The sequence below is a fragment of the Neovison vison genome, chromosome 2 (assembly GCF_020171115.1).
Source record: "Neovison vison isolate M4711 chromosome 2, ASM_NN_V1, whole genome shotgun sequence".
Lineage (NCBI taxonomy): Eukaryota > Metazoa > Chordata > Mammalia > Carnivora > Mustelidae > Neogale > Neogale vison.
In genome coordinates, this window is record NC_058092.1 from 20,119,204 (window position 1) to 20,236,925 (window position 117,722).

The 117,722-nt window shown below is 48.7% G+C and overlaps 1 protein-coding gene across 1 annotated transcript; it reads right to left on the bottom strand.

Annotated features, from left to right (window-relative positions):
• Positions 1–20,624: 20,624 nt before the first annotated feature.
• On the bottom strand, positions 20,625–70,451 carry SLC9A1 (solute carrier family 9 member A1). Its single transcript, XM_044237532.1, has 12 exons — positions 69,300–70,451; positions 33,838–34,298; positions 30,342–30,592; positions 28,949–29,166; positions 27,588–27,790; positions 25,845–25,934; positions 25,301–25,371; positions 25,008–25,181; positions 24,625–24,739; positions 24,413–24,514; positions 23,117–23,189; positions 20,625–22,478 (listed from the first exon to the last, which is right to left on the bottom strand). The coding sequence occupies exons 1-12, from the start codon at positions 69,652–69,654 to the stop codon at positions 22,141–22,143; spliced, it is 2,451 nt and encodes an 816-aa protein (XP_044093467.1). The 5' UTR covers positions 69,655–70,451; the 3' UTR covers positions 20,625–22,140.
• Between the last annotated feature and the right edge of the window lie 47,271 nt (positions 70,452–117,722).

Genomic DNA, 117,722 nt, shown 5'->3' on the forward strand with positions numbered 1-117,722 from the left:
GCCCGAGTGCTCTGAAGCCCGAGCATCTATGGCATATTGAGATGCTCTCATGGAGTCCAGGACCAGCCCCAGGAGCCCAATCTCAGCTCAGGAGCCAGGATTTTAGTGCAAGCCGCTATTCTCCTTTTGAGACACAGCTCAGGCCTTTCATAAGCTGTTGGGCCCCGGGGAGACTGAAAGCCTGACACGAGACACCTGGGGACCAGGTGATGACAGCTGAATGCTGTCTGACCTTGCCACAAAGTCAGGTGTGCCCAGTGGCATCTGTCATCAAGGGGAGAAGGCACACATGGGAGAAGGGCTGGGCCCAGGCACGTCCTAAAGTCTGGGCAAGCCGCCGAGCAGCCATCTCACTCCCCAGAGTCCCTTCCCGGGCTCCCAGCCACCCCTCCCTTCCCTCACACCTCAGCTGCAGGTCCCATGACCAGTTGCCCAAAGACTGAAGGCTCGCTCGAGCCCTGGCCAAGCAGAGAGCTCGGGGGACACGGGCAGCAACAGTCAGTGAAGGCCGGGCTCACAGGCAGAGTGCCAGCAGGCACGGGTCCCTGTCTGAGGCTGAAGGCACCGTGGGACAGAGGGACCCTTCTCCCCTGCCATGTTCTCCATTTCCAAAGGCAAGTGTGAGAATGACCTTGGGGGCGTTGGAGTGAGGGGAATAAATGCTAAGCAGTGGATACTTAAGGGTCAGCTATTTGGGAAAACGATGTCCTGAAAGCCGGGGGACGGGGTTGGGGGGGTTCAGGGGGGTCCCTGGGCCCTACCTCACCCTCATCTCCCATGAGAATGAGCTCGGGCCCAGCCCCTCCTTCAGGGACAGGGAGCCAGCGGTCCTGGCTTGCTAGTTGCCAGGCAACCCAGGATGAGCCTTCGAGGTCATTTCTCAGACAATTCTGAGCTCTCTCCACAGCCTGTTAACAGATGGTTCCGCAAGCAACCAGCCCCAGCCAGAAATCGATTGCTGTGGCCCATTTCCGGCAGCGCCAGTGACAGGAAGCCCTTCCAGAACTCCCAGTACTAGTTTATTGTCCATTTGGCATGGATGGAGAAGTGGCCTGAGGTCAGGCTCTATATCAGCTCTGGGTAGTGGCCTGTGGTCGTGCCCAGGGGACAGGGCCTTGGAAGGAGAGACATCGGAGGATGGGTGAGGAGGAGGTCCCCTGGGATTAGGTCGGAAGGGGCCCAGGTGGCAAGAAAGCGCTTGTCCCGAGTGACTGTCCTCCAAAGAACCCCCCTTGAAAGGAAGCTCTTAATCCTACCTTCCCTTCTCTGTTTTTGGGACTTGGACAAAATTCAAGATCTTTCAACCTCAGCTAGGCCTTTCCTCTGATACCGCTAATTGCGATGAGACTTACATTTTCCGACAAGAGATACAGACCATTCATGGGCTTTTTCCTGTCCCGTTACGCTGATCTAAGATAACGCCGAGCCACGTTTGCCCATTACCCCCGGGGACAGAGCTGGGCAGAGCTGGGTCGTGACTCTTCATTTGAGGCAGCTTCAGAGGTGACATCCCAGCATGACTTTCTTGCCTTATTTGAGGCACAAAGAGCTTCAGCTTTCTAATAGAAATGTTAAACAGCAAGCCAGCATTTTTTTTTTTTTTTCCCCAGGACAAGGACAAATTCCCGCAAGAATTTTGCAAACATCACATGTTCTCTTTCCCCTTGATGCAATATGTATAATTTATCTTCTGCTATAACTTGCTTAAAGTCACAGTTTGTTAATTCCATCTGCTTCCCAAGAGGAGGACAAACTGTTCCATGGCGATGGTGTGAGTTCTGTGTCTGCCATAAACCACAGCTGGTCAAGACCCTAGTCGATGGAGGCCCCGCAGTTTGCCCACTGGCAGCAGGTCTCACTGTAGGGCTGGCTTTGTCACACCCTCCTCTGCTCTCTCGGCACCTCCATTCATAAACGTCCTGAATGGCCCTCGTGGTACTATCTAACACAACTTTTGTCTCACCAAGAAGTTCACGTTTCCGTGAAGACCAAAGACGTGCACCAATGGGCCAGTGCTCAGGGGAGGCCGTGGGGTCTGTCCTTGTGCCCCTCACCCGGGATGAGATGGACTTAAAGCATGGCGGAAGGGCCTACCGCGGGCTCAGCTGTGGCGTGCGCTGAGAGCCAGCACCTCCTGGGGCCCGCTCGTCTGCAGGTTGTGGACTGTGTGCTGAGCTGGTCACAACTCGGGGTGATGCTGGCTCTCCTGTGGCAGTGCTCCGTGCCTAGCACCCAGGGGATGAACCTGGTCTATCAAGAGATGCTCAAGTGGGTGCTCCTTGGGGCTCAGTCTGTTAAGTGGCAGGCTCTCGGTTTCAGCTCCGGTCATGATCTCAGGGTCCTGGGATCAGCCCTCTGTAGGGACTGGGGCTCTGCGCTCAGCGGCGAATCTGCTTGGGGATTTCTCTCTCTTTCACCCTCTGCCCCTCCCTCTGCTCGGGAGCGTACACGTGCACGCTCTCTCAAATAAATAAATGAATCTTATAAAGATAAAATCTTAAGATTTTATTTATTTATTTGAGAGAGAGAGAGCATAAGCCGGGGGACGAGGCAGAGGGAGAGGGAGAACAGGCTCCCCACTGAGCAGGGAGCCCCATACAGAGCTCGATCCCAAGACTCTGGGATCATGACCTGAGCTGAAGGCAGGTGCCTAACCAACTGAGCTATCCAGGTGTTCCTAAATAAATAAATCTTAAAAACAAGCAAACAAACAAACAAACAAAAACGGGTGCCTGGGTGGCTCAGTGGGTTAAACCTCTGCCTTTGACTCAGGTCATGATCTCAGGGTCCTGGGATTGAGCCCCACATTGGGCTCTCTGCTCAGCAGGGAGCCTGCTTCCCCTGCTCTCTCTGCCTGCCTCTCTGCCAATTTGTAATCTCTGTCATATAAATAAATAAAATATTTTTTAAAAAGAGAGAGAAAGAGATGTAAAACTGATGACTTTGAAGTGGAAGCTGAGACTGTCACTGGCCACAGAAAAGATCATAAAGTGGGTTTTGGTGTTGGCTAGGGGGTTGACCTTGGCTATGAAAAAGAGACAGAGGTGGCTATTCAACAGATAGGGAAGAATCTGGAGAGAGCGGGGAGGTGGGGTGGAGCCATCTGGAGCACCGCCTTCCTCCAGACCCAGTGGTCAAGTGAGTGAAGGATTCTCACCCTACTTGGGTGAGTTATGAATGGATCCTCCCCCGCTGTGCTGGCTGTGGGCGAAAGGAACGTGAAGGAGGTAGAGCCAGAGAGAAACACGGCCCTTAGAGGACCAATAGGATCAGAAGCCTGCTGGTGGCTCCTCTGGAGGGTGGTGGCGGCTAGACTGGGACAGTTAGAGCAATCCCTGACCCCGAGTCCTGCCAGCCTCTCCTCAGCCCCTGGTGCCAGCTCTCTTCTGTGGGGAAGGACAGAGGACACTGGCCCTTGAGAACAGTTTGGTCTGGGTTTCTCCCTCCCCTACAACACCTTTCAGAAGGGGTCCGTAGAGCCCATAGCGGTATGTCGGAGTTTGGGTCTGGCATGACTTTTATAAACTTAAGTTGCTAAGTTGGTCATAATTGTCACATAGCAATAGAGTACTAGTTATGGAACTATTCAGATAAATCTTCTTTGGGGGGGGATTCAGTTTTGGAAAGTTTTCTAGAAATTTCTAGAAATTTGTCCATATTGACTAAATTTTCAAACAAGGTGTCTTAAAGTTTGTCATAATATCTGCTTTCTGTTTAAAAAAAACTTGATTGTGAAATATAACTCACATACAGAAAGGTGCATAAAATATAAATGCATGATATAACATATAGTTATAAAGCAAACACCCATGTAATCACCACCAAAGCCAAGAAATCAAGTATTGCCAGCCCCACTAGAATCCACTTGCACCCATTTTCAAGCACATCCTCTCCCTTCCTCTTCGGGGTAATTGTTTTTGCATCTTTATGGTAATCTCTGGCCAGTGTTATAGTTTTATCGTTCTTTATTTTGTCCATCCATATGGGATACAGTTTGGACTTTTTCTTTCTTTTTTTAAAAAAAGATTTTATTTATTTATTTGACAGAGATAGAGAGAGATCACAAGCAGGCAGAGAGGCAGGCAGAGAGAGAGGGGGAAGCAGGCTCCCTGCTGAGCAGCAAACCTGATGCGGGGCTCGATCCCAGGACCCTGAGATCATGATCTGAGCCAAAGGCAGAGGCTTAACCCACTGAGCCATCCAGATGCCCCTGGACTTTTTTTTTTTTTTTTTTTTTTTGATTTTCCAAAAGATCAAAAGATGGCATAATTCCCCATGTATCTTTTCTGTTTTGCTCCTTTGCTCAGCATTAGTTGATAACACTAGTGTGTGCTGTTGTGAGATTCTGGTTTATTTTCATTGTTGTTTAGTATTCCATGCTGGGATTGTAACATTTGTTTATCCACTTTACTAGTGACAGGCGTTTTTTTTTTTTTTTTTAAAGATTTTATTTATTTATTTATTTATTTGACGGAGAGAGAGAGATCACAAGCAGGCAGAGAGGCAGGCAGAGAGAGAGGAGGAAGCAGGCTCCCTGCTGAGCAGAGAGCCCGATGCGGGCCTCGATCCCAGGACCCTGAGATCATGACCTGAGCCGAAGGCAGTGGCCTAACCCACTGAGCCACCCAGGCGCCCGTGACAGGCGTTTTGATTGTTTTCAGTTGGGGTTATATACATCATTCTTCCCCGAACGTTTTTGTGCATGTGTCCTGGAGTATAGCACGTGCACTCTTTAGGGCATTTTTCTGGAAGTCACAGGGTACGTTTATACCACTCTCACTGGAAAATGCCACACTTTCCCCAAAACCGTGAGGCTGATATTCACTGAGTTGTCTGTGAGAGGTCCTGTTGCGCCATATCCTCGTCACTCTCGGTCTTGTCAGATTTTTGAATTTTACCCCACAGACTTGCTTGGAATGACATCTCATTACAGTTTTTGAACTTTCCTGGTTTTTTGTACAGTTAAGAACTTTTCTGTATGTTTATTGGACATTTGGATTTCCTTTTTTGATGAAGTGTGTATCGAATTTCTCTGCTCGTGTTTCTAAAGGGTGGGTTCGTCTTCTTGTTGATTTCTGGAGTTCTTTACATATTCCAGATAGGACTCCATTAGCTGTTCTATAGTTTCCAGTATTACTCCATTGCATGGCTTGTCTTTTTATTCTCCTTATGGAATTTCTGAATTTTTACATAATTAAATGTATCTATCTTTCCCTTTACGGTCACTCACAGTAGCTTTTTCCCTTGCTTTCATGGTTAACAGTGTACAATTTTTTAAAAGTTTATTTATTTATTTATTTATTTATGGAGGTGGAGAATGAGTAGGGGGAGGGGCAGAGAGAGAGGGACAAGCAGACTCCTCACTGAATACAGAAACTGACCATGACTCTGGGCAACACGCAGGGCTCAATCCCAGGACCCTGAGATCATCACTGAATGAGCAGAAGTCAGATGCTTAACTAAGCCATCCAAGCACCCCAACAGTTCATGTTTTTAAAACATAGTTTGTTGAAATTCTTGAGGCTTAGGGTGATGGCACATTCTTTCAGGTGGCATTTGCATTTGCTTCTAGCAGGTGCTAGGGGCTTTAGAAGCCCAGGATCATTTTTTTTTTTTTTAAGATTTTATTTATTTATTTGAGAGAGAGACAGTGAGAGAGAGCATGAGTGAGGAGAAGGTCAGAGGGAGAAGCAGACTCCCATGGAGCTGGGAGCCCGATGCGGGACCTGATCCCGGGACTCCAGGATCATGACCTGAGCCGAAGGCGGTCGTCCAACCAACTGAGCCACCCAGGCATCCCAAGCCCAGGATCATTTTAAAGTAAATTTACAGTCTAAAAATTTGCAGACTGCGGTAGATGTGAATTTGGCTCGCAGTTCTGCATAAGGCAGCTCCAGGATGCAGCTCTTCCGGGATAGTATTTTCCTCACCTGCTCTTTGTGACACAGTGGTGGTTCCCCTGCTGTCCCCTGGGGGTACAGAAGCGTTTTCTTCTGGTTCACCCTTGCACTGAGAGCACAGTCCTTTGGGGTCTCTTATAAGATTCTCGTTCTTGGTTAGGTCCTGGTTTTTGTGAGACCAGACAAATTCAAAGTCCCTGTGTATCTAGTGGGCACGTGACCTCCAAAGCTTGGCTTCCATCTCTCACTCCACTTGGATTTTTCCTGGTTATTCATGATCAGCTTGTCAGCTCTTCTCGGGAAAGTGTTTTGAAGAAGGTGCGTACCGGAAACTTCACTCCCAAAGACTTTCGTACTGAGATGTTAAATTGGTAAACTAATTATAGTACGTAAAAATTGGGTAGAACAGGTAATGTTCAAGTGAGGGGAATTATTAAATTATGATCTCCCCTATGGCAATTACCATGCTTGTTTTCTCAAATACCTGCTTGTCATAATATCTGGCAAAGACTGCTGGATGGCTACCAAAATCTCTTCTCTCCTTTGGCATAGAGAACAGCTATGTAGCTGCCCAGGTAGCAGCTATATTTCCCAGATTCCCTTGTGGCTGGGTAAGGATTTATCATGGGCTACTGTCAATATATGTGAACAGAAGTGATGTGGGTACCTCCTAACACACACCTTGAAATTTCATCTGCATTCTCTTTCATGTCCATTTCTCTCTCGGGAGGCTGAGCATGGACCCTGTTTTGACAATGAACATGAAGACAACACCTTGGGGGATGTCAGAGCAATAGGACGGAAGGGACAGGGGCGCCTGGGTGGCTCAGTGGGTTGAGACTCTGCCTTTGGCTCAGGTCATGATCCCAGTGTCCTGAGATAGAGCCCCACATAGGGCTCTCTGCTCAGCGGGGAGCGTGCTTCCCTTCCTCTCTCTCTGCCCGCCTCTCTGCCTACTTGAGATCGCTGTCAAATTAAAAAAAAAAAAACAAAAAAAAACTTAAAAAAAAAAAAAAGATAGAAGGGACCTGGTCGCTGAATGTCTGCAGGGAGAACAGTGGCCCCACAATCTGGATCACTTATGTCAGGACTGTTACGTGGAAAAAAAAAACTCTGTTAAGTCCATGTACCTGGGGAAATCTTTGTTACAGCACGTTAGCCTTTTCCCTAACCATACACGTCCGCTTAATAATGTTTGCATCACACAGAGATGTCCAGGCCCCGCACCCCAGTTCCCATCCGCTTCCTTCAAAATTTGGTTCTCTTTGGATCTCTTCTAGATTCTATGGTTTATTATTATAATTGTGTCCCTGTAAATATGAACTCCTTAGCCTTGCCTTCGTTTCGTCTTGCTTACTTGGTAAAAGCCATTTTGGTACCTGCGCTCAAGTCTCTGAAGATCACTGAGAACATCATACAATGAGGCTGACCGGTTTCCTTTTTTTCTTTTCTTTCTTTCTTTCTTTCTTTCTTTCTTTCTTTCTTTCAGATTTTATTTATTTATTTGACAGACAGAGATCACAAGTAGGCAGAGAAGCCAGCAGAGAGAGAGGAGGAAGCAGGCTACCCATAGAGCAGAGAGCCTGATGCGGGGCTCAATCCCAGGACCCTGGGACCATGACCCGAGCCGAAGGCAGAGGCTTTAACCCACTGAGCCACCCAGGTGCACCGAAGCTGACCCGTTTCTTATTCTCAAACATCCAATGGACCCCAAATGGGAAATTTTACTGTCTTTTTTTTTTTTTTTAAGATTTTCTTTATTTATTTGACAGAGAGAGAGAGATCACAAGTAGGCAGAGAGGCAGGCAGGCAGAGAGGAGGAAGTAGGCTCTTCACGGAGCAGAGAGCCAGAGGTGGAGCTCGATCCCAGGACCCTGAGATCATGACTTGAGCCGTAGGCAAAGGCTTAACCCACTGAGCCACCCAGGAAGTCTTTTCTTTTTAATAAGAACGAATTTCTTCTTCTCCACTCTCTTGAGATGATTATTGTATTCCTTTTCCTTGTTCCTCAGATTCTCTACCTCCTTTCCTAGATAGATTCTCATTGGGTGACTTTGCCTCTCTCTTTACTCAGACAACTTTAGCCCTCTCACACTGACACAGTTTCAGCTTCTGCCAACCAAGTCTGCAAACCCATCTGCTTGCACCCGCTCTGGACAAGCTGTCCCTGCTTTTCCCCAGGGCATGTGACTCTGAATCTTTACCCCTTTGACTTTCTCAAAGTGTTTCCTTCTCTACTGGGTCATTTCCCAACAGTGTATGACCACCTCTAACATCTCCCATCTTCCCCAATAAAACAGACAAACATCTGTACTGGTTTCCTGTTCTATCTCAACCACATCCCCAGACTCAGTGGCTCAGAACAACCCAGATCGCACCACAGATTCTGTGGGTCATAAGTCCAGCACAGTTTCGCTGGGCTCTCTGCCCAGGGTCTCACCAGGCTGAAAACAAGCTATTGGGCAAGGCTGTGGGTCTCTTCTGACGGTCATGCTCCTCTTCCAGGCTCACTAGCTGGTGGCAGAATTTAGCTCCTTGCAGTTGTGGGGTGCCCACTTTCTTCTGTCACTTGGGAGCCATTCTCAGCTCCTAGAGGCCACCAGTTGTTCTCTGCCATGTGGCCATGTGGCCCTCTTCACAGCATGGCAGTTTGCTTTTTCAAGGCCAGGAGTAGAATCTCTTTCTTTTGCTGACTCACCTGATTAGGTCAGGCCCACCAGGATACTCTACCTTATGATTAACTTCAAGTCAACCAATTAGGGACTTTAATTATATTTAGAAGATCCTTCACCTTTGCCATATAATGAAACCTAATTACAGGTGTGATGTCCCATGATAATTTCTGCCCACACTCGCGGGGGGGGGGTATTATACAAGGCATGAACACCAGGAAGCAGGAATCTCAGGGGCCATCTTAGAATTCCGCCTATCACAGCAGCCCTTGGCTCTTACCTCCTGCAATTACTGCCTCGATCCCCTCTCCCTAACACAGCAAACTTATAAGTGCAGTCTAGACTCAACAAGTCCCACCCACTCCTCAACCCTCTCCAATCTGGTTTCCATTTGTTGAAATTTCCCTCATCAAGTTCCTAGTATCCATCTTGCCAAATCCAACAGGCATTTTCCTTTTTGAATTTCTTCTTTTACTTTTTTTATTATGGAAAATTTCAAACGTAAGTAAAATAGAATAATACAATGAATGTCCATGAACTCAAACACTCGGCTCCAACATCAATGTGTGGTTAATATCCTATCTCTGCCCAAGCACTTCTCTCTCCTCTAGTCTTCTAGCCATTTTAAGGCAAATCCAAGTTATTTATACCATTAGTAAATAAATCAGGACTTCAGTATGGATTTCTAAGACAATGACTTTTTTTTTTTATTTTAAAGATTTGATTTTTAAGTAATTTCTAAACCCAGTGTGGGGCTTGAACTCACAATTCCGAGATCAAGGCTTGCATGCTCCACCAACTGAGCCAGCCAAGTGCTCCTAAGAGAATGACTTTTATTTTATTCATTCATTTATTTATTTATTTAGAGAAAGAGAGAGAGACCCAGTGGAGGGGCAGAGGGAGAGAGAGAATTCCAAACAGGCTCCAAGCCCAGCATAGAGCCCAATGCAGGGCTCAATCGCATGACCCTGAGATCATGACCTGAGCCAAAATCAAGAGTCAGAGGCTTAACCCACTGAGCCACCCAGGTGGCCTAACAATGACTTTTAAAATATGAGCACATTGGTGTGCCTGGGTGGCTCAGTGGATTAAGCCTCTGCCTTCGGCTCAGGCCATGGTCTCAGGGTCCTGGGATCAAGCCCCGCATCGGGCTCTCTGCTCGGCAGGGAGCCTGCTTCCTCCTCTCTCTCTCTGCCTGCCTCTTTGCCTACTTGTGATCTCTGTTTGTTAAGTGAATAAATAAAATCTTAAAAAAAATATTTAAAATATGAGCACAGTAGCATTGTCAATACGAAAATAACAGTAGTTTTTCAGTGTTACCTAATACATCATCACATTTCCCTGACTGCTCCATAAATGTTTTTTGCAGCATGGTGGTTTGAATCAAGATCAAAACAAGAGCCATTCATTGTATTTGATTGATAGAGTCTTTATAGTTCATTTAATCTACAATAATCCTCTTTTTTACTTTTGAGTTTTTGGTCTTGCCAGTTATTTTTTGAAGACATGTGGTCATTGTTTCAGAATTCCCCACCCTCTGGCTTTGGCTGCTTGAACCCCTATGTTGTTATCACGGGTTCCTCTGCCCAACGGGCCCATTTCTGTTATCATCAGACTCCCTGTCCCAGCCACCTTCAGTGCTGCTGCCCATTTTCACCTCCTTGAGATAGTCTCCTTTTGAGAATACCACATGCTCTTGACCTTCCTTCCGGGTCTCTGGCCAGTCTTCTTCAGTCTTGCAGTTTGCTCCTTTTCCACCCAAACTGGAAACACTAGTGGTTCCTTGGGCCCCTGGCTGGGCCCTCCGTCCCTCTCTACCCACCCGCTGTCCCTGGGTTAGTTCATCTGGTTCTGCGGCTTTTAACGCCATGTACATACAGTAAGACTCACACCCTTTCTCCTCTAGCCCAGCCCTCTTCTGCGTTCCAGATCATTTCTATGAAGACTTACTTGATTGGTCCGCTCAGCTCTCCCACCAGCATCTCAAACTCAAACCGTGCTAAAGGCAACTCTGAATTTCTGGCTTTCCAGACTGGCTCTCCCTCTGAGTGAACAGCAGCAGCCCCCACCCAGCCACTGGAGCCTGGATGCTAGAGTTTTCCTTGATTCCTGCCTTTCTCTCACGTCTTCTCTGCAGCCCATCCGGGTCTGTCATTAGTTTCTAAATGATACACATTCACATCAACACTGTCTGCACCTTAGTCCTGGCTACTGTCACCTTGATCTGGGACACTGGCCCAGTCTCCTTACTTTCTGCTTCCATTCCAGATCGGCTTCAATCAATTTCCCACATGGCTCAAAGTCATCCTTTCAAAGCACACACCAGATAATGTAACTGCCCTTCCTAAATCATGGGACTGAAATAGAATCACTCCCCACTCTCCTATGCTTCTGTGCTTTTCCCCCTGCTCTCCTGCTGCAAAAGGCCTTCTCTTGGGTCCTGAGAAATGTCAGAGTCCTGCCCATCTCTCAGACGAACATTCTCTGTACGACTCGGCATAGCTGGTGCCTTCTTTCCCTTCAGCTGCAGCTTACGCAGATCCCCCTGGATCCAAAGGGCTCCCTCTTATTATTCTCTCTGTCTCCTTCAGCGCACTGAGCACACAGACACTGATGTGTGCCCGTGTCCAGTGTCCATCTGCTCTACCAGACCACGGTCTGTCTCACCTCTGCAAGAGTGGTGAGCCTGTAGAGAATGGATCCCCGCTCCAGCTGCACATTTATGACTGGGCTGACAGCTACCCAGCCAGGCTCCTAGAACCTTCCCCAGCAGCAACAGAACACTGGGTGCTGCGGAGATTGTACGGAATGTCAACTCCAGGGCCAGTGGGTAGATATTTTAATATCACTTTTATTTTTTAATCTTTTTTTAAAGATTTTATTTATTTATTTGACAGACAGAGATCACAAGTAGGCAGAGAGGCAGGTAGAGAGAGAGAGGAGGTAGCAGGCCCCCTGCTGAGCAAAGAGTCCAATGTGGGGCTCGATCCCAGTACCCTGAGATCATGACCTGAGCCGTAGGCAGAGGCTCAACCCACTGAGCCACCCAGGCACCCCTAGTATCACTTTTAAAACATGGACATAGTATGTATATGTAGTAATACGCACAGATCCTAAGTGACAACACTCTGGTGAAGATAAAGAATATTTCTCTCACCCCAGAAATTTCCTCTGGTCCCCTTTCAGTCAATCCCTGAACTCAGAGAAACTACTGTTGGTATCTGGATTTTCTTTTGTAATTAAAAAATATATATTTTTTAGTAATCTCTACATCCATTGTGGGACTTGAACTCACAACCTTGAGGTAAGAATCTCACTCCACCTACTGAGCCAACCAGGCGCCCCCTGTTGGCTGGATTTTCATACGCTGTCTGGGCAAAGTCTGTGGAGTGTTTTCATAACATCCCAGCCAGTCCCCATGTCTTGACACCATTATTTTCAGCAGTGAGGCCCACTTCTAATACCAGTGTGCTAACTGGCACAGCCGCTGGGGCTGATGGGAGATGAAAGAAGCTCGGTTCTCATGGCCGGGGCGAGAGAACTGCCCTGCTGAGCAATGGGGCCGAAAACCTCCACCCTCACCCTTCCGTGTGGATTCCGTCAGAGCAACTGTCTCTCCTGCAGTTGAGCTTAAACTAACACACATCTAACATCATATGGTTTGTGCTCAAATTCAGATGCTCCGGCAGAGTAGGACGAGTGGAACAGGCGAGGCACCAGGGAGGGATCTTGGCGCAGTGGCTTGTGGGCCTGGAAGGCCAGCCAGTGGGCCCCCGGAGGTGGTCTGCAGAAGCAGAGAGTCTGGCTGCCGTCCTGTGGGCCACACGGCCAGTCCAGCAGACACAGACCACATTTGAGCAAAATCTTCTCTGACCACCTGCCACGTACCTCGCTTTAGAGCCACCTCTGACCTGACCTTTCCCATTTCCCGACGCAGGGTCAGAGCAGGGGCTTCTCTGGGACATGGAAGGAGAAACAGCCCCACTGATGCATGACCAAGGCTGCCTGTTTCTCTCTCTCTGCGGCCTCCAGACTTTCCACCTTCCAGGTATCCAGTAATTCCTGCTCCTGGATTCAATTCTTGTGGTTCCCCTTCCTGAATTCCCCCCTCTGGGACATCCTGGGAACTAAGAACAGGGGGTATCTCAACTCTCCACAAGTGCCCCCCTCTACCCTCCATCCTTCCCCTGAGCACATAGTACAGACTGTAGTGGGTCCTCAAAAAATATACCTTAATGGAAAATTACTTTCCTGGTTCTCACCTGATCCTTTTATTGAGCTTACGATGTGGGTAGAAATTAAGAAGACTGTCACAGATGAGGAAATGAAGCTGAGGGTGGGTGTCTGCCCCAAGACAGGGGTGCTTCCCTCCCTTTACACACACGCGCATGTGCACACACACACATGCCTGCACATTTTGGGCCTACCTGCTGAATTGCATGGGGATAGCCAAGTCTTGGTATCTTTGTTTGTAAAACGGGGCATCATGTTAGCTGCTTACTCTACAGGCTCACTCTTCATCTTTCTCCATTCTGCACTGGTCAGTGGAGGCCGATCTTTCCCAAGGCCGCAGCTCTCATCAGGTTCTGGAACCTTCCCTTGTTCCCCAGGTGGTAAAGGCTTCTTGCTGCTGCTAGCCCTTAGTGAACCAGCCTTTCTTGGCTTCTTCAACTCTGCCCATCGCTTTGTAAAAGTCCCTTCCTCAAACCCTTTTCCATGACCCTCTTTAAATGTGCCATCTGTTTCCATCCGGGGCCGATGGCTCCAAGAACTGACACCAGAATAGCCCCGGGAAACAGATCCTTGGATGCGAAGCTGACATCCGCAATTGGGCTGCTCACACATCTTGATTAGCCTTGAGCAGCCTCCTCCACAGGGGGTGACGGACGTTGGCCATCTGTGGCACTCGGCAGCATCACAGCCACTGACGTCAGGGCCGGTGGTGGCAAGAGGTGGACGGGTTAGACTTTGAGAGATCAAGTATCTCTGGTACTTAGTCACCATGGTGACAGTCATGCTTATAGACTGGAGTGGCCTTCTGACTTTCCATCTGATTGCCCTAGGAGACGTCCACAAAGGAAAAAAACCAGACTGAAAGCCTTATACTGGGCTACATTGGGGAGGGAAAGTTCTCAGTATTTGCCTTGAGGCCGATGAGAGGTGATAGGTGCCTTCTGAGGAAAATCAGCATCGCTTGTGAGGTAAGAACTTCCCCTCATGAAGTCACTGAACGGCTTTTATGCTAGGAAAGGCTGGTTTCCTCAGACTGAGGGTGGGGCCTTCTGCCCTCACCAACAGGGAAGATTGAGGGCGTGTTGAGGGCTCAAAGTTCTACCCAGATATCCCCATCCCACGCCCAAGGGTCCCAGGCCTTCTGAACCAGTACTCTTCCCTTAGCATAAGGTACCTGGGGGTGGCACATTTCATGGACTCTGCAACCCTGGGATTTTGACAGAGAGAGCTTGGGCTTGGTTCTCCGCCATATCTGTGCTGTCACCACTGGAGAGTGAAGATTCCTTCAGTCACTCTGGGGCCTTTCTGAATTTCCTCTCTTGCATGGAGACATGAGTTCAAGGCTTTCAATCTGTTCTTAGCCCTGGTGGATCCAAGGGACTACAGATCCTGTGTCTGTAAATTGACTGGAAGAATCCCCCCACCCCACTAACTTCCTGACTCAAGGAGGCTCTCAGGGGTAGAAGGGCCAAATGGAAGCCCTTGGCAACGTCACCACCATCAAAGGAACCCACCAAAGGCAATACTGTATCCCTCAGAAAATTTCAGAAATTAGTGCCGCCATCAAAGATCTGAACTACGCAGATTGTCATTCCTCTCAAGACTCAGTTTATGGCATTTGTTCAGCTGGTGCAAATCCCATCAGGCCTTGGGGAAGAACTCTAGATGAGCTATCATACCAATTATCGCTGTGGTTCTACACATGAAAATTTTACCGGAACAAATCAACGCATCACCTGGTTTGATGTACATCTTTGAACCAAGATGTTTTTTCTTTTCCCTTTTTTGAGAAATTTTTAAAAATTTATTTGACAGAGAGAGACAGTGAGAACAGAATATAAGCAGAGGGAGTGGGAGAGGAAAAGAGGGTTCCCTCTAAGCAGGGAGCCCGATGTGGGGCTTGATCCCAGGACCCCGGGATCAGGTCCTGAAACGCTTAACCAACTGAGCCACCCAGGCACCCCAATGCTTTCTTTTCTATTCCACCCACTAAAGATAATCTGAAATCACCTGCCTTTGTCTAGTAAAGACAGCACACACCTTCCCTCTACTTCCTCAGGGTTTTGTCTGTTCTGCGGATTTCTATCATAATACAGTCCAAAGTGGCAATCATCACCTTGATATAGCTCAGAACACTATGCTGGTTCATCATATTGATGAGATTGTGGTATCTGCACCTACTGAGCAGGAAATCAGGAGCACCTGAGATTCTTGGTAGAACATGTGTACGCCAAAAGGTGATAAATTGCACAAAAATTTCAGAGACACGTCATGTCTGTGAATTTTCTAGGGTATCTGGTGGTCTGGGGCATGTCAAGATATCTGCTATAAAACGAAAGACAAGTTGCTAAACATTTTAAAGCCCCCTGCAAAGAAAGAGGCAAAGTGTTTGATGGGGTTCTGGATTTTCAGAGCAACGTATATTCCACTGGGCTGTGCTGTTCTATGTGTTTATCGAGACACCTGGAGGACTGCACATTTCAAGGGAGGCCTATAGCAACATAAGACCGTGGCCGGTCCAGACTGCAGAGCAAGCTTCCCTGTCCTGTGAGCTTATGATTTGCAAGTGACGATGGCGAAAAAGCTGCTGTGCAGACAAGCTCCAACAGAAAAGGTCTAGGACAGTTACAGACCCTTAGGGTTTTAGGTTAATTCACGCTCTCTTCTGCCAGTAACTATTCTCCATTTGAAAACAGCTCCTGGCTCACGACTGGACCGTGGACACCGAATGACCCTTGCCTCCAGAACTGGATATTATCTGATTGCACATATTTCATGATCCCACATATTTCATGATCCCAATCATGAAAATGGACGTGCATGGTAGCATTCTATTATTAAATGGTATATATGAGATCGGGTCTGAGCAAGCCCAGAAGGCACAGGGAAATTGCACGAGCAGGTGGTTCAAACTCCCATGGTACCTTCTCTCTTACTGCTTCACTGCTTTTCCCTCAAGTTGGGGAAGCTGCTATGAGCAGTTAGCATGGGGGAGAAAACACAGACATGACTTCCAAGTGAGTCTGCACGGTAGGGAAGCACCAGCCACAAATGGACAAGCACTGCATTAAAGCCACACTCGGGGTGTCTCTAAAAGCAATGAAGATGTAACCTCTCAGAGCATCAGGGTAGATCTTCTGGTTATGTTGGCTGTCCATTCTGCATGGAAGGAGAGGTACAGATCAACACTGATACACGAGCAGTGGCGAACAAGTTCACTGGCTGGTCAGAAACCCGAAAATGGGGGCGCCTGGGTGGCTCAGTGGTTTAAGCCTCTGCCTTCAGCTCAGGTCATGATCTCAGGGTCCTGGGATCGAGCCCCACATCGGGCTCTCTGCTTAGAAAAAAAAAAAAAGAAACCCGAAAATGACAAGATCGGGAGATTGGTGGTGAGGTCTAGGGCGGAAATATATGGAAGAACTTCTGGAAATGGGCACGGGTGGTAAAGCTATTTTTGACCTACACAAATGCCTCGAGAGAGCACCTGTTATGAAGAAGGCTGTCAGTAAGCAGGTGGATGAGGCCCATTCTGTGGATGTGAGCTTCTTTTCCCAGCTATCTCCCTGGCTACCTTGGTTCTTGCTCAACGGGCCCACATACGAAGCAGCCATGGTGGCAGGAATGGGGGCTGTTCATAGTTAAGGGAAGCAGAATAATGACGTCCCAGAGATGTTCCAATTCTATGGATCTGTGAATACATTTTATATGGCAAAGGTGAGTTAAGGTAGCAGATAGAAATAAGGTTCTAAACAGCAGACTGTAAAACTTGGCAGAGTCTCCTGCATTATCTGGATGGGCCCAATGTGATCACAAGGGTCTTTAAATGTGGAAGCAGGAGGTAGTCCGTGTCAGAGCGGTGTGATGTGGGAGGGGATAGGCCATACCAGTCCTGAAGATGGAAGGAGGGCACATGCTAAGGAATGCAGATAACCTTTAGAAGCAAGAAAAAGATTCTCCTCTTGAGACTTAGGAAGGGGTGTAGCCTTGCTGACACCTTAGTTTCAGCCCAGTAAGGCTTATTATGTCAAGCTTCTGACCTCCAGAACTGCAAGGTAATAAATTTGTATTGTTTGAAGCCACTAAATGTGTGGGAATTTATTACAGCAGCCATAAGAAACTAATACATAGAGGCTCCACGTATTTCCCTCACTAATTCTGACGGGCAACCGGCCCTGCTGAGTGACCCGACTGCCAGCAGCAAAGACCAAGCTGAACTTCCTACGTGGCCCCAGTCCCTGGTGCAATGGTTTCAAAGTGTGAATGAGGAACCCCTGGGGGCTCCCCAAGATTCTTTCAGGAGTTCTGTGAGGTCACATTTACTTTCATATTCATACTAAGGCATTCTTTGCCTATTCCATTGTCATTCTTTCATGAGTGTATAGTGGAATTTTTCAGAGAACTGACATGTATAACAGCCTAAATGCTGAAGCAGATCTGAGAATCTAGCTGTCTCGCATTAAGCCAAATCTCTTTAGAGATTTGCGAAAATGTTGAATAATGCCCCTCTCCTTACAGTTTTTGTTTTGAAACTTGTTTTTCATTCAAAACTTTGTATTTATATTAATAAATAATAGATTTATTCATCTATTGAATAAATAGATGGCTTTAAATGCAGTGCTTGTCCATTTAGGGGCACCTGGGTGGCTCAGTCATTAAGCATCTGCCTTCAGCTCAGGTCCTGGGTTTGAGCCTCACGCTGGGCTCCCTGCTCAGCAGAAAGCCTGCTTCTCCCTCTCCTTGTCCACCTGCTTGTGTTCCCTCTCCCGCTGTCTCTGTCAAATAAATAAATAAAATCTTTAAAATAAATAAATAAATAAATAACTATTTTCAAGCTTAATTTCCTGAGGACACCTGGGTGGCTCAGTCAGTTATATATCTGCCTTCAGCTCAGGTCATGATGCCAGGGTCCTGGGACCAACTCCTGGCATCAGGCTCCTTGCTCAGCGGGGAGCCTGCTTCTCCCTCAGCTTGCATTCTCTCTCTGACAAATAAATAAAATCTTTAAAGCTTAACTCATTCAGTAAAATAAATATAGCCCCTAAAAAGCCCTTTATAATTTTTAAGAGTATACTATTTCTTTTTTTTTCTTTTTTTTTTTTTTTTAAAGATTTTATTTATTTGACAGAGAGAGATCACAAGTAGGCAGAGAGGCAGGCAGAGAGAGAGAGAGGAGGAAGCAGGCTCCCTGCTGAGCAGAGAGCCCGATGCGGGACTCGATCCCATGACCCTGAGATCATGACCTGAGCTGAAGGCAGCGGCTTAACCCACTGAGCCACCCAGGCGCCCAAGAGTATACTCTTTCAATAATTTTTAAGAATGTAAAGTATTTCTGACACCAAAACCTTAAGAACCACTGTTCTAGGGGCACCATCCAGCTACCCATTGGCACTAACCCCTTCTTTTACAGAGGGAACAGTTGCTTATCAGCTCATGGCAGTAAATATGTATTTCTGATATGAACTTCCCTTCCCTGCCTGCAAGACTTCAGCTAGCACGGTCGTCTCTGGACTTTCCAGAACACCTTATTCATCGCTACGCTATCCCACACATTGCCCAGCTTCATTCTGTGGTGAGGGGCATACAGCAATGGTCTTAATGCATCAGACTTACAATGTGGCCTGACACTCAGAAGCCGGCGAATGGATAGAACAGCGTTACAGCCCCAGCTGGGAGATACCACTGTGCAAGGTCAGGCGGGCGGGCAGTAGGACGTCCATGCTTTCAGCTGGTGCCCAATATCTGGCCGCAGTGCTCGTAGCCAGAACGCAGAGGCCCAGGGACCAAGGGGTAGGGAATAGGCGTGGCTCCTCTCAATATTATTCCAAATAAACTCCTGGGGAGTTTTTGCTTTCCATCCCCTCAACTTTGTGCTCAGTGGGCCTGGAGACCTTAGTGCCCAAAGGAGGAATGCTTCCTCCAGGGAACACACATGTCCTTCCTTTAAACTGGAAGTAGTCTTCCCTTGGGTCATTTTGAGCTCTGTATGTTACTTAACCTAAAGGCATGGGGGGCAACTGTACCAGACAGTGTGATTAATCTAGATTACCGGAAGGAAAATGGGGGATGGGCAGGAAAGCTACATCTGGAATCCAGAGGATCTGCTGGGTCCCTCTTGGATCTCCCATGTCCCATAACAGCTGTCAATGGGAAACTGGGCAACCCAACGAACCTAAGACCAAGAAGAACCTGGAATAAAGGAACATAGGAATAAAGGCTTATTTAGGCCACCCCACCAGGTAAAGAGCCCAAGCGGCCAGAGAGCTGGCAGCTGGTAAAAGGGGCATAGAAGGGAGTAGGCGGATGCCATCGAGAGCTAAACTAAGCCTTGGGAGCAGCTGCAGAATGGGGTGCCGTGGTGGGTTTCTGTTGTTTTCTGCAAAACCACCCCCACCTTACTGAAAGAGCCCAGTGATGACTAACATTTTAAGTTAAAGGGTATGACTGAAGGAGGACAAGAATATGGTGTTTGACAGGGAGGTAGGGGCTGACGAGACTGGTTCTCCTGTTGGGGATGATGAGCTTTCCTTCCAGTTTTACAAAAATGGAACTGAAATGCACATAACTCAAAATGAGCCATTTTAAAGTGAACGATCCTGAGCATTTCATATCTTCACAATGCTGTGCAGCCATCACCACAAGCTACTTCCCAAACTTTTCATAACCCCCAACAGAGTAATCACTAAGCAACAGGGACATGAGTTTTTCATCTGAAGGGTGGGTGAGTGGTGGAGGGGCAAAGGGAATGGCTCTGCTCGGATATCCTGTCCCCCAAACCCACTCTCCCCTTGCTCCATTTACTGCAAGGCTGACCTCTGTGGGCTGAACCCAGTGAAGTCAGGGAAGTCTCCTCCCATAGTAACAGTTATGTTACTCCTTCCTCTGGCTCTTTGGGTCAAGGAGTTATATCAGCTTCGCTGTAGTGTGAGCCCCCGGGGCCCCATGCCTGCGAGGTTCCCTTCACCCTACCCACACCTCTGTCAGGAAACTTTTAGTTGAAGGCTCTTTGCTAACCCTTGGAATGTACCATCTGTTTTTCTTTTGGGGGGCAGCGGCTGATACTGGAATGGGTGCTTTGGTCCTTCCCTACAGTCCTTTTGCTACTGACCACTCTGGACTCCCGGTCTGAGCAAATGAGCTGCTTTCCCTGGGCAGCCCTGTTGCCAGGGGTGCCCGGGGTATGTGCCAAGGCCCCACTGCCCTCTGGCGGTCAGATCCTGGAAATGCACCTCGGGGATCCACCTCCACCAAACTGAGCCCCCAGGACCCCACACTGTGCTGACCCTTACCCACCGGAGCACTTTCATCCACGCATATTGTCCCCACTTCACAGGTGACAGAACCTTCCCGTTGCCCGTCATAATAAATCAAAATCTGTAACAAAGGATCACTGGGTCTTATCTTTGCCTCCCTTCCTGTCACCCTCTGACTCAGTCACACCAGCCTCTTCTCAGATCCTAGGTCTTTGTGCAGCTCCCAATTAGAATATTCAGAAACTTTCTGAAACCTTCTTCACCTGATTAACCTCAGCTCATTTTCCAGTCCTTCCTTAAGTTGACTCAGGACAGTCCCCCTTGCCCCCCACCCCCCATTCACTGTCATTCACAAACACACTGGGTTTTCCATGCTGCGGAGGCTAAAGGTGCCTGAGGGCAGGGAGTGCCCTGCTGTGCTCTATTCATATTTTCTCTCTCTCTGGGCACACAGTAATAACCACACCACCAGCTGCCATGCCAGACACTGAGCTAAGACCTTCAGGCCCCCAGGAGCTAAGTCCTTCAAGCCCCCAGGCCACCCTCCTAGGAAGCAGCCCTCAACTCTGTAAAAAACTCACACCAATTTATTAGAATATGAAAAAGATCCTGTTTCTTCCCTACGGGAGGCAGAGCAGCAGCAGCTGTGGTGGCTTGGAACACGGTTGTCAACGTCACCCTTGCGTGGTGACTCCTGCCCCAAACAGCACTTGCATGGAGAGAAGGGGGGGGGCAGAGGAGCACCCACTGCCCAGTCCGGGAGAGGGACACTCTGACTATTGCACAATCCTGGGGAAGGACAGACACCACCAGGCCCAGGCCTGGCCATGGTGGCTGTGGGGGTGGGAGTGTGTGCCTGTGAGCAAGGGCCTCTGGGGGCCCAGGACTCTGCCCACCCACCAGTTCCTGGTGGGGTGGGAGGGGCTTGGGGAGGCCTTCTCCCCTAAGGACTGGGCTCCACAGCAGGCTGGGTGCAGTGCACAGAAGAGGTCTGGGGGCCCAGGGTATGGAGAGGGATGAGAGAAAAGAACAGGCCAGCAGGAACTGAGGGTCAGGCCCAAGAGCACAGAAGGTGCTAGAAGGCCCAGCATCAGTGAGTTCGAATCGGGAACTGGAGTGAAGGAGGTCACTTCTAAAATCATAGCCTTGGGGCCATAGTTAAGAGCCCAGGAGGCAGAGGACTGACTTGGGGGAGTGTTGGGCAGGATAGGCACAGACGAGGAGGGGTAATTCTCTGGAGTAGGAGGGCTAGAGCTCTGGTAAGCCAGGGGTTTTCAAAATGTTTTAAAAACAGGAATGCCCTCTGTGCAAATTGAATCATACATGGAGTGTGAACAAACAGAACAGATAAAAAGGCAGCACTTTCTGGAGCCAACAGTCCTTCTCCTGACAGTCACTCCTGGAGGGTCCGGTGGTCCCCACTGGGGTAGTCCAGACTGTCCAAAGCACCCCAGCTCTAGTCAGAGAAGCTCAGAGATGCCGTTAGCCTGCAGCTCTGAGCTGGACAGGTTGGGGGCTGGCCAGGGTGACAGAACTGGCAGGAGGAGGGCAGGCCTGCCGGGTGTCACTGACCCCTATGCCAGTCGGATTCCTGGTCCCCCAGTCTTTCCACTGTTAAAGCAGGGCCTGGCCTAGGCCAGGAGAGGTCTTGGCTCCTTCCCTTTCCAGGTGGGACCAAGGCTGAGCCAGAGGCTCTTTGGTTAGGAACTAAGATTGGTCTGAATGAGGAGGTGGATGGAGTGGGTGGCAGGCCTCGGAGGGGCAGGCCTCGGAGGGGTGGGACTCTCGAGGCCCTAGGCCAGGTCTGGGAGAGAGCCTGAATCGAAGGGGCAGGATCTGCCTCACAGCCCGACAGTTCTGCCAAATGGATTGGGAAGGCAGTTCTGGTGGGAGGGAGGGTGCTTCCCAGGAGGCAGGGGGAAGCCGTGCTGCGGTGGGGGCTGTGGGCCCAGCTGCCATGCGGTTGGGGGAGGGGCAGGGCCAATCCAAGTCAGGAAGGATGAAGGGAGCCCCCAGCTCCCCCAGCAGCCCCTGCTCTGGTGGGAGAGTCTGTGTTGGGATGGGCACTGCCCACGGACCCCAGCGCTACTGCCCCTTGGGGATGAAAGGCTCTCCCTCCCCAGGCTCAGGGTGGGGACCTGGGTCACTGAGGCAGCGCTGTATCCTCTGGGAGCTGGGGCTGTCACTTGGCGCAGGGGTGAAGACATCATCCGTGCCAGGGGAAGAGGGCTCCTTGGTCCGCATCACAATGCCCCCATCATCATCCTCATCCTCCTCCGCCACCCTGGCTGGATCCCGGTTCAGCCCCAAGACCTTCCCCTTCAGCTCCTCATTCACCAGGTCCACGGACTCGGGCGACTGCGGGGAGGCTGGGTCGATGGTGATAACTGGCAAGTCGGCCTTCGGCTCGTAAGCCAGTGGATCTGGGGACCAAGAGCAAAACCCAAGCTGGCTTCTGCCCCGAGCCCTCCCTGCCCAGCATGTGCCCCCTCCTTGGCACGTGCCAGCAATTCCCACAGAACCTTCCTGTGAGGGCGGCCATGCTGCCATGTTTCAGGATCACTCCACGTGGACCTGGATGAGGCCTGATGAGCAGCTTCTCTTCCCCTCACACTAGGCCCCTGAAGGTAGGACTATGTCCCTCTCTGCACACCAGGGGCTCCCTAGGTAACCCCACCCAGACCATTAGAGCCCTCTCCTGAGTCACCATGTGCCCCCAGGGCCCAGGCCTGAAGAAGGCCTGTCACTGTCTCACCCACGTGCTGAACACCCCAGTGGTGCAGACTCTTCCTGCCTCCTTGCCAGGCATCAAACCCCTTCACAGTTCTCCCCATAAGCCCCATATGGAGCACCTCTGTCCCTGGGAAGGACAGTTGGGGGAACCCCCAGGTCCACCTGAAGTAGAAGGAGCTCATGGCGTAGGAGGAGGTCAGCAGGAGAAGCCTGTCCTCTCCAGTGGCTCTCTGAGGCCCATTCCTGCTGGAGTCTCACCCTCAAGGGACAGTGGCACTGAGTGTGCGCCCTCCAGACCCCTCTCCAGGCTCCCTGTGTCCCGGCTCACCTGAGCCAATGCGGGCCCTCGACATGGTGGGGGAGTCCAGCTTGTGGGCCGGCACCGTCAGGTAGTTGTTGATCTGACAGAGAAAGGGCAAGACAGGGGTAAGCAAAGGCAGCCCCTTGGGATGGCGCCCGAGGCTGAGTCACCCCCTCCTGTGGCATGTTTGGGGCCTGCGGCCTCTCTGGTGGTTCCTCTTCAGGCTCATCATCTGTCTCTGCCAGCACAGAAGCCATGCTGGCCCTTCAGGGGTTCCTGAAGACTTGGCCCAGCCTCTGTCAAGCTGTATGATCTCCGGAGGAGCCTTAAACAGCCCTGCCTTTCCCACAGCACCCCCGCCCATCTCTATTCCTGTCCACACTTGCCCCAGAGGTCCAGACCCATAAAGTCAGCTCAGGAGTTGGCACCTGGACCCCAAGTGGCCGCCAGGTATCTCAGTGCAATAGGCTGGAACTAAACTCGGATTCTTCTCTTCCCTCAAGACCTTGTTGATGCCATTCTCCGCACCCCCTACTGAAACCACCGCTCCCAACATCCCAGACCAGAAGGCTGGAGAAGACTCCTCTTCCACTAATCCAGGCCACCCCCAACCCCTTCCCAAGTTAGCCCCTTGCTCAGACCCCTTCACGGCTCTCTATGCCCTTGGCATAAAGCCCAAAGCCTGACACCGTTAACAAGCTTTCTAGAAAGCGGAACCCTCTCAGTTGCTACAGTGGGCCATGTTCTGTGACTGGGAACTGAGGCACACAGCCTGGGTCTTCCTCTGCCCACACTGCCTTCCTCTTGGCCCTGTTCCTGAGCTTCCCCTGCCTGCCCCCCTGCTCGGAGTGCTCATGGCCCCTTGCACTTCCTGTCCTGCCTGGGTCACTGCATGAGAAGCTCAGCAAAGCATGGACTGGGCTGATGCACCACTGTGCCCACAGAGGCCACTCTGCTGCACAGCACTTGGCAACCACTCAAAAACTGTTCCTGAGCAAACGATCGAGCACACGTATGCCTTGCTTTGTGATCTTTACCCGGGCCTTAGTTTTTTTTTGGGAAGAAATGCGTGGTTCGAGCACACAGATAGACTCAGAGGCCCGTGGGTGCAGTGAGTGGGTGTCTTTGCTGCCCTGAGTGGGGAGGTAGAGGAGGAGGCAGCTTTCTGGAACCTGTCCTGGGGCTCTGTCTTCGAGACAAGCAGAGGAGGCCAAAAAACACAGGCAGTGGCTCTCTCTTCAAAGGGGCTTGGGGGCAGGGATGTGGGAGGAAGAACCCAAACTCCCCGTGAAAGGCAGGAGCCGGCTCCAGGCCCTCACCCACCTTCTGCTCTAGCTGCCGGGCCTTCTGTCTGCGGAGCAGCATCTGGTTCCAGGCCTCCTCGTAGGGATCTGCCACCAGTGTGTGTCTGTTGTAAGACCGCAGCTGTGGGGGGAACAGCTTTCAGGCCCCAGAAGCCGGGCCCGGTGGGGGCCAGGGCTGGAGCAGAGGGCCTGCCCTGCTGTAGGGGTGCCGGGCAGGGAGCAACCCCTCACCCGCTGCCTGGTCTTCTGCAAGTTGTTCCTCAGGATTTTGCGGATCTCTTCCTCCTTGTCCTTGGACAGTGCCGGCAGGATGCGCTCTGCAGGCAGGGACTTGGGGTGGATGTTCCTGGACGACAAGGCACAGGTTAGGTCCCCAAGAAACTCCTGTGACTCCTGGAGCCTGCTGGGCTGGGCCAGGAAGTCAGGATGGCCTGGGTGTGGGTGGGGGAGGTGTCCTTTGTGGCCCTGTGGCTCTCTCACCCACTCTGCCTGGACAACACCTGGCCTGCCACCACCCCTCCCAGAACCCCCTCTCCTGATGGGTGGCCTTCCAGGTTTCTGAGCAGGGGTTGGGTGTGGGTACAAAAGCTGCCAGCGTCATCATTGGCACTCACTGCATGGAGACAGTGGAGACAGCAGAAGGGATCTTGCCCATGCCCCCGCTCTCCACCAGCTCGATGGCCTGCTTCATCTCCATCTTGTGGTAGAAGGCAATGAGCTGTGGCTCCTTGGAGCGCTCCCCGGCTATCAGACACTTCTTCACGTACTTCTTGTTAAACCGGTTGAGCCTGGTGGAGGCAGGGAGGAGAGGTGTGGAGCCAGCTCCTCAGGGTGGGGAGACACCCAGGCCCGGGGACACCCTCCCCTGCCCCTCCCCACCCACCTGCCCTCCAGGCCTGCCACCTACTTGTCCTTCCAGTGGTGGTGGCCGTAATGGCCACAGATGTCCTCGATGCCTGTCAGAAGGTGGTCCAGGAACTGAAATGGGCCCAAGGCCAAGTCAAGCCTCACTACTGGGCTGCTTCCCTACCAAGACTTCTGAATGGGCCCCCATTTTCCACCCTAGTGCAGCTCTGCTCAGCCCAGCCTTGCAGTTCCAGGAGCAGCCAGGAGGTGGCACCAACATCTCACTCATCCTGAACTCACAGCACCTCAAACCCCTCCCTGTCACACCCCAGCCGAGCCCCCTTCCCTGAATCCACATGAGCCCGATGCTTGGGATAGGTTCCTACTAGAGGTAGAGATGGCATGACACCCCCTCCTAGGGCTCCTGGTTGCCCACACCACACCTGCCTATGGTTCGATCGGGCGACCTCAAGCAGCTAAAGGACCACCCGGAACTGGGATGAGGGAGGAGGGGGCCAAGTGAGGAAACTGACGTGAGGCCTAGTTGCCCCCCAGCTCCCTGAGCCTTCGCCTACAACCAAGGGCCAAGGCCCAGTTTCCAGTACCTGTGTGTGGATCTCCTCGTTGATAGAGCGCTTTGTCTCTTGCTTTTTCTTCACAGCCAACAGGTCTACCAGGGGCCGAATGGTCATGCCCTGGGGGGCAGGTGGGCGTTAGGCACTGCGGTCTGCTACCCTGGCAGGGAGACCACAGGGCGTCCCCCCTCCCTCACCCCTAGAGCCCCTGAAGCCGGGATGCCCTCTGTTCTGAGGTCCCCACTTTCCCAACCTGCATGTCAGCCATGGCACAAAGGCAGGTCCTTAAGATCTGCTTCCTCCCGAGGACACAGCCCCTTCCAGCTAAATGACTCACACACCGGTCACCTAGCCCGGGTGAGGGGTCAGAGGGCCTGGGTTCAAATGTGGGCTCTACGACAAACATGCGTCTCAACCCCAGAGAAGTCGGGGCCAGCTGATAGGGAAAACCACTTCACAGGACTGTAGCTGCCCAGTCCAAAACAGCAGCGGGAGCAGCTAATCTCCTCGTGTGTGTGCCCTCTGCCAGAGCCAGGGGTGACTTACTAAGTATTCGCTCCGGCATGCCCACATGGACCCGGAGAGGTAGGTTCTTCCATGTTTCTATCTTACAGGTGAGAGATTAAGTAACTTTCTCAGAGCTTACAGAACTAGTAGTAAAGCTGGATTCACACCCAGGCAGGGAGGCCCCTCTCTCAGTGCGGACTTCATTGAAAATGGACTTGGTAAGCCATCAGCGTATACAACTGCCAAGTCAAGGTGATAAAATATTTTTGACAATGGAAACAGTGCAAGAGGGCAAAAGAGGCAGTCCCCTATCCTTAGAAGGGACAGAAGGGGAGTCTGGCCCCAGGAGGATGCCTGGGCAATGCTGTTTCCCATCTAAAGCTTTGCCAAGGGGCACCAGGGTGGCTCAGTGGGTTAAGCCTCTGCTTTTGGCTCAGGTCATGGTCTTGGGGTCCTGGGATTGAGCCCCGCATCGGGCTCTCTGCTCAGCGGGGAGCCTGCTTCCCCCCATCTCTCTCTGCTTGCCTCTCTGCCTATTTGTGATCTCTCTCTGTCAAATAAATAAATAAAATATAAATAAATAAATAAAGCTTTGCCAAGATTTGCGTCTAGGAAAGACAGAAGGGATAGACAAACGGAGGCCTGGACAGACTTGTTTCTCATTTGCCCAAAGTCACAGGTCAGGTAAGATGGAGCACTGACGTCATCCAGGCTGGGTTTCCTTGGGGATTCTGAAAAGGGTAGGGGACTCTCCGCTAAGCCAGGGTCATTTAAATGCATGGAGATCACCGGCCAGAGGCTGGAAGGACTCCAGGATCATCTAGGCCAACCCTCTCACTTCACAGGTGGGGAACCAAGACCCAGAAATAGGAGGAAGGTCTGACTCCAGACCTACTGCCCAGCTCAGCAATTTATCTCCCTCCACCCCCACATTTTGTGCTATTATTTCCATTTTACAGGCACAGAAACTGAGATCCTAAAATAGTAAATCACTTCCCTAAAGCCCTGTACCGGGCACCATGGGCCTGCTGACTCTGCTTACTTTTCTCAGCACTGTCTGGATTTCTAAGTTAGACAGTGTTCTGACCTGTCGCTCATTATCCTAACTCCCCTTTCACAATTAAATTAAGTGAGGACCTGAAGGGGGAGCGCCTTGCCCAAGACCATGTAGCAAGTTCTTGGCGGACTAGAACCCGTGGCCCCCTGTCAGGTTGGGCGCCTCTGAGTCAGGGTCCCCAGGCGGGGCTGCTCTGCCTTGTCCAGCACCTGCACAAAGACGGTGAAGAAGATGACTGTGATGATGGCAGTGAGGAACAGGTCACACATGGGGAAGTGCTTCTTGTCCAGGAGGTAGCCCAGGGAGAAGGCGATGGCCCCGCGCAGGCCCCCGTACGCGATGATGAACTGGTCCTTGGGGGTCAACTTCACGATTCGGAACTTGTTGATGAACCAGGTCAGGCCCAGCACCCCTAGCAGGAAGGGCACGGAGAGCGTCAGCCTGTCCCCAGGCCCTCCTGGCTGCTGCACCCACAGCTGCTCTGCCTGGAGGCAGCCCCCGCGAGCACGCCCACCCAGTGCACTCCCTTCCTGGGTCCCTCAGCCAAGAGCCGGATTCTCAAGGGGCTCTCCCAACCTGGGTGCGCTCTAGAGAGCGTCATAGCCGCCTCCAGAGACTGAAAGTCAGCAGGGGGCTGGGGGAAGAGCTGAAACAAGACTGGCCCCAAGTTGGTATCTAGTCATTTTGATGGGTTCGTGGGATTTACTTTTCTACAGGCTTCAAATTTTCCATAATAGAAAGCTTTTTTTTTTTTTAATGCAGAGATCTTGGGGTGCCTGGGTGGCTCAGTGGGTTAAAACCTCTGCCTTCAGCTCAGGTCACGATCCCAGGGTCCTGGGATCGAGCCCCGCATCGGGCTCTCTGCTCAGCAGGAAGCCTGCTTCCCCACCTCTCTCTGCCTGCCTCTCTGCCTACTTGTGATCTCTGTCTGTCAAATAAATATAAAATCTTTAAAAATAAATAAATGCAGAGATTCAACCTCAACCCACGGAGCTAGACTCTCTGGAGGATGAGGCCCGGGACTGAACAGATTTCTAGTCTATCAAGCAGATGCGATAGCCTGTCAGGGGCAGGGACTGAGAGAGGAGGAGAGAGAGATCCAGAAGGGGAAGTGACACAGTCCCTGAGGTGAGGTGTGTCTGGAAAGCACAAGCAGAACCCAAGGACCAGAGGCCTGGTCCCTATATGTGGCCGGGGGCCGGCGGCATAGACGGGTCTGCAAGCGCTCAACTCACCTGCGCCCTGAGACAATGCAGAGAACATTCACAGACCCGGGGTCCCTGAGGTCCCTCCGTTCTCACACACAACCATCTTCCCAGAGATCACAGACTCCCCGTGAGCCATCATGAGGCCCACCAAAGCCTCAGCATGGCAGAGAGGGGCAGGGAAGCCCCAGCTGTGCTGCTGTGAGGGGAGCCGCCAGCAGCTGACCCAGGTGGGCCCTTCATACGGGGTCTCCCGCCCCAGCCCAGTTCCTGCCTCCACGGCACGCGCACACAGGGTACACGCACGCGCACACAGACGCGCACGCACGCACACACCTCTCCCCTGCTCCAGCCCGGGACCTCACCCAGCACTCGGGCGATGAGGCAGAAGAGCAGGGTGCTGATGACAAAGGTCCAGTTCCAGTGGTGGGACCCAGCCACGGTGGAGACGCCAAGGAAGATGAAAATGAGGGTCTCACTGACGCTGCTCCACATCTTCAGGAAATATTTGATGGTCGTGTGGGACTTGTGGGAGATGTTGGCCTCCACGTAGGGGCGCATCACCACTCCCGAGGCGATGAGCCTGGGGTCAGGGAAGAGCAGAGTTCAGGGCTCAGTGGATCTGCACCTTCCCAGAGCCCCTCCACGGCTGGGGAGGTGGACAGTTGCCCCCGACAGGTCTGAACCCACTGTGGGCTCTACATAACTTTTTTATCTCCATCCTCTCGCTCAACCCTCCAGACGTGGGCAGATGAAGAATCTGGGAGGCAGAGAGATTGTTGCCTGTCCACTGTCACCCTGCCAGTGAGCTAAAATGCAAACTAAGGTCTGCCCAACTCTAAAGCCTGTGCCTCCCCCACCGCTGCCCTGCCCTGGCCATGCTGCCGTCTAACAGGAGTCAGTTACAAATGTCCATGGCCTCGCTTTATTCCCCCCAAGCACAGTGCTCTCCCGCATGGAGGTCTCCCTAGGCAGCTCTGTCCCAGGCACCTGTTCTCTGCCTGGCTTCCATACCTGGCTCTGCTCCTGCTGACCCGGCCTCCTCAAGGTTACCCCGAATCCGATGGGATCGGGAGGGAGACAGACCATAAGAAACCCTTAATCTCACAAAACAAACTGAGGGTTGCTGAGGGGTGGGGCTGGGTGATGGACATTGGGGAGGGTATGTGCTATGGTTGAGTGCTGTGAAATGTGTAAGTAAGTCTGATGGTTCACAGACCTGTACCCCTAGGGCAATAATACACTACATGTTAATAAAAAGTAAATAAAAAGAAAAGGAAAAGTTGGAATGAAAAAAATTAAAATTAAAATTTTTTTAAATTTTTAAAAAGGTTACCCTTCCCCATATCCCCCAATCTGGCCTGCCCTTTGTATTTCCAATGTGTTCCCCTACTGGGCAAACCTTTGCATCTCACTGCCTCTCCACAGTCCCTAGATTTCAAGACCTGGCTGAGGCCCCAGGACCTTCAAGAATCCTCATGGCAATGGAGGTGCCAGGCCTCCTTGCTGGGGCTGTGGAAGGGCACAGTGAATGTGAGAGCCTGTGGCTAGCTACAACCAAGGGAACTCCCTTCGAAGCAGAAAGGAGCAGCGCTGAAGCTTTCCAGAACTTTAAACTCAATGGTTCCAGGGGCAGTTGCCTGGTGCGTGAGTCTCATCCCAGGGCTGGAAGCCGGGCCTGGGGAACTCCCTTGTGACCCCTGCAAGCACGGGGAATCGAGGTTGGCACCCCTCCCCCCAGGCTGCACCCAGACTCACGCCATGATGCCTGACAGGTGGAAGAGCTCAGCTGACAGGTAGGCCATGTAGCTGTAGAGGAAGACGAACAGCGGCTCGATGACGCGGATGTGGGCCGTGAATCGGGAGGTGAAGGCTGCGATGACCCCGTAGACCACACCCACAAACACCCCGCCCAGGGACACCACGAAGAAGCTCAGGAAGCCGAGGACGATGTCCACAATGCCCACTCGGTCATAGTTGGCAAACTCCTCAAAGAGGTGATACAGGACCTGGGGAGGGGGTGCAGGCAGGTCGGCAGGAGGGCAGGGCCCTGGCTCCGCCCCCCACCCCAGCTCCCTGGGGTCCGCTAGGGCTATCGCATGCCCTCCACATGCCCTCCACTGAACCACGGCCACAGGAGGAGGCCACATGATAGCAGAGAACCACAGTGCCAAGGAGGTGGTCAAAACCAGTGGCCAAGGGCCTGGAGGGCCTTGTGTCAGGGCTGCAGCGTGCTGTGCTGGGTAAGAGCACGTACTCTGAAGCCAAAGGAGCTGGGCCAGAACTGTGGCCTTCTTGCTCCCGGCTGTCTACGTGGGACAAATTACTCCGTCTCCCTGCGCTTCACTTTTCCTCGCCATAAAATGGGGTAATGGTACCAACCTTATAGGGCCACTGTGAGGATGAAACTAGTTCATCAAGGCCAAGTGCTCAGCACCAGGCCCATCACGGTGTCAGCCACCACTGGCGCTACCCAGTGGCCCCTCTCACCATTTGACTTAGGCACATCATGTCCCTGTCTGGCTTTCAGTCTCTCCTTCAGCACAAAGCAGAGGAAGTTCAGACAACAAACCAGAACAGGACTTCTTAGCTTCTGGAAATTTCTGAAAATACACACAGCCGGGCCATACCCCCACTTGGGTTCTTTCTCGGGAGGTGGGGCCCAGAAATCTCTGCTCAACAAGGTCTCCAGGTGGTTACCACCAACAGCCTAGTTCAGAGGCAGTGGAACCAGCAGAGGCGTTGAGGCTTCCCCACTTCCTGGGCCGGGAACTGTCAGTGTAGTGCTGTCACCAGATGGTCAGATGTTTCAGGGGCATGTCACACATGATAAAGCCCATGGACAGTGGCTGTCCTGCTCAGCACACATCACGTGTGTTGCCTCATGAGGCAGACAGGGAGTCAAAGTTGCCCGCTGCTTTCCCAAACAGAAGCTCAGGATGGTGGAGTAACTTGACAAAGGGTCCCAGGGCCTGGCAGGAGCGTCAGGCCCAGAACTTGCTTCCTGGAGCTGTAGGTGGGCCCTTCTGGACAGGGGCAGCTTCTGTGTCAGCTCTCTGGCTACTGGGTCTACTCACACACAGCTTGCCAGGAAGCCAGCTGAGGGCTTTCTAGGCCGGGGAGCTGGGAGAGAGGGGAGGGGACCTTAGACCAGGCGGCTCAGGGGCTGCCTTCAGCTTTAATGTCGGGAAACAGGGCACTCGCCTTCATGCCCAGAGTTCTAGAAAGGGCCTGACGTGGGCCAAGCAAGAAGGGGAGATGCCAAGCACTGGCCTGTCCCTAATGCTGCCTGGGCCATAGCTGTCTGGCAGACAGGGCAGGGCTCCAGTGGCGGGTAACAGGTGCATTCTCAGCTCTGGGCTACCTACACTTACTCCTGGTCTGAGGAGATTCATGGGTCCCAGGGTCTACCACGTGGACTAATGGGGCAGGTGGACAGGGCAAGGTCCTCCTTTCCCACCTGGGTGTACTGTCAAAGGGACCAGGGAGGCAGTGCAGCAGAGTGGTAAGTGTGCAGGCTGTGGACTCCCACTGTGTAGGTCACTTGCAATCACTTACCAGCTAATGTGACGGACCCTGGATGAGTTCCCTAACCTAGACCAGTAGCTTAGTTTCCTTGCTTGGAAAAATGGGATAATCACAGTGCCAACCTCGTGGAGTTTCTCTGTGGATTAGATGAGGCAATATGTGCTCATTGACAGGAAGTGCTCAGACAGGAAGTGAGCACGAGCAAGGACTACCAGCACAGCCACCACCAGGGGAGGCCTGGTTGGCCAAGCCTGCAATACCCCCTTGACATAACCACATCCCACTACTCCCCAGGAAGGCCAACCTGAACCCCAACACCCAGATCCAACTGGGGAGGGCTTTGTCTGTGGTACCCACTGGCGTGACTCCGGTAGGAACCTTGGGAGGATGTCAGGCTGGGTACTGCAATCCTTGTTACAGATGGGGAAACTGAGGCAAGAGCTGGTTCCAGAAGAACCAGCACTGGGGCCTGCTTGCTTAGATCAGGCTGCTGCTCTCTCAACCCCATAAGGACCCAACGAAGGCAGCAGGGGAGGAAGAGGAAGAGGAGAGGGGAGGAAGCTGAGGCTGCCTGCAGCAAGCCAACCACTACTGTGTCTCTTAGAAGTGTGGCTTCCTGAGGGACGCAGGGTGGGTGAAGAGGGAGTGTGTGAATGAGCGTGCCCTGGCATGCACACGTGTCCTTGTGTTTCCTTACGTAAACAGCTGCTCTCTGAGGGGTCTGACTAGGAGCATGGGGGTGTTTTCACAACACGACATGAGTGTGCACATACACGTACGCGTTTTCTGAGGAAATCAGCCAGGAGGAAGAGCTTGTGTTAGCACATATAGCGTGGCCGTGTGCGGACTGCGCTGGGGGCATCTGTCCTTCCTAGCCCCTGAGAGGAAAGCATGGCCCACTCAGCCACTTTGCAGCTAGCAAAGCTGAGGCCCAGAGCGGTATAGTCACTTGCCTAAGACCACATAATAACAATAACAATAACAATAATAAATATATTAATATTAATTAATATATTAATATAATAATAATAGTGGCCAACCTCAGGCCAATCCATTTTATTAACCACTTTCTAGAGGGTTTTGTTTGTTTGTTTTTTGTTTTTACAATAAATTTTATTTATTTATTTTTTTAAAGTAGGCTCCATGCTGAACATGGGGCTGGAACTTGGGATTCGTGAGCTCGTCACATGCTCTACTGACTGAGCCAGCCAGGCGCCCTTCCTAGAGGTTTGGAGGGCAGGGTCCTTTCCACCACGGCTGCCCCTGAGCTCTACACAAACTGAACTATAACTCAGGACTCAGCCAACAGGAAGGCTGAACTGGCCCCCCAAGACTCAACGGCCTACGAAGGGTAAACTGAAGTCTAAAGGTGATACAGAATTTCACCAAGTTCACAGCACAGCCCGAGTCAGGGACAGAGAGGGTCTGGCCTGTAAAGGCCAGGAGCTCAGGCCCTGACATCTGACAGACCTGGCTTCTAACCTTGGTTCTGCCACCTGTGAGCAAGTCGTCTGACTTCGGGGGCCCTGCTGCCTCCTCTGTAGTGCGAAAGTGGGAAACACCTCCCAAGGGCACCCCGGGGACTGAAAGAGGTAGCGCACGCCGCGTGCTGAGCACGATGCCTGGCACACAGCCAGCGGGAAGGGAGATTTACTGTTTCGCTACTGCAATGAGCGGGTGGAAGTGGGATCCAGTCTGGACCTGGATTTAGGTCTGGGCCCCTCACCACAGTGACGGCGTCGTTGAGCAGGGACTCCCCGAAGACAAGGATGTGCAGCAGCTCATTGATGTGGATCTCCTCGAAGACGGCCAGCACAGCCACAGGGTCCACAGCGGAGATGATGCTGCCAAAGAGCAGGTTGTCCAGGAGCCCGATGTTGTTGATCTGCTCGCCGCCCACCAGGCACACGGCGTACATGAGGCCACCCAGAAAGAAGGCGTTCCACAGCGTGCCCACCACGGCGAAGATCAGAATGGTGCCCAGGTTCTCCGTGAACTGCCGCAGCGGCAGGAAGTAGCCGGCGTCCAGGATGATGGGTGGCAGCAGGAAGAGGAAGAAGACGTCGGACTGCAGGAAGGGGGGCGTCTCGCCCACACCCTTGATCAGGCCCCCCACCAGCAGCCCCACTACGATCAGCAGGCAGCTCTCCGGGACGATGCTCGAGATAGTGGGGATCACGTGGAAACCTGCGGAGGGCAAGAGAATGGGAGGCTGTGGGCTTGCGGCAAACCAGGAGGCGAGGCTGGGGACGGAGCTGGAGAGAAGAGCAGCTGGTGACAGGGGCTTGGCCTCAGAGGGCCACTTTGGTAGCTCTCGGAGCCTCGGCTTCCTCGCCCGTGACATGCCAATGGTAATACCAGCTTCCCAGGGTTTGCTGTATACACGAAGTGACAATGTTTTTGAAGGGTTTTTTCAAAGGCTGTATGTACAGATGATCTCTGCCTCGGTCGTAGAGCGGTAGAAAGCAGCAGCTCTCTATGCCTCCAGAAGGCAGAGAGGAGCCACTGGTTACCGAGGCTCCAGGTGTCCAAAGGCATCACCTCCCCTCCACTCAGACTCGTGCACTCTCCTGCCGAGCCCACAGAGCTGTTCCAGAAGCCAAACACCGAGCAATCAGTTTTGCGTGTGAGATAAAACCTAGCTGCCATCTGTTTCTAGCTTAACCCCTGCCTCCACTTTAGAGATGGAGCAACTAAGGCTCAGAAAGGGGAAAGGACTTGCCCAAGGACACACAGCAAATTAGTAGCAGAACCAGAAGACCCAGGTCTGACCCCCCAGCGCCCATCAAACCGAAGTTCTCTAAGTCGACCCCTGCTCTCCCTCCTCATCAAGGCATGAACATGCCCCCCTCACCCCCACCTGAGACCTGTCAATCCCCTCCCCGAGCCTGCAGTACTGGTACACCCTGGGGCCCCCAAATCCAGAGCTGGGGAGTAGCAAAAACTCCCTTCTGGGAGGTATTCTCTCAATGCCAGGTTTGGGCCCAAGCTCCCTAATGGGTTTTGGTTTTGTTTGGGGTAGGAAGACCCCAGCACCTATCTGCATTTTGGGCACCAAAAACCCCAGGGTCAGCTTGGTTAAGAAAGTATGATACTTGGGTGCCTGGGTGGCTCAGTTGGTGAAGCGATGTCTTCAGCTCAGGTCATGATCCTGGAGTCCCCGGATCAAGTCCCACATCAGGCTCCCAGCTCCACGGGGAGTCTGCTTCTCCCTCTGACCTTCTCTCCCCTCATGCTTTCTCTCACTCTCTCTCTCTCCCTCAAATAAATAAGTAAAATCTTAAAAAAAAAAAAAAAGTATGATACTTTATTCAAGTGAAAAAGCTCTCGCTTTCTTCCTCCCCTCCCTAGCCCATGCGCTCTGTGTAGGCAGATTCCCTGTTTATAATCAGATGCCCAGGGCTAGGGACATAGTTGGTACTCAGTCAGTATCTACTGATTTGGAAATGCAAAGGGCTAGGCCATTACTCACATAATTCCGGATAACCCATCTGGCCAGGCTTTGGCTCTCGTTACCCCTGAGATCCTTGGGAAGGAGAAGAAACTTCGTTCCCCATGCCCAAAGCCCCTCCCACTCTCGAGTACTGATCTGGGTAGTGCCAGCAGAGCTACAAGTCAAGACTCACACTCGAAACACTAGCTAGGCCCAGAACACTGGCACAGTGCCAGGCTCCCAGGAGACACTCAAAACGTGGTGGAAAAAAACACATCTCCATCCCAGGCCAAGAGAGAACCCCAGAGCCACCACGTGCATTCTCCTGGCTTCAAAATGGTCCTGACCAACCTCAACCCTTGCTGAAAATTCCCCAGTCTTTCGATTGTCTACCAGTAAGCCCCAGTGTTCAAGAGGCTGGTGCACTGGAAGGGGCATTTACCCCAAACGAGCCACATCCTCTTTTGCCTGCAGATATCTGCCTGGTCTAGTCTGTCTCTCCAGAACACTATTCCTGTACCTCCATCCCTACTGCATGTGGCTGATGTCACATGCTTCTACCTGCCTCCTGTTCCCGGAAGCATTCCCTGACCACCTCTGTCTGCTCATGGTAAGGCAGGACTCCTCCGGTGCCTCTCCTTCTTGAACCTTCAATCCACAGTCACTGCCCCAATTCCTCTCTCTCCTTGGCACCCAGTGAGGTCAGACAACCCAGGCAGGAGCAGGGGAGACAGGACAATGGTAGCACACCCAGAGACCTGCACTGTCCTGGAAGGAAGATAGGATGGCAAAGGGTGGCAGAGAGCAGAGCTCCTGCAGCCATCAGGAACCAGCTTCTTGAGGCCAGGAGTCCAGCTCCAGGCCCAGCCAGCTGACCTCGACACCCTCCTCTGGAATTGAGCACTAAGAGGAGAAGGCACAGGCTGAAGACACAGCCGAGGGCAAGCAGATAGATGATAGCCCCACCTCCACCAGCACGCTAAACTTTACAAATGCCTCCCCACCCCTCTCTGCCATCAGTCCAATCCACAAAGCTTGCCTGGCCCCCAAAAGAGCCACACTGTGTGCTTGCAGACCCAGAGTCGGGGACCACACGGAGAAACGGGGTAAGAGGACAAGTGACGAAAGCCAAGAGTGGTAACATGAAGAACGCTCATTACTCCTGAAGGTGCACGCGAACCAGGCACTGTGCTGGGAGCCTAACACCTAGCATCTGTTTGGCCCTCGCGACTGCCCTGTGGGGTTTGTATTGTCCCCATTTTGTAGCAGAGAAAGCTGGGGCTTGGCAAGATTCACTGGCTTCCCCAGAGTCTAAGGGAAGCAGTCTACCCTAGCTTAGCATATCTGTAGCAGAGGGAGCGACTCAATCCTACATTCCAACATGGACATTTTCTATAAGCCAGGCTGTGCTGTGCACTGGGGACACGGAGGTGACGCGGAATCAGAACATCCATGACCAACTCACAGGAATGGCTTTTCCCAGTCTCAGGACCTTTGGACCATCAGGCCTCCCTCACTAGGTTAAGAGCAGCTGGCATTCCTGTGTGACAGAAGAAAACTTGGAGCTCAGAGGAGGCAGGACAGGCCAAGGCCACCCAGGACAGCAAGGTCCCAGGCCTCCTGACCTGGGTGCAGAGCACCTCCTTCCACAGAAGCTGGCTCCCACAGAACCTGGGGCTAGAGCCATGTTCCCAGAGCTGGTTCCCCAGGGTCTTCCTGTGTTGGCCCTGCCTCTTGGTGGGCAGGCCCTGACGGGTAAAGGCAAGGGAGGGAGGGACCCAGGCTGAAGAGGCAGGTCTGGGATCCACTCTTGGCTCCTTACCTCCAGTAGGCAGCCCATTACTGAAAAGCAAGCTTCCAGGAGGGAGGGCGCAGTGGTGCAGGGAAGGGGGGCCCTGTGGGCCTGTTCTGGCTTGTCCCTCTTCCAAGGCCCTGACTCCACCAGCTGTTTCCACCCCCCAGCCCTGAAGAGTCTCCTTAAAATCCAGGAAGGTTGCTGACACCAGGTGTGGTGAAAGGGGCACAGTTAGGGTCCCAAGTCCCCTGACAAAAGCCCAGCCTTAGGGTGAGATCCCAAGATGCCAAGAACTAAGGCAAAACTTCCAAGGTCCAAGCTTTGTGGCCACAGTGATGTCATCAGGATGGAATCTGGGGTGACGCAGAGGCAGGGAGAGTCAAAGCCAGAGCTGGAACAGAGCCTGGAGATCACCCAAGTCCTCTGCTCCTCGGACAGGGAAACTGAGACTCAAAGACAACCAGTGACCTGCCAGCGTCACTTGACCCTTCCACCATGAGAAGGCGGGAAGCTCAAGGCTCAGCCATCACTCAAACCACATGGCCTCCTGGGAGGGCATCCAGTCCTCCCGGTGTAGGGACGCGAGAAGGTGTGGAATTCCTCATCTTGGGGCCACCCAGCGACCCACCTCCCACAGTCCCCGCCACCGCAAGGCAGAGGCAGCTCCGCATGTCCAGGATGGGGACTGGTGGACAACTGCAGGGACAGAGGGACACACACGCTCACCCAGGGACAGAGGGACACACACGCTCACCCAGAGTCTCGCTGTCTTACACGCTCACCAACTCCCTCTTACACACTCACCACACACGACTCTCACGTGTGCTCCCACTTACACACTCCCTTGTACACATACTCACCCTCATTATCTCTTACACACACTCCTCATACTCTTACACACACACTCCCTCTTACACTTATCCACACTCTAGCTTATAACACTCTTACACACACTCATTCTCACCCTTTCTTACACATACACTCTCTCTCTCACACACACACGCACAGGCACACTGAACAGACCCTTGAGCTAACGTCAAACTGGCACGGGGCTCCCAGCGCCTCTGGAGCTTCTCAGCGCTCCACCAGGAGAATGTTTTACTTCCGTCTCCTGGGAGGGTCCCCATTGGCTGAGGCTCAGGCCGCAGAGCGGCAGACAAAGCTTTTCCACACCACCCTCGGTTGCCGGGGTGACCGGACACCCCTGATCCCGCTTCCAGCTGTCTCTCCCCTGGCCTGGGCAGTCAGAGGGGAGTGCCGGGAAGAGGGGGCCTCCTTGGCCCACCCGTGCCGGTCACCAGAGACCCCAGGGTGTGTGAGGGGCTCTGCCGCCCTAGTTCCAGGTCTGAGGACTGCTCTGGGGCTGCAACTCGGCCGGGTCCCAAGGGATTCCTGGTTGCACATGATTCCATTTCTCGAACTCCCTCTTCAACTGCCCCAGCAACCAGTCTCAACTACAGGCCTGAAAGGTAATACCTCGCAACGAGAACCTGGCACTCCACAGTTCACAGCAGTGTGCTCAGATGCTTTTTATCTCATTTGCACCTCACCACACCTCAGGAAGGTCATGACAGCCGTCCCCCCATTTCACAGATGAGGAAACTGAGGGACAGAAAGGTTAAGCAACTTGCTCAAAGTCAGGTAGCTGATACTGCCTCAAACCCAGGCAGTCTGACTCCAGAGTTTGTGTTCTTAGCCATTCAACGCATCATCTCTTGCTTTTAATTTTGCATCTATGGGGAGCGTCAGTGCTCAGGCCCAAAGAGGCTCTGAGAGGGCCAGAGATAGCATTCTTTTTCTTTTTTTTTTTTAAGATTGTATTTATTTATTTGATAGAGATCACAAGTAAGTAGAGAGGCAGGCAGAGAGAGAGAGGAGGAAGCAGTCTTCCTGCTGAGCAAGAGAGCCTGATGTGGGACTCAATCCCAGGACCCCAAGATCATGACCTGAGCCGAAGGCAGAGCTTAACCCACTGAGCCACCCAGGCGCCCCAGAGATGGCATTCTTTTCCATGAGCTTTCCTCCAGGGAAGTCTCACCACTGTTCCCCTTCCATTCCAGTGGCTAGTAAAAACCTTGGAAAATCCTTCCTATCTTTCAGGTCTGCCCCCTCCAGGAAGCCCTCCCAAGTTAACTCAGCCAGAAGTACTCAGTCTTATTGGCTAGATTTCTAAGGCAGCAGGTGGAAACAATCAGACTGCTCAGCCCCTGTCTGCTGGATCTATATTCAGCTCTGGTCTCAGCTGGGGCTGGAGGCTCCTCTGGGGTAGGAGGAGCTCTTATTCTTCTTTAGTCTGAGTCTTTCCACCATCAACATGAGCCATGAGAACCAAGGATAAAGGACACACTCGCAACACACTTAGCTAGCATCCCAGCAGGTTGGCGAACAGACCAGCAGAGACAAAGACATGAGAGCCAGGCCTCCCAGGGTTCCAGTCAGGGTTCTGGGCTGGGCAGCCTTGGGCATTTAAGTTTTGTCTTCTACTCTCAGTTTCCCCATCTGTGTAGAAGCCCATTTCAGAGAGTGTCTGGAGCACAAGAGGAAGTAATCGGGGCAAAGCATGCCAAACAACGCTGGTGCTCAATGTCACCAAAAAGTGGTGACCACTATTAGTGTATAATTTTCTCCAAAACTGAAGTTTTTTTTTTTTTTAAGATTTTATTTATTTATCAGAGAGAGAGGAGCGAGAGTGAGCACAGGCAGACAGAGAGGCAGGCAGAGGCAGAGGGAGAAGCAGGCTCCCTGCCAAGCAAGGAGCCCGATGTGGGACTCGATCCCAGGATGCTAGGATCATGACCTGGGCTGAAGGCAGCTGCTTAACCAACTGAGCCACCCAGGCATCCCCAAAACTGAAGTTTAACATGAATCACTCTACATTATTAAGACCTGTTGGTGTAAACTTGTCCATCACTGGACATTAAGCTCCCTATGGGTGGAAATTTTCCAGAGTCTTCTGGGTCTCCAGCTTCCAGCACAGAGTAGGCATTATTAACTCTCTGTGAACTGAGGTAAAGCTGCCTTTTAGATGTCAAATGTAGGAAAGAGGAAGGAGGCGGGGATGACTAAATTTCAAGAGCAGGTGATGCTCCCAGGGCTGGGACCATTTGGACTGGGCTTTGAGGGATCAGTAGAAGTTTGCCAGAGAGAAAGAAAGAGAGAAGCAGAAGAAGAGCCATTCTAGGGTCTGTATTCTCTGAACTGCCCAGGACAAGAATCCTGCACATAGGGAAAGATGTTAAGGGTAATGAATAAGTGAAAAACAAGGAAAAAGAAAGAGAAAGAGGAAGGGAGACTGTCTTCACCAATCCTTTGCCAATATCCAAATATGAGTGCTGTTGTGAAGAGCACGGGAGATGTTACATGACAGATGTCACATGTGTCTTTGAATCTCAGTCCTTACTCTGTACCTGGGGTGACGCTGCCACCCCCAGGGGAGCTGTGTAAATGTCATGGAGATAACTTAGAGCTCCTGGCCTCTGGGAGTCACCCAGTGAACGACAATCTTTAAACATGTAAACTGATAGTGGCCACTCAGTGATACTGTATTTGATCATGACGCACTTGAACATAGACTGTCTAGCACGGAGAAGAAAGCACATACTAGACACTCCCGAGGCTCTGATACGAGGTCCTGCGCTGGGGCGTCTATGAGCTCCTCTCATTTCCTCTCTTGTATCCAGACCCTCATTTGATAGAGGAAGGGACTGAGGCACAGAGAGGTGAAGTGACTTGCCCAAGGCTACCTAGTCGGCAAGTGGTAAAGGCAAAATTAGAACCCAGGTCTCCAGATTGCCGGCCTTTTGCGCCATGCTGTGTCTGTCGATGGAAGCAAAGCCTGTCGGGATCAAGGGGGAGAGCATTCCAGTTTGCAATATGCCTCCGCCGTGGATGCAGCCATAAATAAGTCTGTTCCAAGTACCTGGGCGGGAATCGTCCCCCAGGCCGGGGGAGTCGGGCTCTCTGTGCCTCCCCCTCTCGTCTTCCACATGGCACCTCTATTTCTTGCTTGTTTCGCTCCATATCACAGGGAGACAGGGCTCCACCCCCCGGGAACATCAAGTGTGGGTAGAAAATGAGCTAAAAAAGCTCTCTGAGAACACAAACAGCATGTATTAGGCTGCCTGAGGCGTGGAGAAAAGAAGACGGGGCCAGGAGGCCGACACCTGGATTCGAGGCCCAGCTCTGCCCTCTAGTAACCACCATGCTCTGGGCAATTCATCGCCCCACAGACCAGCCTCGGGTGCCTCGTGTGTAGACAAGTGAGAATCAAGGGCTTGGACACAAAAGCAACACATACTTCGTGAAGCAACAGCCTAACATCAGAGATGAAGAAGAGGGAAGAACAGAGATGCCACCTGGGCTGGAGGGGACCTGGTAGCCGAGGAGACTTGAAAGCAATCAGCAGAGTGACACAGCGACAGCTGCGCCCTCAGAGACCTCACGAGAGAGGTGCACCAGAGCGGGTGCTGCGATCAGGTTTCCAGGGTTGGGGAACTGACTGAGTTCAGGGTTAACCCTCAGCACTTAACCTACCATCCCCAATCCCTGAACTCCACTTGCCTGAAGTCCTCAAACCCCAACTCTGTGCACACAGAGGAAAACTATTTTTCACCTTGAACTTCCACCCACCTTTCAAAACCTAATTGCCCCAACGGTGGCGGTGTCACCTCCTCTGAGAAGTCTTTCCCGAGCTCCTCAAGCTGAGTCAAGTGCTACTCCTAACCATGGACCCAGGAGCTCTGTAGTTGGGTCTTCTAGTCCGCTTGGCATCCCAGTACATGGCCTTGGGGCCCACAGGTGATGCTCAGGAAAAGCAGGTTCAGGGAATGATGGAAGCATTCTTTAAGAATGATGGGGTTGAAGCTGGGCCCTATAAGCAGGAGACTGGAGGGGGAACAGTGTGAACAAATGAGCGGAGAGGGGATCTCCGTAGTCTTCTGAGGACCCTGAAACCTCCAGCCAGTGTGGGAGTGAGACCCTATGGGGAGGGAGGCCCCGGCTCACAGCTGGAGCTGGCAGGCCACGCATGGAAATGAGTTGGGGCCCCAGCTAGTGCTGCAGGCCTCCGAGGGTCCCCTGACCTTGAGATCTGACCCCCAAAGCTCCTGACCCGGCCTTGAGCCAGGCTCTACTCCCACCCTGCCTTCCACTCTCACTAGTCTTTTCCCTGGGTCTCAAGGACGCATCTCAGCAGCCCCGACCCCATCTCACCCCACTGGGACAGCTCTTCTTGGTACCCAGCCCAGCCCCCTGATCACCTAAGTGCCCCACAAACATTGGCTGAAAGAACTTCAGTCCACAGATTCTCCCCACCCCCCACAGGAAAGGCTCCAGGTTGTGAGTCCCTGTGTTGGGAGGTGGAGGATGAGTCACCCGAGGAGGGGGGTAGGGACAGGCACCAGGGACTGGCAGTAAACAGCCCGTGTGTGTTGACAAGATACAGAGCTCCAGGAGGCCACAATAGGGCTTGGCAAGCCAGAGGTTTCCAGGCAGCCAGTAAGGATGGCCAGGGGCGTGGGGAGGACCTCAGGTTCCGATTGGCTGGTTTGGGTCTCTGGCAGGTTCTTGCTATACATACTGGTTTCTTTTGATTGTTTTCAAAATGGAAACACAGTGCTTTGATGACTGTAAACAGAATGCATGGTCCTTTAAAACTTTTCCCAACAGATCTAAGTACGGAAGGAGGAGGAGGGGGCTCTCCTCATGATTCTCCTCCTTTCCCGTTACCCACTACATAAGACACCCTTCAGCCCTCAAATCCACACTGTGACCAGTCTGGTATAGAAAATTCCAAACTTTTCTGTATCTATAGTTTTAAAATTTGGGATAAGGGGCGTACTCTACATCCTGGGCTATGCTTCCTGAGGCAGAGGCTGCCCCAAACCCTTTACTGAAGTGTCTCATTTAATTTTCTCAACAACGCAAATGTAGCAGGTATCATTATTAACCCCCATTTTAAGATAAGGAAAGAGAGCATCGGAGGGATGACCACCTACATGCCCCAAGGTCCAGGGCAGCATTTTAGAACCAAGATTAGCTCCCCTCCCACGGCCTCCCCAGTGCCCCGTGGAGCGCCCTCACCCTATCCCTGCCTTGCCCAGGGCCGCAGTATACTGAACAGTCCCTCCAGGACGGCATCAGGATGAAGGCTGGTTTCTCGTACTGAGATCCTCCACGAAGAGACCCAGGCAGGCCCTGCCCCTGCAGCTGGCTTGAGGTAGAAAAGAACCTGGACTTAGTCTGGATTCAAGCCACCCCCCTTCCTCTCCAGGTGCCCCGTGGGTCGCTCCCCAGGTGCAAGGCTTTCCCCTCTCCCTTCTATCCCTGTCTGGAGCCCTCCTCCTGCCAGAGTGTTATCGGGACCTGCAGGCCACAGCAGGAGCTCCTAGCACAGCTGCCCACACCAGGGGTAAGGGAAGAAACAAGATGCTCTGTAAAAGATGTTCCATTTCCAGAAACTTTAGACCTTGGGAAAGCTAGATTTCTCTTTTCTTTTTCTTTAGTGGGGGTGGGGTAGAGTTTGCAAAATGCAAATTTGGGAGAAAACTGAAATCAGGTATACCAAATACCTGTAGTCCTTAGTGTCCCTTCCAGGGGAAAGTCACTTAGCTTTGAAGCTTAACAATGAATTAGATCCATTATATATAACTTGAACTTGCTCACAATACCATCAAAGCAACACAAAGAGAAATTCTACCATTTCCAGGACAACAGCCCTGTGGAAAGCGAGGCCCAGCGTCCCATTTTCAGCTGCTCCGGGGGAGGAAGGGGGCACACTTCGAAGGGAGAACAAGGTAAGACTTCAGAGGCGCTGGCTGGGTGGGAGATAGAGGATAGGGCCTAGGGAAGCATCGGGGGAGCCCCTTCTGCCCCTCCCAGCTCCGTCAGCGCTTCGCATCATCTGGGGGCAGCAACAGAGAAGAGGTGTCAGCTACACCTCAACTTGGGCTTTTTGGTGACCTCTCAGAAGGGCCGGAAAGACTTGGAGTAAGGCCTGAGAAGATGAGGAGACTGCCCAGAGGGGTTGGGCATGGGTGACCCGGAGGCTGGTGTGTCTGAGTACGCATGGGGTGAACTCGAAGTGGCAAGGACACAGGAGCTGAAAACGCTCATTTTCCCACCACCAGACCGCTCCTCCTACAGTGGTCCCTGCTGCCCCAGTATCATTCAGTTGCTCAGATGCCAAGCCCTGTAATCATCCACTCTCTTATACCTCCCCCATCCCCAAACTGAATGGCAAACTTCCCTCTGACTCTACGGCCTCCTTGCTTTTCCTTGAACAGAACAATTCCACCCCAGGGCCTTTGCATTTACTCTTCCTTCTACCTGATACACTCTGTACCACAGAGTTGAGCGACAGATTTCCTCCATCTTTAAGGTCCCTGCTCAAATGCCACCTCCTCAGGGAGGTCTTCCCCTGGCTTCTATCCACTCACCCTGCTTTATCTTTCTCTGCAGTGCTCACCACTAACAGAGGTATGTGCTTGTGGACGGGTCCTCCACCTGAGGGCGGACTGTCGCAACTGCCACTGTACCCCCAGCACCCAGAGCTGTGCCCACACAGCAGGCTCACTACCACTACTTGCTCATCTGATCGTCTTTTGCCTTGATAACCTAGCAAGGCTGCTGTGAGGACCACGTGGGACCACAGACAGGATAACACTGAGCAAACCAGAGGCTTTGTTTGGTGGGTTACTGGAGAAGCAAAGCACTCCAGTCACGCCAGCAGCTTTCCCTCAATGGCCCCCAGAGCAGAAACTTGTCACACTTGCGTGTGGAATCCTGCAGCCCTGCACGGAGAGTCTGCTCACACTGTGTGGCTGGCGGGCTGTCTCCCCCTCCAGACGGCTCTCAAGGGCAGGGACCCTGTCCTAGTCCTCTTTGACGCTCTGGCACTTGGTACAGAGCCTGGGATGTGGCAAAGATCAAGACTTCTTTGTTGAGCCTGCATGACTATCCAAGGGCAGAATTCCACTCTGACTGAACCTTGTCTCCAGCATGTGGCAGTAGGCTCGGTGCACTAGATGATCTGCCATGAGCCTGCAGGCAGACCTGGGTTAGGAGGGAGGGCTTCTGGGCAAAGCAGCAGCATGTGAAAAGGCAGGACGTGTGGGGAATAAGCATGGCGTAGGTAGTGGGTTTCTCCTGGGCATAGCTGACGGTGAAGGTTGGAAAGGAAGTGATGACCTAGGTGGGCACAAAGCAGCCATTTCTCTGGGCAGTACATAGCAGATGAAGAAACAGAAGTTCAGAAAGGTCCAGACACTCTCCCAAGTTCACATGGGTAGCAGCAGAGCCAGGTCACAAACTTGGGACTGCAGACTCCCAATCCAGTGCTCAGGCAGTCACCAAAAGGCTGTGGTCTGGGATAATGTGGAAATCCTATCTGCAAGCACCCTGAGAAAAAAATAATGGGAGATGGGGCTGGCCATCTTAGCACCCTGGAGTGGGCAGAGTGGGCAGAGTGGTCCAGCCACAGAGTTGTTAAGTCCAGGCTCCGGGGACAGCCCGTGCTGCCTCCTGCAGCTTCCAGCAGGATGGGCAAGCCCGCCCCTGGTCCACTGCCACATGCCTCGGGAGACCAGGAAGCTATATCTGGGGAGAGGAAGAGGCCGAGCCAAGCCCAGATTGGGGATCTGTAGACCTGGGTTCTAACTGAGATCCTGCCACCTTACTAGGTGCTTTGAACCAGCCCATGCCTTTCCGTGGCCTTCCCCATTCTCAGCGGCATGTTGAGAGCCTTTCCAGCTCTGACATCCAACCAATGAGCTCTGTTGTTGTACAAAGTACTCCACACTCACCAACCCCATCTACGCGAACAAGCACAGTATCGGGGCCCAGGACAGTCTTCATGAGGAGTAAGAGAGCCCGAAGCACGGGCTGGTGTCAAGAGCTCTGGTCTGCCAACCCAGGAGCTGGCTGCTGTCCCAGCTCTGAACCTGAACTTCGCTGGGATCTCTGGCAAATCACAGGACTGCCCTGAGCCCCACTTCCTTCCCCTCCAGCATGGCGATAAGCAAAGTTCATGGTGCTAGGTGGCCGTAGCAAAGAGTAAGGCTGGTCTTAGATGGAGGGATAGGACGGTGAGAGGCCCCCCTGTTCCCGGGAAGCAGAACATGTCTGCTCTCCAGGGTTGGCCTACTCTGCAGCTCAGCATGCCTGCCCCTGACCGGGGTTCCGCAGGAGCGCAGTGGGAAGATCACACCATCAGAGGGGCTGGGCCCTCCACTGGAGCCAGGTTGTATCGAGAGGAGGACCCAGCTGGAGCTCTGGAGGTCTGAAGCAGAGCAATGGGGCCTGAGCCAAGGGAGGCCATCCCACGTGCAGGCTGGAAGATCCACAGTGACATAGCTGGGGAAAGGTGACCTCTGGAAAAGCAAGCAGGGCTCCAGTTGCCTTGGGGATCTGTCCAAAGTTTCAACCCAAACTCAGCCATTAGGGAGCCCTGTGGTTAAGAGAAAGCACAGTCCTGAGAACCGGTGGTGGTCTCCTGGCTCTGCAATCTAGGAGCTGAGTTCCTCCTTGGCAAGAGCTCCGAGTCTCAGGTGACTCTCAGTTTCTTCATCTGAAAAGCGGGCTCATAATCATTTCTATCTCAAGGGCTGTTCCGAGGATCCAATGAGATTATGTGTCTGGAGCAAAGAACCACTAGAGCAAATGCTCAGCAAAGGGCATGGTCCCACCTCTGTACCCTGCATCCCCAGGCCCACAGAGGGCCTGCTGGCACCAGGGCACAGATGCCCGGGAAGCAGCCACAGTCAGGAGATGGGGCCACCCTCCAAGGCAGCCTCTCCGAAACAGGGCTTGCTATCCTGTCCCTGTTATCCTTCGTTCCAGGCCGAGCCTGGCTGGCAGAAGCCGACAAAGGTGCTCAAGGAGGCTGAGGGGAAGGGTCAAGGAGGAGAGGGGAGGCAGGAGGAGAGGTGGAGGGGGAAGCTGGGGTGAGGCTGAGCAGAGGCCAGGGGGAGGCTGGGTCCAGGCAGAGGGGAGAGAGAAAGGGAGGGTGGAGGGAAGCTGAGAGGAGGCAGAAGTCTTCTGGATCCCCATGGAATGTGTTTCTTGTCCCCTTTGAAATCTGTGAAAACTGCCTTCTAGGGTACCTGAGGACAGGTCACAGGAGCTGTGGATGGAGCCAGGCTGGGCAGAGGCAGGGTCCCTGAAACTTCGGTGCCAGATTCCAGGGCAGGATGGCGGGGTGGGAGGCCAGAGCTTCCCCCAAGCAGGTGCCCAAGGCAGCCATCTCCTGGGGATGCCCTGAAAGTCTCCTATACACTTTGACAACAGCCCAGCTGGCTGAGCATCATGAGGAGGGAGTCAGAAAGGGCACGCTTGGAGGGGCTACCCCTGCCCACTGGGACAGTCTGTCACCTCAGGCCTCTATGAGCCAGGAGACGTACTGAGTGGATGGGGGAGCTGAGCATGCTCAGAGGAGGGTGCCCTTCAGAGGACACTGCAGAGAAAAGAGGAGGACACGGCTGGCTGCAGGCCTTGGTCCCAGTGCCAGGAGGGCCCAGGGCTATGGGCACAGCAAAGGGAGGTCAGGCCTCTCCTAGGGTTCAGAAAGCACCTCAGTAAGAAGCCATAGGAGGTCCAGGAGACAGGGCCTCCTGAGGCCATTCCAGTCAAACCCCTCCATTCCACAGATGCAAGAATAAAGCCCAGAGAGGGCAGGGCCTCAGCCAAGGTCACACAGCAAGGTGAGGCCTCGTACTCCAAAGCCAGTCTTCACGAGGACACTGCACCCTTCATTACTCCCACCTTTTCTTCTTACAACTATCTTTTACTGAGCATGTTGCTGGATGAGCCGTACACCTTCAGTGCATGAGAGCCCTAAAGGTTCTCTGACCTCGGTATCTTTCTCCAGCTCGGGAAACTGAGGCAGGAAGCAGTGAAGAGACTTAACCAAGGCCGTGCAGTTGGGTCTTTCTGACTCCAGAGCCACAGCCCAGCATGCTTCCTCTCACCCTGAGCACGCTTCCCCCAGCCCTGAGCCCTGGCTTTCTATCCTGCTGGGCTGGGAACAGGAGGCCCGGCTCACTTCAGGCTGTCACTTGCTTGCCGTGTGACCTTGCAAGTGAGACACCCACCCACTCTAAACTCTTGTGTCCCTCTAAGATCCCCAGCAGGACCAACAGGGCCTGGCTCTGTATGTGATCTGCCGGGGAGACCTGTCTGGTACCCCTGGGGGAGGGAGGCCCGCCCACAAAGCCCCTGCATACCACCTGCAGGCACTGCCTTGGGGGACACAGCGTGGCCACGAGCTGTGTGCCAATAGGAGAAGGGAGAACTGTCACCAAGCCCTCTGTTTACTCGTTTGGCCTCAGCAACACCATAAGGTAGGCACTATTTCCGTTTTCCAGAGGAGAAACTGAGGCTTACAGCTTAAAGAACTTGCCCACGTGGCACCCAGACAGGAAGCAACAAAGCGGATACTTGATCCCAGGATGGCCTGACCCCAGAGGCTGAGCTCTGCCCTCATGCCAGGCCGCTCAATAGGAAATGACCTGTCACTGCTTCCTGCCGTTGCTCTCTTCCGTAGGCCACAGGTTCTAGAGTCCAGCCCACACGGGGCTGTGCAGTGAGGGCCCGGCTGGAGGCTGGGAGCCCATCTGTGATGAGCCGAGCACATGGGGCGAGACCCCAGGCAAGAAGAGAGGCTGCCGGCCTGCCTACCTGCCTGCTGCTAGTGTGCCCCATAGAAGTCACAGTCCCGCGCCTGGGAAGAAGCGAAGAAAGCCACCAGCAGCACCTGCTTCCAGCTGAGCAGGCCCCATTGGACGATTGTGCACACGGTGCAGAGGTGGGGACACCTGTGGCGGAAGGAACCAGGAAGCAACCAGAAGGCCCTGAACTCGGGCTGGAGGCCTGGTTCCAATCAGCTCAGCCATGAGATGAGCTCAGTGTCTCCCTGAGATGGGGACATGGGTGATCACGGCCTTCACTGAGGACTCCTTAACCCTGAAGCCATCCGGTGAGGGGGGCACTAGCACACTCACGTCACCAGCGAGGAACCAGCAACTCAGAGGGGCTAGGCCACCTGCCCAAGGCCGTGTCGCCGGCAGGGGGCAGGGCGAAGCAGGGTTCAAGCCCAGGAAGCAGACTCCAGAGCTGCCGGGGGCTTGTGCTCGGGGCACTTCTCAACCAAGCTCCTCATCCGAGCCACAGAAAACAGAAGCTGGATGACTATGTTGTCAACTCTCCAAGCGAAGGCCCTGACTGGACTGTTTCAGAATGTTCAAAGGAACAGACTGGCAGGTGGGGGGGGAGGTCACTCCGATCCTAACTGTGGCTGTTACCCACGGAATGGAAAGAACATTGGCCCTGGGTACCAATCCCCACAGGTCCGCACTCAGGGTCTGGGGTGTGCTCAGTCATGTGGTGACAGGGCCAGGGAACCTCATGATTCCTTCACTCTGGGTTCCTAGGATTCAAGGTCACTCAGTTCCACCACTTTCTTGTGTGTGTGACCCTGGATGAGTTAGTTAACCTCTCCAGTCCTTGGGGTCCTCATTTATAAAATGAGGACAACTCCACTCGCCGCACAGGGTCACCCCGCCAAGATGCTGAAGGCAGAGAGCCCAAAGCAGGGCCACTCAAGGTGAGAGCTCCAGCATGAGGGGGCAGGACCTCCTAGTCTCCGTGTGGGACTCCTGTGACGTCACCATTCTCTGCCACTAGAACACGTGTCACTGCACAGCCTCGCCCTGAAAGGGGACCCGAGGTCTCCCACCCCACCCTGGACCAACAGGGCACTCCCGGTGGCCCTGCCCAGCAACCTGATATCGCCACCACGGGTGCTTTTAGTAATGAGCGACAGCTCCCAAGAAGGGGGGAGCCCAGGCACAAGGAGCTGCTTCTGCCTCCGTGCGCCTGGTACTGAGTGCGCTGGCCAAATACAGGGGAGATTGGAGCCCGCCTGGGCCGGTTCTGTGCAAATCTTATCGTGCCTATTCTTCCTGGGGAGGCACAGGGTGAATGAGGCACAGGCCCCAGCCCAGGCTGGTCAGGGTTTTGCTTTCGGATTCCTGACCTCAGTCTAGGCCATCAGCTCACAGGCCTGGGGGAAGCCCTCTATCCTTATAAAAGCTGGGGGGTGGGGGGTGAAGGCTCAGGAGATCTGAACACCAAGCTGTAAAAAGCCTCAGAGACTATGGCACTCCGGGCTGTTACCTGCAGGACGGGGGCAGGGAGCAGGGGTGCTGGTTTGGCTCCTTAGGGGGAGGAAGTGAACTCTGTGGGGCCGAGGAATGGACAGTAGTCTGGGTTTAGGGGCACAGTTAGGATGGAGAAGGTGCTGTAGCCCAGACGGGGACAGCATCTCCTTCCCCACCCAAGCCCCCCTGCCTCTGCCCTACCTTCCTGCTTCCCCACCCTCTAGGACCAGAGGATGGTGGGCACATCTTCCACTGGGAGGCTGGTGCTGCTTGGAAGCTGTGAGGCCGATGTCTGCTGGCTCTGCAGCCTTCCCTGGGCTGTGGTTCCCTCCCAGGTAAGAGGGCAGGCTGGGCTCGCCTCTTAGAGACCTCTAGCTCTGACAGCCCGTGATTTTACATACTAAGCAGCATACATGCGTCACTTTCCACTTTGTACCTTCCACTTTGTACTTTGCTATATGTTATCTCCTACCCTAACATTGATCTTTCCTGTACGTTATCACATTTAGATTTGGACTTCACAGCATCCGTACCAGGCAGGTGTGGGTTCTCCTGCATTAAAGATGAGAAAACCAAAGCTCAGCACACTGAAGCCCAAGAACACACCCAAACAGGCACAAGAGAGCCAGGAACTTGCACCCAGGGTTCCACACGCAGGAAAGCCTGAAAGCAGCCCTGCCAGGCCAGAGTGGAAGGCCCCCGATGGACTGGTTCGGGAGCTCATCCCAGACTGCTCCTCTTGAAGCTGCTCCTTCAGTGCAGAAAAGGGGACTCTTAAAAAGTCAGACTTAATAAAAGAAAGTAAGTTGCAAAAGAGTAGGAATAGCATCATTACTACTATGAAACTATTCTTATTAAAAAGAACTTCAGGGGTGCCTGGGTGGCTCAGCTGGTCAAGCGTCCAATTCTTGGTTTTGGCTCAGGTCGTGATTTACAGTGGTGAGCTCAAGCCCCACATCAGGCTCCACACTCAGCTCTGAGTCTACTTAAGTTTCTCTTTCCCTCCGCACCCTGCCCCCTGCCATGAACACACACTCTCTCTAAAAATAAATGAATAAATCTTTTTTTTTTTTTTTAAGATTTTATTTATTTATTTGACAGAGAGAAATCACAAGTAGATGGAGAGGCAGGCAGAGAGAGAGAGGGAAGCAGGCTCCCTGCTGAGCAAGAGCCCGATGCGGGATCCCAGGACCCTGAGATCATGACCTGAGCCGAAGGCAGCGGCTTAACCCACTGAGCCACCCAGGCGCCCCTAAATGAATAAATCTTAAAAAAAAAAAAGAAGAAGAAGAAGAAGAAGGGGCACCTGGGTAGCTCAGTGGGTTAAGCCTCTGCCTTCAGCTCAGGTCATGATCTCAGGGTCCTGGGATCAAGCCCCACATTGGGCTCTCTGCTCATCTGGGAGCCTGCTTACCCCTCTCTCTCTGCCTGTTGCTCTGCCTATTTGTGATCTCTTTCTCTCTCTCTCTGTGTGTCAAATAAATAAATAAATAAAATCTTAAAAAAAGAAGAAGAAGAAGAACTTCACACAACAGCAAAGTCCAGGCAAACACATTGAACTGTGAGGTGATCGGCTCTAACAAGCTGGTGAGTATGACGGATAGGGCTTGTATGTTTTCTGTACACACTTAGGTAGTGTTTGAATTTTTATTTCCTTTTTATGAACAACAACAAAAAAATCTGGTTGAAAAATTTTTTGAGCACCTGCTCTAAGTCTAAACTCAGTATTAAACACTTTACTGTAACAGATTATTTCATTCAATTTTCACAAAACCCTGTGGAGTCGAAGAATGACCAGAGCAGCTTCATTCATTAACTGTCAACAATGGGAACGAACCGGATGCCGACCAGCAGGGGAGGGAGCCGTTGTGGCTTCTTCATACCAGGCAATGCTGCACAGCAACAAAAGGGACAGGTTCTCGGGCATCTGACGACAGAGAGGAGCCTCCTGGATAAGCCAAGCCAAAGACGCCAGACACAACAGAGTACCTGTGGTCTGACTCCAGTTGTGCCAAAGTTAAAAACAGATTCAACCAACTGATGCCAACAGATCTCAGAATCCTGGTTACCTCAGAGGCATGCGGGGGTACAGACCGGGAAGGGCAAGAGGGGATCCCGAGGTGGGGGTACACAGATATCCTCTATCTTGACCGATTTGTTATCATGATCGCAAATATTTGTACATAATCACTGAGTTGTTCACTTTAAGATGAGCATGGTCTATTGTATGTACTTATGCATGTTATCCCTCAGTTAGAGGGGGAAAGGGTTCAAGAAAACATGCAAGGGAGGATCACGTCCAGACGAATGATGTTCATGTCTCAGCCTACGTCCGAGAGCTCGCAAGGTGGTGAGCTGGGGTTCAAAGCCAGGTCTGCTGGACCATGACGACCTTAAGCCCCCAGGCTCTCCTGACCCTATGCAGACTGTACCAAAGTATGCTCTCTATCCCATCCAGGCCCTGCCTCTGCTTTTCCTCCTGCCGATCACGGTGGCTGTGGTTCTGTCACCTGCTCACGTGGACAGCAGCCTTGCTCCGTGGAAGCCTCAGCACACCGAGAGCTGCTGTTTCACAAGCAAGGCCCATGGGGAGCAGAGGCCGGGCCCACCACTAAAGCTTTGGGCCTGCCTGGAACGGGGACAGGAGGTGTGCTCTATGCCAAGAGGGGGTACCCCGGCATTTGCCCACGTGCCATCATCAGCCCCAGCCTGCAGTGATGGAATTTCTGATGTGGAAGGACCGCTGAGCAGCAGAGCTGGGCCTGCCAGTCAGTCTCCCCCACCCTTCCTCACCAGAGGAGCAGAGGAACTTTGAGGAACTTGGCTTCTCCGGAGCCACCCACTCTGCTTTAAATTCCTCGTCTGCCCAGGCTCCCTCCCTCCTCCTCCCAAGGCAGCCACCTCCTGCTGCTAGGCTCGGTTCCCCCTCCTGCTACATCCTTTTCATTCCCCCACCCCCAACTCCTACACAATCCCTGTCCCAAACCATTTCCTGCAGTTTCCCATCTGATCAGTTTCTTAGGAAGGATAATTATCTATGGAGGGAGGAGGCGGAGAATTCCCAGAGCCAAGAACACTGGGAGAAACTTCATCTAGTCCATTTTCCACCTGCTAGGAGAGCCTGCACCCTCAACACAGGCCAGCAGTGATCAGGCTCCACCACAAAACCTCTCCGGCTCCTGTCATTACAAGACAGAGTCCACACTCCTCTACGTTGAGTCACAGGCCTTCCTGATCTTTCCCAATTTAGGTTCAGGGCTCGTCACCACTACAGTTTAAGTGGCAGTGCCAGAACCAAGACCCGTCTGCCACCAGGGCCCACGCCACGCTGTGCCGCCTCCCTGAGCCACTTCAGCCTGCACCGTGGCTGTTCGCACGTCTATCTCTGGCACATGACTGTCTGCACCATGGGGCTGGGGGGGTGGGGGAGCTCCTGCCGGCACAGCTGTGCTGGCACACAGCAGGTGCTCAGAGACCAGCTGAAGGGAAGCCAGGGTGCCCATGGGCAGCCCTCACCTGCAGAGGGAATGATGAGGGCTGGTCCTGAGGGAATGGTGGGGAAAAGGAGACCCACTGATACCATTACACAAGGGACTAGGGGCTCAGGAGACCTGAACCAACCCCAGCTCTGTCACCATGTGGCCTGTGGGCAAGTCATTTCCTCTCTGGCCTTTTGCTTCCTCCTCTGTGCAATGAGGGGGTTGGGCCGGCTCTATCACTGCTCAGCAAGCCCTGGCCAGCCTTACTGCCGGGTGCTCTCCATGGCACTGTCGGTGACCCTCCCCAGGTCAGCACGCCAGGCCCCATTGCTGTAAGAGCCAAGCCTCTTGATCCCCAAAACCCTTCTCTTTCTCCATCTTAAACACCTGGATCCCTTCCTTGGTCCCTAGCATCCTTCCCAATAATAGTCTGATTCTCTGATTCGCGGCCTGGCAGCCCCCCAGGTCACGTGGGAGCCCAAGATTCAGCAGTGAACAGGCATGTCAGAGCCCTGGTACTTGGCCACAGCAAGGCGTGCTCAAGACAGGTCTGGTGACCGCCTGCCGCAGGCACTAGGGTGGGGCGGGGGAGGGGGAGGCAGGAGTCCCAGCAGAGCCTGGCGTCCACTCAGCCCCTCCCTTCCACCTGTGCCCTCATCCCCTCCTGCCCTGCTCCCGCTCCCTGGTACCCCTCCGTGGGAACGGCTCTCCCAGTCTGGAGCTTCCGTCCCACTGCCAGCCCAGCCACAGGTGCCTGCTTGGAAGCTTTGCACCTGTTGCTCTCACAGACCTGGGTCGAGTGGCTGTGGGCCAGGGACCAGCTCTGCTCAGCTCACTGAAGCCAGTGCCAAGCCAGAGCCAACTCCCCATCTCTGACTCCCAGGCTCCTCTGCTCATCCCTCCCCGCGTCAGGCCATGTCACCCTAATCAAAAGCCTTCAATGGCACCACATAGCACGTAGAATCCAACCCAAGGCCAACCCAAGCAGATCTGACTCCTGCCCTCCTTTCCACTCTCACACCATACCTCCCTTCCCCACCCCCCTACTCCAGGTTCCTCAGACATGCCCTCCCCAGGGGCCCCAGTCTTTGAAAGACAAGCTCCTTCTTGTCATTTGCTCAGCTCAGAAGACTCCTCCCTACAGATGCCTAAGCTGACCATCCAAAGGAGCACATCTCTCTCATATTTATTTTCTCCAGGATACTTATCACTGCCTGACACTGTTGTGTCCACTGCCCAACATCCCACACTGGCCTGCGAGCCCCCTGACTCCAGGAGCCTCCTTGTCTTGCTCCCGGCTGTGTCCTCAGCACGCAGAAGAGTGACTGATGTGGGAGGAGGGGGGCGCTACACATCAGACTCGGTGGCTGGGGAGGCCTCTCTGAAGAGATAACCTCTGATCCAGGGCTTGGACAGGGAGCAGGGCTGCGGCAGTGTTCCAGGAGGGAGAGAGCAAGTACAGGGGTCCTGAGTGGGGGACAGGCCTGGCAAGCCCCGTGCACCTGAGAAACCCAGGCTGGCTGGTGTGAGCGAGGCAGGGGAGAGACAGCAGGCAGTAAAGTCCACACCTCTCTGGAATTTTATTTCATCCCAAATTTATCAGGAAGCGCTTGAAAGGTTTGAAGCAGGGAAAGGCTCAGCTCTGGTTTACACTTCTGAACAATCCTGCTGGCTATTTCGTGGAGAGCTGAATACAGGTAGAGGGGAGTTGTAGCCAGAAGCCCACCCAGGAGGCCACTGGAGTCACCCGGTTAGAGACCTCAGGGCTTGGGCAGGGGGAGCAGACAGGGAAATGGAGTGAAGGGCAAGGCTAGGATCTGAGCAGCCACGCTTTCCAGCAGCTTGAGGAGCTCTCTACTGGAGTCCTAGCCCACCTACCCAGACTTATTTCTCACTGACACCCAGCTCAGACACTGGCTAGACCCTCATCTCCCCCTCCTCTGGCCGCCCACCCACTTGTGCCCACTGCTCAGAGCTTCAGCTGGTGTTGTGACTGTCACCTGATTCACCCTCCCCTTGTCTAGGTCTTGTGAAGACACCTGCACAAAGGCCTCTGCTCTGTCCTCATTCCCGCCACATCCCTCCTCTCCCTGAAGTCTTTCCAGGCTTTGAGGCAGTGGCACAGCAATCGCTGGGCACTTTTATTCCCTAAGGTGGCTCTAAAGCCGGCTAAAGGCACACCCCAGGACTCGTACTCTTGAGGGCAGCCATGACACTCGGACAGCAATGTACCCCGCAGAGCCCTGAGCACAAGGCCAGGCACTGGGGAGTTCCCAGACAACACAGCTCCCTCGTGGCCACCACACCCAGCCACACCAGCCACACCCAGCACCTGGTGCCCAGAGCCCTGCAGGGAGGCTTGGCTTCTCTGCCCCGCCACACAGGTGGGTGACTATGGGGCTGTGGTGAAAAATGCCCCAGTGGGTTTCACAAGCAAAGGTCAACGGCTCTGCATTACCTATGGTTCTGCGTTAATCCCATCTCTGTGCCCTGCTCCAGCTCCACCCACCCTGCCAGCCAACTCCTGCTTAACCTTCAAGGCTCGGCAGCAAGCACTGGGAAGCCCTCTCTGAGCCACCCCCACCCGTCCCCTCCCGTGCACCCATAGCCTGCAGGGCCCTGCGGCGGTTTCTCACAGCGTGTCACACGTGCCTCCTTACGTGTCAGTCTCTCCTGGGAGGCTGGGATTATCTTCATCCGTCTTCCCGTCTCCGGCATGGCACTCACGAGGCACAGATTGGTATTTGTTGGATGTGTCTCCCCCTCCCAGCTGAGGACAACACTCAGACACTCAGTGCAGGGCCCATCTGTGTGCCCATGTCGGTCTTGGTGACAGTCACCAATGGTGTCTGGCTCTCATGCCTAAAACCATCTTCCAGTCATTTGTGTTTCCTCTTCCCTTGAGGCTACAGGCACAGAGGCAACTCCCATTTCCGAGTGCTTATGATGCACCTGGAGCTTAATACATGTTCCCCGCTGCAGTGGAGAAACTGAGGCTCAGCCAGGGTGGTGGAGTTACAAAGCGGCAGAACCTTCTGTCCTTCATACTGGCACAGTTCACCTGGTATCACAGCGGGGCCTATTTTAAACACCATCATCTGCTCTGCAAAATTTCGTGCTTTTAGAGCTACACATCAAGTTGTCATACAGAATCGTGCTTTGCTCATTAAATGTTTCAAGTGATAAGTCTTGCTACTACAGCTAGATGGTGAAATGACTGTCATGTAGGAGAAACGGCACAGGACTCAGAATGAGAAGCCCTGGGTCTGGCTCCAGCTGTGTCACAGTCAGGCTTTAGGCCCCTAGGCGGAGTCGCCTGACCTCTGGGGACCTCAGTTTCCATAAAAAGGAGAACAGCAACTCCCCAGAAGGTTTCCTGACGCATGCTGGAAAGTGCTCTAGCACCTTAGGAGTGTACTCATTAAAAAAGGATAAATATTATTTACCCAGAGCCGTCTCACCACTGTGCTGAGCGCAGGGCTGGACACACAGCAGGGCATCAGTAAGTCTCGCTAAGTGATTATTCAGTTGCTGGGAGATTCAGGAGTCGGAGATAACAAGCCAGTATTTCTCCTCCCCCTGATCCTAGAGGGATTCCTGAGTGCCTCCATTTATCATGTGTCTGGAACATGTCAAATTCTGTGACAACCCTCTTATGAGGGTACTCACCCCAAATCCTTCCGACATTGCTGCCAGGTGTTACACCATGTTGCAGGGGATCAAACTGAGACAAGAAAAGAGGGAAAGTGACTTGCCCAAAGTCACGGTGCCACAGGGTGGTAGAGCAGAGATTTGAACCCAAGTCTGTAGCCCGGCCTGTGTTCCTAACCATCACATTTCCAAAGGGAGCTGCTCTGGGACACTCTGTAATTCAAAGGTCCTGTCCCAAGTAGAACCTTCTGGCTGCGCCCAGTGAGACCCGTTTCACTCAAGTGTCTCATCTAATTCCTACTTATTCTTCAAGGGTTAGTCCAACAGTCACTCTGTCACTCCCACAAAACCCCCTCCCCCGACCGTCACAGGTGGTAGGTCTTTCTGCCTCTTCTAAACCCCTAGAAATCCACCTGCACCTCAAATCACTCCCACCTGCTACTGCCTAACTGGGCTGCATCCATCTGGCATTCCTCAGACCCGCCCCTGAGCTCCTCAAAAGAAGTGGTTCTCGTGCACCTTTGCTTGGTCCACCTGCTGGACCGCCGGCCGACCCTCCTCCTAGGAGTTTTAACAGGAGTCTTGGGCTGTGCTCGGTGAGGTGAACTGGCTCCGCCTCAAGCAGGCATCCCCCCTGCTTAGTACAGCATCCAGATTCCCGCAGGCCCTGGGCCAGGACCCAACAGATAACATCTTGATGCCCTGCCTAGTTTGATGGCAAAGATGCTATAAAAAGCACAGCGCCCAGGCTTGACACTGGCTTGTGACAGAGTCCAAAGCCTTGCACTTGGTTCCCCTGCAAGGGGCTGTACGGCCAAAGGCCACATGGCTTCCCTGCCAAGAACAGCTCTCAGACAGATACTCCAGCAGGAGGCTGCCCTTCTTAGGCTTCAAGGGCCCATCAGAGTTACCAACGCTTAGAAACCAACATCCAGGGACGCCTGGGTGGCTCAGTTGGTTGGGCAGCTGCCTTCGGCTCAGGTCATGATCCAAGTGTCCTGGGATCGAGTCCCACATCGTGCTCCTTGCTCGGCAGGGAGCCTGCTTCTCCCTCTGCCTCTGCCTGCCATTCTGTATGCCTGTGCTTGCTCTCTCTCCCTCTCTCTCTCTCTGACAAATAAATAAAATCTTAAGAAAAAAAAAAAAAAAAGAAACCAACATCCAGGACAAAGGCCACAACCCCTCCTATTGATCCAGCTCCTACTGCCCAGAGACCCCTGGGTTATTAGTTACGAGAGCAAGGGAACCCCTTCCTCTGCCACTAAACTCCCGTGTGGCTCTGGGGACATCCATTCTGGGCCTCAGCTGGGATGGCATCAAAACATCTCCATCTCCCCTCTGGGCCCTGGGGCCCCAAGTTACCATAAGTTTCTTTCTACCACTAGTATTCTGCAGGTAGAAAAATATTCTCTACTCTCACACCCAGAAACAGGGGGAGAGCAAAGCATCCTCAGTCCAGAGAACAGCAGAGGCCAATCAGGGCTGCCCAGCACTGTGCCCTCAAAGCCTGTCCCCTCCAGAGGCAATCCCTTGTTTCTGCTACCTCAACGATAGCTGCTTCCCGTAGCAGAGATTCTGAGGTGTGGCCGGGCCCTATCCACTTTAGGAAAAATGGGGAGAGGCCTGAATTACCTTCTGGGGTGTGGACTCACCACAGAAACCCAGCAGACCCTGCTGGGGCAGAAGGAGCCCAGCACCTTCCCTGCCTGAAAGGAGGGCACAGCAGGAGGAGTCGGCTGCGTCTACTTTGATTCCCAATCCAGAAAAGCTTTTCTCTACTCGACAGGGTCAATCTCCTTTTCCTTTTCCCAGGACACAGCTTACTCATTCTGACGGGCTTCGTTTTTCTCACCCAGAATGAGTTCCGCCACTCATCCCAGGCTTTGGTATTACACTTCACCCAAGGGGAGTCTTTTCCCTTCCTTCAGATTTTCATAGCACAAAGTGCCAAAGCTCTTCAACTCTTTGGGGCCACAGACCCCTCAGAAAATCCGTGGCTAGCACCGCTCTCTCTGATAAAAACACACACAGACAATGTGTGCAGACTATTTTGGGGGGTCCGCAAGACCCCTGAACTCCATCATGGACTCAGAAAGCCCCTGCGGGACACCTAGCTGGCTCAGCTGGTGAAGCCTGCGACTCTTGTTGTGAGCTTGAGCCCCACACTGGGTGTAGAGCTCACTTAAAAAAAAAAAAAAAAAAAAAAGAGAGATTCTTAGAAACCTAGATCCTAAAAGAAAAGCAGGTCATCCAGTCCCGTCTCCCACCCAAGCCAGATTCCCTTCCAAAAGCAAGCCTTACTGGTGGGCGGCTCAGTCTCATTAAGCATCTGCCTCTGGCCCAGGTCATGGATCCCAAGGTTCTGGGATTGAATCCCACATCGATATCCTTCCTCAGCAAGGAGCCTGCTTCTCCCTCTGTCTGCCTCTCCCTGCTTGTGTGTTCTCTCCCTCTCTCCCTTTCTCTCTCTGACAAATAAATAAATAAACTCTTAAAAAAAAAAGTCTTATCAGACAATCTTCCTCTTCTCCACCTGGCCCACTCCTCAGGACTACTCCTTTAGGAAACCTTCCCTCGTCTTTCCTGCTCCGATCCAACGCCCATCATCCCAGCCCCAGCCGCACACTTTCCCACCTGGGCGTCCTCCTTTCTGTCCGTTGTCTTACTTCCCTTCCGCTGCGACAGAGCTGGCTCTCTGCCAACCTGTTCGTTTGATCCCATAACCCTGAGCTGGGGCGGACCATGATCCTGTGTTTGAGAATTCTGTGCTCTGACGCCAGGGCTAACAACAGGAGTGGCCCATCTTCCAAAGGGCCTCAGTCGGCCCTGGGCCTCAGCAGAGTAGGGTCTCCTCTGGGATGACTGCCTTTCCTGCTGGAAAGTCCCAGAGAGGCCCTTCAACAACTGAAATCGACAGATAGGAAAATTAAGGCCCAGAGAGGCAAAATGACTTACTCTAGGTCGATATGCAAGAAAGAGGCAGAGCTTGGACTAGGACCCAGGTCCCAGCCTAGATCTCTTTTCCTTTACACAAATGGTTTTATGAAAACCAAATCTTTCCTCCTACTCCCACGCTCATATACACAGAGAGAATTTATTTGTTTTTCCAATTTATTTATTTTCAGAAAAACAGTATTCATTATTTTTTCACCACACCCAGTGCTCCATGCAAGCCGTGCCCTCTAGAATACCCACCACCTGGTACCCCAACCTCCCACCCCCCCGCCACTGCAAACCCCTCAGATTGTTTTTCAGAGTCCATAGTCTCTCATGGTTCATCTCCCCTTCCAATTTACCCAAAAGCACATACCCTCCCCAATGTCCATAACCTTACCCCCCTTCCACAGAGAGAATTTATGAAAAGCAGCACTGAGAGCATTAACTCTGGGGAGTTATGACCAGCTGGGTTATCAGAGAAGTAAGGAGGGGAACTTTTACTTTTTACCTTAATACCCTTCTGTACTGTTTTATTTCTTTTTGTTTCATTTGGACCAGAAACACGTTTTATTTATTCATATTTTCAAAATAAATCTGCCACAGAAAGGAGATTCTGGCCCCGGCCCACTCCCAACACACATAAAAACAAAGAGAAGCCACACGTCAGCCTGTCCGGGCACAACCATAAATTAGTGAGATTGCCTTCTCGGTGTGGTTTATGGCCACTGGTCTCATTCATTCACAGTCACGGTGCAGTGATGGCTTGAAGAATCTTCCCGGGGAAAGTTTAATTCAATTAGGGCTCTTGGCAGCTCCCAGAGGAAGCTCTGGTATCTTGCTTTTACTTACACAAATTGAGGGCAGACCAAACAGACCCAGACTTTCCCAGGGAGACCCCACCCAGCCCAGAGAAGATGCCCTTAGAGACCCTCCATTAGAGCCAAGCCCAGGGAGGTGGCCAGAGAGGGAGGTGGCCTTGGCAGCACGGCTCATACACGGGCTGATCCAAGCACTCTGAGTGTGACTTTTGGAGCTCAGCTAAACTCCTGGCCTGGCCTCCGGTCTGGTGACTAGCCTCTCCAACCCTTGCTCTCCTTCCTCTCAGAGCCGTCAAACTCATTTCCTGTCTGCCCCATGCTTCACATGGACCCCATCTCCACATGGAAGGCAGTCCCGCACTCCTTCAATCCCCGGATACTCAGATCTTACTCTGCGCCAGGCACACAGAAGGAAGCAAACAAAGGCCCTGTCCTCAAGGGCTGACATGCTTGTGGGAATTGTGTGCTAAGAATAACTCTCTTGGTCCTGCATGGTTATCTCATTCCTCTCCATCCTTCAAGACTGGCTCAAGTTCCACTTCCCCTGAGAAGCCTCTGCTACTCACCCCTGCCCTCAGGGACTGCCGTTCCCTGAACTCTGCCTGCTGGGAGTCTGCCCATACCCTCTGTGTGAAACACACCATCTTTTCCTAAGCACACTCAAAGCTCCTAACCAGCAGGGCTGGGGGTTTCACTCTTCTTGGTTCCCTGATGGGCCACAAGCTAAATGCCTGGTGGCTGATTTCGAATGACTTGCCTCTTGGATCCCAGCTTGATGAGACAAATTAATTAGCTGCTCTCGGTCCTGGCTGACCAATACAAAGACAGCGCTTATAAGCTTTGCCTGCCACACAGTGAGTGTGTTAAGTGTTGTTAGCTATTTATTTTGGTGAGATTGTGGACACACAGCTGTGATGTCACCTCTCTGCCTGCGGTGGCCTGGTCACCAACAGTCTGAGTACTGAGGAAGGGCCGGACTGAATTAAGTGTCCCCCCAAGGGACTGGAAAGGGGCCTGGGGAGGAACAGGATTTCTCATCCTGAACCTTGCTCCAAGCTGCTTAAGGACGTATCTTTTCAGAAAAGAACTTGCTGGGGGTGATGTGGGGAACTCCAAATTCTCAGCAAGTCAGTATCAGAAGTCAGGGGTCAGGTCTGCCCTAACAGACCCCCAAACTGGCCCCATAAGTTAGACGAGCTTTGGGGGAAGAAAATGAAGTCAGCAGGATCCCAAAGAAGGGAGAGAGCCCACTGCTCCGGGCCCGACTCAAAACTTAGTTCAGTTAAAATTAGATTAGCCTATAAGATTAAAAATACCCACACATAATCACGGGCTGCCTAAAAGTATGAGTTGATGTTTATCGGCATCTAAAGACATGGTCTGGCTCAGGGCGGTGTGTGCAGACAACCTTGGGGAGACATGTCTGACTCAGATGTTTGCAGGGGGTGTGAATGCTGCAAAATGAGGCCCACACAGGCGATGGATGACTCAGGAATAATCCAGGTCCTGGGTTTGCTGAGTGAGCCTTCTCTCCCCACCACGGAAAGAAAGAAAGGGGGCAGGGGAGGAGAGGACGGAGGTAGGCAGGCCAGCCAGCTCTGTCCAGGCTGGCATTCCCAAAGGGAGTCTGGGGCCCCTCCACTCCAGTTCCTGGCCTCTCCTGTGTTTCTCAATGCCAACACCTCAGAGAAGGACGATTTAATTCACAGTGGAACTTGGGGGGAGGGGAGGTCACAGTTTTTTCCTAAACCCAAGAAATGATCCACACCGAGCCGTTAAGACTTGAAATACTAAAACCATAAAACTTCCTTGTTCAAAATGATTATGGGAAAAATAAAACTTCTGAATTGAAAGGGAGCTGGGGCGTAATGAGGAACATAGGCTCTGGAGTCGGAAAGATCTGGGCTTAAATCCCAATCTAGCTGTGCAAGTACCCGACAAAGCTTCTGAAATAGGAGCTCAATAAGTAGCAGCTAAGGTAATTCGCAAAATTTGACAAAACTACTACAGGTAATCCCTAACAGGAGCTCAGAGAGGCTGTGCCTTTCCTAAGGGCACACAGCTCAGCAAAGAACTAAGACCAGATCTCAAGTTTCTTGACTTCCTCATTCCTGCCCATTCAGCATGTTTTTGGTTGTAGTTCACTTCTCTGCCTCTCCTTTCTCCTCCGGGAGGGCCTACAACACTTTAAGGAAAAGGAAAAGCCCTCTATTGCAAAGGTTTGCTGTTCCACTGAGCGAATGACAGGCCCCTCACACTCTTCATTAGCTCTAGTTGCTGATCTGGCCTGGGCTCCAGACCACCCCAGACTGCCCTGCTCCTTCAGCTCTCCCTCCTACTGGGGAAGCTGGTGTCCCTTCTGACAACCACTCGAGTTACCAATGTGGATGTGCCTAGTCACTTACTCTCATCAAAACCCCTTTGGATCTCTGGTCTCCCTTGATCTTTATAAGGACATAGCATGTCAGCCAGGAAGGAAAGAGGATGGATGGGGTCCTGGGTTAGAAGTCCAGAATTGCGGGACACCTGGATGGCTCCGTTGGTTAAGCAGCTGCCTTCAGCTCAGGTCATGATCCCAGCGTCCTGTGATCGAGCCCCACATCGGGCTCCTTGCTCGGCAGGGAACCTGCTTCTCCCTCTGCCTCTGTCTGCCATTCTGTCCACCTGTGCTCGCTCTCTCTCCCTCTCTCTCTCTGACAAATAAATAAAATCTTTAAAAAAAAAAAAAAAAGAAGTCCAGAATTGCGTCCTTTGGCACTTACTTGCTATGTGACCTTGGGTTCCTTAGATGTACAATGGGCACATCAACCACCTGCTAACCCACTGAGACGATCAGAATTAACTACTACATAAGTGCGTGCTTTGGAAACCAGTTACAGGAGTAATGATAGTTACTACTAGATTCTAGGGCTAAAGAAATTTGTGCCATCTGCTCCCAACACAGAGGTTGCCTCTCAGGGGATCCTGCTGAGCCTGAGCACCCTCTCTGCCAAGAGGCAGAAGAGCCCCTCTTGGCTCTTTCACTGGCACTCCCCTGCCCAAGGTGGGAAGAAATGAGCTCTAGTCAGACCACAGAGAGGGCACCTCCAAAGAGAGGACAGGGAGGTCACTACCAGAGGACCAGGCACAGGCCCAGCCTTGTATCTATGCAACTCATGGAGACAGGGGATAGGCCCAAAGCTAGGCACTGAACCCCTTTCTCAGGACAGAGAGAGGGCTCCCACCATTGACATCCGCCACATCCCAAGAGGCAGGAGGCTGGGCTCCAACATGTGTGCCTCTGCCCCTGGGTCTGTGAGGGGCAGGAGAGTCAGGCGCACTCCTCTAGGAGGTTATGCCAAGACTCAAACAGAAAAGAAACAGCAATTCAGCATCATGGAGGATAACCTCTATGAGCTGTTTCCTCATCTGAAAAACAGAGATAGCCTTTATTTCATATGATTTTAGTAGGAATTAAATGAGATCACTTTTATAAAGTGCCTGACACTACTCTGTAGATACTCAATAAATGGTAATTCTGATTAAAACACAAACACACCCAACAGAAGAGATGTCACAGGGCAGGCTAGGCCTCGTGCCAAAATTGTGGATAAACAATAAGGGAAACGGGTTCAGGGGGAGAAGCCAGAGCAACTGCTGTGGGCTGGAGTGGGCTGGGAAGACCGCCCAGAGGGGTGGAGTCTGAACAGGCCCTAGAAGCGGCCTGAACAGCGGGGCACAGTGCTGGGCACTCCCAAGGGTGTCCTCTACACCCATCTTAGAAGGAAGGTAGAGATGGCATCGTCACTACCAATGAGGCAAATCGGGTCCAGATAAACAAGGCACCTGGCACGGACACTGGTACTGCGGGGCAGGGGCAGAAGCCCAGGAGTTCTGACCATGTCTTTGCTTTCCCAGAGCTGGAGGAGCTGGGCAGGAATGAGAAGAGAGGCATGCCTCGTGGGAGCTCTGCGGAATGAAGTCCAACGTGACTGCAACGTGACCAGTCAGGAGCCCTCCAAGTGCCCGGATGCTTCTGGAGACACATGTCCTACCTGAAGGCCTACTCCCAGCCCCTGGCTGACCCTCTCCTCCCATCGTCCTGCAGTCAGCTCTCTGCCCAAAGAGGAAAAAGTCGCCCCTTTCTTTTTAGAGAAGGCCGTCTGGGCTTCTTGAGACAATTTCAACATGACCTTTGAAATTGTTCCTCTCTCCTTCTCAGAAGTGGGAGAGGTGAGTTCTTGTCTTATTTTACAGGAAGCCAGTTGCTGGGGCTGATAGCCATGGATGTGAAGTGGGAGGCAGTGACCCCCACCCCCACCTCCCCTACTTACGGACCTGTTTAAGGAGGAAATGACAGGATATGCCTTGCAAAGACCAAAACAAAACAAAACAAAACAAAAGCTATAAGACGTGAAGAGACAAAGGAAGGCTTTTTTGTCTCTGGTCAGGAGACAAGAAGAATACCTGCTTTATGGGCTCTCGAGCCTCTGCCAGGAGTTCCAGATCAGGGATATGGGCAAACAAACACAGGGGGTACCAGTGGCAGGCCAGGTTACAGCTGGGCTCTCCCTTGGAACAAGTTCTAGACTGGCAGTCGGGTGAACTGGAGACAAAGCGGGATTCACGCAGGGCCCAAATCACAAGGTGGGGGGGTGGGGAAGCGAACCTAACCTAAGGCTTGGGGTCACGCTCACAGGTCTCCCAACAGTCTAAACCTCCCTCCTCCCACCAGCCCCTCCCTGTCAAAGACAAGGCAAGAATCCCAGACCATCAGAGCAAGCAAAAAGGCCCAGAGCAGGGCCTCATGTCACCCATGGAGCCAGTCAGCAGAGAACCCAGAAGCATTCCTCTAGAACTTCAGCCTCCCACAGCCATCTCTGACGGGGCCAACCTAAGGCTCCGCTCACTGATGAGGACAGGAAGGCGAACTGCACACAGCACTTTCTATTCTTAACGGAGGGGCACCTTGCAAGGCAAGCAGCTGCCAGACGTGACAGAATGAGGTCTCCGACTCGGTTCCTACCCACACAGAGGCGCTGAGGGAGTAGGCAAGACCCCAGAATGAACTCCTAGATTCCTGGATATCTGAGGGTGCACAGGGAGCATAGCATGGCCTCAGCCCCAAGACCTGTCCCCGAAGTCAGTTGGTGCTCTCTCCCCTCCCCCCTCTAGAACCTGCCCTGGAGGCAGCTAAAGTGAAAGAACAAAATCGGTAGGACACACCCAACACACTTTGAAACCTTAAGGAAGGACGCCCTGTGGCAGCCTAGGGTTGAGAGATTTGTAATCTTCCAGGAAGACTGTATGTGGGAGGCTGAGATAGAGATGCATTTGCCTTTGGTGCTTCAAATCCCAACAGGTGCGGACGCCAGGGTGGCTCAGTCGGTTAAGCTTCGGCCTTCGGCTCAGGTCATTATCGCAGGGTGCTGGGATGAGCCCCGCATCAGGCTCCCTGCTCAGTGGGGAGCCTACATGCGTGCACGGGCTCTCTAATAAACAAAATAAAATAAGTCCCAATAGGGGCAGCTGTCACTCACTGAGTACTTCCTGTAGGTATAAAGGCAGCTTCATATGTGTTAACTGGGGTCACTGTCACATCGGCAGTACTCTAAGTACTATTATTCCCCCCATTTTATACCTGAGGAAGCAGAGGCTCAGAAAGGCTCAGTGGCAGAGCAGAGGTGCCTGCATCTAACCTCAGTTCTCCACTGCAAAGGGAAAGGAAGAAATGGTCGTTCACTTTTGCCACCTGAACAGGGACCTTGGGATCTTTTGGTCGTAATTCTCTTCCCCAGAAGAGCCAGATGCTAGGGCTCCTCTGTTTTCCGAATGCCCTTCCAAGCCAGAGACACCAGCTTTTGGAACTGCAAACGTTCTCAGACATCATATCCAGTCTCCTCATTTTACAATGGGAAAACTGAGGCCCAAGGCTGAGTGACTTGCCAGGGTTACCCGAGTCAGTGGAATGAATGGCAGAAATGTCAGACCTGGAAGGGGCCAAAGATCAGCTGACAGGTGGGGAGGCGTGACTGGGCTAAGGTCACAGAGGGAGATGGGATGAGAAGCCAAGTTTCCTAACTTCTAGACTAATGGCATGGCCATGCCACCCTCTCTGTTCTCCAGCTGCTCAGGGTCCCTGGTACGGGTTCTGATGGGGACAAAGCAGGCCAAGCCTGACCCCATTAGACACAGATATCAGGCCTTCAGGAACAAACTCCTTCCTCCCTGAAGTAGGATCTCTGTGGTCACACCAAGAGAAGACACTGAGACTTGTTTTGTGTGTACCAGCCCCCCAGTGCCCTAACACAATGCCGGGTGTTGCTGGAAGGTGAGGAAGTTGCAGAAAGAAGGGCAATTTCTAGACAGTGACCGTGAGGTTTCTTCCAGGTCTCATATAGGCAAATGACACATCACGGTCACTAGTTTCTTACAAAACAAAAAAACAAAAAAAAAACCAACAACAACAACAACAAAAAAAGACACAGTTTTCATGATTCAATTGGTAATGGTCAAATTTAGAGATTCTTGCCAGTCTCACAGCTGGGCAAGACCTGCAGAAAAAGGCCCCAGCTGGTTCAAGGTCATGTTGCTGTCCGAATCAGTACATATAGCTCCCCTTGCCCAGTCCTTGATTTTTACCAGGAAGCTGGCTGCCATCAGGGTACAGGTACGTGGAGCTGGTGGTCCAGCTCCATGCACAGGCCCTCCTACTGTCACAGCACCAAAGCTCCATGCCAGCAACTGGCTCTGTCAAAACAGAGTGTCCTGCTGCAGCATGTCCCAGAGCCTGCCTCACACCAGCCTAGCATCACCAGCTCCTGCATGTCCTTGGGAAAGCTGCAAGGCTTCCTACCAAGAGTCACAAACTCCCCAAACCCAAACCAGCAGAATCCCAGATCCTCATGCCTTCCACAGATAGGAGAGGCTAACAAAGCTAAGGCAGCTTTCAAAGCCGCCCCAGACACACTTCCAGGGACTTCTGGGCTATGCAGGCTCTGGGGAACTCCATCAATCACCCAGCAGAACAGAGTGTCCATGCCTAGCAGGGAGGAAGACCAGGGAGGGGAGGAACAACTTTTCTGGTTCCTTCTCCCCAAAAGAACATTTCAAAGTCTCTTTGGACCAGAATATCCTGAGCCCATCACCTGTCCCTCTCCCACTTGGTTGAGTAGCCAGCCAACGTGACTGGCCAGCCCATGCAGCACCTTGAGACACAGCGAGGTGCCAATGTGCAGGTGACTGGGGGGGACCAGACCAAGCTTCAACCTCCTCCACTCCCCCCCCCCAACCTCCAAAACAGACTTCAGAAACTTCCAGGGCCCCAGTCCCATACACTGTGTAAAGGATGGCATTCCTGGGCAGGAAACTGACTCAGGGACTCCCGGCCAGCCTGGGCAGGCAAAGCTGACAGATAACATTCTGGGAATAAAGGAAGGTGATACTGTGGGGATCCCGCAGGTCCAGCACACAGGTCCCCTACTATACTTAAACTCCTCAGACAGGCCAAGTAGATAAACACTCCATTCTGGAATGCCCTCCCATGAAGCATGTAATTGCCGCGGCTGCTGTTGACAGAGTCGACTGTGCCACTTGCTGGAAGACACTCGTCTGTCTCGTACACAGCTGGGTGCCTGGCTCCCCTTGGGGTCTGGCCCAGCCAGAGGAGACCTGCAGGCCTGGAACCCTTGCTGGACGTACCTCGTATAAGAAGTATCCCATGCTCTAATCCTGCTTTCCCCCTTGCACATAAGCTGGCTCCAATTTTGGGAGCCCTCAGACCACAGAGACCAAGTTTGAGAAAGACCAAGATGGCAGGACAGAGGCTACCTACTTTACTGGAGTGGTCCACCCCTTTATTCCTGGGTAGTCTCAAGTGGTAAGGATGGGGCAAGAAGCTCACCAGTTTGGGCCGCAGAAGTGTCCAGGTAACTGGACTTACCTATCTTCATGAGGCAGGCCAGCAGGATCCAGAGCGAGATCTCAAAGGGTGTGCGCACATGTGTGTAGTCGATGCCCAGGACCGGAAAGGCCTTTCGAGTCTTCATGCCGTGTTCAGTGACGGAATGGTTAACAGGGCGGCTCTCGGGGGCGATCTCCGGTGGGGCGGTGGTGACATCCCCAATAGAGCGTTCCCGTGGGGGCTCTGAGCCTCGGATGGTGCTGGCCGTAGGGCTGGGCTGGAGGCCATGGCTCCTGAGAACAGGCAGCAGCCCCACCAAGGCTACCACAACCAGCAACGAAGGGAAGATTCGCGGGGGAGCGCGGCCGCAGATGCCAGACCACAGAAGCATCATGCTGATCCCTTGGTTCAGCAGGCCTTGACCCTTAGCAAAGTGAGAGTAAGACCTGGGACATAGGTAGCAAGGGGTCAGCAGGTGGAAGACAGACTAGGGCCGTCCCTAGGAAAAGTTCATGTTTTAGAGAGGTATTTACGTGGAAGCAGATCTCTGGGGGGTAGAAGGAGGCTGGGTTTGCAATGGAGAACTCCAAACTGGGGAAAGGGGCCAAGGACCCAGAAAGGACCACAGGAGTCCAATAGGTCTGGAACTCCAGGCCTGGGGGGATGCGTGGGGGGTGAGGGGGGGAGAGAGGGACTGCACCCTAGGGACAGAGGAAGGGACAGAAGAGGTTGGACCCCAGGCAAAGAAAAGGAAAGGGGAAAGCTGGGACCCTTGGCTGAGGAAAGTGACTGACGAGCCAGGACTCAGCTAAGGGAAGCGGCAGGGAGCCTGACCTAAGGGAAGGGGACCAAAGGAGGGGTGGGGGGTGGGAGCCAGTCCAGGAAAAGAAGAGAGGGGGCTGAGAGCCCAGCCTGCGAGGAAGGAGTGAAGCCGGAAAGGGGCCGGGAGTTTCCCCACCCAGAGAAGGGCCGGGGTGCAGGCGCGCCGGGCTTAAAGTCCGGGGAAATGGAGGGAGGCGGAAGGCGGAGGTAGGCGGCCTGGCGGGAGGGTGCCTCGGCGCGGGCTAGGGGCCGCTCGCGGTGGGCCGGCAGCAACACACCCCTCCTTGCGGCCCCGGCGCGGCGCTGCGCTCCGCCCCGGCCCAGCTTCAGCTCCGCCGCGTCCAGCTCCAGCGACAATTGCAGCCCCGGCCCCAGCCCCTAAACCGGCGGCAGCGGCGTACTGATGCCTGGTTGAGCCCGGCACTGCTATTTATAGACACCAGCGAGCAGCCAGCGCAGCGGGCTAGAGGGACCTGTCAGCGCCCGCGCACCGCAGCGACCACTGTCGCCAAGGGGAGGAACTACGGGTAGGAAGAGGACGAGTCAGAAGTTAACCAAAAAAAAAAAAAAAAAAAAGGCGGGGCGGGGGGCGGGGAGGAGGATTGAATCCCCCGAGATTCTAACTAACACGGGTGGAATGCTTTACTATTTACAAAGCGCTTTCACTAGATACCAGCAGTCTCATGAAGAGCTCTCAAAGGATGTATTTTATCTTATGTATTTAGTTACTATATGACCTTGAGCGAGTTACTTAACTTCTCTGTTCCCTAGTTTTCTTATCTGAACAGGGGACATAGTAGATGTGCCTATTTCGGAGCGATGCTATGATGACCAAATGAGATAATCTACCTAAAGGGTTTAGAATAGAGCCTGGCCAATAAAACCATTATTATGGTTCCAGTTTTGCAGATAAGAAAATAGGAGAATTCCTTAACTAGTGTATAGTTATATTAGTTTGCTAGAGCTGCCGTAACAAAATACCACGAACTGGGTGGTTTAAAGAACAAGACAGGGGCGTCTGGGTGGCACAATAAGTTAAAGCCTCTGCCTTCCGCTCAGGTCATGATCCCACGGTCCTGGAATGGAGCCCCGCATCGCATAGGGTTCTCTGCTCAGCAGGGAGCCTGCTTCCTCCCCACCCACCCACCACCCACCCCCCACCCCCCACCCCCCCGCCTCTCTGCCTACTTGTGATCTCTGTCAAATAAATAAATAAAATCTTAAAAAAAAAAAAAAAAGAACAACACTTTTTTGTCTCACACTCGAGGCTAGAGGTCCAAAATCAAGGTATGAGCGGAATTGGGTCCTTCCGAGGGCTGTGAGAGAGAATCCGTTCCTTGCTTCTCTCCTAGCTTCTGGTGGTTTGCCTACAATGTTTGGTGTTGCTTGATCATGGCAACATAACCAGTCTTCACGTGGTGATCTCCCTGAGTCTCTGTCTCTGGGTCCAAATTTCCCCATTTTAAAAGATCACCAGTCAGATGGATGGCGGCCTACCTTCATGACCTTATCTTATCTTGATTATCTTCAATAACCCAATTTCCAAATAAGGCTGCATTCACAGTCCTGGGAGTTAGAACTGCAACATCTTTTGGGAAGGTACAATTTAACCCACAGCAGAGGTGGAACTGAGATTTGAATGTATCATGTTTTTCGAAATTGGAAGATTCAAGCAGGAATCATTGGGAAGCTTGGAGCAGCACTCAGCAAACACCATGATATATACTATTATCATCATTTATATGTCCTGAGGGCCTCAAATGTAGACTTTTAGTGTTAGAACTACATGAAGTTACACATTCAGTCACAGGGGCCCACTGACAGACTAGAAGGAAGGCCCTCACATCTGTGAAATTGGTTCCATCATGAGACCACACCACCTAGAGTATGCTATGAATTTAATAATTTCAGGTAAACTATATCACTGTGTATTGTTCATGTTAAAAGTATGATCTTATGAAAAGGAATCAATAAAGACATACTGCAGTATTCGTCAGCCTGTTTTAGCAAGTCCTCATTTTTTAACCATTCCAGGCCCTTACTTCTTTTTTTTTTTTTTAAAGATTTTATTTATTTATTTGACAGGCAGAGATCACAAGTAGGCAGAGAGGCAGGCAGAGAGAGAGGAGGAAGCAGGCTCCCTGCTGAGCAGAGAGCCCGATTCGGGGCTCGATCCCAGGACCCTGGGATCATGACCTGAGCTGAAGGCAGAGGCTTTAACTCACTGAGCCACCCAGGCACCCCCAGGCTCTTACTTCTTGACTCAGAGAAGCCATGCTTAGGCAGACCCTTCCCCCTCAGATCTAGGGCCGTCTCGGGATGCTTGGATCCTGGGTAGCATCTCCCCCTTTGTAGGCCATGGCTGCTCCCCTGTCCCCTCATTGAATCCTTTCACTAAAAGTAATGGGAATTTTATGAAATTGCTATAGTTATGATATCAATAGATATATGTGCCAAGTAAGGTATGGTACTAGGAAAGAATATGCTGGGCCACTTACTAGTTGTATGTCATAACCAAGTCACATTTTGTTTTTGTCACTCTGTTTGTGAGTTCAAGCCCCACACTGGGTTTAGAGCTTACATTAAAAAAAAAAAAAAAAAAGAGGGGTGCCTGGGTGGCTCAGTCATTAAGCTTCTGCCTTTGGCTCAGGTCATGATCCCAGGGTCCTGGGATCGAGCCCCACATCAGGCCCTCCGTTCAGCAGTGGGGCGCCTGCCTCTCCCTTTCCCACTCCCCCTGCTTGTGTTCCCACTCTTGCTGTGTCTCTGTCAAATAAACAAAAATTTTTATTAAAAAAAAAAGAAAAAGTGAGTAGGGTCATAATATAGACATACCTGAGAGATATTACGGATTCAGTTCTAGACCACTGCAATATCACAATAAACCAAATCAGATCAATTTTTTTATTTCCCAGTGCATGTAAAAGTTATGTTTATACTAGAGTATAGTCTGTTAAGTGTGCAATAGCATGATGTCTAAAAAAAATTGTTCAATAAAAACAAAACAAAACACTGTCCATACCTTTTTTTTTTTTTTTAAGTAAGCTCTATGCCCAATATAGGGCTTGAACTCACAACCCTGAGATCAAGAGTCACGTGCTCTACCAACTGAACCAGCCAGGCCCCCCTGTGCATACCTTTATTAAAAAACACTTTGTGGGGGCGCCTGGGTGGCTCAGTGGGTTAAGCCGCTGCCTTCGGCTCAGGTCATGATCTCGGGGTCCTGGGATCGAGTCCCATATCCGGCTCTCTGCTCAGCAGGGAGCCTGCTTCCTCCTCTCTCTCTCTGTCTGCCTCTCTGCCTACTTGTGATCTCTGTCTGTCAAATAAATAAATAAAATCTTTAAAAAAAAAAAAACACTTTGTGGGGATGCCTGGTTGGCTCAGTCAGTTAAGCATCTGATTGATTTCACTTAGGTCATGATCTCAGGGTTGTGAGATTAAGCCCCGTGTTGGGCTCCATGGTCCCAGAACAGGAAGTCTGCTTCTGTCTCTCTCCCCCTCCCTCTTCTCTTCCCCCTGCTTGTGCATATGCTCTCTCAAATAAATAAATAAGTCTTAATTTAAAAAAATACTTTATGGCTTTTTTGGCTTTCAGCTTAAAGGAGGTGAAGGTGCAGTTGTTTTTCATGGTCCCAAATCTGACACCAACCCCCCCCACCACCAATGCCATGTCACTTTGACCCCAATGAGATCAAAGTTGTATACCTGAGGTACACTGCTGGGGAAATCAATGCCACATCTGTCCTGGCCCTGATCCATCTTCCCCGGGTCTAGATCCAGAAAATGTTGCTGATGACATCACCAAGGCAACCTGTGACTGGAAAGGTCTGAGGATTACAGGGATTCTGACCACTCAGAACAGACAGACCCAGACTGAAAAGATACCTTCAGTCTTGGCCCTAATTATCAAAGCCCTCAAGGAACTGTCAATAAACAGAAAGAAGAAAAACATTAAGTACAATGGAAATATCACTTTTTTTTAAAAGATAAAGATTTTATTTAATGACAGAGAGAGATCACAAGTAGGCAGAGAGGCAAGCAGAGAGAGAGAGGAAAGCAGACTCCCCGCTGAGCAGAGAGCCCAATGTGGGACTCCATCCCAGGACCCTGAGATCATGACCCGAGTCGAAGGCAGAGACTCAACCCACTGAGCCACTCAGGTGCCCCTGGAAATAACACTTTTGATGAGATTGTCAAAATTGCTCAACAAATGCTGCATGAATCTTTAGCCACAGAGCTCTCCAGAACCATTAAAGAATCCTGGGACAGCCCAGTCTGTGGGTTGCAATGTTCATGGCCACCACCCTCATGACATCATAGATGACATCAATAGAGGTACAGTGGAATGCCCAGCTAGTTAAGACTACAGAGGAAAATATTTTAATAAAGGATCATTTGGGGCACTTGGCTGGCTCAATCAGTAAAACATGTGACTCTTGATCTCAGGGTTGTGAGTCTGAGCCCCAAGTTGGTTCCAGAGAAATCATCATGAAAGGAAGAGTCAATCAATGCAGCAAACGTCATGGTTTGTTTTTTTTTTTAAGTAAGTTTAATAACATTTTTTTTTTTTAAGAGGATCACTTGACAACTCCACCCTCCCCCGTAGGAAAAAACCTTTATGGCTAAAAATGCTAACCATGACCTGAGTTTTCAGCAAGTTATATTCTTTTTGTTGGTAGAGGGTCTTGCTTCCATGTTAATAGCTGCTGACTGATCTGAGTGGTGGGTGCTGAAGGCTGCGGTGGGTGGGGCAATTTCTTAAAATAAGACAACCATGAAGTTTGCTGCATTGATTGACTCTTCCTCTCATGATGACTTCTCTGGAACATACAAGGCTGTTTGATAGCATGTTACCCACAGTAGAATTTCTTCTAAATTTGGAGTCAATCTTCTCAAACTCTGCCGCTGCTTCATCAACTAAGTTTAAGTAATATTCTACATCATTTGTTGTCATTTTGACAGTCTTCACAGCATCTTCACCAGTAGATTCCATCCCAAGAAAGCATTTTTTTACTCATCCATAAGAAGCAGCTCCTCATCCATTAAAGTTTTCTCATGAGCTCACAGCATTCCGTCCTGTCTTCAGGCTCCGCTTCTCATTCTAGTTCTCTTGCTGTTAACACCCCATCTGCAACTACCCCACTAAAGTCTTGAAGCCTCACAGTCATCCATGAGGGTGGGAATCAACTTCTTCCAAATTCCCATTAATGTTGATATTTGGACTCCCTCCCATGGATCGTGAATGTTCTTAATGACATTTAGAATGATGAATCCCTTCTAGAAGGTTTTCAATTTACTTTGCCTGGTCCATCAGAGGGATTACCATCTAAAGCAACCATAGCCATGTGAAATCTAATTTTTAAATGAATTTCTTAAATAATAAGGCTTGAAGGTCAAAATTGTTCCCAGATTCATGGGCTGTAGAATGGATGTTGTATTAGCAGGCATGAGAACAACATTAATCCTGATATACATCTCCATCAGGGCTTATGGGTGACCAGTGCATTGTCAGGTAATGTTTTTGAAATGAATGTTTTTTCTGAGTGGTACGTCTCAATAGTGGACTTAAAATATTCAGTAAACCAGGTTGTAAAGAGATGTGCCGACATCCAGGCTTTGTGGTTCCATTGATAGGGCACAGGCAGAATAGATTTGGCATTGTTTTTAAGGAGTTTGGGAATGGAAATGAGCATTGGTTTTAACTTAAAATCACCAGCTGCTCTAGCCCCTAATGAGAGAGTCAGCCTGTCCTTTGAAGTTTTGAAGCCAGGCATTGACTTCTCCTCTCCAGCTATGGAAGTCCTGGATGGCATCTTCTTCCAGTAGAAAGCTGTTTCATCTACGATGAAAATCTGTTGTTTAGGGTAGTCACCTGATCACTGATCACAGATCTGAGCCAGATCTTCTGGAGAAATTTCTGCAGTTTCTACATCAGCACCTGCTGCTTCAGCTTCCCCTCACACTTTTATTTTATGGAGATGGCTTCTTTCCTTAAACCTCATGAACCAGCCTCTGCTAGCTTCAGACTTTCCTTCTGCAGCTTCCTCCCCTCTCTCAGCCTTTACAGAATTGAAGAGAGTGAGGGCCTTGCTCTGAATTAGGTTTTACCTTCACCAGGAGTAGATTTGCCACTGGTTTGATTGCTTACCCAGACCACTCAAACTTTCTCTACATCAGCAATAAGGTTGTTTCAGTTTCTTATCATTTGTGTGCTCACTGGAATACACTTTTTTTAAAAAGATTTTATTTGTTTATTTGCCAGAGAGAGAGAACACGAGCAGGGGGAGCAGCAAGCAGAAGGAGAGGGAGAGGCAGGCTCCTCGATGAGCAGGGAGCCCCATGCTCCCTGGGACTCAACCCCAGGACCCTGGGATCATGACCTGAGCTGAAGGCAGCTGAGCCATCCAGGTATCCCCACTGGAATACACTTATAATTTCCTTCTAGAACTTTTCCTTTGTGTTCACAATCTGGCTGACATGAGAGGCCTAGCTTGGCTTTCTATGTGACTTCTTCATTAAGCTTAATCATTTCTAGCTCAGTTGGTTAGATGTCTGGCTCTTGATTTTGGTTCAGGTCATGATTTCAGGGTTGTGAGATCAAGCCCTGAGTTGGGCTCTGCCTCTCTCCCCTTCCCTGTCCCTCCCCCCGCACCCCTTCTCTCCTTCCCCCACACCCAAAATGTAAACACTGTATCGCTCCCATCTCCATTTGGCTATAGGCAAGTGGGACACACACACACAGCTTTCACAGAGAACTTTCTGAGCCTCTGTTTAGACAGCTGCATACCCCATCCCCATTCTCCGCATAGCACACAACTTCATACATTCAGGCCCACAAATTTCCCCCCTAATTATTTATAAGACAATTTGAAAGTACAAAGATAACATAACAAACAAACAAAATTTTCACTTCTGAATTATCAGCTGTTACAGTTTCTTGTATTTGTTTTCAACATACAATTATTTGTGATGGTTTTTTTTTTTTTTTTTTTTCACAAATATATGTACCGTAAATCTTAAAAAGTCTCTTAGAACCCGTTTTGGCATCAACCTCTATATGAATGTAATGTACATCAACTTCTAGCAATGACAGGCAGCTTCTGTCATGAGTGTAATGTATTATTTGGGCACTTCAATACACATCTCTTCACTCTGCACTGCCTCCAGCTACGGCCAAAACCTGGGAGAACTTTCTGGACTGTCCGCATCATCTCTCCTCCCATTCTCCAAAATCCAGCCCAGTTAGGTTTTCGCACACAAATGCTGTACCTAAACCCTCTTGTCAATGTCACTAATGGCCTCTACTGGAGAGGAGAAGTCTCTTCTACCCATAGGTAGATAGGGTCTCCTGCTGGGGTCCTGTCAGTTAGACTAGCCAAAAACGATTAACAAGGAAAATGCAAAGAGAAGGGGCACCTGGGTGGCTCAGTGGGTTAAGCCACTGCCTTTGGCTTAGGTCATGATCTTAGGGTCCTGGGATTGAGCCCCACATCAAGCTCTCTGCTCAGCAGGGAGCCTGCTTCCCCACCTCCCCCGCCTGCCTCTCTCCCTACTTGTGATCTCTGTCTGTCAAATAAATAAATAAAATCATTAAAAATGTATTTTAAAAAAAGAGAAGAGAAGAGAAGTTTGTGGACACGTGTATCATGTACCCACAGATGAGTGACTCAAAGGTCTAGTTAGATCTTGGGCTTATATATCATCTTAGCACAGGAACAATACATTTTTAGGCAAGCGACAAGACAAAGGAAAAGAACCTGTCTCCAGGGACAGCAAATTGTAAAGCAAACAGAGGAAACTAACGACAGAGAATGGCTCATTAGTGAAGTTTGTTGTATAGACTCTTGGGGTACTAGTTCCAGCTAAGGGTCTAAAGCTGTCTTGGGGATTAACTCTCGTCCTTCCTGGTGGAGAAGGAGCAGGGACACCTTTGTAAATCTTTGTCCTTCTTTCATCTGAAGAGGGGGAGGACAGAAAGCCTCCCTTCTATCAGTTGCCTTCAGCTCAAAACGGTTTTTACACCAAAGCGGCATATTTTGGGGTATTATACTCTGCCCTCTACACTTCCATGTTGCTCAATCAGCCATTCCTGAGTCCTTGTCTTTGTTTACCTACCAGAGCCTTCCATACATTTGATCACTTGCTCCTCAAACCCCTTTCTTCCATCAGCTGATGAAACTGCTCCCTCCCAGTTCTCCCCATCCCCCCAGTCTTCCTCTGCTCTTCGGGCTGTTCCTTCTCAGTCTCCTGTTGCCGAATCCTCCCTTCCTGCACGATCTCTACATGCTGAGGGCCCAGGGCTTGGTTCTCACCTTTGCACCGCTCTGTATCTATACTCATGTCTCTGGTGATCTCACCCTTTCTTGTGGTTTCAGATAACATCTATCTGCAGACCATACACAGATTTTTTTTTTTAATCTCTTCTGCTCTACAGTCCAGACTACTGTGTCCAGCTGGATACAGCACATGACTACCTGCTTGTCCAACAGAAACCTCAAACTCGGGACATCCAAAAGGGAGCTCTAGGCCATCCCCATCCCCACTTCCCACACTGTTTCTCTGTCCAAGAAACAGTCCTTCCATCTTCCGCCTTACTCAGGCCAAAAACCCTAGTCACCCTAGAATCCTTCCTTTCTTTCATGTCCATCCTCAGCAAATATTACCAACTGGATCTGCAAAATATGTCCAGGACCCAACCACTTCTTCGCACCCCCACTGCAACCATCCTGGTCCAAGCCACCACCATTTCTTGCCAGGTTACTACAAAAGCCTCAGAGCGGTCTCATCTCAACAAAGCAGCCAGAGGAAGCCCTCTAAAGCCTCAGTTGGGTGCTGCTACCCCCTGCTCAGACCCCTCCAAGGTCTTCATTGTGACTTCTAAGCATGCCCCCCACTGTAACCCCCACATCTCCTGGGCCTCACCTCTGACCTTTTCCCCTTCTTCTCTTTGCTTTAGCCACCCAGGCTTCCTTGCCACTTATTTTTCAAATATTCCAGGTTCAGAGCTTCCTCAGAGCCTTCGACTTTGCTGTTCCCTCTGTCAGGAATGCAGTCACCCCCAGAAAGCTGCATGGTTTTCTCCTTCCTTGGGAATCTTTGCTCAGAAGTTGTCTCTCAGGGAGGCTGTTCCTGAATGCCACATCCCCTCCTTAAATGTAATACCCCCACTCCCTTCTCTCTCTTTCCTCCCCTTCATTATTTTTCTCCACAGCTCTTCCACTGTCCACACACTACATACCCTACACATTTGCGTAGCCTGTCCATCACAGATTCAAGGCAAGGAGCGTGATGATTGGTAGGACAGCCTCGGAGCCAGGCTGGCTGGATCTGAATGCCCTCACTATCGCGGTCTAGTCATGTGACCCTAGGCACGTTCACTCCACAGTGCTGCACTATGAGATGGGAGTAATAAAAGAACCTATGTCATAAGGTTACTATGAGGATTCAATGAGATAATGCATGTGAAGTTGTTAGAATTATACCTGCTCTGTAGTAAATGCTACATAAGTGTTTGCTGTTATTATTATTACTAATTATTATTATTACGGAGTGCTTGGCTCACAGCAAGTCCTATATAATTGTCAGCTATTATTGTTCACTGCTGTATCCTCAGAACTGAAAATTGCACTTGGCACATACTAAGGCACTCATGAAAGTTCTATTAGATGAATGAATTAGGGTACATGTAAACATAAACAATATATGGTGGAACCCCCCGGGTGGCTTATATGGTTCAAGTGTCTGCCTTCAGCTCAGGTCATGAACCTGGAGTCCTGGGATCGAGCCCTACATGGGAAATCCCTGCTCAGCGGGGATTCTGCTCCTCCCTCTGCCCCTTCCCCCTGCTCATGTGTGCCAGTGCGCCTGCGTTCTCTCTCCCCCTCTCTCACAATTAAATAAATAAAATCTTTTAAAAAAACAGTATGATATATTTGTATGTCTGTTAAATTTATATCCATGGCATCATATTTATCCTTCTTCCTTGTTACTTTTTCATTCAATATTATATTTTTAACATCTAGCCATGTTAATATGTATAAATCTTGTTCTTTCCTTTGAACTGCTCTATAGTAAATATTTCATCATATTAATATATCTCAATTTTTATTTTTTTAATTTTTTTAAGATTTTATTTATTCATTTGACAGAGAGAGATCACAAATAGGCAGAGAGGCAGGTAGAGAGAGGGGGGAAGTAGGCTCCCCGCTGAGCAGAGAGCCCGACATAGGGCTCGATCCCAGGACCCTGAGATCATGACCCAAGCTGAAGACAGAGGCTTAAGCTACTGAGCCACCCATGTGCTCCAATATATCTCAATTTTTAAGTAAAGATTTATTTATTTATTTCATAGAAAGAGAGAGAGTGAGTGAGCATGAGTGGGAGGGGCAGAGGGAAAGAGAATCACAAGCAGACTCCACATTGAACGCCTGTAGAGCCCAATGTGGGGCTCAATCTCATGACCCTGAGATCACAACCTGGGCCAAAACCAAGAGTCAGACACCTAACCAACTGTATCATCCGGGCACCCCAACATATCTCAACGTTTAAATCTGTTTCCCTATTGATGGACATTCAAGATGTTCTAATTTTGTTTTTGTGAACAATGTCATATCAACCGCCCTTATACATATCTCTTAATGCACATAAGCGCTTAAGAATTCTCCCTCTATACTTGAAAATTATTTCCAAATTGTAAGGTTTGTACATTCTCTGATTTCCTAAAGTGCTTTCCTAAAATATCTTTTTAAAAATATCCCTATGCCCTATGTGGGACTCGAACTCACAACCCCAAGATCAAGAGTCACATGCTCTACCAGACGAGCCAGACAGGTGCCCCTTTCTAAGGTATCTTTTGCCCTCCCCTCTGCAAGTATGAAAGAGCTACTTTACCCATATCTTCTCAATACTTGCTTGAGTCAGACTTTTTTATTCTTTGTTAATTTGATGGGTAGAAAAATAGTGTCCCAGCATTTTTTTTTAAAGATTTATTTATCTGAGAGAGAGAGAGAGAGAGAGAGTGAGAGCATGAGCAGGATGAGCACGGGGTGAGAAAGAGAGAGAATCTCAAGCAGACTGCACTGAGTGCAGAGCCCAACACAAGACTTTATCTGAGATCAGAACCTGAGCCAAAACCAAGAGCTGGAGGCTTAACCTACTGCACCACCCAGGTGTGCCTCCACATTTTTTTAAATAAACTTTTTTTTATTTGGAGTATTTATTACTGGTGTATCTTTAGATCAACAGAAAAATTGCAAACATAGTCAAGAGAGTTCCCAAATACTCTTCAGTTTCCCTTAATTTAACATTTTACATTACCATGACAGATCTGTCAAAACTAAGACACCAACATTGGCATATGACTATTTTTATTTATTTATTTTTTATTTTTTTAAAGCAATCTTTATACCCAGTTGGGGTTCAAACTCACAACCCTGAGATCAAGAGTCGCAAGCTCTATCTACTGAGCCAGCCAGGGGCCCTGGTTTATTACTCTTAATTAAATTCGAGATTAATTCAGATTTCACTAATGTCTTTTTCCTGGTCCAAGCTCCCATCTGGGTCACTACACAGCATTTAGTCTCCTCAGGTTTGGGACAGCTTCTCAGTCTTTCCCGTCCCTATGACCTGGAGAGTCTTCAGGAGCACTGATCACATCTTTGGCCGAATGTCCTTAATATGGGCTTATCTGATGTTTTCCTCATGACTAGGTTATGGGTTTACGAGAAGAATAGCACGGAGGTGAAGTGCTCTTCTTGGCACATCCAACCCCAGGGCATGAGCTGCCCATGTGACTTGTTGTGAACTTGTTACTGGTGACGTTATGACCCTTGAGCACCTGATTAATGTGGTGTTTCCAGGTTTCTCCACTGTGCAGTTATTTTTCCCCTTGCCACACTCTGCTCTTTGGAAGCAGTCCCTAATTATGTTAATCTGCCTTTCTCTTAGGACTTCCTCTCACAGGATTGCCTGTTTCTGTGCTTTGCCCATCTTTCAACTTGCTTGTTTATCTTTAGTTCTTACTGATTTCTAGGTGTTCTTTATATATGAATTGCAATTATCTTCTTCCAGGGAGCCCTTTACTGTTTTCACTCTGTTTACAATGCCTTTTGCCATGTATAAGTTCCTTATTTTAACCTAATCATATTTACACATTATTTCCTTTATTCTTTGTGCTTGTTGAATCACCTTTGGAAACCCAGCTGTGACTCGGCAATACTCTGCTAACGATTGGTTCTCTATTCATGTTGCCCCTTGGCCTTGAATGCCCTTTCTCCCTTTCCCTCTCAGGCAAGCTACTTATCTTTGCTGCCATAAAACCAATGAAACCTCTGCTGTGGTTATCCCCAATTCTCCCAAGTAAAATTAGATGGTTGCTCTCTCCACAGTGCTCCCACAACTTATTGCCCAAATCTTTAGCAAAGCACTTATCACATTCCATTCTGTGGCTCTTTGCTTAATTATTTGTGTATCTTCTGTTCCAATGAGTTATTATTACTTAATAATAAGGGGACCCCTTGTTGAGGGACCCCCATGTAATTCACTTCTGTAGTAGAGCCCTGGGCACAATACAGTATTTATTGAATGAATGGATGTGGCTATAGTCTGGATCAGTGGTCTTCAGATTTTATACTTTTGTGGCCCCTTCAGGGATTTTAAAAAATTCTGCATCCCTTCTGTATTTGTGAGGATACCAAGAGGAAACAAGTGGCACACTCAAATTAAGGCAATTCAAGACGGTTATACTATATACAAAGTTGTAATTTAAAAGGCGTGGTCAAGATAGAGAAAATCACCAGGGATCATGCAGGAAGCTGGGACAGGCAGCCACCAGGCTGTTACCACCAGAGACCTAGAGGGGCACTCCCTCTGCTGAAAAGCAGCATTAACTCCCTGTCCAAGGACAAGGTCAGACCAACTAGATTTGCAGAGGTAGGAACCAAAGCAATAGAGACCTTGACCTCACTTTCTTACCCTCCTGCTAAGACTCCCCATTTACCAAACCCAAGCCATCCATGGCCAGGAGTCACAGAGCTGGGCAACCCTCTCGGGTCCCCCCCTCCTTGGGACTTTGTACTATCACTTTGCTATCGCTCAATAAACCCTGCTTTGCTGCCCACCAAAAAAAGAAAAAATAAAAGTCACAGAGCTGTTGATGTTCTCCACCCAAGTGTTGTAAGATTTTTAATGCCCGCAGTTCTTGGTCCCACCACTTTGAAGAATAAAGAGGTAGAGCAGACAAGCAGCAAAGTTTATTGAGCGATAGTTACCTTTACTGAATGATAGAGTAGGAAGCTCCCAAAGAGAGAAGGGACCTGAGAGGGCCGCCATTGGAGCTTCTAAGTCTAGGGGTTTTTATGGGTTTGTTGCCAGGCTCTTTTAATCTGAGTAACCCTCCCTGTGCCTGTCATCCAATCAGGTTTTTGTCATCTATCTATCACGTGAGAAAGGGTGGAGGGCTCCTTCCAGGGTGGGGTAAAATCCTTTTAAGCATAGTTTCCGCTTGGGGGGCGGGGCACGCTTCTCCCAGCCTGCCTTCCAACTTTGATCTCAAGTGAGTCAACGCAGAGGAAGGGGGGAGGAAGGTGAAGAAGGGGTCTGCAGGTCCATAGGAAGGATATCTGGCATGTTTTTAAGTTTTTTTTGTTTTTTAAGATTTCATTTTGACAGGGAGACATCGAGAGAGGAAACACAAGCGGGGGAAGAGGGGAGAGGGAGAAGCAGGACTCCCGCTGAGCAGGGAGGTGGGACCTGATCACAGGACCAGGAGCTCAGGACCTGAGCAGAAGGCAGACACTGGACCGACTGAGCCACCCAGGTGCGCTCTGACATATTTTTGATTGACAACTAAAATGTTCATCATAAATGTAAATTGTTGCAAAGGATATCCTTCCTAGCATATTGTAAATATCAATATTTTAAATAAAACTGTTACACCATCAACATACTATCATTCATTCCAAGAAAATACTAGAACAAAAGCTCTACTTTAACAGACACAAATGGTGTACCATTTTTTTTTTCCTTATTGAATGTATAGCTAGTTACATTTTGCTTGCTCTCACGCAATGTTATCTTAGGCTGATGTATTTTATGCTCGGAAGTCTGTTATTGATTACCTAAATCATACTTCAACAGAAATTTATACGTAAAGTTACAGTTTAAAAATTTTTGAAATTTAGGGGCACCTGGGTGCCTCAGTGGGTTAAAGCCTGTGCCTTCGGCTCAGGTCATGATCCCAGGGTCTTGGGATCAAGCCCCAAATCAGGCTCTCTGCTCAGCCGGGAGCCTGCTTCCCCCTCTGTCTCTCTGCCTGCCTCTCTGAGTACTTGTGATCTCTGTCTCTCAAATAAATAAATCTTAAAAAAATTTTTTTTGAAATTTAAATAGCACTAATATTATTATATGGAGTAGTACACAACTGATCAAAGCAATGTATCTTTTTTTAAGATTTTATTTTATTTTATTTTATTTAAGATTTTTATTTATTTACTTGAGACGAAGAGAACGAGAGAGAGCATGAGCAGAGAGGAGAGGGAGAAGCAGTCTCCCCACCAGCAGGGAGCCCAGTGTGGGGCTCAATCCCAGGGATGAAGTTGGAGGGCAGGTTGGCCGGGACAAGCGCCCCTGCCCTAGAGGAAATCGCCCTTAAAAGGATTTTATACAACCCTGGAAGGAGCCCTCCACCCTTGCCCATGTGCTAGGTAGGTGACAAAACTCCAGTGGCAACCACCGCCAGTCCCCTTCCCTCCTTGGGAGCTTGGTACCGTCACTCTGCTGTCACTCAATAATCCTTGCTTTGCTGCCCACCACTCTGTCCAGTCTCCCTCTTCATTTTTCCAAGTGGCCTAACCAAGAACTGCAGGCACCGACGGAGGAAAAATTCTGCAACCCCAGGACCCTGGGTTATGACCTGAGCCAAAGGCAAATGCTTAACTGACTGAGCCACCCGGGCACCCCAACATTTTATTTTTAAGTAATCTCTACACTCAACCTGGGGCTTAAACTCATGACCCCAAGATCAAGAGTCTGTATGGTCTACCAACTGAGCCAACCAGGTGTCCCCATGACACGTATCTTTTGATACATGTTAAAAAGAAAACCACAGGCCCCAAAAGGTATTACTTGGGCCAGGCGAGTCACCAAACCAGGGTTATCCAATTGCTCTTCAACCTCCTTGAGAAATGTAAATCCTAATCAGTCAGTCAGGAATTTTCTGAGAAGCACACCAATGAGGTAATCCATGCATAGTCCTTCTCAGTCTCCCAAAGAGGAGGCAGTCCACATAAGACCCCGGTCTTTCCCTCTAAGGGAAGACAATCTTGCCTTTCTTTTTTTTTTGTTTAGAACTTTCTTGCCCCACCCTCCTTCCTATAAAAACCTTACATTTTGTACAACTCCTCAGAGCACCCCTCTACTTGCTTGATGGGATGCTACCTGATTGATGATGGAATTACTCAGTTGAATTTTGTTTTTTAACATAAGTAATTTTTTTTTTAAAGATTTTATTTATTTATTTGAGAGAGAGAGAGACAGTGAGAGAGAGCATGAGCGAGGAGAAGGTCAGAGAGCGAAGCAGACTCCCCATGGAGCTGGGAGCCTGATGTGGGACTCGATCCCGGGACTCCAGGATCACGCCCTGAGCCGGAGGCAGTCGTCCAACCAACTGAGCCACCCAGGCGTCCCTAACATAAGTAATTATTAAGGCAAGAGCAAAATAATGTTGGAAATGCATCTCATTGAAATAGACTGTTGGGTGCCTGGGTGGCTCAGTTGGTTAAGCATCTGTCTTCGGCTCAGGTCATGATCTCAGGGTCCTGGAATCGAGTCCCATGTCTGGCTTCCCACTCAGTGAAGAGCCTGCTTCTCCCACTTCCTCTGCTGCTCCCCCTGCTTGTGCTCTCTCTTCCTGTGTCAAATAAATAAATAAAATCTTTTTTTCTTTTTTTAAAGATTTTATTTATTTACTTGACAGACAGAGATCACAAGTACGCAGAGAGAGAAGAAGGGAAGCAGGCTCTCTGCCGAGCAAAGAGCCCTATCTGGGGCTCGATCCCAGGACCCTGGGATCATGACCTGAGCCAAAGGCAGAGGCTTTAAACCACTGAGCCACCCAGGCACCCCTAAATATATAAAATCTTAAAAAAAAAAAGAGAGATAGACTTTTTGCTATGAGTTTACATATTTCTGGATAAATATTACTTATTGTTGGAATAAGGCTGGGTTCTGCCACAATTTTATATCAATTTTTTATTTCTGTAAGTAGAATCACTGAGAAACCATGTTACCATAGGTAAGATGAGAATGGACAGAGTTTTATTATAATAATGTCACTTAATTATTTTAATTCCTTCTGACTTACAAGCCAAAAATCACATAGTGATCGATCATCAAAAGTTTTATAATTTTATTATTTTTTATTTTTCTTAAGAATTTTAAATTATTTTTGTCAGAGAGAGAGCAAGCACAAGCAGGCAGAGTGGCAGGCAGAGGCAGAGAGAGAAGCAGGCTCCCCACTGAGCAAGGAGCCCAATGTGGGACTCAATCCCAGGATCCTAGGATCACAACCTGAGCTGAAGGCAGCGGCTTAACTGACTGAGCCACCCAGGCGTCCATCAAAAGTTATTTTTAACGACAACAAAATGAGTACCTCCTTAAACTGTATTAAAAGCAAGGAACTGGGGCGCCTGGGTGGCTCAGTGGGTTAAGCCGCTGCCTTCAGCTCAGGTCATGATCTCAGGGTCCTGGGATCGAGTCCCGCATCGGGCTCTCTGCTCGACAGGGAGCCTGCTTCCTCCTCTCTGCCTGCCTCTCTGCCTACTTGTAATCTCTGTCTGTCAAATAAATAAATCAAATCTTTAAAAAAAATAAATAAATAAAATAGGTTAAGGACTTAAATGTAAGACCTGAAACCATAAAACTCCTAAAAGAAAACATAGACAGTAATTTCTTTTACCATCAGCCATAGAAACATTTTTCTAGATACATATGTCTTCTGAGGCAAGGGAAACAAAAGCAAAATTAAACTATGGGGACTACACCAAAATAAAAAGCTTCTGCAGAGTGAAAAAAACCATCAACAAAACAAAAGGCAACCTGCTGAATGGGAGAAGATATTTGCAAATGTCTCTGACAAGGGGCTAATATCGAAAATATATAAAGAACTTACACAACCTAATACCAAAATAAATAAATAAATAATCCAACTGAAAATGGGCAAGGACCAAATATATATTTTTCCAAAGAAGACATACAGATGGTCAACAGACACTTGAGAAGATGCTCGACATCACTCATCAGAGAAATGTAACCCACAATCACAATGACCTAGCACCTTACACCTGTTGGGATGGCTAAAATAAAAAAGACAAGAAATAACAAGTGTTGATGAGGATGTGGAGAAAAAGGAACTCTTGTGTCCTGTTTTGGGGGATGTAAATTGGTGCAGCTACTGTGGAAAACACTGCAGAAAACAGGTTCCTCAAAAAATTATAAATGGAATCACCGTATGATCCAATAATTTCACTAGTGGGTATTTACCCGAAGAATATAAAAACATGAATTTGAAAGGAGATATTCATGTCTATATTCATTGCAGCAGTATTTGCAATAGCTAAGTCATGGGAGCAGCCCAAGTGTCCACCCACTGATGAATGGATAAAGAAGATGTGAGATATATATATATAGAGAGAGAGAGGGTATACTGCAAAGTGAAATAAATCAGAGAAAGACAATACCATATAATATCATTCAGATGTGGAGTTTAAGAAACAAAGAAAAAAGGGACAAACAACAACAAAAAAAGCAGACTCTTAAATACAGAGGAACAAATTGATGTTTGCCAGAGGGGAGGTGAGTAGGGGGAAGGGAGAAATAGGTAAAGAGAATCAAGGGCACTGAGTAATTTACAGAATTGTTGAATTATTATATTGTACACCTGAAACTAATAGAACATTATATATTATTATACTTAAATAAATAAATACGACCTAATCCCATCTCCAATGAAGTCACTCTACCAAAATCCAATCAGTGCTCAAATATATCTGGTCATGGGGACACCCTGTCTGATAGAAATATAACGGAGGCCATGTATATAATTTACATTTTTCTGTTAAATACCAAAAAAAAGGGGTGCCTGTCTGGCTCAGTGGATTAAGCCTCTGCCTTTGGCTTAGGTCATGATCCCAGGGTCCTGGGATCGAGCCCCACATCATGCTCTCTACTCGGTGGGTGGCCTGCTTCCCGCTCTCTCTCTGAATGCTGCTCTGCCTACTTGTGATTTCTCTCTCTGTCAAATAAATAAATAAAGTCTTTTAAAAAAATACCCAAAAAGTCAAATTAATTTTCACAATGTTTTAGTTAATTCCACATATCCAAAGTATCATCCTTTTAACAAGTAACCAATATAAGAAGCTGTTAAATAGATATTTTACATTCTGTTTTTTTTTTTAAAGATTTAATTTATTTATTTGACAGACAGAGATCACAAGTAGGCAGAGAGGCAGGCAGAGAGAGAGAGGAGGGAGCAGGCTCCCTGCTGAGCAGAGAGCCCGATTCAGGGCTCAATCCCAGGATTCCGGGATCATGACCTGAGGTGAAGGCGGAACCCACTGAGCCACCCAGGCGCCCATTCTCTTTTTTTTTTTTAAGATTTCATTTATTTATTTGACAGACAGATTACAAATACACAGAGAGGCAGACAGAGAGAGATGGCGGCGGGGGGGGGGTGGGGTGGGGGAGCAGGCTCCCTGCCAGGCAGAGAGCCCGATGCGGGATTCGATCCCAAGACCCCAAGAGCACAACCCGAGCCGAAGGCAGAAGCCTCAACGCACTGAGCCACCCAGGTGCCTCTACATTCTTTTTTTGTATCAAATCATCCCAACTCAGATCCAGCCATGGTTCTTGTACTCACTGGCCCCATGTGGCTAATGAGTGAAGCACAGATCTAAAGCAAGACCATTATATCCTCAGATGACTCTGGTGAGTTAGAAAGTTTTCCCCAGGACAGCAGAAATGCTGGCTTGATTTCTTCCTTAAACATCTGAGTCTTCCAACTTGTTTACCATGAACATGCATTAATACAGAATCAGCATAGGAATAAGCATCAGGTGGTACAAATGCTCATATGAGGGGGTGCCTGGGTGGCTCAGTGGGTTAAGCCTCTGCCTTCGGCTCAGGTCATGATCTCAGGGTCCTGGGATCGAGTCCCGCATCAGGCTCTCTGCTTGGCGGGGAGCCTGCTTCCACCTCTCTCTCTCTGCCTGCCTCTCTGCCTAATTGTGATCTCTCTCTGTCAAATAAATGAATAAATTCTTTTATTGCTCATATGAGGGGCACCCAATCCTGGCCTTGCAGGTCAAGGGAAGATTTCAGGAGGAAGAGACAAAGCAATGAACATAATGGTAAAAACAGATTTGATTATCTTCAGTTTATAATTATTCTTTAAACTATACTTATCTGCTTGATGTACTCTTCTGTGTATGTATAGTTCACAATTTCAAAACATAGGTCTAATACTTTTCATTAAAAAAAAAAAAAGTTGGGCGCCTCGGTGGCTCAGTGGGTTAAAGCCTCTGCCTTCGGCTCAGGTCATGATCTCAGGGTCCTGGGATTGAGTCCCGCATTGGGCTCTCTGCTCAGCAGGGAGCCTGCTTCCTCCTCTCTCTCTGCCTGCCTCTCTGCCTGCTTGTGATCTCTGTCTGTCAAATAAATTAAAAAAAAAAAAATCTTTAAAAAAAAAAAAAAAGGTCTACACCCCAGTAGCAACAAGCAAGGATCCAGCATCTAGATTTTGGGTTCTAAAAAATATTCTCCAATAAAAAGAACCAAGGGGGCACCTGATTGGCTTAGTTGTTAAGCCTCTGCCTTCGGCTCAGGTCATGATCCCAGGGTCCTGGGATTGAGCCCCGCATAGAGCCCCACATCGGGCTCCCTGCTTGGTGGGAAGCCTGCTTCTCCCTCTCCCACCACCCTTGCTTGCGTTCCCTCTCTCACTGTCTCTGTCAAATAAATGAAATCTTTGATAGATAGATAGAACAAACCAAGGATCTTTGGAGAAACTGATTCTATACTTTAGGATTTTATCCTGTGGCAGTGGGGGACCATTGAAGGGCTGGGGCAGAAAAAAGGCAAGATGAGCCCAGAGCATCTTGTAGTATCAGAAAGGAAGGAAGCACTCAAAAAACAAAAGGATGGGGGCATGGCAAAGGGACATAGTAGTCAACCTGAAAGAACGCCCAATGACCAAAGCTGGAACAACTGGAGAAACAAAATAAATAACATAGTATTGGATTATAGCCCAAAGCATGAAATAAATATATAGGAGTTGAGTCCACATTGAATAAATAACTGAATAAATGAATAGGGAAGAAGAGTTTTTAAACTTTAAAGAAGAATTCCAAATTATGCAGTCGTTTTCCCTTCCGGAAGGTAGAGCTTAATCCCACTCTCTACCTCTTGAGTGTGGGCTGGACGTGGTGACTTGCTTAAGAATAGAGTATGGAAATAGCAGAGGGGGCCAGGGAGTAGGGCGTGGGAGTGGATGGAAGTATCTTCACAGTAGAGAAACCTGGAAAATATCACGGAGTGATCCACTGTTTATGTTACCAGTAATAAGTGATGTGGGTCACACGTGCCCCAGATTGGATGTGAGAAGGCACTTCACCTCTGTCCTATTCTTTCTGTAAACCAGTAATTCTGTCTAGCCATGAGGAAAGCATCAGATAAACCCATGTTAAGGACATTCTGCCAAAGATCTGATCAGCGATCCTGAAGACTATCCAAGTCATAGGGTCGAGAAAGACAGAAGTTTTCCCAGACCTGATCAGACTATGGAGACCTGAGAAGTAAGTGCAATGGGGTGTCCTAGGTGGGAGACTGAACCCCAAAAAAAGGCATTTGTGGGAAAACTAGTGAAATCTGAATACATCTGGAGTTTAGCTAATGAAATATATTAGTGCTGAGTTCTTTTGAGGAATGCACCTTGGCAATGTCAGACATTAATAGTAGGGGAAGCTGGGTGAGGCGCATAGGGAAACTCGCTTGACCATCTCTGTACCTTTTCTTTAAATCTAAAAGTACTCTCAAAGAAAAGGTTGTTTTTATATATCCTGTATATGATGTGTGAAATGAAATGAATGGGAATGGCATCAGAAATGAGGGAAAGGCATCAGAAAAAAAAAAAAAGGTCTTGCTTATTCCAAGCAGCGAGCACTGTAGGAAGCATGGGAGGGGATAGGCTGGGTTCTGGTTAAGACTTTAGGACTTTATCCTGTGGCGGTGGAGAACCACAGAAGGCTTTTATGCAAGGGTGTAGCTAATTACATAATGACTCAGCCAAGTTCACACAGTTCAGCTTCCGGAGGTCCCCCTACAGCCCTCCCCTCCTGATGCCCCTTCCTTCCACGTGCTCTTCCTTCTTTGCCCACAGAGGCCAAGCTCTGACAAGAATCTAAGTCATTAGCACAGAAGTGACCGCCTCCACTGCACATGCTGCCATCCCCACTCTGAGCTGGTTCAGTGGTCCTTAGAGGCTCGGCAGTTAGAATCTCAATATGCCACACCTGATAAAGGCTGGAGCCTCCCACCCAGCATGGAGACCCCCTGGCAGGATGGAGCTTTACTGCCCCAATCACCAAACTCTACGTTGAGTCATTTTTTCCACCACACCCCCTCTGCTCATTCCTGCCTCCCGGAGTGAAATGAAACCAATTAATCGGTAGGGACAGGGGACTCGGCGACAGAGGAGGGATCTGAAGACTGAACCTAGGAGACTGTGCCATCAGAAGTGTCTGTTATCGGGCGCCTGGGTGGCTCAGTGGATTAAGCCGCTGCCTTCAGCTCAGGTCATGATCCCGGGGTCCTGGGATCGAGCCCCACATCGGGCTCTCCGCTCAGCAGGGAGCCTGCTTCCTCCTCCTTCTCTCTCTGCCTGCCCCTCTGCCTACTTGTGATCTCTCTCTGTCAAATAAATAAATAAAATCTTTAAAAAAAAAAAAAAGTGTCTGTTATCAGTCTCTCTTCAACAGGCTTGCTTGGAAACACAAGTAAGTCCAGGTCAGAAGCTGGGGGAGAAAAAGAGAGGAGAGGAAAATGTGGTGAAGGAACATATATATTGGTGTACACTTTTCCCTCCTTCCATCATAGCCATGAGAGTTCAATTCTAGAATTTATCAGATTCTCACCTTGCCTCAGTTAGACCAGTTTTCCCCATCCCATATCTTTTAGTACCTCCATGGAAAAAGAAAACAAAAGGTTAAATTATTGAAGAATCTGTTCTTTGCCAGGCACTATGCCTAACTTCATTTAGCCCTCTGTATTAGTATACCCATTTTATAGATGAGAAAACTGAGGCTCAGTGAAGGTTAAGTGACATGCCTAAGGTCATGTAGCTGGTGAGCGGCATCACTGGGAGGAAGCAAAACCAGTTTCTGACCTCAATCCCTGCTGTGGCTAGAGTGGCCCCCGAATACAGGGAAACTCCCACCTCTAAGCCTTGCCCTTCTTTCTGCCCAGTAGGGTGACCCCTGCTCCCCATATCACTCCCTCTCTTCTTTCATGTCTGCTTAAAAGTCAGAGAAGCCTTTCTTTATTACCCCTTCGAAACGGCAGCCTCCATCACCCACATCCCCTTGCTCTGTGTCATTCATGGCACCTTAATGTGCTTATTTTTTTGCTTCTTGTCTGTCTCCACCCTCTAGAATGGAAACTCCATGAGGAGGTTCCCTCCTGTATTCCCAGTGTCTGACACACAGTAGGTCCTTAATATATTGAATGAATAAAAAGAGGAAATTCTGCTTCCTTCCACAAAGAGTACTTGACCCCGCTCCCTTACTCTCCATCAGTTGCTAAATCCCTTTGCCCTTTGAAGCCCCTCCCCTCTGGTCTCCCTTCAGGGACTACTTCTCCCTCTTCTTCTCCAGCCCAGGGATAGACACAGCCACCCATGCAGCTGCTCCAAGCCAGAAACCAGAAGTCATCCTCAACTCCTTCTTTGATTCTGCCTGACTCCCCCCTACACACCCTCAGTTTCCAATCAATCACCAACTCCAATCCATTCTTCCTCTTAAATTGTTTCCCAGATCTGCCATGTCTCCCAATCCCTGCAATGCTCCCTCCACCAGGCAGTCCTCCGTTCTTGCCTAAATGCTGCATCAGCCTCCTCACCAGCCTTTGCCACCAGTTTGGCCCCTGCCATTCAGTTTCCACTTTGCAATTAAAGTGATTGGTCTAAAGCTCAAATTCCCGGGGTAAACACCCCATTGATTTCTCAGTGGCCTGAAATAAAGTCTAATATTTTAATGTGGCTTACAAGGCCCTGCCCATCTGGCCACAGCCTCACTTCTAATGCACTCCGCTTCTGCCTGGTTGAACTACTTCCAGTTCCCTAAATGTGCTCATATTTCTTTTAGCCTGGGAGCTCTGGCCAACTCCTGATCATCCTACACGTCTCAGCCTAAATGCCACTTTCTGCAGGAAGCCCTCCCCAACCTCTTTTGCCCCATCAGGCTGGTTCAGCAATCATTGGTATATAGAATCAGGGCTTTCTCCCCACCCAGAGGGATCCCAGTGGTCATCTGGTCCAATTTCATACCCACTCCCCCTGCATCCTTTTTTTTTTTTTTTAAAGATTTTATTTATTGATCTGACAAACAGAAATCACAAGTAGGCAGAGAGGCAGGCAGAGAGAGAGGGGAAGCAGGCTCCCCAAGGAGCAGACACCCTGATGCAGGGCTCGATCCCATGACCCTGGATCATGACCTAAGCTGAAGGCAGAGGCTTTAACCCACTGAGCCACCCAGGCGCCCCTCCCCCTGCATTCTTACCGGGTGTCCCTGCTTGAAGAACCTCCACTGATTCTCCAATGCTTCTCCCCTTTCAAGACCCATCTCAAGTTCAGACTTACCCAGAAAACCTTCTGGGGAGTGAAAAGAATCATGTCACTGAGTCAGGGTGCCCCTAACTCAAGTCCCACCTTTGCTACTTCCTAGTGCGACCTTGGGTAGTTACATTGCCTCCAAGAGCCTCAGTTCCCTCTGTAAAAAGGGAGATGACAACATTAATTTCCACCTCACAGTTGTTATAAGTAAAATTATAGATGTTAAAGGACAGTGTAAACACTGAAGTGTTATGTAGACATGTGGGTGATTATTATCTTCCCTGGCTCTGTGCTCCCACAGCACTCTCGGGCCATGACCCACCATTTTGCACTTAATTATACCCTGTCTCCAATGATCTGTTCTTGCTTCTGCATGGCAGCCTGCTGGGATCACATCTTCTACATCCCTTCTACATCCCCTAGAGTTCGATATCGGTCCCAAGCAAATAGAAGGTGTATGTTATTACTGTAATTATAGCCAACTATCATTTATTGATCACCTGTTATGCACTAAGTACTTTATGTATTAATTCTAAGGCTCAAAACTACCCATGAGATAGGTATTTTTTATCTCCACTGTGCAAACTAAGCCTTGGAAAAATTAAATAACCTGTTCAAGTTCACATAACTGTTATGATCTTATGGGTAAGAACCTTGAGAATCTTTCTTGCACTGTCCCCAGCTCGATGTTGAGGGGACATAGATTTCCACCTGCTGACTCTTCGCTTGGTCATTAGTTGAGCTGTGTCTAGAGAAAGAAAAAGAAAAAAGAAAAAAAAAATCAAACTGGGGTACTGGCAGAGGAGGTGGTTGCCATGCCATTGACCAGACACAGGGAGAGACTTTTGACCTGTAAGTTGGGTATGGCTCCACCAAGAGCAGGGTCACAAAGTTTGTGCATGTGGATGGAGGCTGTGGAATGTGATCAGGAAAAGTCCAGGAACATCTAGCAGTGTCAGCACTGAACTGCTTGCCCAAGTCTGTGAGGAAAGCAGACTGAAGTGGGATCTCATGGCCAAATTAGGCAGAGAAAGAGAGTGGTCCCCTCACAGAAGTTTCCTCCTCTTTGGCCAAGAGATTGACTCAGAAGAAGGAGATGCAGGGTTCATAGTGCACCACTAGGTGGCACTGTGCAAGGAAGACAAAAAATTACCCAATTAGAACCCCCCCTTTTTAAAATAATTTTTTATTTTTTTGTTAACATATAATGTATTATTAGCCCCAGGTGTACATGTCTGTGAATCACCAGGTTTACACACTTCACAGCACTCAGCATAGCACAAACCTTCCCCAGTGTCTATAACCCTGCCACCCTCTCCCTACCCCTCTTCCCCTAGCAACCCTGTTTGTTTTGTGAGATTCAGAGACTCTTATGGTTTGTCTCCCTCCCAATACCATCTTGTTTCATTTATTCTTTTCCTACTCTCCAAACCCCCCACATTGCTTCTCAACTTCCTTATATCAGGGAGATCATATGATAGTTGTCTTTCTCTGAGTTGACTTTCTCTGATTTCACTAAGCATAATACCCTCTAGTTCCATCCATATCATCGCAAATGGCAAGATTTCATTTCTTTTGATGGCTGCATAGTATTCCATTGTGTGTGTGTGTGTGTGTGTGTGTGTACCACATCTTCTTTATCCACTCATCTGTTGATGGACATCTAGGTTCCTTCCATAGTTTGGCTATTGGGGACTTTGCTGCTATAAACATTCAGGTGCACATGCCCCTCCGGATCACTACGTTTGTATCTTTAGGGTAAATACCCAGTAGTGCAATTGCTGGGTCATAGGGTAGCTATATTTTCAACTTTTTGAGGAACCTCCACGCTGTTTTCCAGAGTGGTTGTACCACCTTGCATTCCCACCAAGAACGTCCCCCACTTATTTAAAGATTTTATTTATTGGGGCGCCTGGGTGGCTCAGTGGGTTAAGCCTCTGCCTTCGGCTCAGGTCATGATCCCAGAGTCCTGGGATCGAGTCCCACATTGGGCTCTCCGCTGAGCGGAGAGCCTGCTTTCCTCTCTCTCTCTCTCTCTCTCTCTCTCTGCGCCTCTCTGCCTACTTGTGATCTCTCTCTGTCAAATAAATAAATAAAATCTTTAAAAAAAAAAAGATTTTATTTATTTATTTGAGAGAGAGAGCACGCATGAGTGGGGGGGAGGGGCAGAGGGAGAGAACCAGACTCCCTGCTGAGTGGGGACTCAATGTGGGGCTAGATCTTAGGACCCCAAGGTTATGACCTGAGCCCAAGTAAGATGCTTAACCCACTGAGCCACCCAGATGCCCCTAGAACCTTTCAAGATGAATAATTAGAAGGCATTTTAGAGCAAGCAAACATAAAGTAAAAGCCTCCTTTTACAGAGGAGATGTGAGGCTCACAGAAATTATCCAAGTTGCCCAGTTTCTTGGGCCAGAAACCACTACCAGAGACCTCTCTTTCTCAGTTCTGTGTACTTCACCTTCAATGCTCATCAAATCACATCTAGGTGCCCATCTACTCACAATGTGATCTTACTCAAGTCACTGACATTTTTTTTCAAGCCTAGACTTCCTCTCCATTGAATAAAAAAAAAAAAAAATGTGTCTAGGCCTGTGATGTCAGTGTGGTAGCCACTAGCCCCATATGGCTATTTAAATTTAAATTAATTAAGGGCGCCTTGGGTGGCTCAGTGGGTTAAGCCGCTGCCTTCGGCTCAGGTCATGATCTCAGGGTCCCGCATCGGGCTCTCTGCTCAGCGGGGAGCCTGCTTCCTCCTCTCTCTCTCTCTGCCTGAGCCTCTGCCTGCTTGTGGTCTCTCTCTGTCGGATAAATAAATAAAATCTTTAAAAAAAAAAATAAAATAAATAAATTTAAATTAATTAAAACTAACTACAATTTTGAGTGCCCTGGTGGCTCAGTCTGTTGAGCATACAACTTTTGATTTTGGCTCAGGTTGTGATCTCAGGGTCATGAGATTAAACCCTGTGTCCAGCTCCACACTAAATAGGGAGTCTGCCTGATATTCTCTCTGCCTCTCTCTCTCTACCCCTCCTCCACTACTCTCTCTCTCTCTAAAATAAATAAATCTTTTTTTAAAAAGGCCTTAAAAAAAGCGAATTACAATAAAAAATTCCAATCTTAGTTATACTAGCCAACATTTCATGGTCTCGGTAGACAGTTATGGGTGGGGGCTATGGTATTTGACAGCACAGATAAGGAATATCTTCCTTGTTGTTGATAGTTCTAACAGACAGCATTGACTGGTAGCTGAGGTCCTCCCAGGTTCAGTATCCAATGGATCCTCTGCAAGAGCATTGGAGAGGATAAGACTAAATGCATAAGGTTTCCCAGCTCTCATTCCGAGTTTTGAACCACACAAAAGCGCTGGGAAATACAGAAGAGAATAAGATGGGTAAAAATTCTGCCTTCATGGAGCTGACATTCTAACGTGCCTATGGTACTGAGTCCAAAAACGCAATGAAGGTACCCTGCCTTAAAATTGAAGGCGTCTAATTTATCTAGTTAGAATACAGTTTCTGGTTCAGTAGGTCTGGGGTGGAACCTGTAAACTTGCATTTCTGTTTTGTTTTTTAAAATATTTTATTTATTTATTTGACACACAGAGAGAGATCACAAGTAGGCAGAGAGGCAGGCAGAGAGAGAGGGGGAAGCAGGCTCCCTGCCAAGCAGAGAGCCTGATGCGGGGCTCGATCCCAGGACCCTGAGATCATGACCTGAGCCAAAGGCAGGGGCTTAACCCACTGAGCCACCCAGGCACCCCTAAACTTGTAATTTTGACAAGCTTCTCGGTGATGCCATTGTTCATGGTCCCAGAGCATATTTTAAGTAGCAAGGATTTGGAGAATTCTGTGGCAAGACAGAATGGGTATGTGTGATTCAACTAAAATAATACTGTGTTTGGGGGCGTCTAGGTGGCTCAGTGGGTTAAAGCCTCTGCCTTCGGCTCAGGTCATGTTCCCAGGGTCCTGGGATCGAGCCCCGCATCAGGCTTTCTGCTCAGCAGGGAGCCAGCTTTCTCCCCTCTCTCTCTGCTTGCCTCTCTGCCTACTTGTGATCTCTGTCTGTCAAATAAATAAATAAAATCTTTTTTAAAATAATAAATTAAAAAATAAAATAAAATAATACTGTGTTTGTATTGTGGATCTTCCTGAGGAGCCTGGGTTCAGATCTCACTCTGGGGTCGCCTTTCTTCCCTGGTCCTCAAAACTCACTTAGAGGGGTGCCTGGGTGGCTCAGTGGGTTAAGCCACTGCCTTCGGCTCAGGTCATGATCTCAGGGTCCTGGGATCGAGTCCCGCATTGGGCTCTCTGCTCAGCAGGGAGCCTGCTTCCCTCTCTCTCTCTCTGCCTGCCTCTCCGTCTACTTGTGATTTCTCTCTGTCAAATAAATAAATAAAATCTTTAAAAAAAAAAAAAACTCACTTAGAAAGGCTCTCCTGGGTCTCTATCCTTCCTCACACTTCCATAGCCTGGCATTGTTCATGCTACTTTGTCTTTCCTTTAAATCTTTGTCTCAGGAGCACCTGGGTGGCACAGTCGGTTAAGCATCTGTCTCTTGGTTTCAGCTCAGATCATGGTCTCTGAGTTTTGAGATCGAGTCCCACATCAGGCTCTGCACTCAGCATGGAGTCTGCCTGAGATTCTCTCTCTCTCCCCCTCTCTCCCTCCTGCTCCTGCATTCCCTCTCTCTAAAATAAATAAAGAAATCTAAAAAAAAAAAAAAAAAGAGAGAGAGAGAGAAATCTTTGTCTCAGCCTCCCTCATGAAGCTGCAACTTGTCGTCAGTCTCATTCAGTTCTATACTTATTAATTCCCTCAGTAAGTACTAAGAGCCTCCTGTGTGCAGGCACCCACTAGGCTTGCTGCTGAAGATCCTGCCTGCAGCTGGTCCCCGCCTTCAGAGGGCTCACAGTAGAGCAAAAGCTGACAGTGAAAAAAAAAAAAATCATGGCAGCTGGGGTAAGTGTCACAAAAGGGGAAGCAGAAGATGCCATGGGAGATTATGACCAGGGAGCCACCCTGTTTCGCTCAAGGAAAGGCCTTCTAGAAGAGGCCTTTCATCTGAGAGCTGAAGAAGAAGTAGGAGTTAGCCAGACAAACAGAGGAGGTATCCTAGTTACTATGGACACATATCAAATTCCTCCAAAACCTTATTAGCATAGAATAACCATGGGACAGAAAATATCGCTGTGGCCGGTGTTGAAAACACACTCTGTCCCAGTGGGAGGAGTGTAACAGTGTAGAGAATGCTTGAGCAAAAATCTTCTAAGGGGAGAAGGCAGAGCCCACCTGAGGACATAAACACAACCTTAGGAAGACTGGCACATAGCCAAGAGAAAGAGACTTGTGTAAAATGAGATTTAAGAGGTCAAAACCCCCACTTCCTCACCCTTGCCCTTGAGGAGTTTGTCCTCTTAAAAGCTGTTGTACCTGCTTTGTGTTTCATAATTTAAAATCAATAAAGTAGTGCCTGAGTCATTTCCTCATTTAATTAATTAATTAATTAATTAAAAAGATTTTATTTATTTATTTGACAGAGAGAGAGACATCACAAGTAGGCAGAGAGGGAGAGGGAAGCAGGCTCATTGCTGAGCAGAGCGCCCAATGCGGGGCTCGATCCCAGGACCCTGAGACCATGACCTGAGTTGAAGGCAGAGGCTTAACCTGCTGAGCCACCCAGGTGCCCCTATTTTATTTATTTTTTAATGATTTTATTTAGCTATTTGAGAGAGAGCATGAGGACAAGTGGGCGGGGGGACAGAGGGAGAAGCAGACTCCCTGCTAAGCGGGGAGATCTATATGGGGTTCCTCACTGGGGCTCCTCATTTATTTTAAACAACAGCCCATATCATAAGCCCTATTTACAGATGAAGACACAGCGCATCAGGGAAGGAAGTGGGAGGCAGCGCAGGAGGGTTGGGGGTGTGGAGGGACTCAGTGATTTTAGCTGACACATGGATAAAAATTTTACATGTTAAGAGTTAACATGTTTTCTCCTAGAAAATATCCAGCTCATGATGTCACTGATATTATAGCTTGGGACAATTCAAAGAAGTGACTTGATTTAAAGAGGACTTAAGGGAAACTGTTAGATGAATAATAGTGCAGAAGGTCCGTGACTTTGGTAATAATGACAAAGATGGAAGGTAAGTGAGGAGAGTTGGAGAAATCCTGGCAAAGGAGTAAACATGTGGGATCCCTCTTGGCTAGGTTTTAAAGGCAAACATCCCAACAGAAAGCCGGACACGCTGTTCAGCTATCCTATGCCTTGGTTTTCTCATTTTTTAAAAATCTATTTATTTATTTATTTATTTATTTATAATATTTTATTTATTTATTTGAGAGAGAGTGAGAGAGAGCATGAGAGGAGAAGGTCAGAGGGAGAAGCAGACTCCCCATGGAGCTGGGAGCCTGATGCGGGACTTGATCCCTGAACTCCAGGATCATGACCTGAGCCGAAGGAAGTCGCTTAACCAACTGAGCCACCCAGGCGCCCCTCATTTTTTTTTAAATGAAAATAACTGTATCACGTCCTTTCATTGGGCTGTCATGAAGAATAAACTAGTTAATATTTGTAAACTGCTTAGAATAGTTCCTGCAGCTACATAAGCGCATGTTAAGCAACTAAATTAAATTAACTGACTTAAGGGGTGCCTGGAGGGATGCCTGGGTGGCTCAGTTGGTTAAGCGTCAGCCTTCAGCTCAGGTCATGATCCCAGAGTCCTGGAATTGAGTCCCACACCCAGATCCTTGCTCGGTGGGGAGCCTGCTTCTTCCTCTGCCTGCTCTGCCTGCTGTTCCCTCTGCTTGTGCTCTCTCTGACAAATAAATAAATAAAATCTTAAAAAAGGGGGGGTGCTGGGTGTCTCAGTCAGTTAACTGTCTGCCTTTGGCTCAGGTCATGATTGGGCTCCCTGCTCAGCAGGGAATCTGGTTCTCCCTCTTCCTTTGTCCCCCCCTCCATTCATGCTGTCTCTCAATTTCCCTGTCAAATAAAGAAATAAAATCTTTGGGGCGCCTGGGTGGCTCAGTGGGTTGAGCCGCTGCCTTCGGCTCAGGTCATGATCTCAGGGTCCTGGGATCAAGTACCGCATCGGGCTCTCTACTCAGCAGGGAGCCTGCTTCCTCCTCTCTCTCTCTCTCTGCCTGCCTCTCTGCCTAATTGTGATCTCTCTCTCTGTCAAATAAATAAATAAAATCTTAAAAAAAAAAGAAAGAAAGAAAGAAAATCTTTTTTAAAAAAGTTAACTGAGTTGGGACATCTGGGTGGCTAGGTCGATTAAGCTGCTGCCTTCAGCTCAGGTCATGATTCCAGGGTCCTGGAATTGAGGCCCGAATAGGGCTCCTTGCTCAGTAGGGAAACTGCTTCTCTCTCTCTGCCTCTGCCTGCCACTCTGCTTGCTTGTGCGCTCTCTCTCTCTCTCTCTCTCTCTCATAAATAAATAAATAAATAAATAAACTCTTTTAAAAACTTTAACTGACTTAAGAACAAAAGGGAATGTTTTCGCTCTTGCAACTGAAAAGTTCATGGGTATCTGTTTGTCCGCAGGCTGGATCCAGCAGCTCAAAGTGGATCATTAGTTCTTTCGCTCTCTTTCTCTTCCCTCTCGTTCCCCACATCTCTGTTCTACTCTGCTCTGTGTTGACCCATCTCCAGGAGACTGATCTCTTCACTCAGCCTTGGTCATGGCAGCTCCAGCATTAGAGGAACACTGCCACCAGTCCCGGAGAAAGAGACACCTCCCTTCCAATGTTGAAGGAAAAGCCCCTGAACTCGCTCTGATTGGTCCCACCTGAGTCAAATGACCATCCCTCGACCAACTGCTGTGGCCCACTGGAGGATGATGTCACTTGGCTGGACTGACACTGTCACACGAGCAGAACTGAAGACAAGATAGAGCCAGTGTCCCTGAGCCACGTGGACTAGGTGTGTAGGTGAGGGGGTTCCCTAGGGGAAAATCCAGGTATTTTTCAAAGAAGAAAAGAGACTGGATATTGAATAGGCAAAGAGGCAAACAGAGAAAAAAGTCTTCTAAAATAAGTACCTGTAATGATCTGAGCTCTCCAAACTGTGTTTTCCATGTATGTGAATGAGTACAATCTAAGACAATTCCCAAAGAATAAAGTCGTGGCAAGGATTAAAGAAGATAAACATTTACTAAAGCTTAGCACTGTGTGGGGCGCCTGGGTGGCTCAGTGGGTTAAGCCGCTGCCTTCGGCTCAGGTCATGATCTCAGAGTCCTGGGATCGAGTCCCGCATCGGGCTCTCTGCTCAGCAGGGAGCCTGCTTCCCCCTCTCTCTCTCTGCCTGCCTCTCTGCCTACTTGTGATTTCTCTCTGTCAAATAAATAAATAAAAATCTTAAAAAAAAAAAAAAAAGCTTAGCACTGTGTGAGTTATACAGTAAGCACTCAATAAATGTTAGTTATTATTAGTAGTGATGCCCAAGTCACAGAATTAGTCATGGTGGAGGTAAGATTTAAACCTAAGCTTTCCGATTGTAAGGCCAGTAATCTTTACACGTTTCCATCAGCTTTTTTTTTTAAGATTTTATTTATTCATTTGACAGACAGAGATCACAAGTGGGCAGAGAGAGAGGGGAAAGCAGGCTCCCCACTGAGCAGAGAGCCTGATGCAGGGCTCGATCCCAGGACCCTGGGATCATGACCTGTGCCGAAGGCAGAGGCCTTAACCCACTGAGCCACCAAGGCACCCCTCCATCAGCTTTTTATAACAGCAAACCCTCCTGTCTCTGTAGTATTTTGCAGTATACGAAAATACTTCATCTACATTTTTCTTACTTGATCTTCACAATAACCTACTTATTTGCTTTATGCAAATGTTGCATAGTTGGAGAACTGGAAGTTTGAGGAATAAGACACTTCCTCCATGGACTTCCTCAACAAATATTAAATATACACTATGTTCTACTGAGTGTGGCCTCTGCAAATGTTCCAGCTTCCTTCCATACTTCCAATCATCTAGGCTCTAGAGCAGTGTTTTTCAGGTTGCAGGTCCTTACCCATTAGTGAGTCATGAAATCAATTTAGTGAGATGTTATTAGCATTTTAATTTTTAAAATGAGATAGAGAACACCATGTATGGGCCTCTGGGTGGCTCAGTCAGTTAAGTGTCTGCCTTTGACTCAGGTCATGATCCCAGGGTCCTGAGTTCAAGACTCGTGTTGGTCTCCCTGCTCAGTGGGGAGCCTGCTTCTCCCTCTCCCTCTCTCCCTCCCCCCTGCTGTGCTCTCTCTTGTTCTCTCTCTAATAAATAAAATCTTAAAAAAAGAAAAGAAAAGAAAACACCATGTATATCCCAAAAAGGGAGCCAGAATATTGGTTTGTGGAACTCCTCTGATTGTACTTCTGTGTATATGGGTGGATCCTGGGTCAGAATGTAAAATGGGTTCCCTCTGTGAGACCTTAGGAACTTTGAAAGCCACTGACCAATGGAGGATCTCAAACTTTTTGGTTTCAGGACTACTTTACAATTTTAAGAAATACTGAAAACCTCAAAAACTTTGCTTTGGCTGGTTATAGCTATTGTTATTTGCCATGAGAAATTAAACAGAAAATTTTAAATCACGGATGTACACAAGCATGCATACCATTAGCCATCAGATCGATCTCATTACCATGTTTGGTGACCTCCGTACACTGTGTATACTGTGGAGAAAGAAAATAACTTTTTTAAAAGATTTTATTTATTTTTTGACAGAGATAGAGAGAGAGATACCAAGAGAGCACAAGCAGGGGGAATGGCAGGCAGAGGGAGAGGAAGAAGCAGGCGCCCTGCTGAGCAAGTATCCCAATGTGGGACTGGATCCTAGAACTCTGGGATCATGACCTGAGCCGAAGGTTGATGCTTAAGTGACTCAGCCACCCAGGGCCCCAGCAAATAACTTTTTAGCACTATTACGGATATTGGTTTGAATATGCAGACTCCTTGAAATGGTCTTGGGTATCGGTCCACAGGATATTTCTGTTTAAATGGTTCTGCCAATTTCAAATTCACCCTTTCCAAAACAAACTCTTCATCTTCCTCCCCGTATTAATAGGCCTTCCTAGAGTGCCTGTTTTGGTCATTAGGACGTCTCTCCTTCAGTGACCCAGCATTCAAAATAAGGATTCTGTTTGAGATCTGTTTCTTTTATCCCTCAGAGTCAATGCCACGAAATCTCCTCTACCTCTCTTCTCTCTTCCAAGTAGATAAGGCTTGGAATTATTGGGAGGCAACCTAGTGTGATGACTAAGAGCATAGGTGTACAGAACTTCTGTAGAACTTTGGACAATTTACTAATGCATGTGCAAAATTCAAAAGCACTAAAAGATAGAATAAAAGGTAAACCTCCTTTCTTCCCCGGTCCCAGAGCCACACTGTTCCTCACCTATGGGGTAGCCACTTCTTGAATATGAGCTCTCTGAGTTTCTGATTTCTTGTCATCCCTTACCTTTTCTGTCTGTCAAACTCCAGCTCACCTTGAACCCCTTCCTGGCTCTCCCCAACAAAACAGAATGTGTTGCTCCTTCCTGTTGGCAAACTCTACATAAACTTCTATAAAACTTAGCAAATATATTGCTTTGAACTGCTTCAATGCATTTAATTTTCCCACATTTTTCTGCACAGCAGGGGGAGAAGCAGGCAGAGGAAGAAGGAGAAACAGACTCCCCACCAAGCAGGAAGCCTGATAATAGGGCTCAATCCCAGGTCCCTGGGATCATGACCTGAGCTAAAGGCAGACGCTTAACAGCTGAGCCACCCAGGTGCCCTCAAATAAATAAAATCTTTAAACAAACAAACAAACAAACAAACTCAACTTTCCTATGGGTACCTGGGTGGCTCAGTCGGTTAAGCTTCTGGCTCTTGATTTCAGCTTAGGTCCTGATACCAGTATCCTGAGATTGAGCCCTAAATCAGGCTCTGCGCTCAGCAGGAAGTCAGTTTGGGATTATCTCTCTCCCTCTCCCTCTGTGCCTCCCCACCCCACTGTCTCTCTGTCCCCTCTCAAATAAATAAATAAATAAATAACAAAAAGAAAACAACAACAACAACAACAAAAATCACCCTCAATTTCCCTATCCAAACTGGTCCTCTGGGAACTCTAAATGTAGCCAAGATAGTCACCTCATTAGGCCTGTCTGCCGAACTGCTCATACTGCCAGGCCTTCACTTGTATTATTGCCCATCAGCTAAAATTCTGAAATCAAATATTACATCATATACATCCCATATTTATTCAATACGTAAATGCTTTTTGTCTCATAAGAAGTTGGTTTGGAAAGTTACATGAAATCAATCCCATTGCAACATTGTTTAAAATAGCCAAAGGCACTGATCCCATGACTCTGGGATCATGACCTGAGCTGAAGGCAGATGCTTAACCGACTGAGCCACCCAGGCACCCCAAGAGATCTCATGCAGTTTTCATTTGCAACCTCATGACTGAGGTTGACCAATTTTTCACATGTTTAATGGCCATATGAATATCCTCTTCCTGTATATGCCTATCCAAGCATCTTGTCTTATTTTTATCTTGCCCTTTATTTTATTGAGTTTATTTATTTATTTTAAGTAATCTACATCCAATGTGGGGCTCAAACTCATGACCCCAGGATCAAGAGTCTTATGCTCTTCCGACAGATCCAGCCAGACACCCTATCTTGCCCTTTATTTTTAAGGACATCTGTCCTCATTGATTTGTAGTAATTTTTGTGTGTGTGTATGACTTGTAGTAATTCTTTATATGTTCTGAATATGAACTCTTTTCATTTATATATGTTGCAACTTTTTCTCCTTGTTTTTTTAAATTATTATATTTTACATATTTTATTTATTTATTTTCAGAGAGAGACTTAGTGAGAGAGGGAACAAGCAAAGGAAGTGGGAGAAGGAGAAAGCAGGCCTCCTGCTGAGCAGGCAGCCTGATATGGGGCTCAATCCCAGAACCCTGGGATCATGACCTGAGCCGAAGGCAGATGCTTAACAACAGAGCCACCCAGGTGTTCTCTTCCTGTTTTATTTAAGCAGTATGTAAGGTTGCCCATCCTTCTCCATCTTTGTCAGCATCAAAATGGAATTTTAAATAAATATGTCAAAAAACATCTCTCTCTCTCTTTTTTAATTAACAGGTTTTATTTATTTATTTATTTATTTAACACAGAGAGAGATCACAAGTAGATGGAGAGGCAGGCAGAGAGAGAGAGAGAGAAGCAAGCTCCCTGCTGAGCAGAGAGCCCGATGTGGGACTTGATCCCAGGACCCTGAGATCATGACCTGAGCCGAAGGCAGCGGCTTAACCCACGGAGCCACCCAGGCGCCCCAACAGGTTTTATTTTTTAGTACAGTTTAAGCTTTATATAAAACTGGGTATATAGTACAGAGAGGCCCATATATCCCTTTTCTATCCTCCCCTACAGTTTCTCCTATTATTAATATTTTGCATTCATATGGTACATTTATTACAGTAGAGCCAATATTGCTATATTAAGTAAAGTCCATAGATTATATTAGGATTCACTATTTGGTTGTGTATAGCAAATGGGTTTTGATAAATACATAATATAATATCTATCATTACAGGATTATATAGAATAGTTTCGCTGCCCCTAAAATCTTTTCATCCCTCCCTTTCTTTTTTTTTTAAAGATTAAAAAAAAATTTTTATTTTATTTATTCATTTGACAGAGAGATCACAAGTAGACAGAGAGGCAGGCAGAGAGAGAGATGGAAGCAGGCTCCCCACTGAGCAGAGAGCCCGATGCAGGACTTGATCCCATGATGTTGCATCATGACCTGTGCCAAAGGCAGAGCCTTAACCCACTGAACCACCCAGGCGCCCCATCCCTCCCTTTCTAACTCCTCCCCAAACCCCTAAAAAACACTGATCTTTTTATTATCTCTATAATTTTGCCTTTTCCAGAATATCATATAGTTGGAATCATATAATATGTAGCCTTTTTAGATTGGTTTCTTTCACTAAGTGATATGCATTTAAGTTTCCCCCATGTCTTTTGTGGCTTAATAGCTCATCTCGTTTTGTCTTTTTTTTTTTTATCACACATTTTTAATTTTTGTATTTATTTTAAATTCTGGTATAGTTAACATACAGTGGTATATTAGTTCCAGGTGTACAATATAGTGATTCAACCATTTTATACATTACTCAGTGCTCATCATGATGAGTGTACTCTTAATCCCCTTCATCTATTTCATCCATCCCCCCATGCACCCTCCCTCTGGTAACCACCTGGTTGTTTTCCATATTTAAGAGTCTAAAAAAAAAAAGAGAGAGAGAGAGTCTTTTTGTTTGTGTCTTTTTATCTTTGGTTGCATAAGAGTGAAATCCTATGGTATTTGTCTTTGACTTTTTTCCGTATATATAGATATACACGCACACACACACACACACACACCTCACATACATATATATGGATATATAGAGATATATGTATCTATATGCATATGTATCCATATATATGTATATATGTATCCATATATGTATATATGTGATATGGATATGTATGTGAATATGTGTGTATCTATCTATATATGCACAATGGAATATTACTCAGTCATAAAAAAGAACGAAATCCTGCCATTTGCAAATAGCATATATATATATATATATATATATATATATATGACATCTTACTCATCCATTCATTTATAGATGGACATTTGGGTTGCATCCATATTTTACGATAACTCATTTCTTTTTATCATTGATTAATATTCCATTGTATGGATGTACCATGGCTTATTTATCCACTTATTATTTGAAGGCTATTTTGGTTGCTTCTACTTTTTGGCAGTTATGAATAAAGCTGTTGTAAATATCTATATGCAGGTTTTTGTTTTGACATAAGTTTCAACTCATTTGGGTGAATACCTAGGAATACAATCACAGAATCATATGGTAAGACTATATTTAGCTTTCTAATAAACTGCCAGGCTGTCTTCCAAAGAGGCTATGCCACTCTACATTCCCACCAGTGATGAATGAAAGTTACTATTGCTCTAGCCAAGAATACTTTATCCAGCTAGGATGTCATCCAGCATAGGAGAGATAAAAAGTTTCCAGGACAAATAGAAACTAAAAACATTTGTAATCATCAAACCAGCCTTACAGGAAATAGTAAAAGGGATCCTTTAGGTAAGCAGAAAGCCCAAATGTAATATAGACCAGAAAGGAACAGAGACAATATATAGAAACAGTGACTTTACAGGTAATACAATGGCACTAAATTCATATCTTTCAATAGTTACTCTGAATGTAAATGAGCTAATCAAAAGACCCAATTAAAAAAAACAAGGTATCAGATTGGATAAAAAAGCAAGATCCATCAATATGCTGTCTGTGAGAGACTCATTTTGGACCCAAATATACCTCCATACTTAAAGTTAGGGGGTGGGAAACCATTTATCATGCTAATGGACATCACAAGAAAACTGTAGTGGGTGCCTGGGTGGCTCAGTCATTGATCTGCCTTCAGCTCAGGTCGTGGTCCCAGGGTCCTGGGATTGAGTCCTGCATCAGGCTCCCTGCAGGGAGCCTGCTTCTCCCTCTCCAGATCCCCTGTGCTTATGCTCCCTCTCTTGCTATCTCTCTCTGTCATAAATAAAATAAAATCTTAAAAAAAAAAAAAGAAAGAAAGCTGGGGTGGAAATCCTTATATCTGACAAAGTATATATATATATTTCATTTCATTTATTTATTTAACAGAGAGAGAGAGACAGCAAGAGAGGGAATACAAGCAGGGGGAGTGGGAGAGGGAGAAGCAGGCTTCCCGCTGAGCAAGGAGCCTGATTCAGGGCTTGATCCTGGGACCCTGGGCTCATGACCTGAGCCAAAAACAGATGCTTAATGACTGAGCACCCCAGGCACCCCATCAACAATTTATATTTTAAACCAAATACTGTAATAAGAGATGAGGAAGACACCATATCATAATTAAAGTGTCTATCCAACAAGAAGATCTAACAATTGTAAATATTTATGCCCCTAACAGGGGAGGGGCAATTGCCTAAACAAATTAATAACAAAACTATGGAGACATATCAATAATAATGCAATAATAGTAGGGGATTTTAACACCCCACTCACTGCAATGGACAGATCATCTAAGCAGAAGATCAACAAGGAAACAAGAGCTTTGAATGACATACTGGACCAGAGGGACTTCACAGATATATTCAGAGCATTCCATCTGAAAACAACAGAATACAAATTCTTCTCAAGTGCACATGGAACATTCTCCAGAATAGATCACATACTGGGTCACAAATCAGGTCTCAACAGGTATTAGAAGATTGGGATCATTCCCTCCTTATTTTTGGACCACAAAGCTTTGAAACTGCAACTTAACCACAAAAGGAAATTTGGAAAGAACTCAAAAACATGGAGCCTAAAGAGCATCCTACTGAAGAATGAATGGGTGAATGAGGAAATTAAAAAAGAATTTAAAAAACTCATGGAAACAAATGAAAATGAAAACACTACTGTTCAAAACCTTTGGGATGCAAGAAAGGTAGTCCTAAGAGGAAAATATACACCAATACAAGCCTTTCTCAAGAAACAAGGAATGTCGGAGCGCCTGGGTGGCTCAGTGGGTTAAAGCCTCTGCCTTCGGCTCAGGTCATGATCCCAGGGTTCTGGGATCAAGCCCCGCATCGGGCTCTCTGCTCAGCGGGGAGCCTGCTTCCTCCTCTCTCTCTCTGCCTGCCTCTCTGCCTACTTGTGATTTCTGTCTGTAAAATAAATGAATAAAATCTTAAAAAAAAAAAAGAAAAAAAAAAGAAGAAACAAGGAATGTCTCAAATAAACAATCTAACCTTACACCTAAAGGAGCTGGAGAAAGAAAAGCAAATAAAGCCTAAACTCAACAGGAGAAGAGAATTAATAAAGATTAGAGCAGAAATCAATGAAATAAAAACCAAAATAATAGTAGGAGAGATCAACAAAACTCAGAGCTAGTTCTTTGAAAAAAAAAAATATATAGTAAGATTGATAAACCCCTGGCCAGACTTATCAAAAAGAAAAGAGAAAGGACCCAAATAAATAAAATCATGAATAAAAGAGGTGAGATCACAACCAACACCAAAGGAATACAAATAATTATAAGAATATATTATGAGATATGCCAACAAATTAGGCAATCTTGAAGAAATAGATGTATTCCTAGAGGCATATAAACTAACAAAACTGAACCAGGAAGAAATAGAAAATCTGAATAGACCCACAACCAGCAAGGAAGTTGGAGCAGTAATAAAAATCTGCCAAAGAAAACAACAGTCCAGGGCCAGGGGAATTCTACCAAACATTTAAATAAGAATTAATACCTATTCTTCTGAAGCTATTTCAAAAAATAGAGATTACAGGAAAACTTCCAAAATCATTCTACAAAGCCAGCATTGCCTTGATCCCAAAACCAGACAAAAACCCTACCAAAAGGGAGAATTATATGAATGCATACAATTCTCACCAAATACCAGCCAAGAGAATCCAACAGTACATTAAAAGGATTATTCACCATGACCAAGTGGGATTTACTCCTGGGCTATAAGCGTGGTTCAACATCTGCATATCAAACGATGTGATACACTACATAAATAAAAGAAAGGACAAGAACTATATGATCCTCTCAATAGATACAAAAAAAGTATTTGACAAAAGATAGCATTCTTTCTTGATTAAAACTTTTCACAGTGTAGAGGTAGAGGGAAAATACTGCAATATCATAAAAGCCATATATGCAAAGTCCACAGCAAATATCCTACTCAATGGGGAAAAACTGAGAGATTTTCCCCTAAAGCCAGGAACATGGCAGGAATGTCCACTGTCACTACTGCTCTTAGACATAGTACTAGAAGAAAATAAAAAGTATTAGAAGAAAAAAAGAAAAAAGAAACATAGTACTAGAAGTCCTAGCATTCAGACAACAAAAAGAAATAAAAGGCATCCAAACTGGCAAAGAAGAAGTCAAACTCTCACTCTTCATAGACATGATATTCTATGTGAAAAACCCAAAAGATTCCACCCCCAAATTGTTAGAACTAACACAGGAATTCAGCAAAGTGACAGGATATAAAATCAAGGCACAGAAATCAGTTGCATTTCTATACACTAATGATGAGACAGAAGAAAGAGAAATTAAGGAGTCAGTCTTATTTACAATTTCACCCAAAACCATGAGATACCTAGGAATAAACCTAATCAAAGAGGCAAAGGATGAGTACTCGGAAAACTATAGAAGGTTCATGAAAGAAATTGAGGAAGACAGAAAGAAATGGAAAAACATTCCATGCTCATGGATTGTAAGAACAAATATTGTTAAAATGTCTATGCTACCTCAAGCAATCTATACATTCAGAGCAATACTTTTTTCATAGAGCTAGAACAAATAATCCTAAAATTTGTATGGAACCAGGAAAGACTCCGCATAGCCAAAGGAATGTTGAAAAAGAAAACCAAATCTGGTGGTATCACAATTCCGGACTTCAAGCTCTATTACAAAGCTATAATAATCAAGACAGTATGGTACTGACACAAAAACAGACACATAGATCAATGAAATGAACAGAGAACTCAGAAATCGACCCTCAACTCTATGGTCAATTGATCTTCAGCAAAGCAGGAAAGAATATAGAATGAAATAGAGTCTCTTCAACAAACAGTGCTGGGAAAATTGGACAGCCACATGCAGAAGAATGAAACTAGACCATTTCCTTAAATCATACACAAAAATAGACTCAAAACGGATGAAAGACCTAAATGTGAGACAGGAATCCATCAAAATCCTAGAGGACAACACAACCAGCAACCTCTGACCTCAGCCGCAGCAACTTCTTGCTAGACACCTCTCCAAGGGCAAGGGAAACAAAAGCAAAAACAAACTATTGGGACTTCATCAAGATCAAAAGCTTTTGCACAGCAAAGGAAACAGTCAACAAAACCAAAGACAACTGACAAGAATGGGGGAAGATATTTGGAAGGCAGCTATGCTCACCACTATACCACCAACGCTGGGGGAAGATATTTGCAGATGACATATCAGAGAAAGGGCTAGTATCCAAAATATAAAGAACTTATCAAACTCAATACCCAAAGAACATAATCCAATCACGACAGGGCAAAAGACAAAAACAGACATTTCTCCAAAGAAGACATCCACATGAAAAAATGCTCAACATCACTCAGCATCAGGGAAATACAAATCAAAACCACATGACATACCACCTCACACTGGTCAGAATGGCTAAAATTAACAAGTCAGAAAACAACAGATGTCAGCAAGGATGCGGAGAAAGAACACCCTGCACTGTTTGGAATGCAAGTTGGTGTAGCATGTATGGGAAACAGTATGGAGGTTCCTCAAAAAGTTGAAAATAGGAGTGCCTGGGTCCTCAGTGGGTTAAGCCTGCCTTTGGCTCAGGTCATGATCTCAAGGTCCTGGGATTGAGCCCCCCATCGGGCTCTCTGCTCAGCAGGGAGCATGCTTCCCTCTTTCTCTCTCTCTCTCTCTCTGCCTACTTGTGATCTCTCTCTGTCAAATAAATAAATAAAATATTTTTTAAAAAGTTGAAAATAGAGCTACCCAGGAATTGCACTACTGAGTATTTACCCCAAAGATATAAATGTTGTGATGTGAAGGGGTTCCTGTACCCCAATGTTTATAGCAGCAATGCCCACAATAGCAGATCTATGGATAGAGCCCAGATATCCACTGACAGATGAATAGATCAAGAAGATGTGGTGTATATATACAATGGAATACTACTCAGCCATCAAGGGGGGAAAAAAAGAAATCTTGCCGTTTGCAGTGATGTGGATGGAACTAAAGGGTATTATGCTAAGCAAAATATGTCAGAGAAAGACAATTACATGATCCTATTCATATGTGGAATTTAAGAAACAAAGGATCAGGGGCACCTGGGTGGCTCAGTGGGTTAAAGCCTCTGCCTTAAGTTCAGGTCATGAGCTCAGGGTCCTGGGATTGAGCCCCGCATTGGGCTCTCTGCTCAGCGGAGAGCCTGCTTCCCTCTCTCTCCGCCTGCCTCTCTGCCTACTTGTGATCTCTGTCTGTCAAATAAATAAATTAAATCTTAAAAAAAAAAAAAAAGGAACAAAGGATCATGGGGAAGAGAGGAAAAAATTAAACAAGACAAAATCAGAGAGGGAGACAAACCGTAAGAGACTCTTATTGAGGGCTGCTGGAGGGAGGGGGGGAGTAGGGGATGTGATAACTGGATGATGGACATTAAAGAGGGCATGTGATGTAATGGGCACTGGGTATTATATATAAGACCGATGGGGGCACCTGAGTGGCTCAGTCAGTTAAGCGTCTGCCTTCAGCTCAGGTCATGATCTCAGGGTCTTGGGAATGAGCCCTGCTTCAGACTCCCTGCACAGCGGGGATTCTGCTTATCCCTCTCCCACTGCCACTTCCCCTGGCTTCTTCTCTCTCTCTCAAATAAATAAATAAAATCTTAAAAAAAAAAATAAAAGAGAAAGAAAAGACTTCGGGAAGTAGCTATAATCAATTGTTGCCCTTCTTCCTTAACAGTAGTTAGGGCTACCTCTTCAGAGAGGGGAATGATGAAGGACAATTGGAAGGCAGGCAGGCAAGGACTAGGACGCCCATGCTGTAAGAGGAAACCACCCTTAAAAGGATTTTTATCACACTCTGGAAGGAGCTGTCCACCCTTTCCCATATGATAGGTTTCCCAAACACCTGATTGGATGACGGGCAGTGTGAGGGTTAATCAGATTAAAACAGTATGCCAACAAGCCCATAAAAACCCTTAGAGGTAGAAACTCTGGTGGCAACCCCCTTGGGTCCCCTCCCTTCTTGGGAGCTTTGTACCATCACTTTCCTATGGCTCAATAAACCCTGCTTTACTACCCACCAAAAAACAAAACAAAACAAAACAAAAAACACACAACAACAAATGACAAAAAACAAACAAATAAATAAATAAATAAGTAAATGAACTAGAATAACAGACTGATGAATCACTGACCTCTACATCTGAAAATGATAATATATTCTATGTTATCTAATTGAATATAAATAAAAAAAATAAAAATCAGCCAACTAGTTAACAAGCAAACAAAAAAGTTACTATTGTGTTACATCCTTGCCAGCATTTGGTTTTGTTAGGTTTTTTTGGATTTTAGCCATTCTCATAGGTTTGTAGTGATACCTTGTTGTTTTAAGTTGCAATTCTCTCTTTTAAAAATGGTTTTATTGGGGCGCCTGGGTGGCTCAGAGGGTTAAGCTGCTGCCTTCGGCTCAGGTCATGATCTCAGGGTCCTGGGATCAAGTCCCACATCGGGCTCTCTGCTCAGCAGGGAGCCTGCTTCCTCCTCTCTCTCTGCCTGCCTCTCTGCCTACTTGTGATCTCTCTCTGTCAAATAAATAAATAAAATCTTAAATAAATAAATAAATAAATATGGTTTTATTTATTTGCTGGAGCGAGAGAAGCAGACTCCCCACTGAGCAGAGAGCCTGAGGTGGGACTTGCTCCCACGATTGTAAGAACATGACCAAAGAATGACACTTAACTGAGTGAGCCACCCAGGCACTCAGGTTGCAATTCTTTTTTTTTTTTTTTTTTTTAATTTTATTTATTTATTTGACAGAGAGAGATCACAAGTAGGCAGAGAGAAAGGAGGAAGCAGGCTCCCCGCTGAGCAGAAAGTTCGATGTGGGGCACGATCCCAGGACCCTGGGATCATGACCCCAGCTGTCCCAGGACCCTGGGATCATGACCCCAGCTGTCCCAGGACCCTGGGATCATGACCCCAGCCGAAGGCAGAGGCTTTAACCCACTGAGCCACCAAGGCGCCCCTCAGGTTGCAATTCTTTAATGACATCTGATGTTGAGAATCTTGAAATCATCTTTTCATAGATATGCTTATAGATCTTCTTTTGTGAGATGTCCAGATCTTTGTCCATTTTTTAACTGGGTTGTTTATTTTTTCGTTGAGTTTTTAGAGATCTTTATATAATTTGAATACATGTCCATTAGCTGATATCTGTTTTGCAAATTTTTTTTTCCCCCCAGCCTGGGCCTTGTCTTTTCATCCTCTTAACAATGTCTTTTGCATAGCAGAAGTTTTTAATTTTAATGATGTCCAGGTTTTCATGTTTTTCTTTCATGGTTCTAAAAACTCATCACCCCACTCAGGGTTACCTAAATTTTCTCCTTTGTTATCTTCAAGAAGTTTTATAGTTTTATGTTTTACATTAAATCTATGATCCATTATGAGTTAATTTTTGTGAAAGATATAAAGGCAGTATCTAGATTCCCCCTCCTTTTTTTTAGTACGTGAATGTCCAAGTTATTCCAGCACCATTTTTTGAGAGGAATACATTTTCTCCATTAAATAGTCTTTGCTTCTTTGTCAACAACAGTTGACTACACTTGTGTGGGTCTTTTTCGGGGTTCTCTATTCTGTTCTGTGAATGTATTTGTTTATGCTTTTCCAGTACCATGCTGTCTTGATTGTTACAGCTTTAAAATAAGTCTTGAAGTTGGGCAGTGTTAGTCCTCCAATTCACTGGTGTTTTAAAATTCGAGTGCCACAAATTCAATGTGTTCTACATACATACTGCTAATTTCTATTTATAACTCTTGTCAAGTAGATGGTGGCATATGGCGTACTCTATTTACAGAACATAAAGAGGCTAAATAACCTGCTTGTCCAACAGGTAGGAGAGTCTTGGCTTTCTAGTGCTTTGGTGCACTAACCTGTCCCAGGGGAAGGAAACTTGGTCCATCATCTGCAAGGTTAACTCTTCCCTATGTACATTAAAACACTGGAATTTTATTTGATCTGTTTTTTTCTGAGTTTGATGATCAGAAGTTATCCCCCTGACTTTGATTCATAGTAGGAACCCTGGGACTGTCGGGGAGTCTAACCGTATAGAATTGGGTGTGACCCCTGCACTGAATTATGCCCTAAACTATCATCTTGAAAGTTTCTATAGCAGATATTCCTGGTGTGGCTAGCCCAATATCTATTCATTAATCTCGTTTCCTTGGCCTCCTCTTGCAATAGAGAGGCTGGAAATGCTAAATAATTGTTTTCCAGACTTTCCCAAACCTACTTTTTAGGTAGTTATAAGACAGTCTGGCAACTAAGATACAACCCCCTGTTGGGGACTTCTAAAAAGTTTTTGCTTTCTTAATAAAAGGCAGCTGGTGATGCCTGCCCCCTACCTCTGATTCTTTTTGCCTTTACCATAGATATGATGCTTGGTGCTGCAGTAGCCATTTTATTACTAGAGTGAGAAACCAAAACTAAAGATCCTGGAGCAGAAAAAATAGAAATGAATTACGTTAAAACAGCTGAACTAATTACAGCAATTACCTGCCTCAAGCCCTCTTGTTAATGTGAGAACTCTCACCCCCACGTCTTAAAGCCACTGCTGGCCAGGTTATACATTACCTGTAACTGAAAACAGTCTCCACTTGCTAACCCTTCTAGTAGGGCTATCCTGTCATCGATATTTTTGGAATGCTTCTTTTAGAAATGCCATAGAGTTCCTTGACACATACTTTTGAATGTCCTCACTAGTGTCAATCTTTGCCCCCCTTTTTTGGAGTGTATCAGAAGGAAATGGATGTATTTTGTTTAGGAAAGAAAAGATTCACTGGAGACGTGAGAGCTGTATTCATTATCTGAAGCTTTTTTAGTAGGAAAAGGGATTATTATGACCGCCACTCTTGCTACCCCTCACCAAATTGGCCTAGGCCTTTAGAGTTTATACAAACACCACCATTTAATATACAAAATCTATGTTGTTACAGAGAACAGAGTTGAGACAAATAAGAACTTTATTATTAAGGGCGTTCCCATGATCAGTGTAGTTCAAACACAAAAATGTTGCCCCGTGAGACAGAGAACGTGCCTTCCTGGGAAGGGCTAATCAGAGAACTGAGGGTGCCTAGCAGGGGAACCCGTTAGAGCCCGCTCAACTATAACATTCAGTTTGGGGAATGAGATTGGCTAATTCTTTCTTAGCCTAGCCGAGTAGAGTTTTGGAGAAAGAACAGACCAGTTAGGTAAATGAGAGTAGGAGTATGGTTCCCCTCAAGTGAAGGGAAGAACTTGAACAATGCCTCAGTGTCTTTAAGATGAGTTTGGATACTCTGGATGGACCAGTTGGACCGGAGTGGACAGATTGGGACCTTGGCAATTTGTGTACTGTTTTAGGCCACCATTTTCTCCTCAGTAAATGAAGGGACCAACTGAAACCAGCAAGTCTCAACCTTTTCTTATAGTGACCCAGATTGTATGCCAAATGTTTGCAACTATAAGTCCTAAAGAAAATACATGGAGGTAGTACCTGTTGTTTTTTTTCTTTTAAACAATGAGATTCTTGTATAATAATAATTACCAGTGTACAGATATAGACCTTTAACTTTTTTCTTCTTAATAGACCTTCAACTTTTAGACAAGGCTGGTGCCTGTGTTGAAATGGATTTTCTTTGTCCCTTACTTAATCTTTAAAAAAAATTTTTTTTAAAGGTTTTATTTATTTATTTGACAGGCAGAGATTACAAGTAGGCAGAGAGGCAGGCAGAGAGAGAGAGAGGAGGAAGCAGGCTCCCTGCCGAGCAGAGAGCCCGATGCGATGCGGGGCTCTATCCCAGGACTCTGGGATCATGACCTGAGCTGAAGGCAAAGGCTTTAACCCACTGAGCCACCCAGGCGCCCCTATCTTTAAAATTTTTATAAATAATTAC

What these genes read in the sequence shown, in the direction of transcription:
- SLC9A1 (XM_044237532.1), bottom strand. Translation starts at nt 69,654, where the DNA reads ATGATGCTTCTGTGGTCTGGCATCTGCGGCCGCGCTCCCCCGCGAATC. An exon ending in CACCTGTCAGGCATCATGGC is followed by an intron (nt 29,167 to 30,341) that starts GTGAGTCTGGGT and finishes CCCTGACCCCAG; the next exon opens with GCTCATCGCCTCGGGAGTGG. An exon ending in ACGAGGAGATCCACACACAG is followed by an intron (nt 25,372 to 25,844) that starts GTACTGGAAACT and finishes GGCCCATTTCAG; the next exon opens with TTCCTGGACCACCTTCTGAC.